Source organism: Anomaloglossus baeobatrachus, chromosome 1 (genome assembly GCF_048569485.1).
Source record: "Anomaloglossus baeobatrachus isolate aAnoBae1 chromosome 1, aAnoBae1.hap1, whole genome shotgun sequence".
NCBI lineage: Eukaryota > Metazoa > Chordata > Amphibia > Anura > Aromobatidae > Anomaloglossus > Anomaloglossus baeobatrachus.
The window spans coordinates 162,984,431-163,128,609 of NC_134353.1; the positions used below are offsets into that span (position 1 = coordinate 162,984,431).

At 45.0% G+C, this 144,179-nt stretch overlaps 1 pseudogene; it reads left to right on the forward strand.

The window, feature by feature from the left end:
- Positions 1-12,437: 12,437 nt before the first annotated feature.
- On the forward strand, positions 12,438-111,596 carry LOC142291578 (uncharacterized; annotated as a pseudogene).
- The last annotated feature ends 32,583 nt before the right edge of the window (positions 111,597-144,179 follow it).

Genomic DNA, 144,179 nt, shown 5'->3' on the forward strand with positions numbered 1-144,179 from the left:
GGACTTCAGGGAGAACTCGAAATCTCTGGGACTTCTAGTGTTATAGCATACACGGTGAGAAAAGAGGGGGAATCTTTCACCCACACGTGTGGGACCGGTCTCGACATGTGTTTTGCGTGTGCTGCTTCGGGAAGACAGACTCCCCCCCCTCTTTTCTCTCTGTGTATGCTATAAGCAGGTAGATCTCCAATGTTGTTTCTATATGACTTATTGTCTTGCACTTTGTTATTTATCTCCTCATCATTGGTGGGTTATTTAAATATGTGGATGGGACCCCGGGGATGGTGTTGTGGTAACTGAGGTATTTCTGCTCCTCACCTGTTAAATCTGCCAGGCTAGGGGATCATCATGGTTCCTCACCGACTTTAGAGCCCAGGGCACAGCAGCAAAGAGGGAACCTGGGTATTGGGACCGAGGTCAAACCCATTGAGAGGTTCAAGCGCTGCCTGTAGTGATGAGCGAGTATGCTTGTTACTACTCGGTACTCGCACGAGTATCACTGTACTCGGGCTACTCGGAGGGGACCGAGTAATCTCGCGATACTCGTGCTGTACTCGTGGTCTTCATCCCTGCATGTTGGCGCTCATTTCAGAGCCAGCCCTCATGCAGGGATTGGCTGGCAGACCACTGCAATGCCACAGCCCTGTTAGTTGTGGAATTGCAGCGATTGGCCGGCCTGCACAGCGTGACCGAGCCTTTATACCGGTGGGCGCGCTGTACGCTGCTCACAGCCATCCAGACAGTCAGTGCAGGGAGAGTGTTGCTGCTTCAGGGAAAGGTTTGCGGCCCTTTATAGTTAGTTCTGGAGCAGGGCTGCAAACAGTGTGACCAGAAGTCCTTCTCAGGACTATTACAGTTGTATACAGGCAGGCAGGGTATAGCCAGGTCGGAATACAGGCTAGTGACCAGAAGAGTCCTTGTCAGGACTATTGTAGCAGTATACAGGCAGGCAGGCAGGCAGGGTATATAGCCATTCCTAATGGTGACCGTATACCAGCCTTCATCATATCTGGGGCTGGTGTACACAGTCTAAAACAGTCCTGATAGTGTCAGACTTCTCAGTAATTGTCGCTCCTAAAAACCTGTTAGGTTCTTAGTGCGTCCGTGCTTGCATTTAAAAAACGCACGTGTGTGTCTGTCGGTGGCAGCGTACAGGTGCACGTTTTGCACAAACTATTATATAACGCACAAGTCTAGTGAATAATACACGTCAGTCAGCAGTGTCTGATAGTGTCAGACTTCTCAGTAATTCCTAAAAACCTGTTAGGTTCTTAGTGCGTCCGTGCTTGCATTTAAAAACCGCACGTGTGTGCCTGTTGGTGGCAGCGTACAGGTGCACGTTTTGCACAAACTATTATATAACGCACAAGTCTAGTGTATAATACACGTCAGTCAGCAGTGTCTGATAGTGTCAGACTTCTCAGTAATTGTCGCTCCTAAAAACCTGTTAGGTTCTTAGTGCGTCCGTGCTTGCATTTAAAAACCGCACATGTGTGCCTGTCGGTGGCAGCGTACAGGTGCACGTTTTGCACAAACTATTATATAACGCACAAGTCTAGTGTATAATACACGTCAGTCAGCAGTGTCTGATAGTGTCAGACTTCTCAGTAATTGTCGCTCCTAAAAACCTGTTAGGTTCTTAGTGCGTCCGTGCTTGCATTTAAAAACCGCACGTGTGTGCCTGTCGGTGGCAGCGTACAGGTGCACTTGTGTGCGTTTTGCACAATCTTGGATATAACGCACAAGTCTAGTGAGTACACGTCAGCACAGCATTGCAAAATGCGCAAGGGCGTTGGCAACGAACAAGGAAGTGGACGTGATGGTGGTGCAGGCAGAGGCCGAGGTCGTGGGCAAGCTCTAATTTCGCCACAACAAAGGGCCACATCTACTCGCTCGCACGTCCTGTCCCAAATTCTTGGGCACCGCAGCAGTACACCGCTCTTGAACCAAGACCAGTGTCAACAGGTTGTTAGTTGGATAGCGGATAATGCTTCCTGTCAGATTGGCACCACCACAAACACTCTGTCTTCCACACGGTCAAGTGTCAGTAGCCGTGATACTGCACCGCACATTTCAGAACCTGATCCTCCTTCCTACCACCAGGCAGAGTACACGTCCTCGGACATTACTGATCCCACACTTGGACACTCGGAAGAGCTGTTCACGTTTCCACTCACACATTTTGGACTCTCGCCAGCTCATGTTGAAGTGGGTCATGAGGAGATCGTATGTACAGATGCTCAAATATTTGAGCAGCCATGTTCTCACGAAGTTGGCAACGTGTCTCAACAAGGGGTGGACGATGATGAGACACAATTGTCAGGAAGTCAGGAGGAGGAGCAGGGTGCGGAAGAGGAAGACGACGTGGTGGATGATCCAGTAACTGACCCAACCTGGCAGCAGGATATGCAGAGCGAGGACAGCAGTGCACAGGGGGAGGGAGGCGTAGCATCCCAACAGGCAGTAAGAAGCAGGGTGGTGGCTCCAGGCAGAAGTCAGGCAACCATTCCCCGGAACAACAACACGACACAAGGTGTCGCCTGTACAAATGTTAGGTCTTCCCGAGTCTGGCAGTTTTTTAAGTTGGCTCCAGATGATTCTAAAAGGGCCATTTGCAACACCTGCCGTGCCAGCATCAGCAGGGGTACCAAAACTAGCAGCCTGACCACCACCAGCATGATCAGGCACATGTCAGCCAAGCACCCGACTTTGTGGGAAGTACAACAGAGTCGAGGAGCAGTGCTTGCTGATGTCACTGCTACGTCTTCGCTTGTTGTGCATGCGAGCCAATCCCCTGTCCATGCTGCCTGCGAACAAGCCTCCTCCGGTCCTGCACCTGCAGTTGCCTATGCAGAAATAACACCATCATCAAGCACGTCCTTGTCCCAGCGCAGCGTTCAGTTATCCATTCAGCAAACCTTTGAGCGCAGGCGCAAATACACTGCCAACGCCCCACATGCCACAGTTCTAAATGCTAACATTTCGCGACTGCTTGCGCTGGAAATGTTGCCTTTTAGGCTGGTGGAGATAGAAGCATTCCGTGACCTGATGGCGGCATCTGTCCCACGTTACTCGGTCCCCAGCCGCCACTATTTCTCCCGGTGTGCCGTCCCCGCATTGCATATCACACGTGCCCTGAACAACGCTGTTTCACCCAAAGTCCACCTAACCACAGACACGTGGACAAGTGCTTGTGGGCAAGGCCGCTACATCTCGTTGACGGCACACTGGGTTAATATTGTGGAAGCTGGGACCCAGTCTGAGCGAGGGACGGAACACGTCCTTCCCACACCAAGGTTTGCAGGCCCTACCTCAGTCAGGGTTTCACCCACACTCTACAGGTCCGGAATGTCATGCTCTTCAGCCTCCTCCTCCTCCTGCGCATCCTCATCCACTTTACCCTCCACACCAGTCCCAAGCTGGAAGCACTGCAGCACTGCCTCGGCGAAGCGGCAACAGGCTGTGCTGAAGCTAATCTGCATAGGTGACAAACCCTACAATGCAGAAAAGGTGTGGACAGCTCTGAAACAGCATGCAGATCACTGGCTCACACCTCTGAACCTAAAGCCAGGAAAGGTCGTGTGTGACAATGTCCGGAACCTGGTGGCGGCTTTGAGGCGAGGCCAGCTGACACATGTTCCATGCGTGGCCCATGTGCTCAACCTCGTGGTTCAGCGGTTTCTAAAGTCATACCCAGAGATGTCTGATCTGCTGGTAAAAGTTCGCCGCCTGTCTGCACATTTTCGAAAGTCACCTACTGCTTCAGCCGGCCTTGCCGGCTTTCAGCGCCGTTTGCATCTTCCGGCTCACAGACTGGTGTGTGATGTCCCCACGCGTTGGAATTCAACTCTGCACATGTTGGTCAGGATATGTGAGCAGAAGAGGGCAGCTGTTGAGTACCTGCATCACCTAAGCCGTCGGGAAATGGGTCAAACTCCACACATAACACCTGAGAAGTGGAGATGGATGTCCGACCTATGTACCATCCTCCAAAACTTTGAGGACTCCACCAAGATGGTGAGTGGTGATGACGCCATTATTAGCGTCACCATACCGCTTCTCTGCCTTCTAAACGGTCTCTGCTCAAAAACAAACATGATGCATTGCAGGCGGAGCGCGATGAGTTGGAGCAAGAAACAGTAGTGGGTGTGGGTGATAACACACAGCCCAGCCTCATCTCATCACAACATGCAGTGGAGGACTATGATGAGGAGGAGGATGAAGACATGGAGCAACTCTCCGGCCAAATTGAGGATATGACATGCACACCAGTCATATCCTCGGATCAGCGTGGCTGGCCAGAGGACAGGGTAGATGAGGAGGAGGAGGAGGACAGCATGTTCAGTCATCGTGTTGGTCAGGATACTGAAATACTGGCTGTTAAGAGTCTAGCGCACATGGCTGACTTTATTGTAAGCTGCCTGTCTCGTGACCCTCGCGTTAAGAACATCTTGGCCGACAATCATTACTGGTTGGTAACACTGTTAGACCCACGCTACAAGGAGAACTTTATGTCTCTTATTCCCGAGGCGGAGAGGTCAGCCAAAATGCAGCAGTTCTGGAAGGCCATAGTCACGGAAGTAGGCAAAGCATTCCCCTCACAAAACGCTAGCGGCATAGGTCAGGAATCAGTGGACAACCAAGGCGTACAGCCGAGAGGGGCACAAGTCCAATCCGCCAGAGGTAGAGGAACAGTCTTTAAGATGTGGGACAGTTTTCTCAGCCCCTCACGTACCACAGCCCCTGAGGTGCGGGGTAGTGCCACAAGAAATCCTAAGTTTGCCCAGATGCTCAAAGAGTACCTTGCAGATCGAACAACTGTACTCCGACATTCCTCTGTGCCTTACAATTATTGGGTATCCAAGGTGGACACGTGGAATGAATTGGCTCTCTACGCCTTGGAAGTCCTGGCCTGCCCTGCTGCTAGCGTTTTGTCAGAGCGTGTTTTTAGTGCCGCAGGTGGAATCATTACAGATAAACGCACCCGCCTGTCAACTGAAAATGCTGACAGGCTGACTCTGATCAAGATGAACAAGGGTTGGATTGGGCCAGACATCACCACACCACCAGCAAATGAGAGCGGAATTTAAAGTTTGTAACGGGAATTTGCCATGTACCTCCACTCACCCATGGGTACACACTTCTGGACTTTGGATAATCGCTGGACTGCTCCTCCTTCTCCTCATGCACCACCATGATGACCGTTACAATAGTTAGGCCTTTGTTTCAGGTATACCCCAGTGGTAAATTTTTTCGCCCATTCTTTCAGAATGGACATTACAACGACAGGAGACCCGCTCCTTTGCAATGGGAACAATGTTTTGAGGCCCTCATGCACGTCTCTATCCAGGGACAATGTGGAGCCTCCCAATTTTAGCTGCCCTGCCTAAGGGCTATACTACAATAGACTCACTTCCTGACAATGGACACTTCAGGTTTACAGGCCCTCATGCACGTCTCTATCCAGGGACAATGTGGAGCCTCCCAATTTTTGGCTGCCCTGCCTAAGGGCTATACTACAATAGACCCACTTCCTGACAATGGACACTTCAGGTTTACAGGCCCTCATGCACGTCTCTATCCAGGGACAATGTGGAGCCTCCCAATTTTTGGCTGCCCTGCCAAAGGGCTATACTACAATAGACCCACTTCCTTACAATGGGCACTTCAGGTTTACAGGCCCTCATGCACGTCTCTATCCAGGGACAACGTGGAGCCTCCAAATTTTTGGCTGCCCTGCCAAAGTCTATACTACAATAGACCCACTTCCTTACAATGGGCACTTCAGGTTTACAGGCCCTCATGCACGTCTCTATCCAGGGACAATGTGGAGCCTCCCAATTTTTGGCTGCCCTGCCAAAGGGCTATACTACAATAGACCCACTTCCTCAAAATGGGCACATTAGACTCAAGAGGCCTTCATGTACGTCTCTTCTCAGGGACATCGAAGTGCCACACAATGTTTTCACGTAAAATCTTTCATGTAATCTCCAAAAGTAACATACACCAGCTCTATCTCACTATTGGGTATGTGCCCTTAACATTTCCGCCATGAAAATTCATTTTGGTGTCATTTTGGAAGGTTTTCTGGTGAGTCCGTAAAAATGGCGTAAAACGCGGACAAAATTGTTCACAGCTGTGACTTTTGAGTGATAAATGCTTCAAGGGATCTTCCCCATGCTGTTGCCATGTCATTTGAGCACTCTTCTGAGACTTTTGTGACATTTTTAGGGTTTCTACATGCTGCCGGGGGTGATTTCATAAAAATACTCGGGTCTCCCATAGGATAACATTGGGCTCGGTGCTCGGGCCAAGTACACGAGTATCTTGGGATTGTCGGCCCGAGCCTCGAGCACCCGAGCTTTTTAGTACTCGCTCATCACTAGCTGCCTGCCATACGGGCCAGGACTGTGAGACCAGGAGGGGACCTCAAAACGCTTCAGGCCACAGGGACCCATGAATGACAGAAGGGTGCATGGAGGAAGAGCTCACCAGGTCATAACACAGGCACCAGGATAAAAGGAACACAGGATCTCCTGAGACTCCCATTGGCAGAGACCAGCACCAGGTGGGTGGCTATACCACAGAACCAGTGAGTAAAGAACAAGTTGAACCGCAGTCCCTGAGTCATCTGAATACTTCCTGCACCTCTGCATCACCAACTTTCACTATACTACAACCATCATCATTCTTCCCTGGGGGTTAGATCTACTTGTGGAGGGCCATAACATCCAAGCTGCTCAATACCAACAGCCCCAGCCGTGAGAGACTACACAGCGGCAGCTCCCTTATATAGCCGCAGACCGCAAGTGGCATCACGAAAGACATTTTTTTTAATCTCATTTTATTTTCCTTTATAATTTTCAAGCAACCACCAGGGCCACGGAACCGGGCAACGGCCATCCGTGACACATCCCTGTGATTCAACGCCTGGAACCGAGTATCCCACAGGCCCTGGGGTGTGTCAGCTTTTTGGCGTCATGAACAGGATCGGACTATACACGGTAATACCGGGTGACGTGCGCCTTGTGAATTGTATTTGTGACTGAACTTGTGAATTTGTCCGCCGTATTGTGTGACAGAAAATTAAGTGCATCACATGGAGAGTAGTTGTGAAAAGGGCGGGAAAAAGAACCTCCGCCCTCGATTCTGCCAAAGATGAGACGTGGGGTAGTAGCATGACCAGGAAGCTCCCGAAGTGCTCCAGTCCCGCCAGAGAGATTGGTTAAAGTTAACCAAGGGGGAATGTGGCGCCCCTGAGGCTTCTGTCGCCACAGGGTACAGCACCTGATTTTAGGTGCCGTGCTCATCCCAGATTCCTGAGTGATCAATGCCGTTACACACAACATCACATCCTTACACACAGCAGACTTCCCTCCCCAATGGGGACTTAGACCAGGGCCGGGTCACAAAGGGGGTCACCACAACGGTTGGGTCTATAGGATGCCACCACACTTAGGGACTCCAGATCAATTGGGTCCAGGACCCAGAGTCAGGGAGGAGAAGTCACCGGGGAGTGAGAGGAGTCTAGAGAACCATTGGTGAGAGTTTGAAATGTCAGAGAGGGACTTTGGTCCAGGGAGGAGCTCATCTACTGACTTTAGTGGGACAAAAGGAGTACGGTTGCCGGGAGAGTACCATGTCAGTACTCACGGGATCGAGCACCGGCAGGGTGCAGAGACCTAGTACAGGAAGACGCTTTAGGCTCACCTGTTAAATCTGCTAGGTGAGGGGAATCATCAAGGTTCCTCATTGACTTTAGAGTCCGAGGCACAGCAGCAAAGAGGAAACCTGAGAATTGAGACAGAGGTCTAACCCATTGAGAGGTTCAAGCTGGCTGCCATACGGGCAAGAACGGTAAGACCAGGAGGGGACCCCAAAATGCTTCAGGCCATGGAGATACACCAATTAAAGAGGAGTGCATGGAAGAAGAGCCCACCAGGTCACAACCGGCACTGGGATCTGAAGAGTTCGGGATCACCTGGAGCCCATCTTGGTGGAGACCGGAATTCCGCAGGCATAAAAAATCAATTTGTGAGTAAAAAACATCTTGAACCGCTGGCCTTGTGTCACCGATTTTTTCCTGCACCCTGTGAGCCCTGGAGAATACCACCAGTAGGACTACAATTCCCATACATCCTGCTCCTCTCGTTGAAGTTTACTCGATCCCTACCATTGACTCTCCTAACGGTTGCCCCGGGGTTGCTCCACCTGTGGGAAGCAGAAATACCTCAACTGCCACAATACCATCCCCGGGGCTCCCGTCCGGCAGCCGTGGCCTCATAACCACAAAAAACAGAGGTGGCATCACGAATTTTATCCAACTGTAAATAATCATCATCCCCTTTCTTATAAAGACACAACCAGGGTCACGGTGCCGACCACTGCCAATGCTGACATCCCCGGAGTAGTCCGGCCTGGTCCCAATTACCCCCGCCCCTGGGCGTGTCACATGGCACTACCCACAAGACTCAACTTTGGAGATCAGTCACTACTATTAGTGTCACTCTTTCTTCAGAAATAGCAAAGTGAAAATTAACAAACGCTTAAACATAGCCTTTAATCTTATTAGTGATAAAAAGATCCGAGTAGGACCAACAATAAAACAAAACAAACCACTAAAAAATAGCCAAAATCATCAATGATCCTGATATCAGACCAATTGGCTTATCTCGAGTTAAACGTATAGTGGATGATGTAAATCATCTATCCAACACTATAACATACCGCAATGAGGAGCAGTAACATTAATCATATAGTGGATGATAAATATCATGTAACCACATTATCACCAGATAGACGGTGACAAAAATAGATGTCACCAGATGGCGGTGACAAAAATAGTAGGAAAGGAACGGTCTTACCCCATCTGCCGTGTAACCCTTTCCCTGCTTAATTGGAGCACTGTTGCTGGATAGTCTCGGCTACCAGAAACGAGATAACCTGGTCCTTATCTTGTATGACTCAGGATCCCCACAGGTTCCAAACACATGTCCAGCGGTGTGCATAATTCTCCCAACGCGTTTCTTATATCATCAGGGGAGAGGAAAATATTCCAAAATCCCGGTAAAAAATGACCCACACAGATTGGCACAAATTACTGTGGAAAAATGTATACATAGACTACATCAAACAAAGTCCATATTGGTAAAATAAGCGGACGGTCAGGAAAGCGCAGCGGGTAAAACTTACTTCCATCAACACCAGGATATTCCTGGGCAGAGCGCATCTGTCATACCGCGCCGCCAGGTTTAAATGAACCGGTCGCTTAGAATGGCGTCTGACATCACATCCGCAAACAGCGGTGAGCTCACTTCCGGGTCACATGATCGCAGCCGCGATGTGCACGTCACAAAGGGCGTAGTTATAAGCCATGTCAACCATAGCAATTGCAGGTAAATGGCTACAGAAAAATGGCCGCGGTTTAAATCGCAAAACCAGCGATAATGATAAGGCCATTAGTAGTAGTAATGGCCCATCAACACCAAGAATGGGCCACACGAAAAACTGTAACACATGTTACAGGAACCCAGATAGGGCAGGCAAGCTCCAAAAAGTAGCAACAAACAAAAAAAGGGGGGAAAAACAGGGACCAAAATAGACCAGCGAGGGAAGGAGTATTCCAAAAAAGGAAGTACAAATACAAAGGAAAAATACACACCAAGGTAAGTACTGTGAAAAAAGGATCAGGAGAGGCCAGAACGGACCAGGAGGAATAGATAGAAGGGGCCAAAAAATAAGATGATAAAAATGGAAAAATAATAACTGGCAGAAACCCACCATAGTTACATTGAGTAAGAAGAACAATAGAGGAAAATAGGGTTTATTTGAGCCGCGCCAATGATCACTTCTCAGGTATTCAGATTAATGGATCTTTATTTTGCACAGGTCTACGCGTTTCTGGAGTCTCAGCTCCCTTCCTCAGGACCATCAGGCACAAGAACACATCAAATATCTTCCCAATGCCCCCTCAGTGACTTACAGGAAGGCCCGCTCTATTAAAGAGAGACTTGTCCACAGCCATTTTTCATGCCATAATAAGACATGGCTGACCAGCCCTGTTAAGGGCTGTTATAAGTGTAGTGGCTGTATTGCATGTGGTTATCTTAACCCAGGGAAATTCTTCTTTTCCCATGTTCTGGGAAAACGTTATGATATCCGCTCCTTTATCAACTGTAGGACAAAGGGCGTCATCTACAAAGCCACCTGTATCTGTCACAAGGAATACGTGGGCAAGACCAAAAGGGAATTTAGGAGGAGAATAGGGGAACACATCCGGGACATTCGCCTGGGCAATGATACTCCTGTGGCCCGTCACATTACGGAACACCATGCAGGGGACATTAAATCAATCAGTTTCCAAGGTATTGATGTTGTGGCTCCTCCCCTTAGAGGGGGTAATTGGGACAATAAAATTCTCAAACAGAAAACCAAATGGATTTTTTGGCTGAAGACTAGCAAGCCATTGGGCCTTAATGAAGCTCTCTCCTATGCACCCTTTGTGGTAGACTAGATTAGGTACTTGCTAGGAGGGATAGCCGTTGTCCGAGTGGGGGCACCATTCACCGATCTGTCCTAGGGTGCCGACCTCCACAAACAGGTAGGATTAGGTCCAGCTGTAGGGCCCCTAGGTTTTTTCAGTTTGGTGGAGGTGTTTTTCTCTCTTCTCCCCTTCTTACTCAATGTAACTATGGTGGGTTTCTGCCAGTTATTATTTTTCCATTTTTATCATCTTATTTTTTGGCCCCTTCTATCTATTCCTCTTTGTCCGTTCTGGCCTCTCCTGATCCTTTTTTCACAGTACTTACCTTGGTGTGTATTTTTCCTTTGTATTTGTACTTCCTTTTTTGGAATACTCCTTCCCTCACTGGTCTATTTTGGTCCCTGTTTTTCCCCCCTTTTTTTGTTTGTTGCTGCTTTTTGGAGTTTGCCTGCCCTATCTGGGTTCCTGTAACATGTGTTACAGTTTTTCGTGTGGCCCATTCTTGGTGTTGATGGGCCATTACTACTACTAATGGCCTTATCATTATCGCTGGTTTTGCGATTTAAACCGCGGCCATTTTTCTGTAGCCATTTACCTGCAATTGCTATTGTTGACATGTCTTATAACTACGCCCTTTGTGACGTGCACATCGTGGCCGCGATCATGTGACCCGGAAGTGAGCTCACCGCTGTTTGCGGATGTGACGTCAGACGCCATTCTAAGCGACCGGTTCATTTAAACCTGGCGGCGCGGTATGACAGATGCGCTCTGCCCAGGAATGTCCTGGTGTTGATGGAAGTAAGTTTTACCCGCTGTGCTTTCATGACCGTCCGCTTATTTTACCAATATGGACTTTGTTTGATGTAGTCTATGTATACATTTTTGCACAGTAATTTGTGCCAATCTGTGTGGGTCATTTTTGACCGGGATTTTGGAATCTTTTCCTCTCCCCTGATGATATAAGAAACGCGTTGGGAGAATTATGCACACCGCTGGACATGTGTTTGGAACCTGTGGGGATCCTGAGTCATACAAGATAAGGACCAGGTTATCTTGTTTCTGGTAGCCGAGACTATCCAGCAACAGTGCTCCAATTAAGCAGGGAAAGGGTTGCACGGCAGATGGGGTAAGACCGTTCCTTTCCTACTATTTTTGTCACCGCCATCTGGTTTACGGCAGGTGATAATGTGGTTACATGATATTTATCATCCACTATATGATTAATGTTACTGCTGCTCATTGCAGTATGTTATAGTGTTGGATACATGATTTACATCATCCACTATACGTTTAACTCGAGATAAGCCAATTGGTCTGATATCAGGATCATTGATGATTTTGGCTATTTTTTAGTGGTTTGTTTTGTTTTATTGTAGGTCCTACTAGGATATTTTTATCACTAATAAGATTAAAGGCTATGTTTTAGGCGTTTGTTAATTTTCACTTTGCTATTTGTGTCTATTACCAGTGAATTGTTACCCAGTAGCTACCCTTTATTCACTCTTTCTTCAGCCAATCTATGTCAATTACAGACATACATGATTTATCCTGTGATATTATTCTATATTACTCCATACAAATAGTTCATCTGATGAAGGTCAGCCTGATGACCGAAACATTGAATGAAACTGGACTATCAACTGAATTATCTTTTGTGAACAGTAAAAATTCTTCCTTTGATTTGAAACTGGAGTGCCTGGTGTAAATTATTTTCTGTCTGTACAGTGTTAGACTCTACCAGAGTACCCTCTCTTTTTGTCAGAAGTGCCGTGTTATCCTTCTTTTCCGCTATACTTGCTCCCAGAAGACTGGCACTACAGACAAAAATCTCTTTGCATATGAGGTGGAAAGATAGGGTATCTTTTTCATGTAGACTGTAATGACATCATCAGACTTGGAGTGACTCATTTGCACCCTAGTTTGGCAGAGTTGCTGTCCTTGCATACACAGTTGAATGAAGACTCCATGTGGAAAGGCCACAGCTCAGAAATCAAGAGCTTATGCAGCACATGCACGCATTTCTGCAAATATGATGAAGAAAAGGACCTCTCACAAGAAACATCGAAGCAATATGGCACCAAGTAAACAATTTCCAAACCAAGAAGAAATATTGTAGGTTGCAGGATACAACATGGCTGGAAAGTGGGCAATGGTCCTATAACTTAATGGAAAGAAACTGTTTTGGATCAATTACCAGTCAACTCTTATCAATATTTTATAAAATATGATAGGTTTGATAGTGTGTATGAACTTGAGGTTCACAAAGATAAAAGGGTGTCTGCTCTCAAAGTTCTACCAGATAGAGTTGCATCATCCTGAATAAGCAATGCTCATTTAATAAAGGGGCGGCACTGGGAGAACCTGCAGGGAAGATCTCTGAGAAGACAACCTTCCGTTTGGTGACACTTTACAGTTGTAAATCTCTTTGTGTGTGAGGTGGAAAGAAAAGTTATCTTTTCATGTAGACTGTAACGACATCATCAGACTGGGAGTGTCTCATTTTCACCCTACTTTGGCAGCCTTTTTGGCAGTTTTTGCTGCGTTTTTTAATTACTTATTTTTACCGTGTTAACTGAAGGGGTTAACAAGTGTGCCATTTTATAGCTCCGGTTATTATGGACACGGAGATACCAAATACTTGTACGTTTTTGTTTATTTGTTTTTTTACACAAATAACTATTGGAATTTTTTTCAATTTTTTTTTGTTGTTTATTTTCTGATTTTTTAAAAAAATATTTTTAGATTTTTTTTTACTTTTTCACTTAGACCATTTATTATCCCATAGGACTCTGATCGCAGCTGAAATTTTCTGCTGTGCTCAATTGCTGCAGAACATCACAGCTCTCAGAGCTACAGTGAGATAGCCTGTGTGATCAGCTTTCCATAGTCAGGTAACCCAGAAGTCATCATGATGACCTCGGGTTACCATGGGAATGATTGGCACCTTGCAGTTACATTGCAGGGGTTCTGATCAGAGGTGAGAGGAACGTGATCCCTCAGCCAATATCCTAAGGGCGGCGTTACACGAGACAATATATTGTGCGATCGCATGAACGATCGCAACCGGCCCCGTCATTTTTGCGTCACAGGCAGATTATTGTCCGTGTCACACAAAGTCATTAAACCCCCGTCACACGTACTTACCTCCCTAACGACGCCGCTGTGGGTGGTGAACATCCTCTTCCTGAAGGGGGAGGAACGTTCGGCGTCACAGCGACATCACACAGTGGCCACCCAATAGAAGCGGAGGGGCGGAGATTAGCGGGATGTAACATCCCGCCAACCTCCTTCCTTCCTCATTGCCAGCGGGACGAAGGTAAGCTGTTTTCGTCATTCCCAGGGTGTCACACGTAGCAATGCGTGCTGCCACAGGAACGACGAACAACCAGCACGCAGAAGGAGGAACGACATTATGGAAATGAATGACGTGTCAATGAGCAACGATAAGGGGAGTATTTTTGCTTGTTAACAGTCGCTCGGAGGTGTCACACGGTTCCACATCTCTAATGATGCTGGATGTGCGTCATGAATTCTGTGACCCCGACGACATATCGCACGATAAATCGTACCATGTATCGCCACCCTAAGTGCCACAATCAGTATTGATTCCAGCAATTAGGGGATTAAAAAGTTACAGACAGTGCAGGTGTAGCACACAGTAGGCAGGGGGCTTCAGGCACGGGGATTCATACATGAGTTTACTCGTCACCGGGCCGGTGTAGTGGTTTGGGAAGTCACGGTGGCCTGCACGGCTTTATGATCCAAGGTGTACACCAATAAGGAGGGAGGATGATTGGGGTTGTAGTAGGAAGATTGTCGTAATGCCACCTGTGGTACACGGCCAGAGATTAGCTGCCGCTGCTCTCCAGGGCAGATGGTAATAGCAGCTGAAGATGGTATCACTTCCCACAGGCAGAGCGGGCCCCGGGAAGGATGATGAGGGGAGTAGTGATGGCGAAGGCCTTAGACACCGAGGCGCAGGGCAGTGGCGCCGGTAATGAGAGTCTGAGTCAGATGCTGCGGTTCCAGGTATCTTTACTCACGCTTTGTGCCACTTGCCCAGGTAGTACTGGTCACTCGCTGTTATGGGCCCTGTCGAACCCAGATTCCTTCGGAAGTCAGTCCGGTGTTGTGTTCGGTGGGCCCTTCCTGCTAGCACCCTGTGTGTCAGATCCCATGGCTTAAAGCTACTTGGGGACCCCGGTCCATCTTGAGTAGTACTCTTGTCCCTATTTGCAGGTGCTGCGGTTCCGCAATGGGGCCTGGTTCTGTCTAAGACCCCGGATCCTATTTGGCACTGTGCTTTCGGGGTCTTTGTGGCCAAGGATGCTTTAAACCTCCCCATCCCGGCAGATTCTGGAAAACCAACTTGAACTGTGATCTTCCCTAAGGTCCTTCACCCTGCGTGGCGCCGGTTCCGAGGGAGCGATTAAGCTCACAACTCGGCAACCGCAAGAACAACTCCTTTGTCCCACCGGAGCACCGATAAGACACATCTGCTCCTTTCCTCTCCTTCTGGAGAACTCCATAACTGTTGTGTTTGCTCCTGACTCCACCTTGTGGCTACTCCTCCCCCGGGTCCCTGTCACTAGTGGGTGGTGCCCCCCATGTTTGAAGGAAACCTTAAGACCCTACCCCAGCCCGGTACCTATTGGGGAGAGCAACCTGGTTGTGTGTTTGAGTTGTGTAAGTGGTGAAACCAGTACCGACCTCCTCCGGATCCTGCACTACACCTTAACACTAGAGTTGAGTGCGGTTCGCGGTTCATGGTTCTCCAGTTCGCGGTTCGAGTGATTTTGGGGGCTGTTCTAGATCGAACTAGAACTCGAGCTTTTTGCTAAATCTCGACAGTTCTAGTTACGTTCGAGAACGGTTCTAGCAGCAAAAAGACAAGCTAATTACTAGCTGGCTTTCCTCTGTAATAGTGTAAGTCACTCTGTGACTCACACTATTATGAAATTTCCGCATATAGTGTGCGGGAACAGCGCATTCAGATCATTGCTGTTTGGATAATGGCGATCGCCATTTTTTTTTCCTTTTCCTTCCCTAAGCGTGCGCGTGTAGTGGTGCGGGCCAGCATGTCAGCCAATCCCAGACACACACTCAGCTAAGTGGACTTTTAGCCAGAGAAGCAACGGCATGTGTGATAGGATGTCCATGTCACATGTCCCTGCATTATAAAAACGGGTATTTGCCCGTCCGGACGCCTATATCTCTTCTGCATCTGGGTGTCAGTCACTGCTGGCGTAGCTCCTGTCTCCGATACTGCTGTGTACGCTCTATACACAGCGCTATACAGAATAGGGATAGAAGTTTCTATTAGTCCTTGTAAGGGCTAATACCAGCAGGGTCAGAGCCATAGGTGACAGTCAGGTCCGTGAAAACAGATTTTAACAGCTACACAAGATGACAGCGTCTGTGTAGCTAAGGTCAGGGATTTCCTCACTGCATTTCCCCATTAGGAGGGATAGAAAGGGAGGCTTTCTTTCCTCTACCCAGACCCACAACCCTGCCACTGTACCCTCCTGCCCTTTGCACACTCTAGCTCATTGTTACTAAGCCATTATACTAGCAAACACTGAGTAAACTTAGTGGCATCCTAAACGTGGCTGTTGGACTTCCATTAGTGTCCCACTAGTGCAAATCTAAGTGCAGCACCTCTGCACTGGACACTCAAACTCATTGTTACTAAGCTATTATACTGGCAAACACTGAGTAAACTTACTGGCATTCTAAAAGTGGCTGTTGGACTTCCATTAGTGTCCCAGTGGTGCAAAGCTATTTGCAGCACCACTGCATTGCACATTCAAACTCATTGTTACTAAGCCATTATACTAGCAAACACTGAGGAAACTTAGTGGCATCCTAAAAGTGGCTGTTGGACTTCCATTATTGTCCCACTTGTGCAAAGCTATTTGCAGCACCACTGCATTGCACACTCAAACTCATTGTTACTAAGCCATTATACTAGCAAACACTGAGGAAACTTAGTAGCATCCTAAAAGTGGCTGTTACCCTTCATTAGTGTCCCACTGATGCAAAGCTATTTGCAGCACCACTGCATTGCACACTCAAACTCATTGTTACAAAGCCATTATAATACCAAACACTGAGGAAACTTAGTGGTATCCTAAAAGTGGCTGTTGGACTTAATAAGTGTCCCGCTAGTGCAAAGATATTTGCAGCACCTCTGCATTGCACACTCAAACTCATTGTTACTAAGCCATTATACTAGCAAACACTGAGGAAACTTAGTGGCATCCTAAAAGTGGCCGTTGGACTTCCATTATTGTCCCACTGGTGCAAAGCTATTTGCAGCACCTCTGCATTGCACACTCAAGCTCATTGTTACAAAGCCATTGTAATACCAAACACTGAGGAAACTTAGTGGCATCCTAAAAGTGGCTGTTGGACTTCATTAGTGTCCCACTAGTGCAAATCTATTTGCAGCACCTCTGCATTGCACACTCAAGCTCATTGTTACAAAGCCCTTCTAATACCAAACACTGAGGAAACTTAGTGGCATCCTAAAAGTGCACACTCAAGCTCATTGTTACAAAGCCATTGTAATACCAAACACTGAGGAAACTTAGTGGCATCCTAAAAGTGGCTGTTGGACTTCATTAGTGTCCCACTAGTGCAAAGATATTTGCAGCACCTCTGCATTGCACACTCAAGCTCATTGTTACTAAGCCATTCTAGTAGAAAACTGTGCTGCCAGTTTAAGGGCCGTAGTTGCATTGTCAGGGATAGTTATTGTTGTTTATTCTGCTGTTAATAAAGCTAGACCACCGCTGCAATCTACACCACCTCTCAATTTTTACTACCACATTTTAAGTGCACAATCTTGTCACAATCTCCTCAGTGTGTTATGTGAGCTGGGGCTTAGGACCTTTGACCTCCTATGTGTTACCAAAGTCCAATGATGAGTCTGGAGAGATGAAACGCGTCGGGACGAGGGCCAGGAACATTGTAGGGACACTAAGAGAGGGCTAGATGTGGTCTGCCCTTGTGAGGGCGGAAGCTATTGGGGTAACAGACATCAGATTTCCTCAGGGATATTATAGGGCCAGCTGGATGCTGTGAGGACCCACAGAGGAAGTTAGACCATCTTCCAGCAAAAGTAAGATGTCTACTACTTACCGTGGACAATCCGATGTGCTCCCTTTTTTACGGACACGAACAACTGGAACAAAGGTAGATGATGGCCAAAAAAGGAAAATGCTTGAAGGGATCTCAAGTGGTCCAACAAGTGCCCTCTCCGCCACCTCAACTACCGCATCCAAAAAACACCAGTCCTCTGAGTTGTCATCCCAATCAAACTTGCTTTCTCCCAGCTCTGAAGTCTCCATCCGCCCTGCACAGTATTGTGGAACTGAGATGGCTGAGTCTGCAGAGCTGTTCAGTCACACTATAGCCTGGGAATCAGAAGTCTGCTCCCAAGCTACAGTGAGTACAGACCAGGAAATGGCCTGCAGTGATGCCCAGAACCTTTGTGACTCTGATTCAGGCCGTGAGGACCAAGTTTCTGAGCATAATGTTGACCCTTTTTCACAAACTGTAACACCTGTTGTTATAGACAATGAGGAACATACTGATGACGATGAGACGCAGATACCAGATTGGGATGACAACTTAAATATTCGGTCAGGGCAAGAAGAGGCTCGGTCTGAGGGTGAGGGGAGTGCAAACACAACAATTGATGAGGAAGTTCTAGATCCCACCTACTGTCAACCCACAGTCAGGCACTCGAGGAGGTCAACAGAGGCAATGGAGGAGGATGCAAATGACGACGAAGTTACCTTGCGCCTTCCTGGACAGAGTCAGAGCACTGGTAGCACGTCTACAACTTCATCCTCAGCCACCACTCTGCCTCTGATGCCCTCTAAGCCTTGCCTAGCCTGGTCCTTTTTTGACAGAGCAAAAGATCGCCCAAATTATGTGATCTGTAAAATTTGTCGTGATTCTGTTAGTAGAGGGCAAAACCTCAGCAGTTTGACAACTTCTTCCATGAATCGTCACATGAATAAATATCATATGTCCCAGTGGGAAGCTCACCGTGCTGCAATGCGGCCTAGCGGAGAGAACCATCCACCGCCTGCCCTTCCAGTGCATCCGCGCGCTCTTCGTCTTCTAGGACTGTAGGGACAGCTGTCACACCTGGTTTTCCACACACAACTTCCACCACTGTAACCGCAACAGGCAGTTTGCTTGGTAGGTCGTCAGTTGGTTTGGAAGGGGAAACAAGTGCGTGTGTACAGCTCTCTCAGACATCGATAGCACCAACGTTGGATGAAGGCAACATCATGTCTACGCCTGCACTTTCCTCACAAACCTGCATTTTTCCAGGGACACCCTACTCAACACCGTCTACACACAGCAGTCAGATCTCTGTCCCTCAGATGTGGACAAATAAAAGGCCATTTCCTGTGACCCATGACAAAGCTAAGAGGTTGACTTTATCCCTCTGTAAGCTCTTGGCTACCGAAATGCTGCCTTTCCGCCTGGTGGATACACAGGATTTTAGAGACCTTATGTCTGTCGCTGTGCCCCAGTACCAGATGCCCAGTCGTCACTACTTCTCTAAAAAAGGTGTGCCTGCGCTACACCAGCATGTCGCACACAACATCACTGCTTCCTTGAGAAACTCTGTGTGTGAACGGGTGCATTTCACCACCGATACTTGGACCAGTAAGCATGGACAGGGACATTACATGTCGCTGACTGGGCACTGGGTAACTATGGTGATAGATGGTGAAGGGTCTGCTGCACAAGTCTTGCCGTCCCCACGACTTGTGTGTCAATCCTCTGTCTGTCCAAGTTCTGCCACTGCTTCTGCCTCCTCCACCTCATCTGGGTCCTCCATCTCCGCCCCAAGCCTGCCTGGTCAGGCCACCAGCGTTCTCACTGCGCAGAAGGAATCACGCACCCCTCATTACTATGCTGGCAGTAGAGCGCAACGGCATCAGGCGGTCTTTAGCTTAATATGTCTTGGAAATAAGAGTCACACAGCGGCTGAGTTGTGGGCAGCTCTGGAGACTGAGTTTAATAAATGGTTGTCTCCACTCAACCTGCAGCCTGGTAAGGCCGTGTGCGACAATGCTGCAAGCCTGGGTGTGGCCCTTCACCTGGGCAAGGTGACACACGTGCCTTGTATGGCTCACGTGTTGAACCTTGTTGTCCAGCAAATTTTAACACACTATCCCGGCCTAGATGGCCTTCTGAACAGGGCACGAAAACTGCTCACTTCCGCCGTTCAACCACCGCTGCTGAGCGACTTGCATCGCTCCAGAAGTCTTTCGGCCTGCCGGTTCATCGCCTGAAATGCGATGTGCCGACACGCTGGAATTCGACTCTCCACATGTTACAGCGACTGTGGCAGCACCGCCGAGCCCTGGTGCAATACGTCATGACGTATAGCCTGGGCCAACGAGATGCAGAGGTGGGGCAGATCACCCTGATGGAGTGGTCTCAGATCAAGGACCTATGCACCCTTCTGCACAGTTTCGACATGGCGACGAATATGTTTAGCGCTGACAATGCCTTTTATCAGCATGACAATTTCAGTCATTTACATGCTGGAGCACACGCTAAACACTATTCGGAGTCAGGGGGTGGGACAACAGGAAGGGGAGGAACTACAGGAGGATTCATATGCGCAAGACACAACAACATCACTAAGGTCCAGACGTTCATCATCACCAACGCGGCAGGCATGGGACCATGGGGGACAGGGATCAACAAGGGCGCATGGCAGCAGGCGAAATGTTGAGGAAGATGCAAGAGAATATGAAGAAATGGAGGACGAACTGTCCATGGACATGGAAGACTCAGCGGATGAAGGAGACCTGGGTCAAATTTCAGTTGAAAGAGGTTGGGGGGAGATGTCAGAGGAAGAAAGAACGGTTAGCACCTCTATGCCACAAACACAGCGTGAACTTGGTCCGCATGGCTGCGCAAGACACATGAGCGCCTTCTTGCTGCACTACCTCCAACATGACCCTCGTATTGTCAAAATTAGAAGTGATGATGACTACTGGCTTGCCACACTATTAGATCCCCGGTACAAGTCCAAATTTTGTGACATAATTCCAGCCATAGAAAGGGACGCACGTATGCAGGAGTATCAGCAGAAGCTGTTACTCGATCTTAGCTCGGCTTTTCCACCAAACAACCGTGGTGCAGGGAGTGAATCTCCCAGTTGTTACTTGACAAACATGGGACGGTCTCGTCATCTTCAACAGTCTACACGTACCAGTAGGACCGTATCTGGTGCTGGTAACAGCAATTTAATGTAATCTTTTCATAATTTTTTAGACCCTCCTTTGCAAGGCCACCAGAGACAACAAGTCTGACACATAGTCAACGGCTGGAGAGGATGATACAGGAGTATCTCCAAATGAACATGGATGCCATTACTTTGCAAATGGAGCCTTGCTCATTTTGGGCTTCAAATCTTGGAAAATGGCAAGAGCTCTCCACTTACGCCTTGGAGATTTTGTCGTGTCCAGCTGCCAGCATTATCTCTGAATGTGTCTTCAGTGCTGCTGGGTGTGTGCTGCCAGATAAGCGCACGCGTCTGTCCAGTGACAATGTGGAGAGACTAACGTTCATCAAAATGAACAAGTCATGGATCCACAAGGAATTTACTACCCCTGTGTCATCCTAGGGAGAGTAAATGCTTGTGTATTTTGAATGTGCTTGATGCAAATCTAGCTGTGAAGTGTACAACTAGGGCACAAGTGCTGCCACTGATGGGGTGAGTGTATGTGTGGCCCAATTTTTGGGAAAAAAGGGAGACTCCGCTTGGAGTAACCCTTGCTTACATTGTTTTTTAAAAGGCGCCAAGATCAACAAGTCATGGTTCAGCAAAGACTTTGCTACCTACCCCAGGGTCATCCTGGGAACGGTTAAGTATGGCGTATTTTTGAATGTGCTTGATGCAAATCTAGCTGTGAAGTGTACAACTGGGGCACATGTGCTGCCACTGAAGTGGTGAGTGTCTGTGTGGCCCAATTTTTGGAAAAAAGGGAGACTCCGCTTGGAGTAACCCTTGCTTACATTGTTTTTAAAAATGATCCAAGATGAACAGAGCTGGGATCAGGAAAGACTTTGCTACCCCGGTGTCATCCTGGGGACGGTTAAGTATGGCATATTTTTGAATGTGCTTGATGCAAATCTAGCTGTGTAGTGTACAACTGGGGCACAAGTGCTGCCACTGAAGGGGTGGGTGTGTGTGTGTGTGTGGCCCAATTTTTGGAAAAAAGGGAGACTCCACTTGGAGTAACCCTTGCTTACATTGTTTTTAAAAATGATCCAAGATGAACAGAGCTGGGATCAAGAAAGACTTTGCTGCCTACCCCGATGTCATCCTGCGGACGGTTAAGTATGGCGTATTTTTGAATGTGCTTGATGCAAATCTAGCTGTGAAGTGTACAACTGGGGCACAAGTGCTGCCACTGAAGGGGTGAGTGTCTGTGTGGCCCAATTTTTGGAATAAAGGGATACTCCGCTTGGAGTCACCTTGCGGTGTTTTACATGATTTTAGAAGGGCGTGCCATGCCTATATCTGTGTCTCGCCCTCTTTTTCCTTGTCCTGCTCTTTTGTTTTCGCATGAGTATATGTCCTTGTCACTTTCCCATGTGTTTGTGTTGTGTTGTGAGTTGATTGTCACCTTTTGGACACCTTTGAGGGTGTTTTCTAGGTGTTTTTATGTGTTTGTGATTGCCTGCCATTGTTTCCTATGCGGTTCGAGTGGTTTGTCGAACGTTCGCTGAACCGAACTTGAACGAGACCTCCGTTCGGCGAACCGAACTCGAGCCGAACCGCGACCGGTTCTCTCATCTCTACTTAACACTAGAGATGAGCGAACCGGTCCCGGTTCGGCTCGAGGTCGGTTCGTCGAACGGAGGTCCCGTTCAAGTTCGGTTCGTCGAACGTTCGACGAACCGTACTCGAACCGCATAGGAAACAATAGGAGGCATTCACAAACACATAAAAACACCTAGAAAACACCCTCAAAGGTGTCCAAAAGGTGACAAACAACTCACAACACAACACAAACACATGGGAAAGTGACAAGGACATATACTCATGCGAAAACAAAAGAGCTGGACAAGGAAAAAAAGGGGGACACACAGATATATGAGTATATGCAAGGAAACGTCAATGCCATTACTGTGCAACTTGAGCCCTGCTCATTTTAGGCTTCCAATCTGGATAAATCGCCTGAGCTTGCCACGTACGCCTTGGGGATCTTGTCGTGTCCTGCAGCCAGCGTTCTCTCGGAACCTGTCTTCAGTGCTGCTGGGGGTCTGCTGGCAGATAAGCACACGTGTCTGTCCACTGACAATGTGGACATGGCTCTCAGAGGACTTTTCTTCCCCTGGGTCAGCCATGGGAGGCGAAAGGCATGCGTATTTTTGATAGTGCTTCATGCAAAGCATCTGTTTCATTTTGAAAAGGGGGATCAAGTGATGCCAGTCAAGTAGGGTGTGTGTGGCCCAATTAGTGGCAACGAGGGAGACTGTGGTTGGAGTCCCCTCGCTGTGTTTGTAAAAGAACCAAGATGAACAAGTCATAGCTCTCAGAGGACTTTTCTTCCCCTGGGTCAGCCAGGGGAGGCGAAAGGCATGCGTATTTTTGATAGTGCTTCATGCAAAGCATCTTTTTCTTTTTTTTTTCAAAAGGGGGGTCAACTGATGCCAGTCAAGTGGGGTGTGTGTGGCCCAATTAGTGGCAACGAGGGAGACTGTGGTTGGAGTCCCCTCGCTGTGTTTCTAAAAGAACCAAGATGAACAAGTCATGGCTCTCAGAGGACTTTTCTTCCCCTGGGTCATCCAGTGGAGGCGAAAGGCACGCATATTTTTGATAGTGCTTCATGCAAAGCATCTTTGTAAGCTTGAAAATGGGGGTCAACTGATGCCAGTCAAGTGGGGTGTGTGTGGCCCAGTTAGTGGAAACGAGGGAGACTGTGGTTGGAGTCCCCTCGCTGTGTTTCTAAAAGAACCATGATGAACAAGTCATGGCTCTCAGAGGACTTTTCTTCCCCTGGGTCATCCAGGGGAGGCGAAAGGCACGCGTATTTTTGATAGTGCTTCATGCAAAGCATCTTTGTAAGCTTGAAAATGGGGGTCAACTGATGCCAGTCTAGTGGGGTGTGTGTGGCTCAGTTAGTGGAAACGAGGGAGACTGTGGTTGGAGTCCCCTCGCTGTGTTTCTAAAAGAACCAAGATGAACAAGTCATGGCTCTCAGAGGACTTTTCTTCCCCTGGGTCATCCAGGGGAGGCGAAAGGCACGCGTATTTTTGATAGTGCTTCATGCAAAGCATCTTTGTAAGCTTGAAAATGGGGGTCAACTGATGCCAGTCAAGTGGGGTGTGTGTGGCCCAGTTAGTGGAAACGAGGGAGACTGTGGTTGGAGTCCCCTCGCTGTGTTTCTAAAAGAACCAAGATGAACAAGTCATGGCTCTCAGAGGACTTTTCTTCCCCTGGGTCATCCAGGGGAGGCGAAAGACACGCGTATTTTTGATAGTGCTTCATGCAAAGCATCTTTGTAAGCTTGAAAATGGGGGTCAACTGATGCCAGTCAAGTGGGGTGTGTGTGGCCCAGTTAGTGGAAACGAGGGAGACTGTGGTTGGAGTCCCCTCGCTGTGTTTCTAAAAGAACCAAGATGAACAAGTCATGGCTCTCAGAGGACTTTTCTTCCCCTGGGTCATCCAGGGGAGGCAAAAGGCACGCGTATTTTTGATAGTGCTTCATGCAAAGCATCTTTGTAAGCTTGAAAATGGGGGTCAACTGATGCCAGTCAAGTGGGGTGTGTGTGGCCCAGTTAGTGGAAACGAGGGAGACTGTGGTTGGAGTCTCCTCGCTGTGTCTCTAAAAGAACCAAGATGAACAAGTCATGGCTCTCAGAGGACTTTTCTTCCCCTGGGTCATCCAGGGGAGGCAAAAGGCACGCGTATTTTTGATAGTGCTTCATGCAAAGCATCTTTGTAAGCTTGAAAATGGGGGTCAACTGATGCCAGTCAAGTGGGGTGTGTGTGGCCCAAGTTTTGGAAACAAGGGAGACTGTGGTTGGAGTCCCCTTGCTGTGTTTTACATGCTTTTAGAAGGGCATGACATGGCTTAGAGGTTGACTTTCAGCATCTGGAAACTGTTGGCTACCAAAATGCTGCCTTTCCAACCTTTTTAACCGAGAATTTTCGCGACCTTATGCCCATGGCAGTGCCCCAAGAGCCGATGCCCAGGCGCCACTCCTTCTCCAACAAAGGCGTGCACGCGCTACACCAGCATGTCGCACTAAACATCACTGATTCCTTGAAAAACTCTGTGTGACAGGGTGCATTTCACCACAGATAATTGGCCCAGTAAGCATGAACAGGGGTGTTACATGTCGCTGACTGGGCAATGGGTTACTGTGGGGAGAGATGGAGAAGGGTCTGCTGTACAAGTCTTGCCGTCCCCACGAGTTGTGTCAATCCTTCTTCTGTATGCAGAAGTTAATACACTGCTTCTGCCTCTTCAACCTCGTGTGGGTCCTCCACCTTGGCCCAAACCCTGTGTGGTCAGGCCACCCTTCCTTGTAACTGCGCACAAGGAATACCACACACCTCCTTACTATGCTGGCAGCAGAGCTCAATGCCATCAGGCGGTCAAAGGTTTACTTTGAAATGTATGGGAAATGTGAGTCACACCACTGAGAAGTTGTGGACGGTTAGCTCTGGAGACCGAGTTTCATCAATGGTTGTCTCCACTCAACCAGCAGCCAGGGAAGTCCGGGTGCGACAATGATGCAAACATGGGTGCGGCCCGTCGCTGTGACAATGTGACACACGTGCCTTGTGTGGCTCACGTGTTGAACCTGGTTGTCCAGCAATTTTTAAAGCACTATCCTGGCCCACATGGCCTTCTGCAGAGAGCACGGTGTAACACCTTCCTTGATCCACACACTCAGATGGGCTGTAAATGATAGGCTAGAGGGAAGCCACTCACCAAGCAGGACCCCTAGAACCCTGAAACCCTTTAACCTCTATACAGGGATTATGAATTACACAGGGCCCAAGGTGATCAATGCCTGTGGAAGGCTGCAGTTCCAGAGAATAGTAGTCAGGCAGGGTCAAAACATTAATTGAGGAACAGGAACAGAATGGGACGGCCAGGACTTAATCAGAAAACAAGCAGAGGTGAAATGCGGATCGGCCAACAAGTTACATAAACAGCAAGCAGGAATAGTAGTCAGGTAACAAGCACACAAAATCATAAAACTGAACTGGGGGTAAAAGTAACCAGAGGTTCATAGCTATGTCTGGCAGTGGTCTGCAGACAGGATGGGCATAAAAAAGGGTGTGGTGTCTTCCCATTGGTTGTAGCTGAATGATTGTACTTCATCTGTGAGATACCCACCAGCTACATTCAGCCAGAGATTCTGCATCTGTCAAGGTAATGCAGCCCAGTGGGTGAGCATAACCTGCGTCCACCTGCGCCGCTGGCATCGACTCCTCTCCCATCATCAGCACTATGCATGAAAGGAACACGTTGTCACCTGGCGACTGGAGTACAAATTGACGGAGCGGACTTCGTTGGTGACTTAACAGCCGTGTGCGGCAATGATGCAAACCTGGCTGCGGGCCATCGTCAGGGCAATGTGACACACGTGCCTTGTATGGCTCACGTGTTGAACCTAATTCTCCAGCAATTTTTAAAACACCATCCCGGCCTACATGGCCTTGTGCAGCGGGCACGCTCGCTATGTGCTAACTTCCATCGTGCGCACACAGCAGCTCAACAACTTTTGTCGCTACAGAAGTCTTTAGGTCTGGTGGTTAAACGCCTGAAATGCGATGTGCCGACACACAAGAATTTGAATCTGCACATGTTGCAGCATTTGTGGCAGCACCGCCGCACCCTGCTGCAATACGTTATGACATATAGCCTGGGATAACTTGATCCAGAGGTGGTGCAGATCACGCTGCTGGAGTGGTGTCAGATCAAGGACCTATGCACCCTTCTACACAGTTTACAAATGTCGACGAAGATGTTTAGCACTGGCAATGCCATTCTCAGCGTGACAATTCTGGTCATCTACATGATGGAGCACACTGTATTTATTATTCGGAGTCAGGTGTTGGGACAAGAGGAAGGGGAGGAAGTACAGGAGGAGTCATATGCGGAAGGGATAACAAGATCTACGAGGTCCAGATGGTCAGCGGCAGCTAGGCGGCAGTTATGGTGAGGAAGAGGGATTAACAAGGGCGCATAGTATCAGCAAAAAGTGTTGAGGAAGTTGCAAGAGCCCATGAAGAAATGGAGGACGAACTGGCGATGGGCATGGAAGACTCAGCAGATGAGTGAGAGCTTGCTCACATTTCGGTTGTGCGAGGTTGTTGGGAGAGGGCAGCGGAAGGAGGCACGATTCTCACCTCTCTGCCACCAACACACCAAGGACTTGGTCCTCCTGGATGCACAAGACACATGAGCGCCTTCTTGCTGCACTACCTACAACATGACCCTCGGATTGTACGAATTCAAAGTAATCCTGACTATTGGGTTGCCACACTGTTAGATCCCCGGTACAACACAAAATTTGGCGAAATAATTCCTGCCATAGAAATGGACGCACGTATACAGGAGTATCTGCAGAAGGTGGTACGTAATCTTAGATCTCCTTTTCCACTAAACACCAGTGCTGCACAGAGTGAATCTCAACGCTTTGTCATGGATAGGAGGTAATGGTCTTTTACTTGTCCACATCTGAGGGACCGAGGGCTGGCTGCTGTGCTGAGATGGCGTTGAGTACGGTGTCCCTGCAGAGTTGCACTTTTGGTCATATTCCAAAATGAGTTGCAAAAGGACAGATGCTGGTGGAAAGGGGAACAGGTGTGTTGGAAAGGGGAAAAAAGTTTTGGTCCGTGGATTTGGTGGTTAAGCAACAGTAACATTTGCTGAAGAAACACCATCTGTTACAGTGGGACTGGCAGATTTGGATAAGGTGGTATATACTATGTTACCGCTATATAACGAAAATTAATAAGAAAAGAAAGAGAAAGGTATATATCCCCATCAGCAGTCAGTGTCCACCGTGCTCCCAGATGGAAAAGGAGAGGTTGGCAACTGGAAGGTTTGGTGGAGGATACAGAGCTATGTGGCTATGAAACTAATAGTAGCCTGAACCGAGTTAGACGCCATTCGGATCTGGAGACTGGGAGCCCTGTTAGCGTCAAAGGGTCCACATGCCCACCCAGCCCAGGAACAACACAGGGGCCATTGAGTACGCTGACCGTGTGCGTAGGGGCCACACCTGTGGACAGCAGGCGCATCAGCAGCAGCAGGCCTGTTAATGCCACTGGGCTGCACAAGCAGGACTGGTAGGACAGGAGCTGGTCTTAACTGTTCTGCGTTACCAACTGTGGTGGCGGCCTGCATCGACGCCCTATCCCTGCCTACCTCTGGCCTAAAGCCGCAATGGGTTCAACACATGGAGGTGTGCTCTTTCGGAGCATAATAGAAGACAGCGCACCTCCTTGTTGGCTCCAGCCCCTTTTATAACCTGGGTCCGCCCCAAACCAGGGTGACCACAATGCACCTCCTGGAGACAAAAGCAGAGTGACATGTCATGAGTGGCATAACTAGCGTCCTATTTGGAACTGCAACTTCAATGATGACCTCATGGCTGCCATGACCCAAACACCTCATTAGTCATCGTCTGACCATCAATAATGCGGTGACAAGTCATAGGGGTGGGCCTCTGCAAGCCATTTGGGAGTGGCCTGGCCACATCGTCAGGACCCCTGATGCCCTGTGGTCTATATGGGACCCCCACATCAGGGGCAGGGCCAAAGAGTTCATTACCGGACCTAGTCTCTGATGCAGTAAGTGCCTGAGCATGCTCAGTAGCATGAAATACAGTCTCTGAAAAAAGACTATCAGCTTTAGCATGGTGTCTAGGCACAAAACAGGACATAGACCCGGCACGGAATGCAAGTACCTGTGCAAAGAGGCTTTTCGCACTAAGTGTGGGAGCATGCGCTGTATCCCGAAATGAAGACTTAGCCTCAGCAATGGCACAGTCAGGCAGAGCATACTCACTTGCAAAACACTGTAGTTAGGCTGCGGCTGGGGTAAATCGGCACACACATGCGCACTAGCTGCCTCTCCACACGTAGACGTGGAGGAGAAAGTAGCCAGCTGGACAACCCAAGGCACAGCCCTAAATGGCAGCTGACGCCTGGGCGCAAATGAAATCGCAGCAGGCTTCAGGTTACAGGTTTTGTAACAACAAATACCATCCAAAAGAACAGATGTACTTCTTCCCATGGATAATCTGATATGATCCTTTTTTCACGGACACAACCATCGCTAACAAATGTAGATGAGGCCAAAACAGCAGCTGCTTCAATGGATCTCAAGTGCTCCATAAAGTGGCCTCTCCTCCACCCCAATTTCAAGATCCCAAATACTCCATTCCTCTGTGGTGTCAATCCAATCGCACTTGCTTCCTAACAGCTCTCAAGTTTCCACCAGCCCTGCTGAGTATGGGGTAACAGAGATGGTTGAGTTTGCATAGCTGTTCAGTCGCACTATAGCCTGGGAATCAGAGGTCTGCTCCAAAGCTGCAATGAGTACAGACAAGGAAGTTATTATTATTTTTATTATTATTGATTTATAGAGCACCATTGATTCCATGGTGCTGTACATGAGAAGGGGGTTACATACAGAATACATATACAACTAACTATAGACAGACTGGTACAGAGGGAAGAGGGCCCTGCCCTTGCGGGATTACATTCTAAAGGATTTTTGGGTGGAGACAGTAGGAGTGGTGTAGGTTGAGCGTCAAGTACGTATGGTGGTGGTGTCATTGAAGGTTATAGTCATTTCTGAACAGATGAGTTTTCAGATTCAGTTTGAAGCTTGCGGGTGTAGCAGATAATCTGACGTGTTGAGGTAGCGAGTTCCATGAGAGGGGAAATGATCTGCGCAGATGGCCAGAAGCTTTGTGAGTGGGATCCAGGCCCCGATGAAGAAGGTGCTGAGCCTAATCTACACCCTCATTTCCAAAAAGTAAATCCTCCTGGTGGAGACAATGGGGAACATGATGAGGAGCACAGATAACTGATTGGAATGACAACTTTACTATTCGGTCAGGGCAGGAAGAGGTTGTCTCGGAGGACTCAGGACGAGGGGAATGAAAACACACAGGGTTATTGATGAGGTTGGAGACCACACTTACTGTCAAACCAAAGTCAGCAAGTCGATGAGGTCAGCAGAGGAGGTGGAGGAGGATGCTACTGACGACGAGGTTACGTTGCGTCTTCCTGGCCAGAGACAAAGTACTGGAAGCATGTCAACAACTGAATCCTGGACCACAACTTTGACTCTGAGCAGAAGTCGTGTTGGCTATGCAGGTCGCATGGGCTGTAAGCCTTGCCTAGCCTGTGAATTTTTGGACATTGCAAAGGATCACCCAAGTCATGGAATCTGTAAGATTTGTCAACAATCTGTAAGTAGAAGCCAAAAACTCACACCTTTGAGTAGTTCCTCCATGAAGTGTCACATGGATATGAATTGATAGCGTGAAGGTGTATTGCTCAGCTTTAGCCACTGTCAATGCAACATGCTTATTTGCCATTGCATGCATTGTTGCAGACTACACACAAGGGGCTGCTGTTATTTTGGATCTTCCTTTGTTTGGTCACTATAGCAATATCAAATTGCTCTTCAGGTGTGGACTTGGAGATGCTGTTTATGAACAGAAGGAAAAGCTAAAGGTGTGTGTTACAGCAAGGAGCCACCGCGGAAACACTTCGTTCAATTGTGAGGGGAGTCATGTTGTACTTTGATGATGAGCCCTGTAATGCCAGTGAGCAGCATCCTGTGCCACAGACCAACATTCTTACAGTGCTGTCTATACTGTTTACCATGAGAGGAGCGTAAAGTCTGTATTTCTGGCAACTGGACATCAGAGTACCCGGGTACGGTAGGCTGTGCCCAGACAAAAATGCGGGCACGCAACACTTTGTTTTATTAGCAAAACACATATCTGTTCTGGGTAGGCCGACTATATAGACAATAAGACTTGCTGCCTCTGCACTGTCAAATTGTCATGTACAGTTTAAATCATAGAGGGACAGCAACACATGCTTGCATTGACTGTTGCTTTTCAAGATTTCCATGACTGTGTTGCAGAGCTGTGTGGTTTGCATTCACACTGTTATCATCTGCATTATCTGTGAGGCTTCAGCTAACAAGGGTATTCAGGGGGGGTAATGTGCTTTGTCTATGTTTAGGTAGATAACTTGGAAGCTCTTGTGATGCGCCACTGGTAAGTCGTGTTCGCACACACACACACACACACACACACACACACATGCACAAACACACAATTACTGCTACACAGAGGGATTAGCAGGTAGTAGGCAACAGAATAGATTGTTCAATTATTTAAATTGTATGCATGGTTCTTATTGTTTGTTTTGGTAAAGTTAAACAATCATTTATCAACCCAACTGCCTAGAGTCCTTTTCATGTTGCCTGGTTTTGCTGCATACTGGGGAGCCCACCCTGTACACGACTTAAAATGAAGCATAAGTCACAATGTGAATTTCACTGTGCTACAATGCGGCCTAGCGTGCCTGTGCAACCACCGCCTGCCCCATCAAGTGCATCTGCGTGCTCTTCATCCTCTGTGACTGCGGGGACAGCAGTCACACATGGTTTTTCACACTGAGCTTTCACTCCTTTACCCGCAACAGGGAGTGTGATTGGCAGGTCATCACTTGTTTTGGAAGTGGAAACAGAAGGTATTGTTGAGCTGTCAGACATCGAGAGAACCATCATTGGATGCAGGCTACATTATATCCACGCCTGCACCTTCGTCACAGATTGGCTGGACTACCTGCAGTTAATAATTGCATTCCAGAAATGGAAAGGAGTGTAGAATACACATGTGTTGTACCTTGCTTGGCAGCAAAGGAACACTAACTTAGTATTCCAGACAATTATAGGATGGCAGAAAAAGAGTCAGCTCTTTGGGCAAATTTAATAGCGTGGCAAAAGTGGACAGATGGGTACAGTGGCCGTGTTATGTGGGTACCAGAACAGTAAAAGAAGCCTCACTTTCTATCCCTCCTAATGATCAAATGCAGCAAGGAATTCCCTGAGTTTGCTATAAAATTAGCATAGCAAAATGTGCATGAGGGTAGAATGCAGAGGTGCTTGAGATTGCTTGGCACAAGTGGCACAATAAAGGAGTCCAACAGCCACTTTTTGTATGCCACTAAGTTGCAGTATTTTTTGCTATCATTATAGCTTATTAAAAACAGAGCAGGAGAGTGTCATGCACAGGTGCTAGAAATAGCTTGGCACCAGTGGGACACTAATGGAATACAACAGCCACTTCTTGTATGCCACTAAGTTTACTCAATTTTTGGTATTATAACGTCTTAGTAAGTAACAATGAGTTTGAGTGTGCAATGCAGGCAGACGTGCTGCAAATATCTTTGCACTAGTGGGACTATACAGAAGTCCAATAGCCACGTTTAGGATGCCACTAGGTTCAATCAGTGTTTGCTAGTATAATGGCTTAGTAACAATGAGTTTGAGTGTGCAATGCAGGCAGAGGTGCTGCAAATATCTTTGCACTAGTGGGACTATACAGAAGTCCAATAGCCACGTTAAGGATGCCACTAAGTTCACTCAGTGTTTGCTAGTATAATATCTTAGTAACAATGAGTTTGAGTGTGCAATGCAGGCAGACGTGCTGCAAATATCTTTGCACTAGTGGGACTATAAAGAAGTCCAATAGCCACGTTAAGGATGCCACTAAGTTCACTCAGTGTTTGCTAGCATAATGGCTTAGTAACAATGAGTTTGAGTGTGCAATGCAGGCAGAGGTGCTGCAGATATCTTTGCACTAGTGGGACTATACAGAAGTCCAATAGCCACGTTAAGGATGCCACTAAGTTCACTCAGTGTTTGCTAGCATAATGGCTTAGTAACAATGAGTTTGAGTGTGCAATGCAGGCAGAGGTGCTGCAGATATCTTTGCACTAGTGGGACTATACAGAAGTCCAATAGCCACGTTAAGGATGCCACTAGGTTCAATCAGTGTTTGCTAGTATAATGGCTTAGTAACAATGAGTTTGAGTGTGCAATGCAGGCAGAGGTGCTGCAAATATCTTTGCACTAGTGGGACTATACAGAAGTCCAATAGCCACATTAAGGATGCCACTAAGTTCACTCAGTGTTTGCTAGTATAATGGCTTAGTAACAATGAGTTGGAGTGTGCAATGCAGGCAGACGTGCTGCAAATATCTTTGCACTAGTGGGACTATACAGAAGTCCAATAGCCACGTTTAGGATGCCACTAGGTTCAATCAGTGTTTGCTAGTATAATGGCTTAGTAACAATGAGTTTGAGTGTGCAATGCAGGCAGAGGTGCTGCAAATATCTTTGCACTAGTGGGACTATACAGAAGTCCAATAGCCACGTTTAGGATGCCACTAGGTTCACTCAGTGTTTGCTAGTATAATGGCTTAGCTACAATGAGTTTGAGTGTGCAATGCAGGCAGACGTGCTGCAAATATCTGTGCACTACTGGGGCAATATAGCAGTCCAACAGCCACGTTAAGGATGCCACTAAGTACACTCAGTGTTTGCTAGTATAATGGCTTAGTAACAATGAGTTGGAGTGTGCAAAGGGCAGGAGGGTACAGTGGCAGGTTTGTGGGTCTCTGGGTAGAGGAAAGGAAGCCTGCCTTTCTATCCCTCCTAATGGGGAAATGCAGCGAGGAAATCCCTGACCTTAGCTACACAGACGCTGTCATCTTGTGTAGCTGTTAAACTCTGTTTTCAGGACCTGTCACCTATGGTTCTGACCCTGCCGGTATGAGCCCTTAAAAGGACTGATAGAAAGTGCTATCCCTATGCTGTCCAGCGCTGTGTATGGAGCGTAATACAGCTGTATCGGCGATAGGAGCTGCGCCAGTGATGTCTGACACCAAGGACGCAGAAGGCAGATAATGGCGTGCTGGCGGAAAATGTCCAGTTTTATAATGCAGGGACATGTGACATGGACATCCTATCACACATGCCGTTGCTTCTCTGGCTAAAAGTCCACTTAGCTGTGTGTGTCTGGGATTGGCTGACATGCTGGCCCTCCCCACTACACGCGCGCGCTTAGGGAAGGAAGACAAGGAAAAAAATTTAAAAAATGGCGATCGCCATTATCCAAACAGCAGTGATCTGAATGCGCTGTTCCCGCACACTATACACTGAAATGTCATAATAGTGTGAGTCACAGAGTGACTTACACTATTACAGCGGAAAGCCAGTTATGTATTAGCTGTTTTTTTTGCTGCTAGAACCGTTCTCGAACGTATCTAGAACTATTGAGCTTTTGCAAAAAGCTCGAGTTCTAGTTCGATCTAGAACAGCCCCCAAAATCACTCGAGCCTCGAACTGGAGAACCTCAAACCGCGAACCGCGCTCAACTCTACTTAACACTACAACTTAAATCAGTTGAAGTACCTGTGGCGACTGAAGCCTCAGGGGCACCCTACAGGCACCATCTCTGGCTGTGACAGACTGTCCTCGACTGTAGGGTATGCTGAGTCCCTGGCCGCGATCTCGTGGGCATAGCCCCCTGTGCCCTTACAATTGCTTGGACGTACTGGTATATCCCTGGTCATTAGGTGATGTTAAAATAGAACATACCAGTACATCCAATGTCAGAAAGGGGTTAAATAAAATACTTAATGAACATTTATCCAATATTAATGAAAAGAATATTTCTTCTTCTGGAGCGGTAAAACATTTTATATAACAATATAATGGAAATACACAATTTTTTATGGCATTAAAAAGGTTAATCAACCCCATAGAGGTAGAGACAGTTAGTTCTGAAAGGAGCATTCAGAATACTTAATGGAAATCTGTCATTTAAAAAAATGCTATTAACCCTCAGATATGGCATTAATGTGCAATCAACCTACAGATATGGGGTAAATCCCTGGACCCAATTGCAAAAAAGGTTAACAGTAGAGTTGATCGGACGGCCAATAATCTGGTACCGGTGGATCACTGCCAGATTTAAAAAAGAGTCTGATCCGCTCCAGAATCCAGTGCCCACATAAGTCAATGGGGACAGGAATCTGGAGGTTAAAAACGCTTGTGGAGGGGCTAGGGGACTAGGAGCCAGCGCGGCATACTCACCGAGGCGCTGTTGTGGCAGCACACTCCTTCCGGGTCACGCTGTTACCTTCCGGAGCCGACAATTCAATATTCATTGTTTTCCCGCCCACCGGCGCGTGTTGGTTGCAGCTGACACGCCGTCACCCTGAGTGTCAGCGTGTCAGCTAACTGCAACCAATCACTGGTGCCAGGACGGCCGGTGGGCGGAGAAAGCAGTACAGTCTGTCGGTCAGTTCACGGTGGTAAAAATAAACATTCGGCACTCGGCAGCACAGTTATAGCGCGCGGCTGCAGCCCCAGCTGTCGCGCTGTATCTGTGCTGTGTATACAGTGACCAGAGTCACACGTGCGAGGCTTTGCCGGGTGCTGCCATGGCAGACTCGCATGAGCCCCTCGTATATGTGATTCCGGTGAAAGTAAAAAAAAAAAACGGTGTGCGGTTCCCCCTAATTTTCATCCCCAGCCAAGATAATGCTGGCTGGGGGCTGCTATGTCCTCAGCTCGCAGCCGCCCGGTATTGCCTTATCTATTAGATGTGACAATACCAGTGTGCTCTTCCCACAGGCGTGATGCGGTGCCAGTCGGGGTTATAGCAGGGGTTAATAGCGGCACACAGCTGCTACTAAACCCTAGGTTTGTGATGGCACAGGCATCTATCAGATACCTGCATCACACAAACCTGTATGGGACAGTAAATAAACACAGACACAGAGAACAATCCTTTATTTGAAATAAAGTACAAAACACACCCTGCTTCACCTCTTTATTAAGCCCAAACACCCTGCAGCTCCGACATAATCCCCAGGAGAAGTCCCACGACGACACATCCAGCAGTTCTACATCTCAGAGCGAGCAGCTATAGAGAAGACTGCCCGCTCTGAGTGCAGCCTACTACGGAGCCGCGATTAGCGATGACCACAGCAGATTGTCACAGACCTGGGGGCGCGTCAGCCTGTAACCAATCACAGCTGAGAGGACGGCCGGTGGGTGGGGAAAGCATGGAAAGCTGTGTGATTGAGTGCACAGCACAAGAAGTGAAAGCGCGACCCGAAAACAGTATGCCGCCATGACACCGAGTCTCGGTAAGTATGAAACGCTCATTTATTTATTGTTTTTTTCATTTTTATTAATTGCCAATTCCGGATCGTGCACCCGGAATCCGGCGTCCGGGTCCGGCCCGGAGATAGCGCTAAAACCGCGCGGATCCAGACGTTTACAGTCCGGGTCCGCTCAACACTAGTTAACAGTGTTCTTAAGCTGCATGGCATTCACACTGAGAGACCCACACCTGGCAAGAAATTAACTTTATTCCCCCTGAAAACTCAGGCTTTCAGTCATAGTGGTGGCTCCAGAGCATTTTCAGTCACTGCTCATACTGAGTTGTCTATTAGTTGTCTATGGCTGTAACCATATTGTGCCAGAATATGGTTACAGCCATCACTCACCATACGGAGTGGTGACTGAAAGCCCGAGGCTGGCAGGATAAATAAGATTTTTTTTTCCATCTGGTAGTAGCATTGGGAGGCTTCAGAACACTATCAATCTGAAGATTAACCCTATATCTAAAGGTTAATAGTGGTTTTTTACATGACAGGTTCCCTTTAATTGTGATGCCAGAGAGCCTCTTGGCATAAACTTTGAGTGATCTATCATTTACTTATTAATCATAATGGCAGCAGAAATCTCCATATATTTGATATACATGTTCAAACAATCTACGTAAATAAATTCTTACTATTGTGCCTGTTAATAATACCGCATAAACAATGCTACGGTTTTAAATACGTTTTCCATGTCTGTATTGAGTACACTATCACTAAATGGGATTTGTCACTGAAAACACATGAGTGAATTCATTATGCCAAGGATTTTATCATGGAATTTTTCATATGTATATTCAATAAACAAGAATAACTGTAAAGGACTACGAATGTGCCGGCTCTTCTTTACTTTTTCCATATCTGTTATTCAAATTATTATGCCAAAACCATCTCTGAATTTAAAAAAAATGTTAAAAATGATGTCATATGCTATAATTTAACTGCTTTTTTCATTTGCTTTTGAAATAGCAGTACGCCATGTGGGTTTTTTTAATTTATTTTTTAACACAATTATTGCGTTCTAGGATGTGGTTGTATAATAAAAATTGAGATAGTTTTCCATTGAACATTGTAAATGAAGATCAATTATAAACCCAACAAACAAAACAAATGTTCACAAAAGAAGTGCTGTAAAAATAGTTTCTGGAATCCACCATTACCACCGGATAGTGAGTGTATTATACTTTGTATCCTTGTGCTTATTGCTCAGTACAAAATGCCAGAAATCACTGTATTTATTCTACAAATTGAGTATTTGGAGAGGAAACAGTAGACACATTCAAACTGACAATAAAATCAATATTTATGGGAAATGGATCTTGAAATGACTTATCTTGGTCCTTTGAATTCATTCATTGAAATTAATGTATGAAACATAAATCTAAAAACTAATTTTAACAATCTATGTGAAAAACACAATGATTTTACTTGTTGTATTCTGTTTTAGGCTATCAGTATGGTCTCCTTTTACTTTAGATGTAGGTAAAACACATTGGATATTTAATTTTCCTTTGAATACAATGTAAAAGCCTCTGGGAGAAAATCTAATGGTTCCAATTATATAACATGGAAGTAGATAAAACAACAGCTAATTGAAATACATAAATATTGATGTCAATTAGCTAAGAATTAAATGCACAGTTAAAAAGGTAAGTGCACAAGAGAATTAAATGGTTGAGCAGAATTATCTTTTGGAAAATGCAATGAATTAGTGTATCATTCCACAAAGACTGCATAATACATGCATCATTACAAAATGATTTTTAGTCGGTGAAGATATAATATTTAGATTACCCACCACAGTGAAAAAAGACTTCTTAATGGCATAGATCATTATCCAGAAATTCTCAGATATGCTTTGGGATTTCATTCAATTAGAGGAGATATGTCCTAAAAGTAATAAGAAATTGTAAGTCTTATAAAATAAGAATAAAATAAAATTGAACGTACAACACAAGAGACAGAATCTGCTTCAAGTTAGGATAAAGCAATTTAAAATTGGATAACTTAATGAAGCTAACTATAATTTAATCATCTGAATAATAGCAATGTGGATAGTCATAGTTTAAAACCACCTGCAGTAACAACTGGTAGTAAAATGTAAATTGAAAATTCTCAAAACCACAAGTGATTAGTATCAATGAAGCATGGGATCTCAGGTTTATGCTTGAAAATTAAATAGCAAAATGGGTTGATATCAGCTTTTCTGGGAGAAGATTTTGCTATTCAAAGCAAAAATTTCAACTCTTTCACTTATTAGAAAATCATCCTTCATTTTTAATTCATGACAAGACTTAATTTTGCAATAAAATGGCACAATTCAGTCTTTTTTACAAGAAATTTTTACATGTCATAAAGGTTTGCGTATTATTAATATTACCTGGTAATATTTTTTTATCCTATGCATAATAGACACGTGGTCAAAATAGTTCACTAGGTTTATGGTTTCATGCACTCATTTCAAAGATGATCAATCAAAACACAACAAACATCAAATTTAGAGGGGCGTTACTTAAAACAACTTGTTTTGCTTAGCAAAAATAATAAAATAATAGTGTAATATATTATTTTATTTATATATCAATAAACAATTCATCTTTTGTTGACTTTTTTTTACTGTGAAATATTTAATGATCAAAGTTGCACATCACAATATAGACATTCATCATATTACATTTAGGAATCAAGGAGGAAGTAAAAAAATGATTGAGGAAAGGTGGGAGGAAGAAAAGCAAGAAAATATCCTCAGAGGAATCACAGGCTGAAAAAATGAACAAGGTTAATATAACACTAGTTACTAATGTGACATTCCATGGCTAGATCATTAACCATCTGAGTAAGCTTCGTCACCTGATGTGTGCTAGAACTGGATCCATAGGTGGGAAAAAAGTATAAGGTAAGTCGTAATGTCACACTAGTCACTAATGTGACGCTTGTGTAGTCATGAAGCAGAGTTGTCAAACATTTTAGAGTCAGATAACAGGATAGTATGTGAAGGATTAAGGGAATAATCACAGGCATGGTTAAGTCACAGTTCTTAGTCAAAATACCTGGAGGACAGGGATGAGCGAATCCGAACTGTAAAGTTTAGGGTTCGTACTCAATACTTTGTGTCCCGTGCTGAATCCCGAACCCTGAACATGGACCTTTTACTGTACATCCAGTTTTTGTTTGGATTTGTAATCCTAATAAAGCTTGTTTAAACATTCAAAATGGAATAGAGAAGGGGTTAATGCCGCACATTAACCCCTTCTCTACTCCATTTTGAATGCTCATCAACGTGGGGCTGCAGCAGACGCCATTATCTCATGCATACTAATGGTTGGTACTCTTCACAACCCTTTCAGGTGAGTGTATATTTTTTGACATACAGCACTGATCCAGTTGGTATTACACTATCAGCGCTCCTTATTTTTAGATTTACAAAGCTTGTTTAAAGGCTGCATAGCAGCCAATCGGTAAGGTTTTTTTCAGTGTGGGCACTTCCAGCCCCATCACAGCCATGTCAATTATTGACTGTAAAAAATAAAAAATGATGTGAGCTCCTGCCCTTTGTTTGATAACAAGCTCCGATACAACAGCAGCTACAAGCTGCAACCCCCAATGGTCAGCTTTACTGTGGCTGGTTTTCAAAAATAGAGGGGACCTTTGTCATGCACTGTACTCAACAAGGTACTAGTGTTACCTTGAAATGGTGAGCTGATCAATTTTGTTTTTCTATATTCTATATTGTTAAGTAAAAGAGCACATGTAGTTCTCCAGATTTTTACTGCAAATTAGTCATCTGAATATGTTCCCCTAATTAAGGACAGAATATTATATGGACAATTACATTGAACCTTAAGCCAAAATGGCACAAAGTATTGACAAAAAGATTCAAAGAATGGATCATAGTTATAATTCAGGTGTATCTCAGGGGTGTCTCATAAACGATAGCTAGCTGGTATCGATATCTTCCACTTCTTCCTATAAGACAGAATGTAAATGATGCAGCACATCAGAAGTTGGCTGAAATAGTCACATAACATTCACACAAGATGTTGATGACAGCAGACTGATGGGCAACACAGAGGTGTTTGCAGAGTAGCAGTGCTGGTCTAGAAGGTGAATACATTTTTTGTTAACCATCCCTGGACCTATTCTACCAAAAATAAGAGGAAGACCCCTATAGTATTCATGTTGATAAAATAAGATACAATCCTGAAAAGTAAATATTGTAGATTGCTTTAGCAAAAGTTTACTATACTAGTTACAATACTGAAGCTACATTTACAATATTATCTTTCTGTTATTTCCATTGGCTTCAGGGTTTGTTTCTATGCCTTAAGGCCTTCATGAGAGGATTAGTTTGTTTTCCCACATTTTCTGTTTCTATCATTTAATTTAATTTAAACATATATTAAAATTAGTTAAATTTGCATTTGTTCTTAACACTTCATTGTGTTGGTAGCAATCAGCAGAATTAAACTGAATAAAAATGGAAATGTATTCATATGGTTGGGTAGGTCCATCAATATGAAAGAATAATACTTTCTTTTTTAAACAGTAAGCTTCTAAAAGCATCTGCCTTATATTAAATACTACACTTCACCAATCACGCATTAATTTATTTTCAGTATCCTGATTAAGCAAATAAAAAGGAAAAATCGCACAAAGCATAGGGCTCATTATCATTATTATTATTATTTTGGCACAAAATTAATAGAAGCTTTTAGTTAAAGAATGGAAAATATGGCATATTTTACTTAAAGGGCTATACTTCATACATTGGATCCAACATTCCACATACAATTTAGATTACATACACTGAAAATCCAGAGGGCAACAATGCTTTAAACTTTTGACTTTGAGGCTCACCATCCACTACAGCTTTGAGGAATGTCATTTTATAGACAATCATCTTGGCTATCTCATGCATAAATTTGACTTGAAACTATTTAGCATAATATTAGTAATGTAGGTTCCTGTCAAGTCACTGCATTGTTACTCTTTTGCTTCTGGTGTTTGAAAAATCTTTTTATTCCTGTATGCTACAAATTACAACTTGATCGCACATTCCCTAATACCCCAGTATATTATTAGGCTGATTCCCAAGCGAAAGGTCTCTAGTTTAAATCAATGAGCAATCTAAAAAAAGAAATAATCCAGCTCATCAATAGTGGTCTATCGGGCAAGCAAATTGACAAACTGCATCTTGTGAGTATCAGAACAGATGGAAAAAATGAAAATTAATTCTGTTCTTCCATTCAAAGGCCAAAAGGTGGATGTCCAGTCAACAAGTCAGCTCTTCACAAATTCTATTAACTCTTGTGCAAACACAGCACTGGAGGCAGTTCGTATGCTTCGCAATAGTGAGACCAAAGACATCCATGAAAGCACCATGCAACACAAGTCTGGAATGGTGACCTGAAAAGACATGAAGAAGTTTCAAATTTAATGTCTAAGAATTGTCGTCTCAAGTTTGCAAAAAGTATGAAAAGTGGACAGGGGAAGACTGCAAACTGGTGATTTGAAGCAATGAGACAAAAGACTAGCCTTTGATGGGTGCAAATGGTCTAGAATAGTGATGGGTGGACACGCAGACAACCGTACCAGCCGAACCATGTTCTCTTTTTTAAAAATCTGTTTCCGGTCCAGAATCTGGTCCCCGTATAAGTCTATGGCAACCAGAATTTGGAGATTGAGACTGTTGGTAGAAGGAATAGGGGAATAGGAGCGCGTGGGCTGTACTTACCAAGGATCTGTCATGGCGGTACACTGCTTCCAGGTTAGGTATTCACTTCCAGAGCCAATAATTAGCCCTCATTGAATATTCACTGCTTTTCCCACCCACTGGTGCCTGTGATTGGTTGAAGTCTGATGAGCCTCCACCTTGAGTGTCAGTGTGTTAAATGACTGCTTCCAATCACAAGCGCTGTATGCATCTGTAGCGTACATTAAAAGAAATAAATTAGCATAGGGTCCCACTGTAATATGATGCCCAGTACAGATAAAAAATCCACTTATATCCTTAACCAAGAATATATAATGCCAAACTTCCTTAAAAATACTTTATTAATTTATTCAGCAAATAAAAACACATAAACAACCATAAAGGCACAGCAGGGTAGAGAAATATACAACTGTGACTCCCACGGATTGGGGGAGGGCGGATGGGGGCCGCAAATTGGATCCTAACACCTTATATAATACGGTATTACAACAGAATCCTCGGTCTGCATACACACATAATAAATATATGGAGGCTAGATTGCTAATACACAACCTACATGGGAACACCCAGAGATGCTCCCACCTGAGCGCGCTGATTCAACAGGTTACCACAAATATCCATAATTATACCATAATTCCAAAGTGTAAATACGTTTATAGCAACACATAGAAAACAGCCCGCTCACCTAGGAACAAACCCCGGTCCCATATAGCAACAATCGATCAAATCGTGCCTATACTTTAGGAAGCATCTATATTGGTTAAGCCCCCCATAGATTATTCACACACCTATGGGCCACAAGGGGAGCCTCCCAGATTAATAATAAGCCAGCTAATATTCCCCAAATGGGGCCTCTTTTCTAGGGACACTCACACCCTCTCGCCCCCAGAACTCCGGAACCGAGAGATATGTGGCTCCCACTCCAAAATCTGTGACCCACCGGTTAGCAAAAATATCCACATGAGAAAATTACAACACAGATTACAATAGTGTAATATGGGCATACAGACCTGAACAAAGTATAAGCGGACCCCACCCACCAGACAGATATAAGTGGATTTACTATCTGGCTGGATGCACTCCTGATGATGTCAGTACAAAAATGTGGAATATGTGGTTATACCAGTACAGATAAAGCCTACAGCTGCAGTCTTCTTACAGCTCTGCGCTTATCTTGGCTGTGTATCAAAATAAGAGGAACCATATGCGACTTTTCTTTCAGATTCGACAAACTTGGTGCTTTACCCGGCTCTTCCTGATTGCCATGGTGCGGTGGCAATCAGGGTAATCAGGGTGTTAATGGCAGCCCACAGCAGCCATTATGTCCTAGACTAGTAATGGCAGGCATCTATGAGACCCCATCACTAATTTGTAAGTGAAAGTAAATAAACACAAACACCAAAAAAATCCTTTATTTGGAATTAGCACCCTCTTTTACCACTTTATTAATCACAAAACACCTCTGCAGGTCTGATGCAATCCACACAAGGTCCCATGACTATCCTGATTTTGCTACAACAGATTCACAGCGCTTGGTCATAGAGCATGACTGACTGCTGAGCTGCAATCAGCAGTGACGTCACTCAGATCAAACACACTTCAAATCCTGAAGATTCTGTGGGTTCCTTCTTTGAACTCTAAGCTTTAGTTCCTTCCACTAATGTTCTGTGGGATTCAGGTAAGTTGAATGGCTATGCCATTCTAGCAGCTTTATTTCCTTTCTCTAAAACCAATTGAGAGTTTCCTTGTCTGTATGTTTGAGATCATTGCCTTGCTGAAATGTCTACCCTTGTTTAATCTTCATCATCCCAGTAGACGGCATCACATTTAATCAAGAATTTCTCACTACATTTGTCCATTCATCCTTCCTTTAATTATATGAAGCATTTCCGTGCCATATGCTGAAAAACATCCCCAAACCATAATGTCCCTACCTCCATACTTCACTGTATTATGGCATCCAAAGAGTTCAACTTTGATTTAATTTGATCCATGTATTTCACAGACTTGTTTAAATGTTGATGATCAAACTTTAAACTCTGTTGAACATGGTTTTGTTTCAGCAATTGAGTCTTGTGTGGTGAGTTTGAGTGCACTACTTATTTTTTTTAGCAATCATATCTACTGATTCCAGGTTTTTCTGTAGACTTGTCTTTTTTACAAATCTTTTGAAAATTATTTTCACTCTTCTGTTTGATGTGGAGCACCTGGTTGTGGCCAGATGGGGTGAAAGAATGCTCTTTCTACTCCCAAATTATGACCCGAATAGGAACCTGTAGTAGTTTAGAATATTGTAATCAATGCCATCAGTATGTTTTGCAACAATAAGATTGTGCAGGTATTGAGACAGTTTACTGGTTTTACACATCATGAGATGTTTCTTGTGTGGCACCTTGGCAATGAGATATGTTTAACAAGTCATCAGTTAACCAGCTGATATTGTTTTTCGAAATGTTAGAAAAAGCACTAGCTATACTTCTCAATACACAAACCTAGAAGTTGTCTCTAATCTAAATGTAAATTCAATACATTTGATAAATGTGTGGATTAAAAAAATAAATATATGAATTAATTATCCAAACAGTCTCGTAATTTTTAAATACAACTTAATGAATGTCAATAAATGAATATATCTCCCTAAATGGGATGATGATGCAGTAGTTCTAATTAGGTTGGTCAATATAGATACTTTCAATACTTTCAAGAACACAGCAAGCACCCAGCACAACCTTGTTGCTAGGCTAAGGCTACACATTTCTATAGTTCAAGACAACATTTGTGGAGTAAAAAAATACTCAACAAAAAAAACAGTGATTTCAATATATAAAATTAGTTTATTGAATAATTATTATAAAAACATGCATGTCAAAATTTTTTAAAATAGTAATGGTACTTCAAAACATGAGGGACGATCTATAAGCAATATAAGGACAATAATTAATGCACAAAATTACATATGGGGCCGACTTGTTTGTTGTAAGATAAAATTATTGTTTCCTTCTATATCATTTTGAAAAAAACATACTGGAGAATCTTTAAAATATTTTTACAGTGAAACTAATGTATCCAGGGAATAGGATGTGTAATATAAAAAGAATATTGTGACTATATGAATAAAGAATAAAATTAATATTGGGAATATGTATCAATCCAATAAAAGGCCAGCCAGCCAATTCTTACAAGGTGTATGTGCAGTATAACAAAAAAGGTGAAACAGTGAAAAAAAAAATTTATAAATATGAAAATAAAAATAAAAAAGACACAATAGTCAAAAAAATGCTGTATCAAGCAAGATCGGTGTAAAAAAGTTTGTAAAAAAGAGGCACAGAGTGACTGGTATAAAATATTAATGACTCTGAATTCACAATAATAAATTGGTGAGCAATAGGCTACAATGGCACAAAACTGAAAAATAAAGTACAAAGTGCAACACAGTACTAATGTATTTTATATACAAAAAGTGTAAAAAAGTGCATAGTGCTAACTTGTAAAAAATCTCCCGGATATCATTAAATATAACACTCAAAAACCTCCTAGATGTCTGGATAAAAGAGGTATATACTGACTGAGTAGAAAAAATTCAACTAATCATAAATCATATAAAGCAGATACAGTTAGGTCCAGAAATATTTGGACAGTGACACAATTTTCGCGAGTTGGGCTCTGCATGCCACCACATTGGATTTGAAATGAAACCTCTACAACAGAATTCAAGTGCAGATTGTAACGTTTAATTTGAAGGTTTGAACAAAAATATCTGATAGAAATTGTAGGAATTGTACACATTTCTTTACAAACACTCCACATTTTAGGAGGTCAAAAGTAATTGGACAAATAAACCAAACCCAAACAAAATATTTTTATTTTCAATATTTTGTTGCAAATCCTTTGGAGGCAATCACTGCCTTAAGTCTGGAACCCATGGACATCACCAAACGCTGGGTTTCCTCCTTCTTAATGCTTTGCCAGGCCTTTACAGCCACAGCCTTCAGGTCTTGCTTGTTTGTGGGTCTTTCCGTCTTAAGTCTGGATTTGAGCAAGTGAAATGCATGCTCAATCGGGTTAAGATCTGGTGATTGACTTGGCCATTGCAGAATGTTCCACTTTTTCACACTCATGAACTCCTGGGTAGCTTTGGCTGTATGCTTGGGGTCATTGTCCATCTGTACTATGAAGCGCCGTCCGATAAACTTTGCGGCATTTGGCTGAATCTGGGCTGAAAGTATATCCCGGTACACTTCAGAATTCATCCGGCTACTCTTGTCTGCTGTTATGTCATCAATAAACACAAGTGACCCAGTGCCATTGAAAGCCATGCATGCCCATGCCATCACGTTGCATCCACCATGTTTTACAGAGGATGTGGTGTGCCTTGGATCATGTGCCGTTCCCTTTCTTCTCCAAACTTTTTTCTTCCCATCATTCTGGTACAGGTTGATCTTTGTCCCATCTGTCCATAGAATACTTTTCCAGAACTGAGCTGGCTTCATGAGGTGTTTTTCAGCAAATTTAACTCTGGCCTGTCTATTTTTGGAATTGATGAATGGTTTGCATCTAGATGGGAACCCTTTGTATTTACTTTCATGGAGTCTTCTCTTTACTGTTGACTTAGAGACAGATACACCTACTTCACTGAGAGTGTTCTGGACTTCAGTTGATGTTGTGAACGGGTTCTTCTTCACCAAAGAAAGTATGCGGCGATCATCCACCACTGTTGTCATCCGTGGACGCCCAGGCCTTTTTGAGTTCCCAAGCTCACCAGTCAATTCCTTTTTTCTCAGAATGTACCCGACTCTTGATTTTGCTACTCCAAGCATGTCTGCTATCTCTCTGATGGATTTTTTCTTTTTTTTCAGCCTCAGGATGTTCTGCTTCACTTCAATTGAGAGTTCCTTAGACCGCATGTTGTCTGGTCACAGCAACAGCTTCCAAATGCAAAACCAAACACCTGTAATCAACCCCAGACCTTTTAACTACTTCATTGATTACAGGTTAACGAGGGAGACACCTTCAGAGTTAATTTCAGCCCTTAGAGTCCCTTGTCCAATTACTTTTGGTCCCTTGAAAAAGAGGAGGCTATGCATTACAGAGCTATGATTCCTAAACCCTTTCTCCGATTTGGATGTGAAAACTCTCATATTGCAGCTGGGAGTGTGCACTTTCAGTCCATATTATATATATAATTGTATTTCTGAACATGTTTTTGTAAACAGCTAAAATAACAAAACTTGTGTCACTGTCCAAATATTTTTGGCCCTGACTGTAAATAACCGCCTAATAATTTAGCAGAAAGCCGAATAAATAGTGAAAGTGTACAGGTGAAATTAACACAGTAAATATTTGCAAGGTCTTCCACGTAGTAAGGTGCAGTGTGCAGATAACAGTGTATCAGACCAAGATGCATGTGATGTGCAAAGAAAAAGACGGCAAAATATCCAGTTTAAAAAGGCAAACAAGCAGCCGACAAATGAAATTAAAGGTGCTAATGTGCTACAGAGCAATGGTAATTACCTAAAGTGCAGTGCTGTATCGTCCCTCTAGAGGTAGAGGTAAAGGGACGATACAGCACTGCACTTTAAGTAATTACAATTGCTCTGTAGCACGTTAGCACCTTTAATTTCATTTGTCGGCTGCTTGTTTTCCTTTATAAACTGGATATTTTGCCGTCTTTTTCTTTGCACATCACATGCATCTTGGTCTGATCCACTGTTATCTGCACACTGCACCTTACTACGTGGAAGACCTTGCAAACATTTACTGTGTTAATTTCACCTGTACCCTTTCACTATTTATGCGGCTTTCTGCTAAACTATTAGGCGGTTATTTATCTGCTTTATATGATCTATGATTAGTTGAATTTTTTCTACTCAGTCGGTATATACCTCTTTTATCCAGACATCTAGGAGGTTTTTCAGTGTTATATTTAATGATATCCGGGAGATTTTTTACAAGTTAGCACTATGCACTTTTTTACACTTTTTGTATATAAAATACATTAGTACTGTGTAGCACTTTGCACTTTATTTTTTAGTTTTGTGCCATTGTAGCCTACTGCTCACTAATTTATTATTGTGAATTCAGAGTCATTAATATTTTATACCAGTCACTCTGTGCCTCTTTTTTACAAACTTTTTTACACCGATCTTGCTTGATACAGAGTTTTTTTGACTATTGTGTCTTTTTTATTTTTATTTTCATATTTATACATTTTTTTTTTTCACTGTTTCACCTTTTTTGTTATACTGCACATACACCTTGTAAGAATTGGCTGGCTGGCCTTTTATTGGATTGATACATATTCCCAATATTAATTTTATTCTTTATTCATATAGCCGTCCCCACGACTTGTGTGTCAATCCTCTGTCTGTCCAAGTTCCGCCACTGCTTCTGCATCCTCCACCTCATCTGGGTCCTCCACCTCCGCCCCAAGCCTGCCTGGTCAGGCCACCAGCGTTCTCACTGCGCAGAAGGAATGACGCACCCCTCATTACTATGCTGGCAGCAGAGCGCAACGGCATCAGGCGGTCTTTAGCTTGACATGTCTTGGGAATAAGAGTCACACAGCTGAGGAGTTGTGGTCAGCTCTGCGGTCCGAGTTTAATAAATGGTTGTCTCCACTCAACCTGCAGCCTGGTAAGGCCGTGTGCGACAATGCTGCAAACCTGGGTGCGGCCCTTCGCCTGGGCAAGGTGACACACGTGCCTTGTATGGCTCACGTGTTGAACCTTGTTGTCCAGCAATTTTTAACACACTATCCCGGCCTAGATGGCCTTCTGACCAGGGCACGGAAACTGTCTGCAGTGCTCACTTCCGCCGTTCAACCGCCGCAGCTGAGCGACTTGCATCGCTCCAGAAGTCTTTCGGCCTGCCGGTTCATCGCCTGAAATGCGATGTGGCGACACGCTGGAATTCAACTCTCCACATGTTACAGCGACTGTGGCAGCACCGCAGAGCCCTGGTGCAATACGTCATGACGTATAGCCTGGGCCAACGAGATGCAGAGGTGGGGCAGATCACCCTGATGGAGTGATCTCAGATCAAGGACCTATGCACCCTTCTGCACAGTTTCGACATGGCGACGAATATGTTTAGCGCTGACAATGCCATTATCAGCATGACGATTACAGTCATTTACATGCTGGAGCACACGCTAAACACTATTCGGAGTCAGGGGGTGGGACAACAGGAAGGGGAGGAACTACAGGAGGATTCATATGCGCAAGACACAACAACATCACCAAGGTCCAGACGTTCATCATCACCAACGCGGCAGGCATGGGACCATGGGGGACAGGGATCAACAAGGGCGCATGGTAGCAGGCGAGATGTTGAGGAAGGTGCAGGAGGACATGAAGATATGGAGGACGAACTGTCCATGGACATGGAAGACTCAGCAGATGAGGGGGACCTTGGTCAAATTTAAGTTGAAAGAGGTTGGGGGGAGATGACAGAGGAAGAAAGAACGGTTAGCACCTCTATGCCACAAACACAGCGTGGACTTGGTCCGCATGGCTGCGCAAGACACATGAGTGCCTTCTTGTTGCACTACCTCCAACATGACCCTCGTATTGTCAAAATTAGAAGTGATGATGACTACTGGCTTGCCACACTATTAGATCCCCGGGACAAGTCCAAATTTTGTGACATAATTCCACCCATAGAAAGGGACGCACGTATGCAGGAGTATCAGCAGAAGCTGTTACTCGATCTTAGCTCGGCTTTTCCACCAAACAACCGTGCAGGTGAAGGGAGTGATTCTCCCAGTTGTAACTTGACAAACATGGGACGGCCTCGTCATCTTCAACAGTCTACCCGTACCAGTAGGACCGTATCTGGTGCTGGTAACAGCAATTTTATGGAATCTTTTCATAATTTTTTTAGACCCACCTTTGCAAGGCCACCAGAGACATCAAGTGTGTCACATAGTCAACGGATGGAGAGGATGATACAGGAGTATCTCCAAATGAACATCGATGCAATGACTTTGCAAATGGAGCCTTGCTCCTTTTGTGCTTCAAATCTAGAAAAATGTCAAGAGCTCTCCAGTTACGCCTTGAAGATTTTGTCGTGTCCAGCTGCCAGCGTTGTCTCTGAACGTGTCTTCAGTGCTGCTGGGTGTGTGCTGACAGATAAGCGCACGCGTCTGTCCAGTGACAATGTGGACAGACTGACGTTCATCAAAATGAACAAGTCATGGATCCAGAAGGAATTTACTACCCCTGTGTCATCCTGGGGAGAGTAAATGCTTGTGGATTTGGAATGTGCTTGATGCAAATCAAAACATCCTGTTTGCAACTAGGGCACAAGTCCTGCCACTGATGGGGTGTCTGTGTGCCCAATTTGGGGAAAAAAGGTAGACTCCGCTTGGAGTAACCCTTGCTTGCTGTGTTTTTTAAAAATGATACAAGATGAACAGATCTGAAGGCAAGATGAAGGCAACATCATGTCTCCGCCTGCACTTTTCTCACAAACCTGCATTTTTCCAGGGACACCCTACTCAACACCGTCTACAGACAGCAGCCAGATCTCTGTCCCTCAGATGTGGTCAAATAAAAGGCCACTTACTGCGACCCATGACAACGCTAAGTGGTTGACTCTATCCCTCTGTAAGCTGTTGGCTACCGAAATGCTGCCTTTACGCGTAGTGGACACACAGGATTTTACAGACCTTATGTCTGTCGCTGTGCCCCAGTACCAGATGCCCAATCACCACTGCTTCTCCAAGAAAAGCATGCCCGCGCTACACCAGCATGTCGCACACAACATCACCACTTCCTTGAGAAAATCTGTGTGCGACAGGGTGCATTTCAACACAGATATTTGGACCAGTAAGCATAGACAGGGTCATTACATGTCACTGACTGGGCACTGGCAAACTATGGTGAGAGATGGAGAAGGGTCTGCTGTACAAGTCTTGCCGTCCCCACGAGTTGTTTCAATCCTTGTTCTGTATGTAGAAGTTAATACACTGCTTCTGCCTCTTCAACCTCGTGTGGGTCCTCTACCTTGGCGCAAACCCTGTGTGGTCAGGCCACCCTTCCTTGCAACTGCGCACAAGGACTACCACACACCTCCTTACTATGCTGGCAGCAGAGCTCAATGCCATCAGGCGGTCAAAGTTTTACTTTGAAATGTATGGGAAATGTGAGTCACACCGCTATTACAGAGAATAGTAGTCAGGCAGGGTCAAAACATTAATTGAGGATCAGGAACAGAATGGGACGGCCAGGAAAGAATCAGAAAACAAGCAGAGGTGAAATGCGTATCGGCCAACAAGGTACATAAACAGCAAGCAGGAAAAGTAGTCAGGTAACAAGCACACAAAATCATAAAACTGAACTGGGGGTAAAATTAACCAGAGGTTCATAGCTATGTCTGGCAGTGGTCTGCAGACAGGATGGGCATAAAAAAGGGTGTGGTGTCTTCCCATTGGTTGTAGCTGAATGATGGTATTTCATCTGTGAGATACCCACCAGCTACATTCAGCCAGAGATTCTGCATCTGTCAAGGTAATGCAGCCCAGTGGGTGAGCATAACCTGCGTCCACCTGCGCCGCTGGCATCGACTACTCTCCCATCATCAGCACTATTCATGAAAGGAACACGTTGTCACCTGGCGACCGGAGTACAAATTGACGGAGCGGACTCCGTTGGTGACTTAACAGCCGTGTGCGGCAATGATGCAAACCTGGCTGCGGGCCATCCTCAGGGCAATGTGACACACGTGCCTTTTAGGGCTCACGTGTTGAACCGAATTCGCCAGCAATTTTTAAAACACCATCACGGCCTACATGGCCTTGTGCAGTGGGCACGCTCGCTATGTGCTCACTTCCATCGTGCGCACACAGCAGCTCAACAACTTTCATCACTCCGGAAGTCTTAGGGTCTGGCAGTTAAACGCCGTAAATGCGATGTTTCGACACGCAGGAATTTGAATCTGCACATGTTGCAGCGTGTGTGGCAGCACCGCAGAGCCCTGCTGAAATACGGTAAGACATATAGCCTGGGATAACTTGATCCAGAGGTGGTGCAGATCACGCTGCTGGAGTGGTGTCAGATCAAGGACCTATGCACCCTGCTACACAGTTTTGAAATGTCGACGAAGATGTTTAGCACTGGCAATGTCATTCTCAGCGTGACAATTCTGGTCATCTACATGATGGAGCACACTGTAATTATTATTCGGAGTCAGGTGTTGGGACAAGAGGAAGGGGAGGAAGTACAGGAGGAGTCATATGCGGAAGGGATAACAAGATCTACGAGGTCCAGATGGTCAGCGGCACCTATGCGGCAGTCATGGTGAGGGAGAGGGATTAACAAGGGCGCATAGTATCAGCAAAAAGTGTTGATGAAAGTGCAGGAGCCCATGAAGAAATGGAGGACGAACTGGCGATGGGCATGGAAGACTCAGCAGATGAGTGAGAGCTTGCTCACATTTCGGTTGTGCGAGGTTGGGGGGAGAGGGCAGAGGAAGGATGCACGATTCTCACCTCTCTGCCACCAACACACCAAGGACTTGGTCCTCCTGGATGCACAAGACACATGAGCGCCTTCTTGCTGCACTACCTACATGACCCTCGGATTGTATGAATTTGAACTAATCCTGAATACTGGGTTGCCACACTGTTAGATCCCCGGTACAAGACAAAATTTGGCGAACTAATTCCTGCCATAGAAATAGACGCACGTATACAGGAGTATCTGCAGAATGTGGTACGCAATCTTAGATCTACTTGTCCACTAAACACCAGTGCTGCACAGAGTGAATCTCAACGCTTTGTCATGGATAGGAGGAAATGGTCTTTTACTTGTCCACATCGGAGGGACCGAGGGATGGCTGCTGTGCTGAGATGGCGTTGAGTACGGTGTCCCTGCACAGTTGCACTTTTGGTCATATCCCAAAATGAGTTGAAAAAGGACAGATGCTGTTGGAAAGGGGAACAGGTGTGTTGGAAAGGGGAAAAAAGTTTTGGTCCGTGGATTTGGTGGTTAAGCAACTGTAACATTTGCTGAAGAAACAACATCTGTTACAGTGGGACTGGCAGATTTGGATAAAGTGGTATATAATCTGTGACCGATATATAACGAAAATTAATAAGAAAAGAAAGAGAAAGGTATATATCCCCATCAGCAGTCAGTGTCCACCGTGCTCCCAGTTGGAAAAGGAGAGGTTGGCAACTTGAAGGTTTGGTGGAGGATACAGAGCTGTGTGGCTATGAAACTAATAGTAGCCTGAACCGAGTTAGACGCCATTTGGATCTGGAGACTGTGAGCCCTGTTAGCGTCACAGGGTCCACATGCCCACCCAGCCCAGGAACTCCCTGTTAACAACACAGGGGCCATTGAGTACGCTGACCGTGTGCGTAGGGGCCACACCTGTGGACAGCAGGCGCATCAGCAGCAGCAGGCCTGTTAATGCCACTGGGCTGCACAAGCAGGACTGTTAGGACAGGAGCTGGTCTTAACCGTTCTGCGTTACCAACTGTGGTGGTGGCCTGCATCCACCACCCGATCCCTGCCTACCTCTGGCCTAAAGCCGCAATGGGTTCAACACATGGAGGTGTGCTCTTTCGGAGCATAATAGAAGACTGCGCACCTCCTGGTTGGCTCCAGCCCCTTTTATAACCTGGGTCCGCCCCAAACCAGGGTGAACCACAATGCACCTCCTGGAGACAAAAGTAGAGTGACACGTCATGAGTGGCATAACTAGCGTCCTATTTGGAAACGCAACTTCAATGATGACCTCATGGCTGCCATGACCCAAACACCTCACCAGTCATCGTCTGAGCATCAATAATGCGGTGACAAGTCATAGGTGTGGGCCTCTGCAAGACATTTGGGAGGACACCTGATGCCCTGTGGTCTATATGGGACCCCCACATCAGGGCCAGGGCCAAAGAGTTCATTACCGGACCTAGTCTCTGATGCAGGAAGTGCCTGAGCATGCTCAGTATCATGAAATACAGTCTCTGAAAAAAGACTATCAGCTTTAGCATGGTGTCTATGCCCAAAACAGGACTTATACCCGGCACGGAATGCAAGCACCTGTGCAAAGAGGCTTTTCACACTTAGTGTGGGAGCATGCGCTGTATCCCGAAATGAAAACTTAGCGTCAGGAATGGCACAGTCAGGCTGAGCATACTCACTAGGCGAAACACTGTAATTATGCTGCAGCTGGGGTACATCGGCACACGCATGCGCACTAGCTGCCTCTCCACACTTAGACGTGGAGGGGAAATTTGTCTTGGAGATGCTGTCTATGAACAGAAGGAAAAGCTAAAGGAAGCCTGACTTTCTATCCCTCCGAATTATGAAATGCAGCAATGAATTCCATGAGTTTGCTATAACATTAGCGTAGCAAAATGTGCATGAGGGTGTGATGTAGAGGTGCTAGAAATAGCTTGTCACCAGTGGGGCACTAATGGAATACAACAGCCAGTTCTATGATGCCACAAAATGGCAGTATTTTGTGCTATCATTATAGCTTATTAAAAACAGAGCACGAGGTTGTCATGCAGAGGTGCTGCACATAGATTTGCAGTAGTGTGAATTGACAAAAGTACAATAGCCACGTTTAGGATACAACTAGGTACAGTGAGTGTTTGCTAGTATAATGGCTGAGTTTAAAAAAGTTTGAGTGTGCAATGCAGGCAGATGTCCTGCAAATAACGTTCCAATACTGTGAATTGACAAAAGTACAATAGCCACGTTTAGGATACAACTAGGTACAGTGAGTGTTTGCTAGTATAATGGCTGAGTTTAAAAAAGTTTGAGTGTGCAATGCAGGCAGATGTCCTGCAAATAACGTTCCAATACTGTGAATTGACAAAAGTACAATAGCCACGTTTAGGATACAACTAGGTACAGTGAGTGTTTGCTAGTATAATGGCTGAGTTTAAAAAAGTTTGAGTGTGCAATGCAGGCAGATGTCCTGCAAATAACGTTCCAATACTGTGAATTGACAAAAGTACAATAGCCACGTTTAGGATACAACTAGGTACAGTGAGTGTTTGCTAGTATAATGGCTGAGTTTAAAAAAGTTTGAGTGTGCAATGCAGGCAGACGTGCTGCAAATAACGTTCCAATACTGTGAATTAACAAAAGTACAATAGCCACGTTTAGGATACAACTAGGTACAGTGAGTGTTTGCTAGTATAATGGCTGAGTTTAAAAAAGTTTGAGTGTGCAATGCAGGCAGACGTGCTGCAAATAACGTTCCAATACTGTGAATTGACAAAAGTACAATAGCCACGTTTAGGATACAACTAGGTACAGTGAGTGTTTGCTAGTATAATGGCTGAGTTTAAAAAAGTTTGAGTGTGCAATGCAGGCAGACGTGCTGCAAATAACGTTCCAATACTGTGAATTGACAAAAGTACAATAGCCACGTTTAGGATACAACTAGGTACAGTGAGTGTTTGCTAGTATAATGGCTGAGTTTAAAAAAGTTTGAGTGTGCAATGCAGGCAGATGTCCTGCAAATAACGTTCCAATACTGTGAATTGACAAAAGTACAATAGCCACGTTTAGGATACAACTAGGTACAGTGAGTGTTTGCTAGTATAATGGCTGAGTTTAAAAAAGTTTGAGTGTGCAATGCAGGCAGATGTCCTGCAAATAACGTTCCAATACTGTGAATTGACAAAAGTACAATAGCCACGTTTAGGATACAACTAGGTACAGTGAGTGTTTGCTAGTATAATGGCTGAGTTTAAAAAAGTTTGAGTGTGCAATGCAGGCAGATGTCCTGCAAATAACGTTCCAATACTGTGAATTGACAAAAGTACAATAGCCACGTTTAGGATACAACTAGGTACAGTGAGTGTTTGCTAGTATAATGGCTGAGTTTAAAAAAGTTTGAGTGTGCAATGCAGGCAGATGTCCTGCAAATAACGTTCCAATACTGTGAATTGACAAAAGTACAATAGCCACGTTTAGGATACAACTAGGTACAGTGAGTGTTTGCTAGTATAATGGCTGAGTTTAAAAAAGTTTGAGTGTGCAATGCAGGCAGATGTCCTGCAAATAACGTTCCAATACTGTGAATTGACAAAAGTCCAATAGCCACGTATAGGATGCCACTAGGTACACTGAGTGTTTGCTAGTATAATGGCTTCGTTATAATTAGTTGGAGTGTGCAACGCAGGCAGATGCGCTCTGCAAATGTCTTGGCACTAGTGGGACTATAGCAAAGTCCAATAGCCACGTATAGGATGCCACTAGGTACACTGAGTGTTTGCTAGTAAAATTGCTTAGTTTAAAAAAGTTGTAGTGTGCAATGCAGGCAGACGTGCTCTGCAAATGTCTTTGCACTAGTGGGACTATAGCAAAGTCCAATAGCCACGTATAGGATGCCACTAGGTACACTGAGTGTTTGCTAGTAAAATTGCTTAGTTTAAAAAAGTTGTAGTGTGCAATGCAGGCAGACGTGCTCTGCAAATGTCTTTGCACTAGTGGGACTATAGCAAAGTCCAATAGCCACGTATAGGATGCCACTAGGTACACTGAGTGTTTGCTAGTAAAATTGCTTAGTTTAAAAAACTTGGAGTGTGCAATGCAGGCAGATGTGCTCTGCTAATGTCTTTGCACTAGTGGGACTATAGCAAAGTCCAATAGCCACGTTTAGGATGCCACTAGGTACACTGAGTGTTTGCTAGTAAAATTGCTTAGTTTAAAAAAGTTGTAGTGTGCAATGCAGGCAGACGTGCTCTGCAAATGTCTTTGCACTAGTGGGACTATAGCAAAGTCCAATAGCCACGTATAGGATGCCACTAGGTACACTGAGTGTTTGCTAGTAAAATTGCTTAGTTTAAAAAAGTTGTAGTGTGCAATGCAGGCAGACGTGCTCTGCAAATGTCTTTGCACTAGTGGGACTATAGCAAAGTCCAATAGCCACGTATAGGATGCCACTAGGTACACTGAATGTTTGCTAGTATAATGGCTTACTTAGAATGAGTTGTAGTGTGCAGAGGACAAGAGGGTACAGTGGCAGGATTGTGGTGCTCTGGGTAGAGGAATGGAAGCCTGCCTTTCTATTCCCTCCTAATGGTGAAATGCAGGGAGGAAATCCCTGACCTGGGCTACACAGATGCTGTTGCTGTTTGCAGGACCTGTCACTTATGGCTCTCTGACCCTGCCGCTTTGAGCCCTTAAAAGGACTGCTAGAATGTGCTCTCCCTAAGCTGTCTAACGCTGTGTATGCAGCGCATACAGCTGTATCGGCTATAGGACTCAGGAGGACGGAGCTGCGACACTGATGTCTGACACCAAAGACGCAGAAGGCAGATAATGGCGTTCGTGAAGAAAATGTCCGGTTTTATAATGCAGGGACATGTGACATGCAGATCCTATCACACATGCCGTTGCTTCTCTGGCTCAAAGTCCACTTAGGTGTGTGTGTGTCTGTGATTGGCTGACATGCTGGCCCGCCCCACAAGACGCGCGCGCTTAGGGAAGGAAGACAAGAAAAAAAAAAAAAAAAATGGCGATCGCCATTATAGAAACAGCAGTGATCTGAAGGCGCTGTTCACGCACACTATACACTGAAATGTGATAATAGTTTGATTCACAGAGTGACTTACACTATTACAGCAGAAACCAAGCTAGGATTTTGCTGTTTTTTGGCTGCTAGAACCGTTCTCGAACGTTTCTAGAACTATCGAGCTTTTGCAAAAAGCTCGAGTTCTAGTTCGATCTAGAACATGCCCCAAAATCACTCGAGCCGCGAACTGGAGAACCACGAACCACGTACCGCGCTCAACTCTACTTGTAAGGTGAAATGTTACCAGTAACAGCTGTGCAATCGGCCTGTTTAACTGATTGGTGGTGGTAGTTTTTGTTGGACTAGTGAGGCGCATGGCAGTGATCGTACAGAAGTATTGTTGAAACCAGAAGTTTACATACACATTGTAAAAAGTCACGTATGCATGTTTTTCTTACTGTCTGACATGAAATCAGTGACCGGGAAAGCAATGCTGAAAATTCTGATTTTGAACTGAAATATGAAGAGGAACATGATACCCAGACAACTAGTCGGATGCAAGAAATCCATTCTAAAAACATGGATGTAATTTGGAACTTGCAGCCTACTCAGGCTGGTAGGTAGTCTGCTGACAATATCATAAAAGCTACTTCTGGTCCTACTGGGTACGCTATATCAAGAACATCTCATATAGATCTGTATTTGCATTGTTCCAAAATATGACTATCCTAAATATTCTAATATAATTGACAAACATTGAGGGACAACTTGTTTATGGTGATAAATGGAACAAATTAGATGTGACAGCTTTAAATGATTTTATTGTTTTATTTCTTTTAGCAGGAGTATACAAATCTTATGGTGAATCAACTAAAAGTTTGTGGAATTCCAAAACTGGTCACCAAATATTTAGAGCTACAATGTTTCTTGAAAGGTTTCATGAGATTTCTAGAGTACTGCAGTTTGATAATAAAGCAGATCGAAATGAAAGAAGAGCTAAAGCTAAACGAGCCCCTATTAGACATGTTTGGAATAAATGGGTAGAGATTATACCAACATTTCAGTATATAATATTGGTGAAGCTGTAACTCTCGATGAACAACTGGTGGCATTCCGAGGTAAGTGCCCTTTCAGACAATATATACCAAGTAAGCCAGCAAAGTATGGTGTCAATATATGGACACTTTGTAACAGCAAAAGTTCATACGCTGTAAACGCTCAAGTGTATACAGGAAGCAACCCTGGAGACAAAGCTGAAAAAAATTAGGGTATGCGAGTTGTTCTCGATTTGACTCATGGACTAAATGGACAAAATGTCACATGTGACAACTCTTTCACATCCTACCAAATGGGCCAGATGTTTCAAAAAAGACAATTTACTTTGTTGGGTACTTTAAGGAAAAACAAGAACTGCCACAAGGTATGCTTATTAGTACAGATGTGTATAGTTGTACTTTTTATTTTACTGGCGATACAACAGTTGCATCTTACATTCCCTAAAAAAACAAACAGGTCATTCTAATAAGCACAATGCACCATGACAATGCAATACGTAATCAAGAAGACAGAAAGCTAGACATGCTATTAGATTATAATGCCACAAAAGGGGCAGTTGATACTCTATATCAAGCAATATCAACATACACATGAAAACGCAAAGCCAATTGATGGCCAATAATTTTACAACATTCTGGATGCCTCTGCATATAATGCATTTGTTTTATGGAGAGAAATCGACCCCAATTAGAATATCAATAAGCTGCATAAAAGAAGATTTTTTTCTCAAAGAATTAGGAAAATCCCTAGTTAGGCCATATATCGCAGCCAGAAAAGTAAACCCCAGTAGTGAAGGAGCAGCAGCCGTTTTGAATAGTGTCCAGCAGCATGCTCAAGAAAGACACTCCATGGCATCCACCAGCACAGCTTCCAGCCAAAAAAGGAAGCGTATAGCTTCTGTCCATCTTCTTGTAAAACAAATCTGACGTGCTGAGTGTGCAAAATATCTATGTAAAGAACATGCATTTTATTATTGTGTCCAATGTAAAATTGCATGAACCAGTTTAGACTAACTTTTTAGAAAGAAAAAATAAAAACTGAAGTTTTTTTTATTTATCATAAGTTGTTTTATAAAATATGTTATCACAAAGTTAGATTTAGTTAGTTTTTATGTTGTAGTAATAGAAATCTAAAGCATGTTTGTTATTTGTGTGCAGAATGCTATAAAGCGAACATAATTACAAACAGCACATGTAACCTTTTTCTAAAAAAATAAATAAAAATTAAGTTTTAACTTAATTTTTCATTTGTCTATGATCAACCATGTTCACATACAGTTTAATAATGATATAGGTATTCAAATAAAACACAGTAGCTAAAAATCAAGATTTTAATAAGTTGGGTCATATTGACCCGAAACAGTGCAAGTTTATTGTAAATGCGAACAGAAAAGCATGGTTAACTCCAAGATTGTCTTCCTGATATTTAGTAAGGTCTAAATGTATGCAACATTGTCTGTAGCATCTAAGGAGTTGTTCCCATATCTGGGACTTTGAAGGGCCTTTGTGACAGAAGATACCTAAAAGTGACACCATTCTAATACCCCTCAAACTGCTCTAAACCACATTTAAGAAGTCTGTTTATCCTGCACAGAAACTAAAGTAATGTGGATGAAAAAAATGAAAAATATTTTTCCCCACAAAAAATGTGATTTTAGCCCCAAATTTTGTATTTTTACAAGGGTACCAGAACAAAATGCATTATACAATTTGTTTTCCAGTTTCTCCAGAGTAAGCTAATGCCTCACATGTGGTGGGAATTTACTGTTTGGGCACACGGCCCGACTCGGAAGAGAATAAGCTTAAGTCAACATTTTAAATGAAAAATTGTCTGAAATTGTTTGCAGATGCCATATTGCGTTTGGAGAGCCCCTAATGTGCCTAAAAAGGGGAAAAATAATTATTTTTGCATTGCAGTAATCTGAGAGCTATATAATTTTATTTTTTTAAGTCAAAGCTGTGTGGTTGCTTGTTTTTTGTTAGCCATTCTTATTTTATCACTTTTTATCTCAATTTTTGGAGGGCGATATGATGACAAAGCATAGTTTTTTGCCACAATGTTTAGTTATTTTTATTATGGTGTTCACTGAAGGGGGGAACTAGTGTAACAGTTTTATAGATCGGATTTGTCCAGATATGGTGATACCAACTATGTATACTTTTTGTTTATTTTCTTACATAAATATACATATTTTTGGCATAGATATTTTTTCATTTATTTGCTTATCATTTTGTGTTTTTTTAATTATTATTACAATTATTTTTTTTTACTTTTTTACTTAGTCCCACACTAACTTTTATTACATTGATTGCTGTTATAATTCATTGCAATGCACCAACATTGCAATGGATTATAGCTGTCAGTTTTACACTGACACAAGCCTCTGAGATCATGCTGCTGGTACAATCCCAGAGGCTTGCTATAGCTAGGTGACCAGGCAGTCATCCTGATATTATCATGACAACTTTGGGTTACCATTGCAATGATCGAGCCTTGTGATCACATCGCAGCGATCCCGATTACTTGGCAAAAGGGAGTGCACTCCATCTCCTAGTCCCTAAATGCTGTAATCGCTATTGATCACAGCATTAGTTGGGTTAAACAGCCAGGGGCGGTGCAGGGATTGCTCTTGGCTGTGAGAGCTTGAGCCGGGCTGTCAGGAAAGCCGAACAATCAGCGCAATCATGGGGCCACAGCACTCGTGCTCCCGTGATTACCATGATGTACCCAGTACATCATCGGTCGGTGAACTCCTATAAGTCCCTTAGGTACTGAGTACGTCATAGGTCATAAAGGGGTTAAAAGTGGTTTAATACAATCTTAGGAGACCTCAAAGTATTATACCCATTTTTTGGGCAATTAAAAGCTTTTCACTATTGAGATTGACAGCAAATTAATTCTCTGCATATCAATTTTCGGTAAAAATGTTTTCAAGGTTGATGAATTTGGATTTTAAAATATTTGATAATCTCTAATAGGCAATGATATGGAAAATATAAAAAAAAAATCAAACCTGTTTAAAAAATAATTATTGAATTTTTACAAGAATGTTATAATATATTTTCACACAGTAGTTCTTAGTAAATGATAGTGTTGATAGAAATAGAAATGATTTTTATTTGTTTTTTTGTTTTTTAAACAATATAGAATATATAGAAAAGTGCAGTGGTTGTACTCAAAGAGCAAATAGCTTTATACAGCTGTGTTTTTCTATTTTTTAGTAATTCATCATTTGGTATCTTATTTTTCTCTACCTCTCCCACAGGAGTATCTTATTATTCCCCTTATTGTCATCATTATTGTTTAATTTCTGTTCATTTTATGTATTTGTCTCATTATAAAAGAATTTCATTCAGCCACACATTTTTGTAATCTGAGTGATCATATACTATTATTTCATGTTTGTCTAGTGTGTCCTTTATTTTTTGCATTACTTTATTCATGCCCCTATTTGTTCTCTGCACATTTTTGTACTTTTTTTTTACTGTTTTTAATTGTCATTTAATGAATTAGGCACATCTTACTCTTTTACGCCCTTTGAACAAAGCTGCCTTGTATAACGTCCTTCAAGTATAAAACAGGTGGTGTTGTGGATGAATGTGAACTACATTATAAATATATATACTGAACATAAAAAAATGCATCTATATTAAAAAATTGTATCAACAAATAGGATCAGGTTTTTCATTTTTTCCTTTTTTTTTTAATTTCTGCTAAGCTATACTGTGTTAAAATATTTAACTCCTAGAAACAATTTTCATCTCTAGAGGAGTTTGCTCAATTCAGTTGTTTACAATGTAATTTGTGTCGTTTTAATATAATTATGTCCCCCAAAACAGCAACACTGTCTGGCTTTAATATACAATTTATTATGTCAGGTGTTAAGTAAATCGATTCTGTCTGGTAATGGCACGATTTTTCCCCAATAGTGTATTTTATAAATAGGCTTTTTTGCAAATTGCTTTCAAGCTCATTTGTTAGAACAGCTTGTGGCTAAACAAACAATGCCACATACACATTCACAAAACATATGCAAAATGGAAAAAAAAGCTACTATTTTAATTTTAGCTTCATAAATACTTCCATGAATTTTTCATAATGGGAACTTATCTTCAAATTTAACTTAACTTTAATAAAAGGAAAAAAATATATGACTAAATGGGCAAAAAGACACTACTGACCAACAAATAGACAGATGTCACAGATCCAAATTATACATGGAACTACACTGAACAAAAATATAAATGCAACACTTTAGTTTTTTCTCCTATTTTTTGCATAGAGTTTATTAGTTTGGAGGGCTGTGCGAAATTGCTGGATATTGGAAGGAACTTGAACACACTGTCTCATACACCGATCCAGAGAATACCAAACATGCTCAATGTGATATGTCCAGTGAGTATAGTGGTCATCCAAGAACTGAGATGTTTTCAAATTTCGGGAATTGTAGTACACATCCCTGCAAAATGGGTCTGAGTTTCCTTATGCTGCAACATGCGTTGCTGGTTGTGGATGAATAGCACAACAATGGCTCTCAGGATAAAATTACAGTATCTCTGAACATTGAAAATGCAGCAATAAAATGCCCCTATGTTAATTGTCCATGGTATATGCCTGCTCCTACCTTAACCCCACCACCACCGTGGGCCACTCAATTCATAACGTTATCATCAGCAAATGTGACGCCCCTGGACTATCAGGTCGTCACAGGGTACTGCACAAGCTGCCCTTTCATGCAGTATTCCACCTCCCTCTTGGTTCTGGGTCCCTAACTATATGGTGTTGCCTCCAACAGCAAATAAAATCCTAGATACACCTTGCACCACACCCACCACACACACCAGTGGACGGCTTGAGTGGAATACCTACCTATCTCCTACCTGGGGGGTCAGGGAGGGTTGTGAGGAGTGTAGTGAGTCTGTGTGTGGAGAGAGGTTGGGAAGTAGCCCTCGAGCCGTGAGGAGCTCAGAGGAAGTTGTGAGTGTTGACTCCTGAAGTACTGTCTAGGTTGCAAACAGTGGTCTGGGCCTAGAGGAGTCAAACCCCCAGTCGCAGGGGATTGTGGCGACGTGCTCGGACCTGTCGAGGAGGACAGCCGGCAGCCTAGCACTATCACCGGTCCAGGACCGAAGGCACGACGGGATACACGGACCCTAGGTCGCGGAGTAGCTTCAGGCAACCCAACAATTCACCTGAGAAGAATGGAGCCTTTATGATCTGTTCCCACCCGCTCCAGAATCGGGGCATTAGCGCAACAAGGGGGATAGGACTTTGCAATTCAAAATGGTCCAGAAAATCTCAAGTGTGAGTCCTCCGAGCAAGCTCCTATACTTAGCCATAGCAGGGAGCGGGGCCCGGCTAATTCCATGCTACCGGACCCATAAGTTGAAGTCAAACTAAGTGCCACGAGGCAAGTCACAGATCACCAGGCAGCATCATTGGGGACGGGACCCAGACGAGCTCCCCTCAGTGGCAGTGGTGCCCAGAGACTTGGTTTACCTGGTTGTCAGTGTCTGCTTATGAACTGAGTGAGTACGAGAGCGACCACTACATGCCTTGGCACTTCCACCTCACCGAGTCCCGGGGCAACCCCCTACCCGTGGAGGGTTACAACATCTTACTGCCCCACTCCATCACCCCAGGTACTCCCAGCGGCTGCTGCGGTAATCCCCAATTTGCTGTACACCACTGGTGGCTTCACGAACTGTACATCAACTCCCATGTAAATACCCCCCGTTTAATTTGAGTAGCCGCACGACCCCCGGGTCCAGAGACCCTCGAGCCACAGCGAACCTGGACCCGTCTGCTTCCACGGGGGAGGCACACAAACCACTCACAAACACAATGCCATACACACAGTCTGCCATCTGCTCTGCAAAGTTAAACCAGCGTCCATCCATGAATTGAATATATCTACAATGTGTCAGATGGCATTGAATGTGATCATATGCACAATCAAGTCCGTTACAATGACAAACTGCAGTCAGGTGGAAACGACAATAATTAAAACGAACATGTAGATGAGTTTTCCTGAGCTGGTTTGTGACAGTTTATGCAGAAACTCTTTGGCTATGCAATCCGACTGTTGCAGTAGCTTTCCAGGGACTTGGTTTTAGATGATTTTGAAAGTGAAGATGCTGGATGTTGAGGTCCTGGACTGGTGTGATTACACAGGGTCTGTGGTTGAGAGGCCAGTTGGATGTACTGCCAAATTCTATGAAATACCTTTGGAGATAACTTATTGTAGAGAAATGAACATTCAGTTCATGAGCAACAGGTTTGGTGGACATTCTTGCAGGCAGCATGTCAATGGCACGCTCCCTCAAAACTTGTTATATCTGTGGCATTATGCTGTGTGATAAAACTGCACATTTTGGAGTGGCCTTTTATTGTGGCCAGCCTAAGGCAAATCTGTGCAAAAATCATCCAGTCTAATCAGCATACTGATACACCACACGTGACACGTGGATGGATTATCTCGACAATGGACAAGTGCTCACTAACACAGATTTAGACAAATTTGTGAGCAATATTTGAGAGAAAAAAGCTTTTTGTGTACATAAAATAAGTCTTAAATCTGAAAGTTCAGCTCATAAAAAATAGGAGCAAAAACAAAAGTGCTGCATTTATATTTTTGTTCAGTGTATATTAGGCTGAAGCTAGGTGACAGGTTTGATGCACAACAGTCAATTGTAGTAAGGTAATTTTATGTTAGAGGACCAATGAGCTTCACACTGCTTTCAGCACCATAGGTCATCTACAATTTCTCTTTAAGAAAATGTTTAAAGTTATAGGGAGCCTGTCAGCCAAACTGACATTATACACTGATGCTGAGCTTTAGGGTAACAATGTTTTGAACTTTTGACTTTCAGGCTCCATATCTCAACATGCAGTAAAGCTTTGAACGTGAGACTACTATCATTTTATAGACAATCGTCTTGATTATTTCATAAATAAAATTGACTTTAACTATTTAGAATATTATTAGTTATGCAGATTATTGTCATGTTTCTGCATTGTTACTGTTTTGCTCACAAAAATCTAAATTTAAAATTTGTATGATTTTTGTAGTAAATCAACCTTTTGGTTTTCAAAACTGCCTGAATCCTTCTGGGCATGCTCTTGATTAGATTCAAACATGTCTCGACCGAAATCTTATCTTAGGTGTCTTCTTGTCATGGTCGTCTCCCTATTTTTGGAGACTAGTGACAGCTTTAGCACTGGAGCATCTCAGCTCCATCTGGGACTTTACATTTAAATGTTATTTAGTTTCTCTTGGTTCTGAAACCGTTAATGTCAGTTTAGCTGCTAGCAGCTTTCCAATAGTTCAGATCAGATGCAGCTGCCCTGCAACCATGTCCATTGTGTTTAAGTAGCACGGTTTCCCAGCAATTTTTGCTGATTATACAAAACCATTTGTATTTTGGTCGCCTTGGTGGAAGAAGCTGCTGTGGATTTGTCCTGAAGATGTATCTTCTCCATTTCAGTTGTTTTTCCACTGTTTGTCTCACCTACCCTCTTGTTGTATTAGTGCAGCGGTGGGTCAAGTGTACCTTACCTTCCCACTGACTAGCCAGGACTCTAATAGGGAATTTTTAGGGCTTCAGATATTCCTGCTTGTTGACAGGTGAGCAACCTGTATAGGGTCTGGTTAGGAGTGCAGGGTGCAGCGGCAGGTAAGCACAGGAGGTGTCCCATCTACCCGCTCGCTAGTACCAGGGCCCACCATTGTTATTGTATTCCTGGTGGCCCCCTTGTTTGTGGTACTGTTGAGGTGTGTTTTTGTTGTGCATTAGGTATCTGTGGCCTGAACGCACCTGCCACATGTAAAAACATGACATTTCTACAGAGTCCTAAAGTTAGTGCACACTGGTTGACTCACTTATATATGTGTGTGGCTTTTTCTTCAACTCTACGCACAAGTGTTTGATTGAGTTGAGGCCTGGGGACTGTGGGGCCATTCAAGCACCTCTACTTCATTGTCAATGAACCATTTTTTCACCAATTTTGACTTATGCCGCAGGTTGTCGTCCTGGTGGAATGTTTTTCATGTCAATAGTACTTGAGTGTGCAAAGTAACTTATCTTGTAGGATACTAATATATAGCTCAGTATTGAAATTACCATCGATCCTGGTCAAGTAGCCAATACCTTTGGCTTTGAAACAACCCCATTATCAGGTTCTTCCATCAAACTAACAGTTCCGTCAAATTCTCTATACATTATCCCCTTTTTCTATGGCTTCTTCCTAACTCATTTATATCCATCAGAGCCTAGTCTATTGATTTTAATCTTATCGCTCCAAATTACCCTTTTCCAATTTTCTACTGTCCAGATTTTGTTCTTTTTTGCAAACTCAAGCCGATGCTTCTTATGATGACATTGAAGTCGAGACTTCTTCACATTTTTTTAGAATTTGTGTAATTTGGAGATTGGACGGAATGGTCCTGAGGAGTCAGTAAACTCTAACAACACTAATAGTGCTAATCTATTAGGGATCTCACAAGGAGGGGATTAAAAAACAGTATCTATAATGCTGTATTCACACAGGGCTTTTTTCATAAGTTTTTTCCTGACCAAAACCTGATCTTGCGGCAGGAAATCTACTTTGAGTCATCTGCATTTTTGGTGCGGTTTTGGTGCATTTTCGGTGCATTTTTAGTGGCGTTTTTTGGTGCATTATTAGAGCGTTTTTGGTGCATTTTTTTCTACAAAATGGGTTGTATCAATGAAAAAATGTTGAAAAACGCTGCAAAGAATGGACATGCTCATTCTTTGAAATCTGCACTCAAAATGCAGGTATTTAACAAAACAGTCAGGAAAAAAATCTGCAGGTGTTTGTGTGTGTGCATGAGATTTCAGTAATCTTTATAGACTTTGCTGGTACTGTAAAAAGAAGCTTTTAGCATGGATTTGCATAAAATCAAGGCAAATCTGCAGCTAAAAAATGCCGCAAAAACTTACCAAAAAAGCCCTGTGTGAACATACCCTTCTTATGGTTCACTGCTGTAGAACTTACATAAGGCTATAAAGGTGAAAATAAAAAGGCTTTGGGAAGATTAGACAACTTACACAACAGAAAGTTCATGTGAAGTTTGAGATTAGAATCCCTTATTAGGAACCACAACACAGTAGGCTGTAAGTTTATACCTGCTTGTGAAGAAGAGCGCCATGTCAAAGATAGTCAATAGACTGATGTCTGTAAAGTACTAAGGCTCCATAACTATGAAGGGTAGTCAACATCAAAATTGGTTCAGACATGAAAACAGTTGGACTTAAGGCCGCTTTACACGCAGCGATATCGCTATCGATATCGCTAGCGTGCGTACCCACCCCCGTCGGTTGCGTGTCATGGGCAAATCGCTGCCAGTCACAGCATCTCAGGACACTTCAGCACCATGGACAGCAGCGGAGTGGACAGGTGAGTATACGTACCTAATCTCCATGTATTATCATAGATAGCACATGGAGATCAAACGTGCACCAAAATCATGGCACACAGAGATACTTATGCATCTTTAGCACGTAAGTAAAAAATGTGTGTGTTTTTCACTGACGTGTAAAGGGGCATAACAATGTTGAAATCATACTATACTAATTGCCTTATGTAGCCCTTTGTAATCATCGAACTTGTTGCCTCTTTATGAGTAGGTTTTTATCTATTGTGTTTGCCTGCATTCTTCAACCATCCATGGTTCATACATAGTGTTTATTTTAAAGGGTATACAATCCTACATAGTTTCCATCCACAAATTTGACATTACCCGCACCCACACCTTTATACGTCCATGGGAAGCTTTATTCTGCCACAAAGCAGGCTATAATCTCTGTATTACCAAGAAACTGTTTATAAACACTGTGTAGCCTATTATTATCTTAACTTAATGCTCTTGACCTTGTAAATAAAATTTTGCTTCTCCTTTTTCCAATGGTACTCAGATAATCACTGTGCAAAGTAATAAGAACTGCAATTCTAACATTAGAACATTCTGTACTACTAGAGAAGGCCAAAAATGTGAAATATAATGTATAGTTAGAAAGCTTTCTATTGAGCGCTAACAATTGAAGAGGCATCCAAAGGGGTAACATTATCAACTTGTACATTCACATAAATAACCCATCCAAAAAGCTGTTTCATGTAAAACCCCTTCAAAAGTCAAGAGGGCATTCTTTCCATTCAAAAACTATTCATGTGTGAACAGACAGGGGCTGGTTACAGCGGAAACCATCAATTATTTCAAAAAAGGCTTAGATTCTTTTTCTAAAAGAAAATAGAATAAATACATTCTGCGGGAGAAATAAGTATTGAACATTAACAATTTTATAAGTAGATATATTTCTAAAAGTGCTTATGACATGAAATTCTCACCAGATTTTGGAAATAACCTATCCAATCCACACAAGCAGGGAAATCAAACTATAGATGTCGATAAATTAAGTGTATTAATGAGAAATGGCACAGGAAAAAAGTATTGAGCACATAAAGAAGAGAGGTGCAAAAAGCCATGGAAAGTCCTGACACCCGCTGAAATCTATCAGTACTTCGAAAGCAATTCTGCCAGCTAGTGAAAAATAATATCAGCTGGTTCAACTGATGATGAACTATAAATGGTGTCTCATTACAAGGTACCACACAAGAAACATCTCATGATGGGTAAAACCAGTCAAAGGGAATCTGTCACCAGATTTTTGCCACCTAATCTGAGAGCAGCATAATGTAGGGGCAGACAACCTGATTCCAGTGGTGTCTCAGTTAACGAGCTGCTTAGTGTAGTTTTGATAAAATCACTGATTAATCAGCAGTAGATTATCTTTAGAGGACTCCTTGGCGTGCTGCCAGGTAGACCAGCATATTCATGAGCTCAATGCGAACGCACCTGTTCACATGTCACTGCCTGTGGTTCAGAGTGGTCAGTCATTGTTCTATGGCCTCACGCTGTCAATTCAGATGTAGCAGAGCTTTAATTGTTGTGGGACTTTGTGTGGATTACGTTGGACCTGGGTCTTTTGGGGGTTAATAAAGTGGTGAAAGAAGACATAATCTGGGACTTATAATGAATTGGAGGGTAGGGGAGAATCCTATCAGGGACTTTTAAGGAATTGGGTGGTGGGATAGGGTGCTGTCAGTGACATATAGGGACTCAGGGGCGCACAGTGTATTGACATCAACACGCTACCTTCATCATTTAGAAAGTACTCCCCAAAAAAGGAAGGATGCATTGCAGCAGGGGATAATTTGAAGTGGTGCGTAATTACTATTTTTGTAATTAACCCCTTCACGACCATGGACGGAAATATCCGTCATGGAGCATGTCCCGTTAAGCCCCGCCCCCTCCCGCGGGCAGGCGGCGGCGGTCGGCACACATATTAGCTGTTTTCAACAGCTGACATGTGTGCCTGCTAGCCGCGGGTAGAATCACTTCCACTCGTGGCCATTAACCCCTTAAATCTTGCTGCCAAAGTCAGGCAGCAAGATCTAAATGTGCACGGCCATGTTTTTTACTTACCGCCGCCCCCACCGGAAGTCACGTGCGTGATCACGTGACTATCGGTGGTTGCCATCCTAGCACTGGGTCATGTGATGACGCCTGCAGCTATGATGTTTCACTTTCGTTTTCCCTCAGCCGAGAGCACAGGGAAAAAGAAAATGACTGTATCTGCTGTTTACAGCTGTATAGCTGTGATCAGCAGATAGATAATAGCGATCAGATTGCTGATTGCTCTAGCCCCCTAGGGAGACTAGTAAAATAAAAAAAAAGTAAAAAAAAAGTTTTAAAAAATAAAAAAAACCTAAAAGTTCAAATCTTCCCCCTTTCCCCCATTGAAAATTAAAGGGTTAAAAAATAAATAAATATACACATATTTGGTATCACCGCGTTCAGAAATGCCAGATCTATCAAAATATAAAATCAATTAATCTGATTGGTAAACAGCATAGTGACAAAAAAATTCCAAATGCCTAAATTACGTTTTTCTGTCGCCGCAAGTTTTACGCAAAATGCAATAACAGGCGATCAAAACGTAGCATCTGCGCAAAAATGGTACCATTAGAAACGTCAGCTCGAGACGCAAAAAATAAGCCATCACTGAGCTGAGCCATAGATCCCAAAAAATAAGAACACTACATGTTTCGGAAAATGGCGCAAAACGTGCACCACTTTTATTGGACAAAGTTGTGAATTTTTTTAACCCCTTAGATACAAGTAAACCTATACATGCTTAGTGTCTACAAACTCGCACCGACCTCAGGCATCATACTCACACATCAGTTTTACCATATAGTGAACACCGTGAATAAAACATCCCAAAAACTATTGTGCCATCACACTTTTTTTTGCAATTTTTCGGCATTTGGATTTTTTTTGCTGTTTTCCAGTACACAATTTGGTAAAACTTATGGTTTCAATTAAAAGTACAACTTGTCCCGCAAAAAACAAGCCCTCATATGGCAAGATTGACGGAAAAATAAAATAATTACGGCTCTCGGAAGAAGGGGAGCAAAAAACAAAAACGCAAAAACGGAAAGTGCCCCGGGGCTGAAGGGGTTAACACTATGGGAAAACCATGATGGGAGAATGAGGGATAAGATGCTTTCAGAGGCTTATAATTAGTTAGGGAGTGGGAAGGACGCTACTATTGATTTATAATAGTTGGGGTATGCATGGAGGGAGAGGATGCTAAACAAGGAGTTATAATTAATTACTATCAGGGACCTAAAATAAATTGGGCATGTTAGTGCATGCTATCATGGACTTTAAATTATCTGAAGGGTAGGGGTTAAGTTTCTGATACCATCCTATCACCTTCAATTCATTATAAGTGCTTGATAACATTCTCCACACCTCCCAATTCATTGTAAGCCCCTTTTAGCATTCTCCTACATGCTCCAATTCCTTTTAAATCAATGATAGCACGTTTACACAATTCAGATTTCATTATAAATACCTGATAGCATCCTGTCCCTCATTTCCTCCAGAGTGTTATTTAAAAATAATAATAATAATAATAATAATAATCACTCAACACTTTAACCCCTTTACAACTGACCGATTTTGCGCTTTCAATTATTTTGTTCTTCATTCTTCTTCAAGGGGCGTAACTATTTTAATTTTAGTCAATATGGTCATGTGAGGGCTCATTTTTTGCAGAACGAGCTGTACTTTTAAAAGAAACCATAAGTTTTACCATATAGTGTACTGGAAAACGGGAAAAAAATCCAAATACGGAAAAATTGCACAAAAAGTGTGATAGCACTATTGTTTTTGAGATATATTATTCACCCTGTTCATATGGTAATATATATATATATATGTATATATATATATATATATATATATATATATATACATATGAATATATGGTAAAACTGATGTGTCATTGTAATGCCTGAGGTCTGTGCGACTTTGTAGACACTAAACATGCATTGGTTTACTTTCACCTAAGGGGTTAAAAAAAATCTGAATTTGTACGAAAAAAGGAGTGCACGTTTTACGCCATATTCCATGACCCGTAGTGTTCTCAATTTTCAGGATCAATGGCTCACTAATGGGTTATTTTTTGCATCTCAGTTTTAACGGTACCACTTTTGCGCAGATGCTGCATTTGATCGCCTGTTATTGTATTTAGCACAAAATTTGTGGTGACAAAAAAACTTAATATTGGCGATTAGAATTTTTTTTGCTGCTACGTCGTTTACCGATCAGATTAATTGATTTTATATTTTGATAAATTGGGCATTTCGGAACGCGGCGATGTATTTTTTTTATTTTTTTAACCCTTTAATTTTCAATGGGGCGAAAGGGGGGTGATTTGTACTTTTAGTTTTTTTTTTATTTTTTTTAAATTTTTTAAAACTTTTTTTACATTTTTTAATTATTTTACTAGGTGCCCAGCAGTGTGATCACTCTGCCATATCTGCTGATCACAGCTACCGAGCTCTGGGCTGAGTGAAATAGTGAGTCATGTGAGCTACAGGAGTCATCACATGACCCTGTGCTACCATGACAACCACCGGAAGTCCCGTGATCACATCATGTGACTTCTGGTATCGACAGTATGTAAACGTAAATGATCGCGATTATAATGGCGCTGTCACGTGGAGGGACCTGTAATGGACCTTGAGGGGTATTTGAGGTTAATAAAGTGGTGAAAGAGGGTGTGTTTATGTTTTTTATTCCAAATAATGGATTTTTCCTCTGTGTTTGTACTTATTTACTTTCATTTACAGGTTAGTGATACAGCTATCTCATAGATGTCTGTGCCATCCCTAACCCAAGGTTTAGTAGCAACTGTGCGCTGTTATTAACCCCTGCTATTACCCCGATTGCCACCACACCAGGGTAAAAGGAAGAGTCGGTAAAGCACCAGGATTGTCACATCTAATGGATGCGGCAATACCAGAAGGCTGCGGGCTAAGAATACCAACACCCAGCTGGTTTTACCTTGGCTGGAAATCATATTTGGGGGGGACCGCACGTCAGTTTTTTTAAATTATTTATTTAAATAAAAAAAAGCTGCATGCAGTTTCTCTTAGGCCGCAGTCACACTTGAGAGGGACTCGAGCGAGTCTCGCGTCCCATCACCTGACACAGCCGCACACTCTCCTAACAGGAGCGAGCCATCCATTGTGTTGCACGCTCATGTTCGGGGAGCAGCAGGCCATGCCAGGTGACGTCATACCAGACTCGCACGAGTCTAGCACCGCATCACCCGGCACAGCCGCACACTCTCCTGACATTTGCAGGTAAGCCACATGTGTTTCTATGTACCTGCAAGCTCATGTTTGGAGAGTGGCAGGCCGTGACAGGTGATATCATGCCAGAATCGCATGAGTCATACATCGCATTACCCGGCACTGCCGCACACTCTCCTGACAGGAGCAGGTAGGCCGCATGTGTTTCTATGTACCTGCACGCTTATGTTTGGAGAGTGGCAGGCTTTGCCAGATGATGTCATGCCAGACTTGTACGAGTCTCACATCACATCACCTGGTACAGCCGCACACTCTCCTGACAGGAGCAAGTCGGCTGCATATGTTTCATTGTACCTGCACGCTCATGATTAGAGACTGGCAGACCGTGCAAGGTGATATCATGCCAGACTCGCATGAGTCTTGCATCGCATCACCCATCACAGCCGCACACTCTTCTGACAGGATCGACTTGGCATCATGTATTTCTCTGTACCTGCACGTTCATGTTCGGAGAGCAGCAGGCCGTGCTGGGTGATGTGATGCGAATCCCTTGCACATGTTACTCTGGGATTATTTTGATACACAGGACACATAAAGCCCGACAGCTGGAGGCTGTAGCCATGGGCTTTATCTGTGCTGGCATCAGAATATGAGGACCCTGCACCAATTGTTTTATTTATTTGTTTTTATACCACCATACTGACCCACAGACACTGCCTTGCACTGCTTTCCCTTTCCACCGGCTGTCCTGGCACCTGTGATTAGTTGCAGTTAGCTAACATGCTGCCACTCAGGGTGTGGGCACGTCTAATTGCAACCAATTACAAGCGTCAGTGGGTGGGCAAAGCAGTGAATATTCAATTGTTGGCTCCGGAAGGGAAAGTGTGACCCGGAAGGAGGGTGCCACCATGACACATCCTCAGTGAGTACACTGCACGCGCTCCTATCCCCCTATCCCTTCCACCAACGTTTTTAATCTCTGGATTCTGGTCAACATAGACTTATATGGGTACCGGATTCTGGAGCTGATCCAGGTTTTTTTTTTTAAATTTAGCAGGGACTCGCTGGTCCCAGTTTTTTGCGAGTTCGACCAGCTCTACCTATAATTTTTTTTTCCATTATATACCATTACAAATTTTAATTTATTTGTAAATTAAAACCTCTATGCAATTTGTAAGTGGGTTGTTTTTGTTTAAGGATCCTTCTATTTTAAAGGAGATGTCAGCAGGTGCTGATCATGAACAATCCTGTTGGATTGGATGACTGGCAGGAAATACCAATTTACCTGCTGATTGTTCCTGGTACCTGTCAGTTGTGCTGATGCAATGTCATCTGCATGACCATTTTTCATACTGGTCTGTTCATAACCTAAACAATGCCCAATTATGGATTTTATATTTATAGCCATTTGGGGATAAAAATGTATTGCAACTGATTTTCAGAATATAATTAGCAATTCATTGTTGCACTACCCAGGCACTTGTTAATAACAGCAGCAGTAGCAACAACAGCCACAGAAGCCATAACAAAGGTGTCACAGATTATTATAAAGCAGCAAACTGAAAAGTACACCATTGCCTACTCTGCACAGTCTGCTACTGGATGTAAAAGTCATTGTAGATCCATAACTTGTTCATCTTCATGAAAGATAGGCGGTATACACTTTATAGGATAGCTGGATGCACTTGTCTATTAGTACACCGGCAGCAGCGCTGAATACACGTTCTGAGTGAAGGAAAAACTGGAACAGGGTCCAAACCCCCCCGATAGCATTGATATTGAGCTCTATATTGCGCTCTAGATACTCAGTCATCATCCTCTAAAGTTGTTCACTTTCACTTTGTTTAAGACTTGTACTCAGTTCTACTGGTGCATGTCATGGTCTAAAAATGTGTGCCACAACTCAGAGAAATTGTTTCTGCACCTTAAACTGCTGCTGTTGCTGCTAATGTTTCTATAATGTTTACTCAACGTTCCTGGGGTTTGAAGTCTAGAACTGTGATGCACACTGTGTACCTCCTTTCTGCCTTTGGGAGAACCACTCTTAAGATTGTTTACATGCTTGTTTTGATACTTAAGCATGTATGCATCTTTTTCCAGTGGGGCAGCATGTTGAAAAATTTACTCTTGTACTATGGACTTAACAGAGTGTCAACCCAGTAGTCTAATCATAACAATGAGAGCAGAATGTTGTAGATAGAGCAGCAAGAAGGTGCTCATGTGTTGTACGCTTCATGAGGTCAAATCCATGGTGTATCGGTGGTAGAATTACACAAGCTTGCTGCCTCCGCCTACTTCCTCATTGTTAAATGAGGGTGTCTTTTATCTATTCTTTATTTCTTTATTAATTTTCTCTCTTTATGTGTTTCAGGTTCACTTTTAGGGAACCTTGGGGGACATCGCTATGCATTACGGCAGACCTTTTTTTTTTTTTTTTTTTTTTTTTTTTAAATATAAATATTAAATGGAGAATGAGGGCTGTAGTTGGAAGGGTTGTTATAAAACCTCATCACCATCCTCTCTGTTGTTCACACTCCTTGTCCTGACAGTCACCTTCCTCCTCTTCTTGCCCTGACAACACAGTATAGTATGCATGCAGCTCAGGTATCTACGTCTCATCATGATCACCTCTACCCCCAGAGGTTAACATCTGGTGATGAGGGTCTGGATTCTAGTTGAACCCTTCTTTGTCCAGCCACAGATCTAGCTGACAACGATTTTGGGCATCACTGCAGATGCTTTCCTCCTCTAGAGCCTGTTAACCTTTGGAGCAGAGCTCTGATACTAATAGAATAGAATGTGTAAACAACTCTGCAGAGTCACCCACCTGTGTTTCTCCACAGTTAGTTGGGTAGTTAAAGAGCTGTGATACTGGGGAAATAAGGGTAATTGTGGTGTCACCTCTGAGGACTGTACTGTGTGTGATGTCAAGGAGGAGAGGCCACTTGATGCAGCATTTGCCATCCAATGTAGCATATGCTCTTTCTGGGCCTCATCTACACGTCATAACACTGTATGACTGAGATACAAAAGGGAGTGGAGAAGCCCATCCACTAACAGAAGTTGTCAGTTGTGTTTGGAAGGTATGAGTAGGTGTTTGTTCAGTAGAGCTTTCAGTAAGTTAACATTTACCCCATGTATACCTCACAGGAGTGTTTCAAAATATGACAACAGGTGACAACGTTGAGCCATCCTAGCCAATGTACGACAAGAGGGCGGACTGGGAGAAGTTACCTTCAGAACAATGTGGTGAGATTCTGGTGCCATTTTTTACGTGAAAATCTCAGAAGACACATTAGGACTAGAGATGAGCGAACCGGTCGTGGTTCGGCTCGAGTTCGGTTCGTCAAACGGAGGTCTCGTTCGAGTTCAGTTCGTCGAACGTTCGACGAACCGAACTCGAACCGCATAGGAAACAATGGCAGGCAATCACAAACACATAAAAACACCTAGAAAACACCCTCAAAGGTGTCCAAAAGGTGACAAACAACTCAAAACATAACACAAACACATGGGAAAGTGACAAGGACATATACTCATGTGAAAACAAAAGAGCTGGACAAGGAAAAAGAGGAGGAGACACAGATATAGGCATGGCACGCCCTTCTAAAATCATGTAAAACACCGCAAGGTGACTCCAAGCGGAGTCTCCCTTTTTTCCAAAAATTGGGCCCCACACACACCCACCCCTTCAGTGGCAGCAGTTGTGCCCCAGTTGTACACTTCACAGCTAGATTTGCATCAAGCACATTCAAAAATACGCCATTCTTAACCGTCCCCAGGATGACACCGGGGAAGGTAGCAAAGTCTTTGCTGAACCATGACTTGTTCATCTTGGCTCCTTTTTAAAAACACGGCAAGCAAGGGTTACTCCAAGCGGAGTCTCCCTTTTTTCCAAACATTGGGCCCCACACACACCCACCCCTTCAGTGGCAGCAGTTGTGCTCCAGTTGTACACTTCACAGCTAGATTTGCATCAAGCACATTCAAAAATATGCCATTCTTAACCGTCCCCAGGATGACACCGGTGTAGGTAGCAAAGTCTTTGCTGAACCATGACTTGTTCATCTTGGCTCCGTTCTAAAAACACGGCAAGCAAGGGTTACTCCAAGCGGAGTCTCCCTTTTTTCCAAAAATTGGGCCCCACACACACCCACCCCTTCAGGGGCAGCAGTTGTGCCCCAGTTGTACAATTCACAGCTAGATTTGCATCAAGCACATTCAAAAATACGCCATTCTTAACCGTCCCCAGGATGACACCGGGGTAGGTAGCAAAGTCTTTGCTGAACCATGACTTGTTCATCTTGGCTCCTTTTAAAAAACACAGCAAGCAAGGGTTACTCCAAACGGAGTCTCCCTTTTTTCCAAAAATTGGGCCACACAGACACTAACCCCTTCAGTGGCAGCAGTTGTGCCCCAGTTGTACACTTCACAGCTAGATTTGCATCAAGCACATTCAAAAATATGCCATCCTTAACCGTCCCCAGGATGACACCGGGCTAGGTAGCTCAGTCTTTCCTGATCCCAGCTCTGTTCATCTTGGCTCCTTTTTAAAAACACTGTAAGCAAGGGTTACTCCAAGCGGAGTTCTCCCTTTTTTCCATAAATTGGGCCCCACACACACCCACCCCTTCAGTGGCAGCAGTTGTGCCCCAGTTGTACACTTCACAGCTAGATTTGCATCAAGCACATTCAAAAATACGCCATTCTTAACCGTCCCCAGGATTACACCGGGGTAGGTAGCAAAGTCTTTGCTGAACCATGACTTGTTCATCTTGGCTCTTTTTTAAAAACACGGCAAGCAAGGGTTACTCCAAGCGGAGTCTACCTTTTTTTCCAAAAATTGGGCCCCACACACACCCACCCCTTCAGTGGCAGCAGTTGTGCCCCAGTTGTACACTTCACTAGTGATGAGCGAGTATGCTTGTTACTACTCGGTACTCGCACGAGTATCACTGTACTCGGGCTACTCGGCGGGTACCGAGTAATTTTGCAATACTCGTGCTTTACTCGTGGTCTTCATTTCTGCATGTTGGCGCTCTTTTGAGAGCCAGCCCTCATGCAGGGATTGGCTGGCAGACCACTGCAATGCCACAGCCCTCTTAGTTGTGGAATTGCAGTGATTGGCTGGCCTGCACAGCGTGACCGAGCCTTTATACCGGCCGGCGCGCTGTGCTCTGTACACAGCCATCTCATATTCCCTGCTTTCCACGCCCACAGGCGCCTATGATTGGTTGCAGTGAGACACGCCCCCACGCTGAGTGACAGGTGTCACACTGCACCCAATCACAGCAGCCGGTGGGCGGGTCTATACTGTGCAGTAAAATAAATAAATAAATAATTAAAAAAAACGGCGTGCGGTCCCCCCGATTTTAATACCAGCCAGATAAAGCCATACAGCTGAAGGCTGGTATTCTCAGGATGGGGAGCTCCACGTTATGGGGAGCCCCCCACCCTAACAATATCAGTCAGCAGCTGCCCAGAATTGCCGCATACATTATATGCGACAGTTCTGGGGCTGTACCCGGCTCTTCCCGATTTACCCTAGTGCGTTGGCAAATCGGGGTAATAAGGAGTTAATGGCAGCCCATAGCTGCCACTAAATCCTAGATTAATCATGTCAGGCGTCTCCCCGAGATTCCTTCCATGATTAATCTGTAAATTACAGTTAAAAAACACACACACCCGAAAAATCCTTTATTAGAAATAAAAAACACTAACAAAGTCCCTCATTACCAATTTATTAACCCCGACAAACCCTCCATGTCCGGCGTACTCCACAGTCCTCCAGCATCGCGTCCAGCTCTGCTGCATGGAAGTGACAGGAGCTGCAGAAGACACCGCCGCTCCGGTCACCTCCACGCAGCTAATGAAGGGAATAGCGCGATCAGCTGCTGTCAGTCAGGTAACTCCCGGCCACTGCTGGATCCAGCGGTGGCTGCGATTAACCTCAGTGACAGCAGCTGATCGCTATACTCACCTCAGTTGGTGCATGGAGCTGACTGGAGCGGCGGTGAGTAGCGCGATCAGCTGAGCTGTCACTGAGGTTACCCGCGGCCACCGCTGCATCCACCGCTGGATCCAGGTAACCTCAGTGACAGCTCAGCTGATTGCTATACTCATCTCATTAGCTGCGTGGAGGTGACCGGAGCGACGGTGTATTCTGCAGCTCCTGTCACTTCCATGCAGCAGAGCTGGACGCGACGCTGGAGGTCCGTGGATTACGCCGGACATGGAGGGTTTGTCGGGGTTAATAAATTGGTGATGAGGGACTTTGTTAGTGTTTTTTATTTCTAATAAAGGATTTTTCGGGTGTGTGTGTTTTTTAACTGTAATTTACAGATTAATCATGGAAGGAATCTCGGGGAGACACCTGACATGATTAATCTAGGATTTAGTGGCAGCTATGGGCTGCCATTAACTCCTTATTACCCCGATTTGCCAAAGCACCAGGGTAAATCGGGAAGAGCCGGGTACAGCCCCAGAACTGTCGCATCTAATGTATGCGGCAATTCTGGGCGGCTGCTGACTGATATTGTTAGGGTGGGGGGCTCCCCATAACGTGGAGCTCCCCATCCTGAGAATACCAGCCTTCAGCCGTATGGCTTTATCTGGCTGGTATTAAAATTGGGGGGACCGCACGCCGTTTTTTTTAATTATTTAATTATTTATTTCACTGCACAGTATACACACACCGGCTGCTGTGATTGGGTGCAGTGAGACAGCTGTCACTCAGTGTGGAGGCATGTCTCACTGCAACCAATCATAGGCGCCGAAAAGCAGGACAGCAGGGAATAGGAGATTGATTAATGAGTGGCCGGCTTTTTCAAAAGAGGAAAAGCCACCGGAGTTTGAACAGCTGTGCAGCGCCGCGGCAGTGATCGGGGAACGGTAAGTAAGAGAGGGGGGGGGGGGAACTGACCGACAGACTGTGAGAGGGGGACAGACAAGACAGAGAGAGACAGACCGACGGACTGAGGGAGATAGAATAAAAAAAAAAAAAATGACCGACATCGCTAGTAAAAAGCACAAAACGTGCGTTTTGGACATCGGAGTGCCACACAAGGTTTTCATGTAAAATCTTTCATGTATTAATCTCAAAAAGTAACATACATTAGCTCTATCTCACTATTGGGTATGTGCCCTTAACATTTCCGCCATGAAAATTCATTTTGGTGTCATTTTGGAAGGTTTTCTGGTGAGTCCGTAAAAATGGCGTAAAACTTGGACAAAATTGTTCACAGCTGTGACTTTTGAGTGATAAATGCTTCAAGGGGTCTTCCCCATGCTGATGCCATGTCATTTGAGCACTCTTCTGAGACTTTTGTGACATTTTTAGGGTTTCTACATGCTGCCGGGGGGTCATTTCACAAAAATACTCGGGTCTCCCATAGGATAACATTGGGCTCGGTGCTCGGGCCGAGTACACGAGTATCTTGGGAGGCTCGGCCCGAGCTTCGAGCACCCGAGCTTTTTAGTACTCGCTCATCACTACACTTCACAGCTAGATTTGCATCAAGCACATTCAAAAATACGCCATTCTTAACCGTCCCCAGGATGACACCGGGGTAGGTAGCAAAGTCTTTGCTGAACCATGACTTGTTCATCTTGGCTCCTTTTTAAAAACACGGCAAGCAAGGGTTACTCCAAGTGGAGTCTCCCTTTTTTCCAAAAATTGGGCCCCACACACACCCACCCTTTCAGTGGCAGCAGTTGTGCCCCAGTTGTACACTTCACAGCTAGATTTGCATCAAGCAAATTCAAAAATACGCCATCCTTAACCGTCTCCAGGATGACACCGGGGTAGGTAGCAAAGTCTTTGCTGAACCATGACTTGTTCATCTTGGCTACTTTTTAAAAACACGGCAAGCAAGGGTTACTCCAAGCGGAGTCTCCCTTTTTTCCAAACATTGGGCCCCACACACACCCACCGTTTCAGTGGCAGCAGTTGTGCCCCAGTTGTACACTTCACAGCTAGATTTGCATCAAGCACATTAAAAAATACGCCATCCTTAACCGTCCCCAGGATGACACCGGGGTAGGTAGCAAAGTCTTTGCTGAACCATGACTTGTTCTTCTTGGCTCCTTTTAAAAAACACAGCAAGCAAGGGTTACTCCAAGCGGAGTCTCCTTTTTTTTAAAAAATTGGGCCACACAGACACTCCATCAGTGGCAGCACTTGTGCCCTAGTTGCAAAAAGGATGTTTTGATTTGCATCAAGCACATTCCAAATCCACAAGCATTTACTCTCCCCAGGATGACATAGGGGTAGTAAATTCCTTGTGGATCCATGACTTGTTCATTTTGATGAACGTTAGTCTGTCCACATTGTCACTGGACAGACGCGTGCGCTTATCTGTCAGCACACACCCAGCAGCACTGAAGACATGTTCAGAGACAACGCTGGCAGCTGGACACGACAAAATCTCCAAGGCGTAAGTTGAGAGCTCTGGCCATTTTTCAAGATTTGAAGCCCAAAATGAGCAAGGCTCCATTTGCAAAGTCATGGCATCAATGTTCATTTGGAGATACTCCTGTATCATCCTCTCAAGCCGTTGACTATGTGTCAGACTTGTTGTCTCTGGTGGCCTTGCAAAGGAGGGTCTAAAAAAATTATGAAAAGATTCCATAAAATTGCTGTTACCAGCACCAGATATGGTGCTACTGGTATGGGTAGACTGTTGAAGATGACGAGACCGTCCCATGTTTGTCAAGTTACAACTGGGAGATTCACTCCCTGCACCTGCACGGTTGTTTGGTGGAAAAGCCGAGCAAAGATCGAGTAACAGCTTCTGCTGATGCTCCTGCATACGTGCATCCCTTTCTATGGCTGGAATTATGTCACAAAATTTGGACTTGTACCGGGGATCTAATAGTGTGGCAAGCCAGTAGTCATCAACACTTCTAATTTTGACAATACGAGGGTCATTTGGAGGTAGTGCAGCAAAAAGGCACTCATGTGTCTTGCGCAGCCATGCGGACCAAGTCCACGCTGTGTTTGGGGCATAGAGGTGCTAACGGTTTTTTTTTCCTCTGACATCTCCCCTCAACCTCTTTCAACAGAAATTTGATGAAGGTCTCCCTCATCCGCTGAGTCTTCCATGTCCATGGACAGTTCGTCCTCCATTTCTTCATGTTCTCTTGCACCTTCCTCAACATTTCGCCTGCTACCATGCGCCCTTGTTGATCCCTGTCCCCCATGGTCCCATGCCTGCCGCGTTGGTGATGATGAACGTCTGGACCTTGGTGATGTTGTTGTGTCTTGCGCATATAAATCCTCCTGTAGTTCCTCCCCTTCCTGTTGTCTCCACCCCTGACTCCGAATAGTGTTTAGCGTGTGCTCCAGCATGTAAATGACTGGAATTGTCATGCTAATTATGGCATTGTCAGCGCTAAACAGCGAAACTGTGCAGAAGGGTGCATAGGTCCTTGATCTGAGACCACTCCATCAGGGTGATCTGCCCCACCTCTGCATCTCGTTGGCCCAGGCTATACGTCATGACGTATTGCACCAGGGCTCGGCGGTGCTGCCACAGTCGCTGTAACATGTGGAGAGTCTAATTCCAGCGTGTCGCCACATCGCATTTCAGGCGATGAAACGGCAGGCCGAAAGACTTCTGGAGCGATGCAAGTCACTCAGCTGCGGCGGTTGAACGGCGGAAGTGAGCAGACAGTTTTCGTGCCCTGGTCAGAAGGCCATCTAGGCTGGGATAGTGTGTTAAAAATTGCTGGACAATAAGGTTCAACACGTGAGCCATACAAGGCACGTGTGTCACCTTGCCCAGGCGAAGGGCCGCACCCAGGTTTGCAGCATTGTCGCACACGGCCTTACCATGCTGCAGGTTGAGTGGAGACAACCATTTATTAAACTCAGTCTCCAGAGCTGCCCACAACTCAGCCGCTGTGTGACTCCTATTTCCAAGACATGTCAAGCTAAAGACCGCCTGATGCCGTTGCGCTCTGCTGCCAGCATAGTAAAGAGGGGTGGGTAATTCCTTCTGCGCAGTGCGAATGCTGGTGGCCTGACCAGGCAGGCTTGGGGCGGAGGTGGAGGACCCAGATGAGGTGGAGGAGGCAGAAGCAGTGGCGGAACTTGGACAGACAGAGGATTGACACACAAGTCGTGGGGACGGCAAGACTTGTGCAGCAGACCCTTCACCATCTATCACCATAGTTACCCAGTGACCAGTCAGCGACATGTAACGTCCCTGTCCATGCTTACTGGTCCAAGTATCGGTGGTGAAATGCACCCGTTGACACACAGAGTTTCTCAAGGAAGCGGTGATGTTGTGTGCGACATGCTGGTGTAGCGCGGGCACACTTTTCTTAGAGAAGTAGTGGCGACTGGGCATCTGGTACTGGGGCACAGCAACAGTTATAAGGTCTCTAAAATCCTGTGTGTCCACCAGGCGGAAAGGCAGCATTTCGGTAGCCAAGAGCTTACAGAGGGATAAAGTCAACCTCTTAGCTTTGTCATGGGTCACAGGAAATGGCCTTTTATTTGTCCACATCTGAGGGACAGAGATCTGGCTGCTGTCTGTAGACGGTGTTGAGTAGGGTGTCCCTGGAAAAATGCAGCTTTGTGAGGAAAGTGCAGGCTTAGACATGATGTCGCCTTCATCCAACGTTGGTGCTATCGATGTCTCAGAGAGAGCTGTACACCCGTACTTGTTTCCCCTTCCAAACCAACTGACGACCTACCAAGCAAACTGCCTGTTGCGGTTACAGGGGTGGAAGTTGTGCGTGGAAAACCAGGTGTGACAGCTGTCCCCACAGTCCTAGAAGATGAAGAGCGCGCGGATGCACTAGAAGGGGCAGGCGGTGGATGGTTCGCTTCTCTAGGCCGCATTGCAGCATGGTGAGCTTCACACCGGGACATATGATTAGAGTTGAGCGCGGTTCGTGGTTCGTGGTTCTCCAGTTCGCGGCTCGAGTGATTTTGGGGCATGTTCTAGATCGAACTAGAACTCGAGCTTTTTGCAAAAGCTCGATAGTTCTAGAAACGTTCGAGAACGGTTCTAGCAGCCAAAAAACAGCTAAATCCTAGCTTGGTTTCTGCTGTAATAGTGTAAGTCACTCTGTGAATCAAACTATTATCACATTTCAGTGTATAGTGTGCGTGAACAGCGCCTTCAGATCACTGCTGTTTCTATAATGGCGATCGCCATTTTTTTTTTTTTTTTTCTTGTCTTCCTTCCCTAAGCGCGCGCGTCTTGTGGGGCGGGCCAGCATGTCAGCCAATCACAGACACACACACACCTAAGTGGACTTTGAGCCAGAGAAGCAACGGCATGTGTGATAGGATCTGCATGTCACATGTCCCTGCATTATAAAACCGGACATTTTCTTCACGAACGCCATTATCTGCCTTCTGCGTCTTTGGTGTCAGACATCAGTGTCGCAGCTCCGTCCTCCTGAGTCCTATAGCCGATACAGCTGTATGCGCTGCATACACAGCGTTAGACAGCTTAGGGAGAGCACATTCTAGCAGTCCTTTTAAGGGCTCAAAGCGGCAGGGTCAGAGAGCCATAAGTGACAGGTCCTGCAAACAGCAACAGCGTCTGTGTAGCCCAGGTCAGGGATTTCCTCCCTGCATTTCACCATTAGGAGGGAATAGAAAGGCAGGCTTCCATTCCTCTACCCAGAGCACCACAATCCTGCCACTGTACCCTCTTGTCCTCTGCACACTCCAACTCATTCTAAGTAAGCCATTATGCTAGCAAACACTCAGTGTACCTAGTGGCATCCTAAACGTGGCTATTGGACTTTGCTATAGTCCCACTAGTGCAAAGACATTAGCAGAGCACATCTGCCTGCATTGCACACTCCAAGTTTTTTAAACTAAGCAATTTTACTAGCAAACACTCAGTGTACCTAGTGGCATCCTATACGTGGCTATTGGACTTTGCTATAGTCCCACTAGTGCAAAGACATTTGCAGAGCACGTCTGCCTGCATTGCACACTACAACTTTTTTAAACTAAGCAATTTTACTAGCAAACACTCAGTGTACCTAGTGGCATCCTATACGTGGCTATTGGACTTTGCTATAGTCCCACTAGTGCCAAGACATTTGCAGAGCGCATCTGCCTGCGTTGCACACTCCAACTAATTATAACGAAGCCATTATACTAGCAAACACTCAGTGTACCTAGTGGCATCCTATACGTGGCTATTGGACTTTTGTCAATTCACAGTATTGGAACGTTATTTGCATGACATCTGCCTGCATTGCACACTCTAACTTTTTTAAACTCAGCCATTATACTAGCAAACACTCACTGTACCTAGTTGTATCCTAAACGTGGCTATTGTACTTTTGTCAATTCACAGTATTGGAACGTTATTTGCAGGACATCTGCCTGCATTGCACACTCAAACTTTTTTAAACTCAGCCATTATACTAGCAAACACTCACTGTACCTAGTTGTATCCTAAACGTGGCTATTGTACTTTTGTCAATTCACAGTATTGGAACGTTATTTGCAGGACATCTGCCTGCCTTGCACACTCAAACTTTTTTAAACTCAGCCATTATACTAGCAAACACTCACTGTACCTAGTTGTATCCTAAACGTGGCTATTGTACTTTTGTCAATTCAAAGTATTGGAACGTTATTTGCAGGACATCTGCCTGCATTGCACACTCAAACTTTTTTAAACTCAGCCATTATACTAGCAAACACTCACTGTACCTAGTTGTATCCTAAACGTGGCTATTGTATTTTTGTCAATTCACAGTATTGGAACGTTATTTGCAGGACATCTGCCTGCCTTGCACACTCAAACTTTTTTAAACTCAGCCATTATACTAGCAAACACTCACTGTACCTAGTTGTATCCTAAACGTGGCTATTGTACTTTTGTCAATTCACAGTATTGGAACGTTATTTGCAGGCCATCTGCCTGCATTGCACACTCAAACTTTTTTAAAACTCAGCCATTATACTAGCAAACACTCACTGTACCTAGTTGGTATCCTAAACGTGGCTATTGTACTTTTGTCAATTCACAGTATTGGAACGTTATTTGCAGGACATCTGCCTGCCTTGCACACTCAAACTTTTTTAAACTCAGCCATTATACTAGCAAACACTCACTGTACCTAGTTGTATCCTAAACGTGGCTATTGTACTTTTGTCAATTCACAGTATTGGAACGTTATTTGCAGCACGTCTGCCTGCATTGCACACTCAAACTTTTTTAAACTCAGCCATTTATACTAGCAAACACTCACTGTACCTAGTTGTATCCTAACGTGGCTATTGTACTTTTGTCAATTCACAGTATTGGAACGTTATTTGCAGGACGTCTGCCTGCATTGCACACTCAAACTTTTTTAAACTCAGCCATTATACTAGCAAACACTCACTGTACCTAGTTGTATCCTAAACGTGGCTATTGTACTTTTGTCAATTCACAGTATTGGAACGTTATTTGCAGGACGTCTGCCTGCATTGCACACTCAAACTTTTTTAAAACTCAGCCATTATACTAGCAAAACACTCACTGTACCTAGTTGTATCCTAAACGTGGGCTATTGTACTTTTGTCAATTCACAGTATTGGAACGTTATTTGCAGCACGTCTGCCTGCATTGCACACTCAAACTTTTTTAAACTCAGCCATTATACTAGCAAACACTCACTGTACCTAGTTGTATCCTAAACGTGGCTATTGTACTTTTGTCAATTCACAGTATTGGAACGTTATTTGCAGGACGGTCTGCCTGCATTGCACAACTCAAACTTTATTAAACTCAGCCATTATACTAGCAAACACTCACTGTACCTAGTTGTATCCTAAACGTGGCTATTGTACTTTTGTCAACTTGTCACAGTATTGGAACGTTATTTGCAGGACGTCTGCCTGCATTGCACACTCAAACTTTTTTAAACTCAGCCATTATACTAGCAAACACTCACTGTACCTAGTTGTATCCTAAACGTGGCTATTGTACTTTTGTCAATTCACAGTATTGGAACGTTATTAGCAGCACGTCTGCCTGCATTGCACACTCAAACTTTTTTAAACTCAGCCATTATACTAGCAAACACTCACTGTACCTAGTTGTATCTTAAACGTGGCTATTGTACTTTTGTCAATTCACAGTATTGGAACGTTATTTGCAGGACGTCTGCCTGCATTGCACACTCAAACTTTTTTAAACTCAGCCATTATACTAGCAAACACTCACTGTACCTAGTTGTATCCTAAACGTGGCTATTGTACTTTTGTCAATTCACAGTATTGGAACGTTATTTGCAGCACGTCTGCCTGCATTGCACACTCAAACTTTTTTAAACTCAGCCATTATACTAGCAAACACTCACTGTACCTAGTTGTATCCTAAACGTGGCTATTGTACTTTTGTCAATTCACAGTATTGGAACGTTATTTGCAGGACGTCTGCCTGCATTGCACACTCAAACTTTTTTAAACTCAGCCATTATACTAGCAAACACTCACTGTACCTAGTTGTATCCTAAACGTGGCTATTGTACTTTTGTCAATTCACAGTATTGGAACGTTATTTGCAGGACGTCTGCCTGCATTGCACACTCAAACTTTTTTAAACTCAGCCATTATACTAGCAAACACTCACTGTACCTAGTTGTATCCTAAACGTGGCTATTGTACTTTTGTCAATTCACAGTATTGGAACGTTATTTGCAGCACGTCTGCCTGCATTGCACACTCAAACTTTTTTAAACTCAGCCATTATACTAGCAAACACTCACTGTACCTAGTTGTATCCTAAACGTGGCTATTGTACTTTTGTCAATTCACAGTATTGGAACGTTATTTGCAGGACATCTGCCTGCATTGCACACTCAAACTTTTTTAAACTCAGCCATTATACTAGCAAACACTCACTGTACCTAGTTGTATCCTAAACGTGGCTATTGTACTTTTGTCAATTCACAGTATTGGAACGTTATTTGCAGGACATCTGCCTGCCTTGCACACTCAAACTTTTTTAAACTCAGCCATTATACTAGCAAACACTCACTGTACCTAGTTGTATCCTAAACGTGGCTATTGTACTTTTGTCAATTCACAGTATTGGAACGTTATTTGCAGGACGTCTGCCTGCATTGCACACTCAAACTTTTTTAAACTCAGCCATTATACTAGCAAACACTCACTGTACCTAGTTGTATCCTAAACGTGGCTATTGTACTTTTGTCAATTCACAGTATTGGAACGTTATTAGCAGCACGTCTGCCTGCATTGCACACTCAAACTTTTTTAAACTCAGCCATTATACTAGCAAACACTCACTGTACCTAGTTGTATCCTAAACGTGGCTATTGTACTTTTGTCAATTCACAGTATTGGAACGTTATTTGCAGGACGTCTGCCTGCATTGCACACTCAAACTTTTTTAAACTCAGCCATTATACTAGCAAACACTCACTGTATCTAGTTGTATCCTAAACGTGGCTATTGTACTTTTGTCAATTCACAGTATTGGAACGTTATTTGCAGCACGTCTGCCTGCATTGCACACTCAAACTTTTTTAAACTCAGCCATTATACTAGCAAACACTCACTGTACCTAGTTGTATCCTAAACGTGGCTATTGTACTTTTGTCAATTCACAGTATTGGAACGTTATTTGCAGGACGTCTGCCTGCATTGCACACTCAAACTTTTTTAAACTCAGCCATTATACTAGCAAACACTCACTGTACCTAGTTGTATCCTAAACGTGGCTATTGTACTTTTGTCAATTCACAGTATTAGAACGTTATTTGCAGGACTTCTGCCTGCATTGCACACTCAAACTTTTTTAAACTCAGCCATTATACTAGCAAACACTCACTGTACCTAGTTGTATCCTAAACGTGGCTATTGTACTTTTGTCAATTCACAGTATTGGAACGTTATTAGCAGCACGTCTGCCTGCATTGCACACTCAAACTTTTTTAAACTCAGCCATTATACTAGCAAACACTCACTGTACCTAGTTGTATCCTAAACGTGGCTATTGTACTTTTGTCAATTCACAGTATTGGAACGTTATTTGCAGGACGTCTGCCTGCATTGCACACTCAAACTTTTTTAAACTCAGCCATTATACTAGCAAACACTCACTGTACCTAGTTGTATCCTAAACGTGGCTATTGTACTTTTGTCAATTCACAGTATTGGAACGTTATTTGCAGCACGTCTGCCTGCATTGCACACTCAAACTTTTTTAAACTCAGCCATTATACTAGCAAACACTCACTGTACCTAGTTGTATCCTAAACGTGGCTATTGTACTTTTGTCAATTCACAGTATTGGAACGTTATTAGCAGCACGTCTGCCTGCATTGCACACTCAAACTTTTTTAAACTCAGCCATTATACTAGCAAACACTCACTGTACCTAGTTGTATCCTAAACGTGGCTATTGTACTTTTGTCAATTCACAGTATTGGAACGTTATTTGCAGGACGTCTGCCTGCATTGCACACTCAAACTTTTTTAAACTCAGCCATTATACTAGCAAACACTCACTGTATCTAGTTGTATCCTAAACGTGGCTATTGTACTTTTGTCAATTCACAGTATTGGAACGTTATTTGCAGCACGTCTGCCTGCATTGCACACTCAAACTTTTTTAAACTCAGCCATTATACTAGCAAACACTCACTGTACCTAGTTGTATCCTAAACGTGGCTATTGTACTTTTGTCAATTCACAGTATTGGAACGTTATTTGCAGGACTTCTGCCTGCATTGCACACTCAAACTTTTTTAAACTCAGCCATTATACTAGCAAACACTCACTGTACCTAGTTGTATCCTAAACGTGGCTATTGTACTTTTGTCAATTCACAGTATTGGAACGTTATTAGCAGCACGTCTGCCTGCATTACACACTCAAACTTTTTTAAACTCAGCCATTATACTAGCAAACACTCACTGTACCTAGTTGTATCCTAAACGTGGCTATTGTACTTTTGTCAATTCACAGTATTGGAACGTTATTTGCAGGACGTCTGCCTGCATTGCACACTCAAACTTTTTTAAACTCAGCCATTATACTAGCAAACACTCACTGTACCTAGTTGTATCCTAAACGTGGCTATTGTACTTTTGTCAATTCACAGTATTGGAACGTTATTTGCAGCACGTCTGCCTGCATTGCACACTCAAACTTTTTTAAACTCAGCCATTATACTAGCAAACACTCACTGTACCTAGTTGTATCCTAAACGTGGCTATTGTACTTTTGTCAATTCACAGTATTGGAACGTTATTTGCAGGACATCTGCCTGCATTGCACACTCAAACTTTTTTAAACTCAGCCATTATACTAGCAAACACTCACTGTACCTAGTTGTATCCTAATTGTGGCTATTGTACTTTTGTCAATTCACACTACTGCAAATCTATGTGCAGCACCTCTGCATGACAACCTCGTGCTCTGTTTTTAATAAGCTATAATGATAGCACAAAATACTGCCATTTTGTGGCATCATAGAACTGGCTGTTGTATTCCATTAGTGCCCCACTGGTGACAAGCTATTTCTAGCACCTCTACATCACACCCTCATGCACATTTTGCTACGCTAATGTTATAGCAAACTCATGGAATTCATTGCTGCATTTCATAATTCGGAGGGATAGAAAGTCAGGCTTCCTTTAGCTTTTCCTTCTGTTCATAGACAGCATCTCCAAGACAAATTTCCCCTCCACGTCTAAGTGTGGAGAGGCAGCTAGTGCGCATGCGTGTGCCGATGTACCCCAGCTGCAGCATAATTACAGTGTTTCGCCTAGTGAGTATGCTCAGCCTGACTGTGCCATTCCTGACGCTAAGTTTTCATTTCGGGATACAGCGCATGCTCCCACACTAAGTGTGAAAAGCCTCTTTGCACAGGTGCTTGCATTCCGTGCCGGGTATAAGTCCTGTTTTGGGCATAGACACCATGCTAAAGCTGATAGTCTTTTTTCAGAGACTGTATTTCATGCTACTGAGCATGCTCAGGCACTTCCTGCATCAGAGACTAGGTCCGGTAATGAACTCTTTGGCCCTGGCCCTGATGTGGGGGTCCCATATAGACCACAGGGCATCAGGTGTCCTCCCAAATGGCTTGCAGAGGCCCACACCTATGACTTGTCACCGCATTATTGATGCTCAGACGATGACTGGTGAGGTGTTTGGGTCATGGCAGCCATGAGGTCATCATTGAAGTTGCGTTTCCAAATAGGACGCTAGTTATGCCACTCATGACGTGTCACTCTACTTTTGTCTCCAGGAGGTGCATTGTGGTTCACCCTGGTTTGGGGCGGACCCAGGTTATAAAAGGGGCTGGAGCCAACAAGGAGGTGCGCAGTCTTCTATTATGCTCCGAAAGAGCACACCTCCATGTGTTGAACCCATTGCGGCTTTAGGCCAGAGGTAGGCAGGGATCGGGTGGTGGATGCAGGCCACCACCACAGTTGGTAACGCAGAACGGTTAAGACCAGCTCCTGTCCTAACAGTCCTGCTTGTGCAGCCCAGTGGCATTAACAGGCCTGCTGCTGCTGATGCGCCTGCTGTCCACAGGTGTGGCCCCTACGCACACGGTCAGCGTACTCAATGGCCCCTGTGTTGTTAACAGGGAGTTCCTGGGCTGGGTGGGCATGTGGACCCTGTGACGCTAACAGGGCTCACAGTCTCCAGATCCGAATGGCGTCTAACTCGGTTCAGGCTACTATTAGTTTCATAGCCACACAGCTCTGTATCCTCCACCAAACCTTCAAGTTGCCAACCTCTCCTTTTCCAACTGGGAGCACGGTGGACACTGACTGCTGATGGGGATATATACCTTTCTCTTTCTTTTCTTATTAATTTTCGTTATATAGCGGTCACAGATTATATACCACTTTATCCAAATCTGCCAGTCCCACTGTAACAGATGTTGTTTCTTCAGCAAATGTTACAGTTGCTTAACCACCAAATCCACGGACCAAAACTTTTTTCCCCTTTCCAACACACCTGTTCCCCTTTCCAACAGCATCTGTCCTTTTTCAACTCATTTTGGGATATGACCAAAAGTGCAACTGTGCAGGGACACCGTACTCAACGCCATCTCAGCACAGCAGCCATCCCTCGGTCCCTCCGATGTGGACAAGTAAAAGACCATTTCCTCCTATCCATGACAAAGCGTTGAGATTCACTCTGTGCAGCACTGGTGTTTAGTGGACAAGTAGATCTAAGATTGCGTACCACATTCTGCAGATACTCCTGTATACGTGCGTCTATTTCTATGGCAGGAATTAGTTCGCCAAATTTTGTCTTGTACCGGGGATCTAACAGTGTGGCAATCCAGTATTCAGGATTAGTTCAAATTCATACAATCCGAGGGTCATGTAGGTAGTGCAGCAAGAAGGCGCTCATGTGTCTTGTGCATCCAGGAGGACCAAGTCCTTGGTGTGTTGGTGGCAGAGAGGTGAGAATCGTGCATCCTTCCTCTGCCCTCTCCCCCCAACCTCGCACAACTGAAATGTGAGCAAGCTCTCACTCATCTGCTGAGTCTTCCATGCCCATCGCCAGTTCGTCCTCCATTTCTTCATGGGCTCCTGCACTTTCATCAACACTTTTTGCTGATACTATGCGCCCTTGTTAATCCCTCTCCCTCACCATGACTGCCGCATAGGTGCCGCTGACCATCTGGACCTCGTAGATCTTGTTATCCCTTCCGCATATGACTCCTCCTGTACTTCCTCCCCTTCCTCTTGTCCCAACACCTGACTCCGAATAATAATTACAGTGTGCTCCATCATGTAGATGACCAGAATTGTCACGCTGAGAATGACATTGCCAGTGCTAAACATCTTCGTCGACATTTCAAAACTGTGTAGCAGGGTGCATAGGTCCTTGATCTGACACCACTCCAGCAGCGTGATCTGCACCACCTCTGGATCAAGTTATCCCAGGCTATATGTCTTACCGTATTTCAGCAGGGCTCTGCGGTGCTGCCACACACGCTGCAACATGTGCAGATTCCAATTCCTGCGTGTCGAAACATCGCATTTACGGCGTTTAACTGCCAGACCCTAAGACTTCCGGAGTGATGAAAGTTGTTGAGCTGCTGTGTGCGCACGATGGAAGTGAGCACATAGCGAGCGTGCCCACTGCACAAGGCCATGTAGGCCTTGATGGTGTTTTAAAAATTGCTGGCGAATTCGGTTCAACACGTGAGCCCTAAAAGGCACGTGTGTCACATTGCCCTGAGGATGGCCCGCAGCCAGGTTTGCATCATTGCCGCACACGGCTGTTAAGTCACCAACGGAGTCCGCTCCGTCAATTTGTACTCCGGTCGCCAGGTGACAACGTGTTCCTTTCATGAATAGTGCTGATGATGGGAGAGTAGTCGATGCCAGCGGCGCAGGTGGACGCAGGTTATGCTCACCCACTGGGCTGCATTACCTTGACAGATGCAGAATCTCTGGCTGAATGTAGCTGGTGGGTATCTCACAGATGAAATACCATCATTCAGCTACAACCAATGGGAAGACACCACACCCTTTTTTATGCCCATCCTGTCTGCAGACCACTGCCAGACATAGCTATGAACCTCTGGTTAATTTTACCCCCAGTTCAGTTTTATGATTTTGTGTGCTTGTTACCTGACTACTTTTCCTGCTTGCTGTTTATGTACCTTGTTGGCCGATACGCATTTCACCTCTGCTTGTTTTCTGATTCTTTCCTGGCCGTCCCATTCTGTTCCTGTTCCTCAATTAATGTTTTGACCCTGCCTGACTACTATTCTCTGTAATAGCGGTGTGACTCACATTTCCCATACATTTCAAAGTAAAACTTTGACCGCCTGATGGCATTGAGCTCTGCTGCCAGCATAGTAAGGAGGTGTGTGGTAGTCCTTGTGCGCAGTTGCAAGGAAGGGTGGCCTGACCACACAGGGTTTGCGCCAAGGTAGAGGACCCACACGAGGTTGAAGAGGCAGAAGCAGTGTATTAACTTCTACATACAGAACAAGGATTGAAACAACTCGTGGGGACGGCAAGACTTGTACAGCAGACCCTTCTCCATCTCTCACCATAGTTTGCCAGTGCCCAGTCAGTGACATGTAATGACCCTGTCTATGCTTACTGGTCCAAGTATCTGTGTTGAAATGCACCCTGTCGCACACAGATTTTCTCAAGGAAGTGGTGATGTTGTGTGCGACATGCTGGTGTAGCGCGGGCATGCTTTTCTTGGAGAAGCAGTGGTGATTGGGCATCTGGTACTGGGGCACAGCGACAGACATAAGGTCTGTAAAATCCTGTGTGTCCACTACGCGTAAAGGCAGCATTTCGGTAGCCAACAGCTTACAGAGGGATAGAGTCAACCACTTAGCTTTGTCATGGGTCGCAGTAAGTGGCCTTTTATTTGACCACATCTGAGGGACAGAGATCTGGCTGCTGTCTGTAGACGGTGTTGAGTAGGGTGTCCCTGGAAAAATGCAGGTTTGTGAGAAAAGTGCAGGCGGAGACATGATGTTGCATTCATCTTGCCTTCAGATCTGTTCATCTTGTATCATTTTTAAAAAACACAGCAAGCAAGGGTTACTCCAAGCGGAGTCTACCTTTTTTCCCCAAATTGGGCACACAGACACCCCATCAGTGGCAGGACTTGTGCCCTAGTTGCAAACAGGATGTTTTGATTTGCATCAAGCACATTCCAAATCCACAAGCATTTACTCTCCCCAGGATGACACAGGGGTAGTAAATTCCTTCTGGATCCATGACTTGTTCATTTTGATGAACGTCAGTCTGTCCACATTGTCACTGGACAGACGCGTGCGCTTATCTGTCAGCACACACCCAGCAGCACTGAAGACACGTTCAGAGACAACGCTGGCAGCTGGACACGACAAAATCTTCAAGGCGTAACTGGAGAGCTCTTGACATTTTTCTAGATTTGAAGCACAAAAGGAGCAAGGCTCCATTTGCAAAGTCATTGCATCGATGTTCATTTGGAGATACTCCTGTATCATCCTCTCCATCCGTTGACTATGTGACACACTTGATGTCTCTGGTGGCCTTGCAAAGGAGGGTCTAAAAAAATTATGAAAAGATTCCATAAAATTGCTGTTACCAGCACCAGATACGGTCCTACTGGTACGGGTAGACTGTTGAAGATGACGAGGCCGTCCCATGTTTGTCAAGTTACAACTGGGAGAATCACTCCCTTCACCTGCACGGTTGTTTGGTGGAAAAGCCGAGCTAAGATCGAGTAACAGCTTCTGCTGATACTCCTGCATACGTGCGTCCCTTTCTATGGGTGGAATTATGTCACAAAATTTGGACTTGTCCCGGGGATCTAATAGTGTGGCAAGCCAGTAGTCATCATCACTTCTAATTTTGACAATACGAGGGTCATGTTGGAGGTAGTGCAACAAGAAGGCACTCATGTGTCTTGCGCAGCCATGCGGACCAAGTCCACGCTGTGTTTGTGGCATAGAGGTGCTAACCGTTCTTTCTTCCTCTGTCATCTCCCCCCAACCTCTTTCAACTTAAATTTGACCAAGGTCCCCCTCATCAGCTGAGTCTTCCATGTCCATGGACAGTTCGTCCTCCATATCTTCATGTCCTCCTGCACCTTCCTCAACATCTCGCCTGCTACCATGCGCCCTTGTTGATCCCTGTCCCCCATGGTCCCATGCCTGCCGCGTTGGTGATGATGAACGTCTGGACCTTGGTGATGTTGTTGTGTCTTGCGCATATGAATCCTCCTGTAGTTCCTCCCCTTCCTGTTGTCCCACCCCCTGACTCCGAATAGTGTTTAGCGTGTGCTCCAGCATGTAAATGACTGTAATCGTCATGCTGATAATGGCATTGTCAGCGCTAAACATATTCGTCGCCATGTCGAAACTGTGCAGAAGGGTGCATAGGTCCGTGATCTGAGATCACTCCATCAGGGTGATCTGCCCCACCTCTGCATCTCGTTGGCCCAGGCTATACGTCATGACGTATTGCACCAGGGCTCTGCGGTGCTGCCACAGTCGCTGTAACATGTGGAGAGTTGAATTCCAGCGTGTCGCCACATCGCATTTCAGGCGATGAACCGGCAGGCCGAAAGACTTCTGGAGCGATGCAAGTCGCTCAGCTGCGGCGCTTGAACGGCGGAAGTGAGCACTGCAGACAGTTTCCGTGCCCTGGTCAGAAGGCCATCTAGGCCGGGATAGTGTGTTAAAAATTGCTGGACAACAAGGTTCAACACGTGAGCCATACAAGGCACGTGTGTCACCTTGCCCAGGCGAAGGGCCGCACCCAGGTTTGCAGCATTGTCGCACACGGCCTTACCAGGCTGCAGGTTGAGTGGAGACAACCATTTATTAAACTCGGACCGCAGAGCTGACCACAACTCCTCAGCTGTGTGACTCTTATTCCCAAGACATGTCAAGCTAAAGACCGCCTGATGCCGTTGCGCTCTGCTGCCAGCATAGTAATGAGGGGTGCGTGATTCCTTCTGCGCAGTGAGAACGCTGGTGGCCTGACCAGGCAGGCTTGGGGCGGAGGTGGAGGACCCAGATGAGGTGGAGGATGCAGAAGCAGTGGCGGAACTTGGACAGACAGAGGATTGACACACAAGTCGTGGGGACGGCAAGACTTGTGCAGCAGACCCTTCACCATCTATCACCATAGTTACCCAGTGCCCAGTCAGCGACATGTAACGTCCCTGTCCATGCTTACTGGTCCAAGTATCGGTGCTGAAATTCACCCGTTCACACACAGAGTTTCTCAAGGAAGCGGTGATATTGTGTGCGACATGCTGGTGTAGCGCGGGCACACCTTTCTTAGAGAAGTAGTGGCGACTAGGCATCTGGTACTGGGGCACAGCGACAGATATAAGGTCTCTAAAATCCTGTGTGTCCACTAGGCGGAAAGGCAGCATTTCTGTAGCCAACAGCTTACAGAGGGATAGAGTCAACCTCTTCGCTTTGTCATGGGTCGAAGGAAGTGGCCTTTTATTTGACCACATCTGAGGGACAGAGATCTGGCTGCTGTGTGTAGACGGTGTTGAGTAGGGTGTCCCTGGAAAAATGCAGCTTTGGGAGGAAAGTGCAGGCTGAGACATGATGTTGCCTTCATCCAAAGTTGGTGCTATCGATGTCTGAGAGAGCTGTACACACTCACTTGTTTCCCCTTCCAAACCAACTGACGACCTACCAAGCAAACTGCCTGTTGCGGTTACAGTGGTGGAAGTTGTGGGTGGAAAAACAGGTGTGACAGCTGTCCCCACAGTCCTAGAAGATGACGAGCGCGCGGATGCCCTGGAAGGGGCAGGCGGTGGATGGTTGGCTCCACTAGGCCGCATTGCAGCACGGTGAGCTTCCCACCAGGCCATATGATATTTATTCATGTGACGATTCATGGAAGAAGTTGTCAAACTGCTGAGGTTTTGACCTCTACTAAGATAACCATGGCAAATGTTACAGATCACATAATTTGGCCGATCTTTTTTTATGTCAAAAAAGGACCAGGCTAGGCAAGGCTTAGAGGCCATGCGACCTGTTGATCCACCCCGAATAATGCTCAGAGGCAGAGTGGTGGCTGAGGATGCAGTTGTAGACGTGCTACCAGTGCTCCGACTGTGTCCAGGAAGGCGCCAGGTTACTTCGACGTCGGTTGCATCCTCCTCCACCGCCTCTATTGACCTCCTCGAGTGTCTGACTGTGGGTTGACAGTAGGTGGGATCTAGAACTTCATCATCAATTGTTGTGTTTGCACTCCCCTCCCCCTCAGACCGAGTTTCTTCTTGCCCTGACCGAATATTTAAGTTGTCATCCCAATCGGGTATCTGCGTCTCATCTTCATCAGTATGTTCCTCATTGCCTATAACCACAGTTGTTGGAAAGGCAGCATTTTGGTAGCCAACAGTTTGCATTTTATGAAAGTCAACCTCCAAGCCATGTCATGCCCTTCTAAAAGCATGTATAACACAGCGAGGGGACTCCAACCACAGTCTCCCTCGTTGCCACTCACTGGGCCACACACACCCCACTTGACTGGCATCGGTTGAGCCACCTTTTGAAAAAGAAAAAGATGCTTTGCATGAAGCACTCTCAAAAATACGCGTGCCTTTCCCGTCCCCTGGCTGACCCCGGGGAAGAAAAGTCCTCTGAGAGCCATGACTTGTTCATCTTGGTTCTTTTAGAAACACAGCGAGGGGACTCCAACCACAGTCTCCCTCGTTGCCACTCACTGGGCCACACACACCCCACTTGACTGGCATCGGTTGAGCCCCCTTTTGAAAAAGAAAAAGATGCTTTGCATGAAGCACTCTCAAAAATACGCGTGCCTTTCCCGTCCCCTGGCTGACCCCGGGGAAGAAAAGTCCTCTGAGAGCCATGACTTGTTCATCTTGGTTCTTTTAGAAACACAGCGAGGGGACTCCAACCACAGTCTCCCTCGTTGCCACTCACTGGGCCACACACACCCCACTTGACTGGCATCGGTTGAGCCCCCTTTTGAAAAAGAAAAAGATGCTTTGCATGAAGCACTCTCAAAAATACGCGTGCCTTTCCCGTCCCCTGGCTGACCCCGGGGAAGAAAAGTCCTCTGAGAGCCATGACTTGTTCATCTTGGTTCTTTTAGAAACACAGCGAGGGGACTCCAACCACAGTCTCCCTCGTTGCCACTCACTGGGCCACACACACCCCACTTGACTGGCATCGGTTGAGCCCCCTTTTGAAAAAGAAAAAGATGCTTTGCATGAAGCACTCTCAAAAATACGCGTGCCTTTCCCGTCCCCTGGCTGACCCCGGGGAAGAAAAGTCCTCTGAGAGCCATGACTTGTTCATCTTGGTTCTTTTAGAAACACAGCGAGGGGACTCCAACCACAGTCTCCCTCGTTGCCACTCACTGGGCCACACACACCCCACTTGACTGGCATCGGTTGAGCCCCCTTTTGAAAAAGAAAAAGATGCTTTGCATGAAGCACTCTCAAAAATACGCGTGCCTTTCCCGTCCCCTGGCTGACCCCGGGGAAGAAAAGTCCTCTGAGAGCCATGACTTGTTCATCTTGGTTCTTTTAGAAACACAGCGAGGGGACTCCAACCACAGTCTCCCTCGTTGCCACTCACTGGGCCACACACACCCCACTTGACTGGCATCGGTTGAGCCCCCTTTTGAAAAAGAAAAAGATGCTTTGCATGAAGCACTCTCAAAAATACGCGTGCCTTTCCCGTCCCCTGGCTGACCCCGGGGAAGAAAAGTCCTCTGAGAGCCATGACTTGTTCATCTTGGTTCTTTTAGAAACACAGCGAGGGGACTCCAACCACAGTCTCCCTCGTTGCCACTCACTGGGCCACACACACCCCACTTGACTGGCATCGGTTGAGCCCCCTTTTGAAAAAGAAAAAGATGCTTTGCATGAAGCACTCTCAAAAATACGCGTGCCTTTCCCGTCCCCTGGCTGACCCCGGGGAAGAAAAGTCCTCTGAGAGCCATGACTTGTTCATCTTGGTTCTTTTAGAAACACAGCGAGGGGACTCCAACCACAGTCTCCCTCGTTGCCACTCACTGGGCCACACACACCCCACTTGACTGGCATCGGTTGAGCCCCCTTTTGAAAAAGAAAAAGATGCTTTGCATGAAGCACTCTCAAAAATACGCGTGCCTTTCCCGTCCCCTGGCTGACCCCGGGGAAGAAAAGTCCTCTGAGAGCCTTGACTTGTTCATCTTGGTTCTTTTAGAAACACAGCGAGGGGACTCCAACCACAGTCTCCCTCGTTGCCACTCACTGGGCCACACACACCCCACTTGACTGGCATCGGTTGAGCCCCCTTTTGAAAAAGAAAAAGATGCTTTGCATGAAGCACTCTCAAAAATACGCGTGCCTTTCCCGTCCCCTGGCTGACCCCGGGGAAGAAAAGTCCTCTGAGAGCCATGACTTGTTCATCTTGGTTCTTTTAGAAACACAGCGAGGGGACTCCAACCACAGTCTCCCTCGTTGCCACTCACTGGGCCACACACACCCCACTTGACTGGCATCGGTTGAGCCCCCTTTTGAAAAAGAAAAAGATGCTTTGCATGAAGCACTCTCAAAAATACGCGTGCCTTTCCCGTCCCCTGGCTGACCCCGGGGAAGAAAAGTCCTCTGAGAGCCATGACTTGTTCATCTTGGTTCTTTTAGAAACACAGCGAGGGGACTCCAACCACAGTCTCCCTCGTTGCCACTCACTGGGCCACACACACCCCACTTGACTGGCATCGGTTGAGCCCCCTTTTGAAAAAGAAAAAGATGCTTTGCATGAAGCACTCTCAAAAATACGCGTGCCTTTCCCGTCCCCTGGCTGACCCCGGGGAAGAAAAGTCCTCTGAGAGCCATGACTTGTTCATCTTGGTTCTTTTAGAAACACAGCGAGGGGACTCCAACCACAGTCTCCCTCGTTGCCACTCACTGGGCCACACACACCCCACTTGACTGGCATCGGTTGAGCCCCCTTTTGAAAAAGAAAAAGATGCTTTGCATGAAGCACTCTCAAAAATACGCGTGCCTTTCCCGTCCCCTGGCTGACCCCGGGGAAGAAAAGTCCTCTGAGAGCCATGACTTGTTCATCTTGGTTCTTTTAGAAACACAGCGAGGGGACTCCAACCACAGTCTCCCTCGTTGCCACTCACTGGGCCACACACACCCCACTTGACTGGCATCGGTTGAGCCCCCTTTTGAAAAAGAAAAAGATGCTTTGCATGAAGCACTCTCAAAAATACGCGTGCCTTTCCCATCCCCTGGCTGACCCCGGGGAAGAAAAGTCCTCTGAGAGCCATGTCCACATTGTCAGTGGACAGACACGTGTGCTTATCTGCCAGCAGACCCACAGCAGCACTGAAGACAGGTTCCGAGAGAACGCTGGCTGCAGGACACGACAAGATCCCCAAGACGTACGTGGCGAGCTCAGGCAATTTATCAAGATTGGAAGCCAAGAATGAGCAGGGCTCAAGTTGCACAATAATGGCATGTTTCCTTGCATATACTCATATATCTGTGTGTCCTCCTCTTTTTCCTTGTCCAGCTCTTTTGTTTTCGCATGAGTATATGTCCTTGTCACTTTCCCATGTGTTGTGAGTTGTTTGTGACCTTTTGGACACCTTTGAGGGTGTTTTCTAGGTGTTTTTCTGTGTTTGTGATTGCCTGCCATTGTTTCCTATGCAGTTCGAGCGGGAGGTCCGTTCGGCGAACCAACCTCGAGCCGAACCGCGACCGGTTCGCTCATCTCTACATATGATATTTATTCATGTGACGATTCATGGAAGAAGTTGTCAAACTGCTGAGGTTTTGCCCTCTACTAACAGAATCATGACAAATTTTACAGATCACATAATTTGGGCAATCTTTTGCTATGTCAAAAAAGGACCAGGCTAGGCAAGGCTTAGAGGGCATGCGACCTGCTGATGCACCCCGACTAGTGCTCAGAGGTACAGTGGTGGCTGAGGATGAAGTTGTAGACGTGCTACCAGTACTCCTACTCTGTCCAGGAAGGCGCAAGGTAACTTCGTCGTCAGTTGCATCCTCCTCCACCGTCTCTGTTGACCCCCTCGAGGGCCTGACTGTGGGTTGTGGTAGGTGGGATCTAGAACTTCCTCATCAATTGTTGTATTTGCACTCCCCTCACCCTCAGACCGAGCCTCTTCTTGCCCTGACCGAATATTTAAGTTGTCATCCCAATCTGGTATCTGCATCTCATGGTCATCAGTATGTTCCTCATTGTCTATAACAACAGGTGTTACAGTTTGTGAAAAAGGGTCAACATTATGCTCAGAAACTTGGTCCTCACGGCCTGAATCAGAGTCACAAAGGTTCTGGGCATCACTGCAGACCATTTCCTTGTCTGTACTCACTGTAGCTTGGGAGCAGACCTCTGATTCCCAGGCTATAGAGTGACTGAACAGCTCTGCAGACTCAGCCATCTCAGTTCCACAATACTGTGCAGGGCGGATGGAGACTTCAGAGCTGGGAGAAAGCAAGTTTGATTGGGATGACAACTCAGAGGACTGGTGTTTTTTGGATGCGGTAGTTGAGGTGGCGGAGAGGGCACTTGTTGGACCACTTGAGATCCCTTCAAGCATTTTCCTTTTTTGGCCATCATCTACCTTTGTTCCAGTTGTTCGTGTCCGTAAAAAAGGGAGCACATCGGATTGTCCACGGTAAGTAGTAGACATCTTACTTTTGCTGGAAGATGGTCTATCTTCAGCAGATGTTAATGGAGCTTTGCCACCTTCCCCACGGACAAACCCTTTTTTTCCTTTTCCAACACGCCTCTTCCCCTTTCCACCAGCATCTGTCATTTTGCCACTCATTTTGATTGCGACAAGATTGTGCACTTAAAATGTGGTAGTAAAAATTGAGAGGTGGTGTAGATTTCAGCGGTGGTCTAGCTTTATTAACAGCAGAATAAACAACAATAATTACCCCTGACAATGCAACTACGGCCCTTAAACTGGCAGCAGTGTTTGCTAGTATAATGGCTTAGTAACAATGAGTTTGAGTGTGCAATGCAGGCAGACGTGCTGCAAATATCTTTGCACTAGTGGGACCATACAGAAGTCCAACAGCCACTTTTATGATGCCACTAAGTTCACTCAGTGTTTGCTAGTATAATGGCTTAGTAACAATGAGTTTGAGTGTGCAATGCAGGCAGACGTGCTGCAAATATCTTTGCACTAGTGGGACAATACAGAAGTCCAACAGCCACGTTTAGGATGCCACTAAGTTCACTCAGTGTTTGCTAGTATAATGGCTTAGTAACAATGAGTTTGAGTGTGCAATGCAGGCAGACGTGCTGCAAATATCTTTACACTAGTGGGACAATACAGAAGTCCAACAGCCACGATTAGGATGCCACTAAGTTCACTCAGTGTTTGCTAGAATAATGGCTTAGTACCAATGAGTTTGAGTGTGCAAAGGGCAGGAGGGTACAGTGGCAGGGTTGTGGGTCTCTGGGTAGAGGAAAGGAAGCCTGCCTTTCTATCCCTCCTAATGGGGAAATGCAGCGAGGAAATCCCTGACCTTAGCTACACAGACACTGTCATCTTGTGTAGCTGTTAAACTCTGTTTTCACGGACCTGTCACCTATGGCTCTGACCCTGCCGGTATTAGCCCTTAAAAGGACTGATAGAAAGTGCTATCCCTATTCTGTACAGCGCTGTGTATAGAGCGTACACAGCAGTATCGGAGATAGGCGCTGCGCCAGCTGACTGACACCAAGGACGCAGAAGGCAGATAATGGCGTGCTGGAGGAAAATGTCAATTTTTATAATGCAGGGACAGGTGACATGGACATCCTATCACACATGCCGTTGCTTCTCTGGCTAAAAGTCCACTTAGCTGTGTGTGTGTCTGGGATTGGCTGACATGCTGGCCCTCCCCACTACACGCACGCGCTTAGGGAAGGAAGACAAGGAAAAAAAAAAAATGGCGATCGCCATTATCCAAACAGCAGTGATCTGAATGCGTTGACCCGCACACTATACACTGAAATTTCATAATAGTGTGAGTCACAGAGTGACTTACACTATTACAGCAGAAAGCCAGCTAGTAATTAGCTGGTCTTTTTGCTGCTAGAGCCGTTCTCGAACGTATCTAGAACTATCGAGCTTTAGCAAAAAGCTCGAGTTCTAGTCCTATCTAGAACAGCCCCCAAAATCACTCGAGCCGCGAACTGGAGAACCTCGAACCGCGAACCGCGCTCAACTCTAATTAGGACTTGACTAGTGATGAGCCAGTATAATCGTTACAATTCATTACTCACACGGATAGTACAGTATTTGGGTTACTCATTACATTGTGAGTTTTTATGTACTTGCCTTGCGATATTAGTATGTCCCGCCCAGCAGGTTTGGTACCTGATTTGCAGCCACTAAACATGCTGAGCTTCTTAACCAATAATACCAACAGTAATGCTGCAGCCATCTTGGTTGTGGCATTACTGTGATTGGCTGGCCGAGCAACGTCATAGGGTCTACAAACGTTTTTCCACCACTATTTTGTGCACATTGCATATGGACTCAGCAGTGTATCAGCATAGGGACAGAGCGAGCAGCTACTAGGGAGCGTGTTTAGGCTATTTTCGCATGCTGCAGTTTTTTCTGCACACAAACTGCAACCAAACTGCAACCAAAACTGTAGCTTGTCACAGAGAGCCTGGAAGTGTAAAAAAACTGCTTGTAATGATGGTGTATTTTTGCCGTGATTTTGCTGTGATTTTGTTAATGCATTTTTTAAAGGAGAAACAAACAAAATATTATAGGATAGGATAATTGATAGATAGCTAGAATAGATAGATAGGTGGATGGATGGATGGATGGATAGATAGAAAACATAGATAGAAAAAATAAATAGAACATACAAAATAGATAGAAAGAACATATAGAATAGACAATAAGAAAGAACAGATAGAATAGAAAGAAATAATCAAATAGCTTGATAGAGGCATAGCTAGTTTGGCCAGCAGTTTTTTTTTATTTTTTGGGGGTACAAAAATGACATGGGTCACCCCATTTTTTATATCCAGCAGAGGAACAGCAGCAGCTGCAGGCTGCAACCCTCAGCTGTCTGCTGTACCTTGGCTGGTTATGAAAAATTGAGGGGATCTGAAAGTTTTTTTGTTTGTTTTTTTTTTTTTCTTATTATTTATTTATTTTTTTAAATGACATGAGGTTCCTTCATTTTTTTTAAAACTAGACAAGGTACAGCAGACAACTGGGGGCTGATATTATTAGGGTGAGAAGGGCCATCGTTATTTGCCCTTTCCAGTCTAACAATAGCAGCCCACAGCTGCCGCATAAGTGGCGCATCCATAAGATACGCCAATTCTAACACTGGACCCAGATCTTCCCGTTGCCCTGGTTCTGTGTAAATTGGGGTAATAAGGAGTTAATGGCAACACACAGGTGCTACTAAGTCCTAGATTAGTTATGGCAGTCGGCTATGATACCTCACCCCATCACTATTCTGTAAGTGAAAGTAAATAAACACAAACCCCTAAAAAATCCTGTATTTCGAATAAAATACAAAAAGCACCCTTTTTCACCACTTTTTTGGTTTTCTATCATGGGTGGAGGACTCCAGCTGTAGCCGCAGCTAACCTGAGGAACGTCATCATTTACTGCTTGACTCACTTCAGTTGCTGCATTGAGCTCACAGCGGGCACTCATGTTCTATGGTGCTCACTGTGAGCGTCAGAAAGTAGCAGTGCTAGAAACATCATGGGACCTCATGTGGATTACGTTGGTCCTGCAGGGGTGTTATTGGGGTTAATATAGTGGTGAAAGGGGGTGTTTTTTGTCTTTTATTTCTAATAAAGGATTTTTGGGGTGTTTGTGTTGATTTACTTTCACTTACAGATTAATGATGGGGGTATCTCCTAGACACCTGCCTTGACTAATCTATGACTTATTGGCAGCTATGGGCTGCTATTAACTCCTTATTACCACGACTGCCACTGCACCAGGACAATCAGGAAGAGCTGGGTAATGTGCCAGGACTGTCGCATCTGATGGATACAGCAATTCCGTGTGGCTGCTGGCTGATATTTTTAGGCTGAGGAGAGCATAATAACCATAGGTCTCCCCATTCTGAGAATACCAGACCCCAGATGTGGGGCTTTATCTTAGCTGGGCATCAAAATTGGGGGAACCGCACGCCTTTTTATTAATTATTTTATTTAATTTACTGTCACTCAATCTGGGGGCAGATCTGACTGCAACCAATCACAGATTCCGGTGGTCAGGAGAAGCAGTGAATATGTTAAGCCTAATAAGCGGCTTAGGAAAAAGAATGAGAGGCAGCGGGAGAAGTGTGACGCTGTGCCGTGCTGGTGATCGGTGAGTATGGAGCACTTGGAGAGAGAGAGAGAGAGAAAGTGGCGTAATAATGTGACATCATTTTTCCCAGAAACCATTTGTGAGTCATAAATTCATGCAGACATATTCTCCAGGCTCTCCTCATTCAGTTTCATTGCTTTCCAATCCACTTCAGCCTTTTCCTCAGGCTCCCAGACCTCTTTGTTGGGTCCAGCAGAAAATCACTCGCATTTCATATTGACTTGCATTTTAGTCGCTATTCGGAATGAATACGTGTGTATTACAAAGTATTTGTTACGATTATAGTGATTACAAATATTTTGGTACTCGCATATCTCTAGATCTGACCCTTCAGGTTGCCAAGGGGTATGACAAATTCAAGGTGGAGATTTTAGCCCGACTGGTTGTAACCCTGGCAGTCAGGACACAAGGGTTGCACAACCGGGGCTATCAAAGGGACAAACCTCCCAAGTCCCAGATGTTTGACCTCCTGCACTTGGTTGGGAAAATATGGCAGCCATGGACTTCTTTCCTGGCCCCAATGGTGGAGAGTGTGGTGATGGATCAGTTCATTCACTTATTGCTGAAGCTGAGTGTACACTTTCTGACTTCATTAGATGCACTGCGCATGACCGGAAGTCCAGAACATGTGTACGTGAGTCATCTTGTGAATTTGAGGTTATGCACGGTATGCCTTTGAAGCCGGGAAGCAAACACCCAGGGATACTGACGCAGCAAAAATGAGCCATGTGCATGCATGAGATTCCACAGGGGCTTTATAATGAGGAAAAGATATGACTAATCAAGGGAACTAATACCCCTGTGAAAAGTTGGTTAGGGTGGAAATTTGGGCATACAAGTTACAATGCTGCTAAGTTGGAAAGCATTGGGCGCCTGACAGGTTTGCTTTTAAATCCTTACAAATAATATCAATAAAATATACTGTATATACATGCAACCTGAACCTTTCCAAAATATAAAAATGATTTAAAACAATGAAATCAGTAATTTTAAACTATCATAGGTATAATCATAGTAAATAAAGTCAACAAAAGAAAACAAAAAAATTGCAAATATGTTTTTGAGACAACCCCCAAAAATCAGATTCCTTCATACACTAAATGAAACAAATGACAGTGTAAAGACAAAAAACCTACTCTCAGATCCGACTTCCTGAGCATAATCTTTTTTGCTAAATGAATATTTAAAGAAAAGTTATGTTGCTTTGCTTATGTGTTTGTTCTGATTTTTATAATAGATACAGTTCATTGTACTGAATTCAATTTCAGACTTTTGTACTACGTATGTGAATTATTAATCGGACTGTGCAATGTGTCACTGTGTGCAGGGTTGTAGCTCAGTAAATAATGGAAGCAACAATAACCAAGGTATACCTTGTAATAAAAATGGATGTGACTATGAATATGCTTTATCAAAAAGGCAGCAAAATATGTTCTTAAACTAAATTCAGCAACATGATTCTGTTACTTTTCTTTAATATTGAAATAGTGGTTTCATTTATAAGTAGCATACAATTTGAAACTATTTATTAACAGTACCCATAAATGACAACACTGTTGATTTAGTATTGTGTAAATTCAAATGTGAAGTATAAATTGTAAAATATACTAATACATGCAAAATGAAATGCATTTTTATTATCACATTTCAATTTTGTTAGATCAAGCTGAAGGAATGACAGCTCTATGAAATATATACTGTGTATTAATCTTTAATACAAAAAAAAACAACTACACACAGATTGAAATTGTAAAGTGCCACAAATTATTTGATGGTTAACCCAGCTGTACTGTTCGGGTCAATATGACCCAAAATGATTTTTGAGACCCTGCAGATTTTTTTTAATGAGGATTTGAAACTAGTGGTTCCTTGACTTCTCCTCATTTGTGGAGCTCTACATTTTTTTTTTATTTTGTTTTTTTTTTGTTTACTTTTGCTTCACGCTGATTGTTACACTTGTACTGTTCGGGTCAATATGACCCGATAGCATTTTATACTGTTCTACAGGTCTCTGATTATTTCTAGAGTACTGCGGTTTGATTCTAAAACAGATAGAATGGAAAGAAGAGCTAAAGATAAACTAGCCCCTATTAGAAATGTTTGGAATCAATGGGTAGAGATTCTACCAAAATTGTATAACAGTGATGAAAATGTAACTGTTGATGAGCAACTGGTGGCATTCCGAGGTAGGTGCCCATTCAGACAATATATACCAAGTAAGCCAGCAAAATATGGCATCAAGATCTGAACACTTTGCGACAGCAAAAGTTCATATGCGCTAAATGTTCAAGTGTATACAGGAAAAACCCCTGATGAAAGACCTGAAAAAATCAGGGTTATGCGTGTTGTTCTAGATTTAACTCATGGACTAAAAGGACAAAATGTCACATGTGACAACTTTTTTACATCCTATCAACTAGGCCAGATGTTGAAGAAAAAACAACTTACCATGCTGGGTACTATGAGAAAAAACAAACCTGAACTACCGCAAGGTATCCTTAGCAAGAGAGAGGTGTACAGTTCTACTTTTTTTTTCTGGAAATACAACTGTTGTTTCTTATGTTCCAAAAAAAAACAAACAGGTAATTCTAATGAGCACAATGCACCATGACAATGCCGTAAGTGATAGAGAAGACAGAAAGCCTGACATTATTTTGGATTATAATGCCACAAAGGGAGCAGTTGATACCTTAGACCAAGCAATCTCAACTTATACATGCAAATGCAAAACCAATCGGTGGCCAATGATTTTATTTTATAACATACTGGACGTTTCTGCATACAATGCATTTGTCTTGTGGAGAGAAATCGACCCCGATTGGAACCGGAATAAGCTGCATAAAAGAAGATTATTTCTTGAGGAATTGGGAAAATCCCTGGTGAGGCCATATATTGAGAGCAGAAAAGTGACCCACAGAAGTGATGGAGCAACAGCCATTGTAAAAAGTGTCCAGCATGCTCAAGAAAGAGACTCCACATCCACGGCCTCCACCAGCACAGCTACCAGAAAAAAAAGGAAGAGATGTAGCTTCTGTCCATCTTCATGTGACAATAAGACTAATCTGACATGTGCTGGATGTTCAAAATATCTGTGTAAAGGACATGTGTCTTATTATTGTGTTCAGTGTAAAAATGCATGAACATGTTCAGTTTATTCTTTTTTCTTTCTAAAAAGGTTGAAGTTTTTATGATTTTTCATTTGTTGATTTATAAAATTTGTTTTCAAAAAGTTAAATTTCATGTTTTAGTAATAGTAATGTAAAGCTTCTTTATTATTTGTGTGCAGAATGTCAACAATCGAAGATAATTGCAAAAAGCCTGTGTAACCTTTTTATGAAAAAAATAATTAAGTTTGAATTTAAATTTTTCATTTGTTTATGATCAACCATGTTCACATACAGTATTTCAATGAAAAAAGTATTCAAATAAAACAATTAGAGTAGCTAAAAATCAAGAATTAATAGGTTGGGTCATATTGACCCGGGAACAGTACAAGTGTATAGCAAATGCGAACAGAACAGCAGGGTTAAAAATACAGAAGTGAATTGTAAGTATTCAAGCATTTGTTTTGCTCCAATACTACAAAATGAACACCAATATTATATCTAAAGCAAGCAAGTATATACAATTTTTAATTCAAAAAATTCTTTATTAACAATAAATTTTTGGTTAAAAAATGAATCGAATGGAACCATCCAGATGACGGATGGAATAAATACACATGGGGGACACGGCAGCTGTGGTGAAGTAATCACACCACCATATACCAAAAGGACAGTAAAAGAAGGTTACTAAATGTATGCTTAGCAATAAAGCCCACAGCCTATATATTGAAATATACGTAAATCAAATGTAAAGTTACTATGTAAAGAGACAGTGAGGTTAACGATGCAACGCATACAGCATATTACCAACAAGAAGTATATCCAAAACAAGGTATCGGTAGATTAGAGAAGCTATGAAACTGACCTTCCTTTGCGCTAGTTGAGAATCTGGAGCATTTCATTTGTTCATTCCATTAAACTCTCAAAATGGCCAGAGAAAGAGAACTTTCATGTGATACTCACCAATCTATTCTTGTTCTTAGACATAAAGGATATTCCATGTGAGAAATTGCCAAGAAACTGAAGATTTCCTACAACGTTGTGTACTACTCCCTTCAGAGTAGAGCACAAACAGGCTCTAACCAGAGTAGAAAGATAAGTGGGAGACCCCGTTGCACAACTGAGCAACAAGCCATATCTGAGACTGGCTAATAAAAGGAAAATATTAATATGGGCAAAAGAACACAGACATTGGACAGGGGAAGATTGGAAAAAAGCATTATGGACAGTTGAATCAAAGTTTGAGGTGTTTGTTTCAAACAGAAGAAAATGTATGAGACACAAAACAACTGAAAATATGCTGGAAGACTGCCTGACACCATCTGTCAAGCATGGTGGAGCTAATGTGAGGGTCTGGGGTTGCTTTGGTGCTGGCAACATGGGAGATTTGTACAATGTAAAAGGGATTTTGAATAAGGAAGGCTATCACTCCATTTTGCAACGCCATGCTATACCCTGTGGACAGCACTTGATTGGAGCCAATTTCATCCTACAACAGGACAATGACCCAAAGCACACCTCTAAATTATGCATGAACTATTTAGAATACCAGCTGCCTGCTTCTTCCCTATCTACAAATGAGTGGCCAGCCCAGTCACCAGATCTCAACCCTACTGAGCTGTTGTGGGAGCAGCTTGACCGTATGGTATGCAAAAAGTGTCCATCAAGCCAATCCAACTTGTGGGAGGGGCTTCTGGAAGCATGGGGTGAAATGTCTCCAGATTGCCTCATTAAATTAACAGCTAGAATGCCAAAGGTCTGCAAAGCTGTAACTGCTGCAAAGGGAGCATTCTTTGATAAAAGCAAAGTCTGAAGAAGAAAATTATTATTTCAAGTAAAAATCATTGTTTCTAACCTCGTCAATGTCTGGGCTATATTTTCTATTCATTAAGCAACTCATTTGATAATTAAAAGTATGATTTTTCATGGAAAAGACAAAATTGTCTCGATGACCCCAACTTTTGAACTGTAGTGTATGTGGTAACAAAATTCTCCTCTGTCAAAAGGTAACATAGAAAATATAATACACAGGGAAAAGCCTCTTACCCTATTTCACCGTATAGTTACCCTATTTTAAATTTGGCCCGTTAGAATCTGCAATTAACACTAGAAGTCCCAGAGAGGGGTCATTTAACATTTCTACCTTTGGAACCCAGAGACGGGTCAAATGACCTGAAGGATTTTAGCTAACATCCTATAATCACTGTCTTTTGTTCTGTAATTATGGCCACTACTGTCGCACCACAGGAGGTTGTTGTTTTCCATTGAGTTTAGCCATTTAGTTTCTAGTTAGTTCTATTCAGTTTATTGTATTTGTCATTTGACCCTCTTTTGGGACTTCAGGGGGGAGCTTGAAATTTCTGGGACTTCTAGTGTTAAAACCTCCCTGCATAGAAACTGGCACATTTTGGAGCAGGACAGTAATCTCAACGAAATTACTGCTGCTAAACCTTGGGTCACTTACCGGAGGGGTAGTAATTTGAAAGATCAACGCAGCCATCCACTTGGCTTGAGAGGGGCAGCCCAGTTGGAAACTACAGGTGCGGCAATTGCAGATTCTGCCAACTGTATTTAACGGGAAATTCTATAAAAATTGGGTCCTTTGTGCATCAAGTCAGGCGGTTTATATCATGCAAAACAAAATTTGTGGTTTACATTGTATTTTGCAGTTGTGGTCATTTTTACATCGGCAAGACCATCAGACCGATGTATGTCAGGTTCAAAGAAAACTTTAACTGTGTGAGGTCTGGAAAAGGCTCTCCCCGGATAATTGAGCATGTGTGTAATTCACACAATGGTGATCCGAATGTCCTGCGGTTCGCAGGTCTAGAGAGAGGTTCTCTGCCTCCTCAAGGAGGTGATTTACACAAACTGCTCTTACAAACCGAGGCGAGGCTTATTATTAAATATAGAGCCCAAGGGAACTTGGGACTAAACGACAAAAATGATCTCTCGGTTTTCCTGTGATTATGTTATGTACATTTCACTGTGTCCGCATATTTTAATATATGTTGGTTTGTGATTGTTTTGTACCATATTGCTTTTAATCATATCTTGTATGACATTGTCAGTGTTATGCATTATTTTGTTCATTGTTGCACTCCTCACATGTTTTTAATTGGCAGTGACGTAGACCTGACACAGCCCTCTCATAAGGCGACGGTCTATGCCTGTCCACATGGACCCGAAGAAGCGTATTCATACATGAAAAAGCCGTCGTCCGTGAGGGGGACTTGCTGTCAGCTCTGCTCCTGCTGTTTTATTGCACCTTCATTCAATAAAGACTTTTGCTGGATTCCAGTGAGTGCTTTCCTTTTCTCTGAATTGGATTCTACATAGAAAATATAATACACAGGGAAAAGCCTCTTACCCTATTTTACCGTAAAGTTACCCTATCTCGCCTCGGAGGTTGGCACCCTATACCGATGCAAATGATGCCCCCACTCACCATCGGCTTACTTTAAGAGCCCTATTGCTCCATAAAAAAGAGAATTGAAGTCATCAAACAGACTTCACACATGGAGATGGTCATTCACAAAATTTTCATAAAAGGTAATGCAAATAATTGTCCTTGGCAAAATATAAGACCTAAAAATAACCGGTGGTCAATTTTATGATACACAAATCAGTCAGTGTCAAAACACATAAAACAAAACACTGTAACAAAAATCAGTCAGTGCCAAACACACAAAGTCCCCACAAAGAGGTTCTTCAACTCAGAAATGTACACAAAAAGACAGATATACTGACTAAATAGAAGTATACAATATAATTTCAGGTAATCAAATGCCAAAAGCAGTGTGTGTGTATATACTGTATATATATAAAGAAAAAACAAAAAAGCTAGCACTAAATGTGCACTACAACACTAAAAATTCCAACTGTATTTATTATAAATTTGAGATTTTTGGCAAAAAATTGCAATTTCTTGAGCCACCACTCCACGGCAAATCTCATTTGGGGAAGTCCTAACACTAAAATATTTTTATAAAATGTGCCAAACGGCCTCTCATATGAAATAGTAGAACTGCTCTTAGCAGCACTCACCTGGTCTATTTCAGTCCCGTACCCATGACTGAATCATGGCTGTGGGCAGGACAGGTCCAAGCAAATGCTGCATGAAGTAAATAGCCTGTGGACATAGCCTAATGACTGAATGTGAACAGTCACCAATCGCCAAAATCTAGACAGATGGAATACCGTATTTTTCGGACTATAAGACGCACCCTGGTTTTAGAGGAGGAAAATAGGAAAATAAAATTTTAACCAAAAAATATGGTCATGACACACTGTTATGGGGCGAGGATCTGCTGCTGACACTGTTATGGGGGTAATGTCCCCAAATTCTCTACTAAGGTACCCCATTCTGATAAGGATCCTCCTGCCTTGTATATGATCCTGCTCATATACCCTCCATCCTGCTAATAATATACCCCCCATCCATCCTGCTCATGATATACCCCCATCCATCCTGCTCATGATATACCCCCATCCATCCTGCTCATGATATGCCCCCATCCATCCTGCTCATGGTATGCCCCCATCCATCCTGCTCATGATATGCCCCCATCCATCCTGCTCATGATATGCCCCCATCCATCCTGCTCATGATATGCCCCCATCCATCCTGCTCAAGATATACCCCCATCCATCCTGCTCATGAAATGCCCCCATCTATCCTGCTCATGAAATGCCCCCATCCATCCTGGTAAATGGCGTGTATCCTGTGGCACAGGAAAAAAAAAAAATGTTTATACTTACCCTTCCTCACTCCCTGAAGCACTGATCTCTGTCTCAGCTGCAGCGCCGCTGGGTGGAGCCGTCACGGGTGTCTGCAGCATCGCGTCTTCCTGTCTGTGCCGGCGGTAAGCTGATCGATTCTGGTGGATACTAGCGGCGCGCACAGCGATGACGTTATCGCGGTGCGCGCCGCTAGTGTCCAGATCAGCTGACCGCCGGCACAGACAGGAAGACGCGATGCTGCAGGGGGGCGGCTCCACACACGGTGACGGGTGAGTACACTGATTCACTGCACCCCGTGCTGATAATGATGCACGGGGGGCAGTGAATACAGCCGCACATGATCACTCCAGGTTGTAGTTGCCAGGGGTGATCACGGCCGGCTGCTAATTATGCACGCACCCCCCCCACGCCTATCACCCCGCCCACCTGTCAGCGCCGGTTTCGCTGAGAGATGATGGGCGGGAGGATGGGCGTGCATATGTAATGAGCGGGCCCACGTGGTCACGGCAGGCTGTTACAGCCTGCTCGTGCCGCCGATGACCCGCTGCACCGCGGCACCCTCATTCCCCGCAGCCTTATAGTCAGACCATAAGACGCACCCCCCCCTTTCCCCCAACATTTGGGGGGAAAAAAGTGCGTCTTATGGTCCGAAAAATATGGTACATCCCAAATTGGGGTGCATAGCAAGGTGGGGGTCAGCCACCGACCAATTCAAGGAAGAAAAAACAAAAAAGCTAGCCCTTTTTTTTTTTTTTTTTACTGTATATACATACATATATATATATATATATATATATATATATATATATATATACAGTGCCTACAAGTAGTATTCAACCCCCTGCAGATTTAGCAGGTTTGATAAGATGCAAATAAGTTAGAGCCTGCAAACTTCAAACAAGAGCAGGATTTATTAACAGATGCATAAATCTTACAAACCAACAAGTTATGTTGCTCAGTTAAATTTTAATAAATTTTCAACATAAAAGTGTGGGTCAATTATTATACAACCCCTAGGTTTAATATTTTGCGGAATAACCATTGTTTGCAATTACAGCTAATAATCATCTTTTATAAGACCTGATCAGGCCGGCACAGATCTCTGGAGTTATCTTGGTCCACTCCTCCATGCAGATCTTCTCCAAGTTATCTAGGTTCTTTGGGTGTCTCATGTGGACTTTAATCTTGAGCTCCTTCTACAAGTTTTCAATTGGGTTAAGGTCAGGAGACTGACTAGGCCACTGCAACACCTTGATTTTTTCCCTCTTGAACCAGGCCTTGGATTTCTTGGCTGTGTGCTTTGTGTTGTTGTCTTGTTGGAAGATGAAATGACAACCCATCTTAAGATCCTTGATGGAGGAGCGGAGGTTCTTGGCCAAAATCTCCAGGTAGGCTGTGCTATCCATCTTCCCATGGATGCGGACCAGATGGCCTGGCCCCTTGGCTGAGAAACAGCCCCACAGCATGATGCTGCCACCACCATACTTGACTGTAGGGATGGTATTCTTGGGGTCGTATGCAGTGCCATCCAGTCTCCAAACGTCACGTGTGTGGTTGGCACCAAAGATCTCGATCTTGGTCTCATCAGACCAGAGAACCTTGAACCAGTCTGTCTCAGAGTCCTCCAAGTGATCATGAGCAAACTGTAGACGAGCCTTGACATGACGCTTTGAAAGTAAAGATACCTTACGGGCTCGTCTGGAACGGAGACCATTGCGGTGGAGTACGTTACTTATGGTATTGACTGAAACCAATGTCCCCACTGCCATGAGATCTTCCCGGAGCTCCTTCCTTGTTGTCCTTGGGTTAGCCTTGACTCTTTGGACAAGTCTGGCCTGGGCACAGGTGGAAACGTTCAAAGGCTGTCCAGGCCGTGGAAGGCTAAAAGTAGTTCCATAAGCCTTCCACTTCCGGATGATGCTCCCAACAGTGAAGACAGGTAGGCCCAACTCCTTGGAAAGGGTTTTGTACCCCTTGCCAGCCTTGTGACCCTCCACGATTTTGTCTCTGATGGCCTTGGAATGCTCCTTTGTCTTTCCCATGTTGACCAAGTATGAGTGCTGTTCACAAGTTTGGGGAGGGTCTTAATTAGTCAGAAAAGGCTGGAAAAAGAGATAAATAATCCAAACATGTGAAGCTCATTGTTCTTTGTGCCTGAAATACTTCTTAATACTTTAGGGGAACCAAACAGAATTCTGGTGGATTGAGGGGTTGAATAATAAATGACACTCTGAATAAACTTTTCACAATTTAAAAAAAAAAAAAAAAAAAAAAAGAAATAACATTCTTTTTTGCTGCAGTGCATTTCACACTTCCAGGCTGATCTACAGTCCAAATGTCACAATGCCAAGTTAATTCCGAATGTGTAAACCTGCTAAATCTGCAGAAGGTTGAATACTACTTGTAGGCACTGTGTGTATATATATATATATATATATATATATATATATATATATATATATATATACACATACATATATATATATATATATATATACAGTGTATATACAGTGGGGAAAAAATTATTTGTCGCGGGCGGAGGGGACGCGCTTGCCACGCTCGGGTCCGGGGCTTCTGCTGCTGCTGCTCGGTGGCTCGAGCGGTGGACCGGACCCGGGGGCTCAAGTAGTGCTCCTCACCCGTGAGTGAAACGGGATGGTTTGGTTGGGGAGATTGTTCGTGACGCCACCCACGGGACATGGTGATGATGGCACCACCGCTGCTGGAAATGGGGATCCCGGGAGAGATGGTAGGGTGCAGCTAAGATGTTGTCCCCTCCGTGGGTAGGGGGTTGGTGATCCCGGGGCCCGGTGGTGTAACGGGGAGGCCGGATGGCTAGGGTGCAGGGACTGCGCGGCGCGGTGCCGGACAATCACTGACAGAGTCGCTGGTAAACCAAAACGGCCGGATGGATGGGTCCCGCAGCCGGCTGCAGTCTTGTTGTTGTGCTCTCCCCGGACGGCTGATGGTGGCTGTCTTTCCCTGCACCTTTTAGAAATGTTCTGACTCCTGTGGTTGCCCACCAGTAGTCCGCTCCCCGGCGTATAGGTGCCGTAGGAACCCGTTTTGCCCGCAGGGGCTGGCCCTTGGATCTCTAGCCTGTGGCGGTGGCTGTATATCCTCTCTGGGTGGACAGTTGCCATCAATAGGGACTTGGTTGTTAGGAAACCCCTGGGGTTCCTGTCACACTCGGATTTGACAATTGACGGCGGCTCCAAGCCTGGTCGGGGTCCGATGGCCCTGCCTGTGTGCTTAGCTTCACTCCGTTCCCCGGTCCGGTATCGGTGGGCCGACGCCCGACCCCGGTCCTTACGGCTCTGCGGAGTTCCACCAACTCCTGCAGATGGCCACCACCGTCTGCCAACCTTGCTGTCAGTGCCTGGGCTCCTACCCAGACACCTCAAGTGTTTACTCCTCTCACTTTCACCTCCAAGACTGATCTGACACTTTTCCCGCCTCCAGGCCTGTGAACTCCTCGGTGGGTGGGGCCAACAACCTGGCTCCACCCCACCTGGTGTGGACATCAGACCCTGGAGGGAGGCAACAAGTCTTTTTTGTCTGACTGTTGTAGCTGCCTAGGGTGGGGGGGGTGTATGTTGGTATGTATGTGACTACCTGGCTAGTCCAGGGCGTCACACTCCCCCTTGGTAAAATGCAGACTGTCCGTGGGTTGCCCGTCCATCACCGTTTTTATTTTTCAAAACTGTAAAAGATAAATTAACATGTAACATTCAACATATGCATATTTAGAAATCTTCCCTTCACGTTAACGTTTCAAACATTTTTTTTAAAACGGACGGGTTCATGGTCATCCGCTCTCCCACCCAAATAACCTGATCCTTGATGCTGTCCCTAAGAAACGGGCAGCACTCCTTTACCCCAGTCCTGGTCCAGGTTACCCGAGCAGGAACGGGTATGGTGTCTCGCACCCGGCTGTCACTTCAGGGGACCCCACGTCCAGGGCGACCCCTGACCCCCGGAGGATGGCCACCAGTCCTGGTAGTGGCTGGGCCCCAGCCTGCTCTGCTGCGGGTCCTTCCTCCAATCTGCCTCTCCAGAGGCGGCACGGACGGAAAACGGCCCACAAATTATTTACAAAACCACAAGTTTGTGTCCATGAGCAGTTCCTCATGCGGACGGTAAAACACATAGGGTCCCTCCGGGGACAACTTGCCGGCAACGGCCGGCGTAACCACGGTAGATAATCAGGTGAAAACTCTGTTGATTCATATTCATTCATTCAGCTATTTACACAATTAACATACTGCACCCCTAGATGGTAGTTTCCCTGTACCTAAGTCAGTTCCTCTTCCCTTTTGGCAGGTAAGGCGAGTGGAGACTCAAGGGGAGGGGGTATAGGTGCGTCCCTGGGCGCTTGTTCGAGCGGCTCACTGGCGGGCGTTTCCGTCTCCATTTCTTCCACGTGTTGTGAGAACATTTCCACCGGAACAATCACCGCACCGTTTTGCTAAGGCCAGTCTGCTGGGAAATCGCCCATCACTGTGTGGATCACCTTCTTCTCCTTTTCCCCGCTCAGCGTAGGAACCGCAACTTCGGTTGTCACTCTCAAGGGGTGAGGACATTTCTTCAGGTGGTCCCTGGAAACCGTAGTGGCAGTCCTCCCCTGGTTGCGACTGATCAGATAAGCCTTCTCATTCTCCCATTCAGTGGGCTGTATGACATACGGGGTCCTTTCCCATTGGTCATCCAGCTTATGGGTCCGTCTCTTCCGCTTCAGCACGACATCTCCCGGCTCAAAGGGGACGGCTGACGCTCGCTTGTTGAAGTGTTGCGCTTGTTTCTCTCGGCTCTGACCGAGATTCTTCTCCACATACTCCTGGACTTGTCGGTATTGGATCTGCCGCCGTGTATCCCAGCCAGCGGTCGAAGGGAGGGCCTCAGGAGCTTCCAAGCCCATTTCTAGGTCCACCGGCAGCTGGCCCGGTCGGGCTCTCATCAGATACGCTGGGGTGCATTTGGAAGAACTACTGGGGATGTTGTTGTACATGTCGACCAGGTCGGGCAGCTTTTCTGGCCACAGGTTCCACTCTTCCAACGGTATCACCTTGAGGAGGTCCAGGACCAGATGGTTCATCTTTTCGCACATCCTATTAGTTTGGGCATGATATGGCGTGGTTCTGGTCTTCTTACAACCGTACAATTGGCAGAACTCTTGAAACACCTCTGCTTTAAAGGCTGAACCCTGGTCCGTGAGCACCCTCTCCGGGTATCCGTGCGGTCGACAGAAGTAGGCCTGGAAGGCCCTAGCTGCGGTACGGCCGGCCAAATCCTTGACGGGAACAACCACCATGAATCTAGAGTAGTGGTACACGATGGTTAAGGCATAGGTATACCCATTCCGGCTGGGTGTGAGCTTAACATGGTCCAGGGCAACCAACTCCAATGGTTGGTGGGTGACGATTGGCTGTAGAGGGGCTCTTTGGCTGACTTCATCCCTCCTTCTCAGCGCACATGGGCCGCACTCTCAGCACCAGGCCTCCACAGATTCTCGCATCCCACTCCAATAGAACCGCTCTCAGCAACATCTCCAGCTTTTTCCAGCCGAAATGCCCGGCGCCATCGTGATATGCCCGTAGGACATTGGGCACGCTGGCCTGAGGAACCACCAGCTCACGGACCTTCTCGTGAGTCTTCGGGTTGATCAGTCCCCGATACAGCTTCCCCTCGTTCAGGTACAGCCGGGCTCGTTCTTTCCACAGCCGCTGGGTCTCAGGGGGCGCTGCCGGATCCATTCCGGAGGAGCCTTGCTCAATCATGGTCTTGACCAATTGGACGGCAGGCGCTTGGTCTTGGGCTTCTCTTCAACCCTGACTGGGTAGTAGGTCCAGGTTCGCCTGTTGTTGTTTGACATGTAATTTTTCGACCAGTGGCAGATGGAACGCGGGCAGCATCGTCTTCCGACCCCCCATCCGGCAGGTGGGGCATCCGGGACAACGCATCCGCGTTTTTTTTCTTGCGACCACCTCTGTATTTGATAGTGAAGTCATAATTAGACAGTCTGTTCCAGAGCGCCCAATTTGGCCATGTCCAGATGGGTCAACAGATTATTGTCCATGTAAGCCATGAATTTTGCCGCTGCGAGATAATGTCGGAACCTCTCGGTGATTGCCCTCACCAGGGCCAGGAACTTAAGCTTGAAGGAGCTGTAATTTTCGGGGTTACTTTCCGTGGGCCGGAGTTTTCTGCTGGCATAGGCAAACACCTTCTCTCGCCCGTCCTGGACCTGGGACAGGACTGCTCCCAAGCCCACATTGCTGGCGTCGGTGTAGAGGACGAACGGGAGGCTGTAGTCGGGGTATGCCAGGATCTCCTCTCCCGTCAAGGCCATCTTCAGATGGTGAAAGGACTCCTCATGCTTCTTCTCCTATAAAAACGGATTTCCAAGGGACCTGCCACTCTTGGTCTGTCCCACGAGGAGGTCTTGCATGGGGGCGGCCATCTTCGTGCACCCCTTGATGAAGCGACGGTAGTAGCCCACCAGGCCCAGGAACTGTCTCATCTCTCTCACTGTGGTCGGTCTCGGCCAGTCCTGGATAGCAGTGATCTTCTCGGGATCTGGGGCAACACCTTCTGCGCTCACCACGTGTCCGAGGTACTGTACCCTAGGCTTCAGTAGGTGGCACTTGGAGGGCTTCAGTTTCATCCCATACTTGGCTAGGGACGCGAATACTTCAGCCATATGTTCCAGGTGGGCCTCGTACGTCTGGGAGTATGCGATCACTCATCCAGATACAGCAGGACCGTTTCGAAATTGAGATGTCCCAGGCAACACTCCTTGAGCCGTTAGAAGGTTCCAGGGGCATTGCACAGCCCGAACGGCATGCTGTTAAACTCGCAAAGTCCCATGGGAGTGGCGAATGCAGTTTTCTCACGGTCCTCTGGTGCGACCGCTACCTGCCAGTATCCGCTGGTAAGGTCAAGGGTAGAGAAGAAGTTAGCAGTTCTCAGCGCGGCTAGCAAACTCTTCGATACGGGGGAGAGGATAGGCATCTTATGCGTGATCTGGTTGATCTTCCGGTAATCCACACACATTCCCATGGTGCCGTCCTTCTTCTTTACCAGCACCAGTGGGGCTGCCCAGGGACTACAACTATCCTGAATGACCCCTGCCTCTTTCATGTTGCTCAACATGTCTTTGGCGCATTGATAATGTGCTGGCAGGATGGGTCTATATCTTTCTTTAATGGGTGGATGTACGCCTGTAGGTATATGGTGTTGAACCCCCTTAATCCTCCCGAAATCTAATGGGTGCTTGCTGAAAACCTGTTCATACTCTTGCACCACCCTGTATACCCCCTCTTTGTGATGCATGGGTATGGCGTCAGTGCCTACGTGTAGTTCCTGGCACCACTCCTCTAACTGTTCAGGGGGTATATGGTTACTGGCAGGGGATGCTGAGGTAGGAGGGAAAGCTTCGTGAATGGTGGGAGGGTCTAGGGTCAGCAACTTGGCAAGGGTAGCGTAATGGAGGAGCCTGACTTCCTCCTCTCCACAATTCAGCACTCTTACAGGCACTCTCCCCTTTTTGACGTTAACCACCCCTCTGGCTGACATCACCGTGGGCCAGTGTTCAGAAGGCGTGGGTTCCACCATGGCCAGGTAGTTGCGCACCTGGGGGCCTGCTGCTCTGCACCAAATCATCATCTCTCTTCGGGGTGGCACTACCAAGGGGGCCACATCCATCACCCTTACTCCACCAATGTTTCCACCAGTTGAGTTCACTTGCTGCCGATACAGATGGGCCCGGATCTCACGCTGCACAGCCCTCTGTCGGCCTCCTCCTACTGTGGCGGCCAACTGCTGCAACAGACTCAGCACCTCACTCATACAATGCTCCATCACATTGGTCCCTAAGATTACTTTCGGGGTATGATCACTGGGTTCATTCATCACCACAATCATACCTTGATTCCTTATCTCCGCACGTCCCACAGTCAGGGTCACTTGTTTGTATCCTACTTGGGTTAGCGGGAGTCCATTAGCTGTGACAAGGGTCAGGCTATCATCAGAGGGGGCAAGTTCATCAGTACCCCAATACTGCTTATACAGTCTATATGGTACAGTCGTTACCTGTGATCCGGTGTCCAAAAGGGCCATGAGCGGGATGCCATCCACTGCCAGGGGGATGATGGGGCGAGCTCCGACGTACCGATCTCGCCAATCGGGGGGGGGGGGCGTTGGTGTCTACTCCTGAGGATTGGCCCTTGGCCCCAGGGGTTGCTCGTTTAACGAGCACCGCCCAGAGTAGTGGCCAGGCTTGCTGCGCCTGTAACAAATAGGGGGCCCGTACCGTGACTCATTGGTCCTTCTCCACTGCATCCATGGGACGTCCTCCAGGATGTCGGTGAGCTGGATCCTCCCTGGGGGCTTGACTCTCGTCGGAAGCTGGAGTACGGTAAGGATCTTGGCTAGGTCTCCATCCATGCGGCGGACCTGAGCAGCTAGCTCCTCCATCATCCCTATGGGCGCTGCAGGGGTCGGTAGAGCCGGGAGAGGAGGTGCTACCATGATGGGAGCGGTTTCAGCCGGCCATGGGGCCGCCTCAGGAGCGTCTGGCATTGGGGCCTGCAGGGCCTTGATGGCCCGCTCCTTCAATACTTCAAAGTCCAGATTGGGGTGTTCTAGGGCCCACAGCCGTAGCTACTTGCGGTCTTCCGCAGACCCCAGCCCTTGCAGGAATTGTTCCACTAGCATCCTATTGCTGTCCGCAACATTAATAGTGTCCACCCGCTTCAGCGTACGGAGGGCTGTTTGCAGGTGCAGGGCATCGTCTCTTATATTATCCGCAGGCCGCTGTCGACACTGATAGAACTGCATCCGCAATTCCGCTTCCGTGCGGGTCTCAAAAGCGATTTGGAGTTTCTCAAAAATGGTACTCACTGAGGCCCGGTCCGCGTCGGTCCAGGTCTCCGTCTCCTGCTCAGCTGCGCTAGTTAGCTGCCCTAGCACTACCACTGCCAGTTGCCTATGAGTCAAGGGATAAAAATCGAGGACCGGGCTAATCTTTTTCCGGAACGCCTGCAAAGCATCAGGCTTCCCATAGTACTGCGGTAGCCAGGTGGCACCGGGCACATAGGGCAGGGAGAACGGCATCACCTGAGCGACCGCTGGGCCCGCGGCCTCCCCCGCTCTTGCGGCCGGAGCATTGGCTATCCCGTTTCCATCTACGGGCGCTGCTGTGGCTGCGAGCGCCACTCCTCCAACGGCTCCGTCGGGCGCAGACATCTTTTTCCCATCCCCCCTTGGTTCTTTCTAGCACTTCTGCTTGTTGGGGCCGGGGCTTCGCTTTTCACGCCTTCCCTACTCGGGGAAGACACTCGAGCAGGAAATCTTCGCGCCAAAGATGGCGGCGCTTCAAATTTTTCGGTCGGACACCGCCGGCGGAGACAACAAGGCGCACTTCTACTGGCGAGTAGATCGGTTCTATCCTGTTCACAGAGCCAAGTTGTTGCAGGCGGATGGGACGCGCTCGCCACGCTCAGGTCCGGGGCTTCTGCTGCTGCTGCTCGGTGGCTCGAGCGGTGGACCGGACCCGGGGACTCGAGCAGCGCTCCTCACCCGTGAGTGAAAAGGGATGGGACCCCGGTCCTTATGGCTCTGCGGAGTTCCACCAACTCCTGCAGATGGCCACCACCGTCTGCCAACCTTGCTGTCAGTGCCTGGGCTCCTACCCAGACACCTCAAGTGTTTACTCCTCTCACTTTCACCTCCAAGACTGATCTGACACTTTTCCCGCCTCCAGGCCTGTGAACTCCTCGGTGGGTGGGGCTAACCACCTGACTCCGCCCTACTTGGTGTGGACATCAGACCCTGGAGGGAGGCAACAAGGGTTTTTGTCTGACTGTTGTAACTGCCTAGGGTGGGGGGGTGTATGTTGGTATGTATGTGACTACCTGGCTAGTCCAGGGCGTCACATATTTAGTCAGCCTCCAATTGTTCTCCCACTTAAAAAGATGAGAGATGCCTGTAATTGACATCATAGGTAGACCACAAGTATGAGAGACAAAATGAGAAAACAAGTCCAGAAAATCACCTTGTCTGATTTGGCAAGGTTTTTTTGCAAATTATGGTGGAAAATAAGTCGTTATTAATGACTTTTGGGTTTTCATTGGCTGTAAGCCATAGTCATCAACATTAACAGAAATAAACACTTGAAAAAGATCACTCTGTTGTACTGATGTTATCTATATATATAATTGCCTTATTCTGTCTGTCTGTCTGTCTGTCTTGCTCCAAAATTGTGCCCTTACTGTGACATGTCCTTACGGTGACAAACAGCGGATTGGCCGCTGGCCTCGCCATGGCCCCGCCCCCCGCACGGATTGGCTGCTCGCCTCAGCTCCTCCCCCCGCACGGATTGGCCGCTCGCCTCGCCTCGGGTCCGCCCCCCTGCATGGATTGGCCATGTCCTTACGGTGACAAACAGCGGATTGGCCGCTGGGCTCTCCATGGCCCCGCCCCCCCCGCACGGTTTGGCCGCTTGGCTTCACGGATTTGCCATGGCCCCGCCCCCCTCCACGGATTGGCCGCTCGCCTCGGCTCCTCCTCCCGCACGGATTGGCCGCTCGCCTCGCCTCCGCCCCCCCGCACGGATTGGTCGCTCGCCCAGGCTCCGCCCCCCACACGGAATGGCCTCTCGCCCCGAGGTGAGCGCAGCAAGATCCTGCAGCGGCGGAACACACACACATGCACACACATAAGAACAGACACACACACACACACACACATCATTTCATACTCACTCTCACACACACCTCACACACACATCAGATCGCATCCACGTCCTGCAGCGGCGTTACACACACACACGCACACACATAAGAACAGACACACACACAGCAGATCCCACTCACTCTCACACACACCTCACACACACATCAGATCGCATCCACATACTCACAACATCCCGTGATATCGCTTGCTTCTCGGCGGCAATACTGTGCAGTGACCTTCCAGGACCTGCCGGAGGATCACATGGCCGGAAGCATGTGGTATCTCCGTATGTTGTGATTGTGTCAGCGCGTATGTGCGATATCGTCAGTGTGTGTGTGTGTGTGTGTGTGTGAGTGTATGCGATCGGATCTGTGAGTGTCGGCAGAGGAGCACGGCATGCAGCACAGCTGCTAGGACCGCACACCGGTGGGCACAGTGAGAAGTGGGGTGTGTGTGTGAGTGTATGCGATCAGATGTGTGCGTGTTTACTGTCTGATGTGTGACTGTGGAGCACGATGGGGGGTGCGCAGCATGGGGGATGGAGCACGATGGGGGGTGCGCAGCATGGGGGATGGAGCACGATGGGGAGTGCGCAGCATGGGGGATGGAGCACGATGGGGAGTGCGCAGCATGGGGGATGGAGCACGATGGGGGGTGCGCAGCATGGGGGATGGAGCACGATTGGGAGTGTGCAGCATGGAGGATGGAGCACAATGGGGAGTGCGTAGCATGGGGGATGGAGCATTATTGGGAGTGTGCAGCATGGGTGATGGAGCACAATGGGGGGTGCGCAGCATGGGGGATGGAGCACGATGGGCGGTGCGCAGCATTGGGGATGGAGCACGATGGGGAGTGCGCAGCATGGGTGATGGAGCACGTTTGGGAGTGTGCAGCATGGGGGATAGAGCACGATGGGGAGTGCGCAGCATGGGGGATGGAGCACGTTTGGGAGTGCGCAGCATGGGGGATGGAGCACGATGGAGAATGCGCAGCATGGGGGATGGAGCACAATGGGGAGTGCGCAGCATGGGGGATGGAGCACGATGGGGAGTGCGTAGCATGGGGGATGGAGCACGATTGGGAGTGTGCAGCATGGGGGATGGAGCACAATGGGGGGTGCGCAGCATGGGGGATGGAGCACGATGGGGGGTGCGCAGCATTGGGGATGGAGCACGATGGGGAGTGCGCAGCATGGGTGATGGAGCACGTTTGGGAGTGTGCAGCATGGGGGATAGAGCACGATGGGGAGTGCGCAGCATGGGGGATGGAGCACGTTTGGGAGTGCGCAGCATGGGGGATGGAGCACGATGGAGAATGCGCAGCATGGGGGATGGAGCACAATGGGGAGTGCGCAGCATGGGGGATGGAGCACGATGGGGGGTGCACAGCATGGGGGATGGAGCATGATGGGGAATGCGCAGCATGGGGGATGGAGCACAATGGGGAGTGCGCAGCATGGGGGATGGAGCACGTTTGGGAGTGCGCAGCATGGGGGATGGAGCACGATGGAGAATGCGCAGCATGGGGGATGGAGCACAATGGGGAGTGCGCAGCATGGGGGATGGAGCACAATGGGGGGTGCACAGCATGGGGGATGGAGCATGATAGGGGGGTGCGCAGCATGGGGGATGGAGCACGTTTGGGAGTGCGCAGCTTGGGGGATAGAGCACGATGGGGAGTGCGCAGCATGGGGGATGGAGCACGATGGGGAGTGTGCAGCATGGGGGATGGAGCACGTTTGGGAGTGCGCAGCATGGGGGATGGAGCACGATGGGGAATGCGCAGCATTGGGGATGGAGCACAATGGGGAGTGGGGATGGAGCACGATAGGGGGTGCGCAGCATGGGGGATGGAGCACGATGGGGGGTGCACACCTCCCCCCAAAACACACACACACACTGCCACACACGCACTGCACAACACACCACACACACACTGGGAACCACAAACACTGCCCTACACAGACACCCACACACACAGACAACGCCGCACACACACAACACCCAACACACAAACACCGCGGCACACACAAATATACGCACATACCGCACAACACACACATTGCACAAAACATACCTCTCCCCAAAACACACACCCCACACCCACACAAACCGCGCAACACACATACACAACGATACAGACACACAGCGCTCCACAAATAACGACAGACAACGCAACACACAAACACCGATCTCACCCCCCGCCACACCCAGACAACACCCAGAACATGTTCAGCCCTTACACAAACTCTTGGTTAATACAGACAACAACATCTATATATATATATATATATATATATAACAAAAATCATACATTAACTACACAATACGTAAATTCTAGAATACCCGATGCGTAGAATCGGGCCACCTTCTAGTATAATATATGCATTTAATTTTTTGTACTGAATTACTGAAATAAATGAACTTTTTGATGATATTCTAATTTATTGAGATGCACTTTTACCTCTGATAAAAGGCTGAAAAGTAAGGCAATGTATAGGCATTGTATAATGTCATCCTTAAGTTCCCATTGTAAAAGGAAGGCAAAAAGTGCAAATGCATCAAGATGTCAAAATGCGCTATGAATCAAGTATATTAGCCATAAAGTGCAAATGAAAAAAGTGCATTTCATCAATTGCAGGTACCATTATCACAGATACGATGAAAACAATTACATAAAATCCTTGGCCATAAAGTGAAAAAGCATAAGATATGCTGCTCACCACATGTACACACAATTATTAGACGATAAGGGATGATATATATATATGTATAAATATATACAGTGGAACCTTGGATTAAGAGTAACTTGGTTTGAGAGCATTTTGCAAGACAAGCAAAGCTTTTTAAAAATGTGTAACTTGGTTTAAGAGCAATGCTTTACAATAAGAGCAAATATCACATTTCTGGTTGTGTCATTTCACCACGCTCTGCTCGCTCTGGAGGTAACTTTCTGTACATATGTACTGTATACAATATACCATTGTACAGTACAGTATATACTATATAGCATTTGTGGCTACAGTATTATACTTTCTTATTGATAACCAGTACATCACATTGCTTGTATTGTACCTTCCACACACCAACAATTCTGTTGTAATCTAATGTGCAGTTAAATTTGTTTTACATGTTTATACTGCACTGTTCAGTACTTTATTTCAGTGTACTGTAACTGGTCCAGCTGAAGCACTGTGTAAGTGCGAAATGGCCGTCGTTTGACACGTCTTGGCGTGTGCTCTCTCCCCCACCAGCCCTCTCCACTCATGTAACCTCAACAAATGAATAAATCGCACATAGCACAGCAAAAAGATCTGGTGAGTGCATTTTTTATCTTTTACATTGGATGACTTATATAGTGCTGTCTAGCACGCCTGACCTAGGTTTTTGGCCTCATTTATAGGTTACAGTTCAGACACTGTGCATTTCCTTCATTATATGATGGGCTCCCAGTGCAAGCCTTATGAGTGTGCATGTCTTATGCAAAGCAGCCGCCCCTCTGCTCTAGTGTGGAGGTTGTGTGGCTGTATCATCAGCATCATGCACCTGGGCTGCAGCCATCTTTATGAGGAAGGCTCACCACATTCTGTGTGTGCACATATATCGTCTGTCTTGGCTCCTTTTTAGTGAATATATATGTGTGGCATCCCTGAGGCATCAGGTGCCACAGGGTACTATATCCAGTTACAGGTGCAATACTTATCCAGGGTTCCTGGGAGACCAGAGCCGGTAAACACCAAACAACACCATTTAAAACACACACATTTATTTGCCCTTTTTCCAGACTTGGTAACAGGCTAGAGACGGATCTGATGGATGGTGACCAATTGGTCGGGACTTATCCAATCCCGCTTGTCAGAAACCCAGGAGGGGGAGGGGTTAGTCTGGACAGTTAACAGTTGAGAGGGACTTTTGAAAAGTCAGTCAGGAGTTGACGTTGAGTCAGGGAGAGTGTGAGGAGACAGGTCCAAAGAGAAACACGAGAAGTGACATCGGTGGGCTAAAGGAGCATGGTCGCTGAGGAGAGTACAGTGTCAGTACTCACGGGACTGAGAACAGGCAGGGTGCGGAGCCCTAGTTCAGGAGGACACTTTAGGCTCACTTGTTAAATCTGCCAGGTGAGGGGATAATCAAGGTTCCTCACTGACTTTAGAGTCCGGGGCACAGCAGCAAAGAGGGAACCTGAGAACTGGGACAGAGGTCCAACCCATTGAGAGGTTCAAGCTGGTTGCCATATGAGCAAGGACTGTGAGACCAGGATGGGACCCCAAAACGCTTCAGGCCACGGGGACCTACCAATTACAGAAGGGTGCATGGAGGAAGAGCTCCCCAGGTCATAACACCGTCACAGGATCACCTGAGAACCCCATTGGCAGAGACCAGCACCAGGCGGGTGGCGATACAACAGAACCAGTGAGTAAAGAACAAGTTGAACCGCAGTCCCTGTGTTGTCTGAATTCTTCCCGCAACTCTGCATCACCAACTTTCACTATACTCAACCATCATCATTCTTCCCTGGGGTTTAGCTCTACTTGTGGAGGGCCATAACATCCGAGCTGCTCAATACCAATAGCCCCAGCCGTGAGAGACAACGCAGCGGTGGCTTCCTCTCATAGCCGCACACCGCAAGTGGCATGACATACTTTATTTAATATTGACTATAACTCCCATCATCATCTCCGCCTTTATTAAAAAGACACCGTCAGGGTCACAAAGCTGAGCACCGCCACTGCTGACATACCCGGACTAGCCGGTTTCGAGTACCCCTGGCCCTGAAGTTGGGTGTGTCATATGCAGATAGTATCTCATTCATAGCAGCAGCAATATATGAAAATGTGTGCACATTTCAAAAACTTAAGAAAACTGAGAATATGCAGGTAACGTGTTTTAGTATAGACTATAATAGATTTTAATTAGCCCTGAAAAGGACTGCTGATTTAATGTTGCACCAGCATGTACTGACCCTTCTTCAGTTGAATCTCTTTCCTAGTCACTACACTATTTCCAGATACATCATGTCCCTGAGTCTTATATAGACCCGATGGTGCTATGCGGCTGCCCAATCACATTAATGCCAGTAGCCAACATGGTAATGATTGGCAGTCAATCTGTTCATGTTTAGTGGATGAAATAAAGCCATGAAACAAGTGGGGCAGGGACTTGAGCATGGTGAATAAGTACCAGATGACTTTGTCGAATATTGAGTGTTTTGAGTACCCCAATGTTTGATCGACTACCAAGCAGTTCCGAGCACGCGAGCCCAAAACTAGCTATAAGTCCAAATGGTCATTACCAGAGAGATTTCACTTGGGGCATATACATCTTCCTCTTTTTGATGTTGATCATTCACTTGCAAAGTTGAACACCATTATGAACACTTTTAATAACTCTTTTCTCAAGGTTATTCCAGCTCTGTAAATCATAAGCAAGCATCCATATAAGAGGGGAAAAAGAACATGCTCCAATAACACCGTACCATAGCATTTGTCTGAAACATAATGACATAGCCTGCTCTTCTCATTGCAGAGGGATTACATGGGTTGGAGCACAGGTGACCTCAGTGTATTTAACAGTTTACAGCTTCCATCTCCAGCAGAGTTGGTGGAGGGGCAGCACAGCAGAGTTAGGAGCACTATATTTACTTTGCAATGCTATTATGTAGTTGGTCCTGCAAATAAAGCTCATTTGAGATCAAGGCTACTATAAATGTTTGTAATAAGACTCAACTCTGCATCTCTGCCCCTATCCTCATATTGATTTCTGGAGATCAATGCTTAAAGATTCCAGTGAATTACACCCGGGTCTGCTGTGCTCCAGCACGTCATCACTCTGCAGGAGAGCAGATTGTTTGCTAGTGCATGTCACGCATTGAGCCTGTTCTAAGCTACTGTGGGGGAGACTTTCTTTCCCCAGTGTTTTACTGCCTGGTTGCTAATGGTCCTTATTAGAGATGAGCAATGTTCGAAGTTCGAGGATCGCCAATTTCATGTTCGAGGGATTTTGGGGGGTGTTCGAGTCGTTCGACGAACTTGAGCCTTTTCCTAAAAGTTCAACAGTTCGAGTAACGTTCGAGAACGGTTCGATCAACAAAAAGCCTAGCTAGTTACTAGCTGGCTTTTCACTGTAATAGTGTGAGTCACTGTGAATCATGCTATTATCAAAATTCAGCGTATAGTGTGCGGGGGGGACGGATTTAGATCAGTGCTGCTGCTGAGTGCTGAGAGAATGCCGATCACCATTTTTTTTTCCCGCTAACCGCGCATACAGTGGGACGGGCCAGGCTGTCAGTCAATCACAGACACACACACAGCTAAGTGGATTTTTGCCAGACAAGCAAAAGCATGTGTCATAGGCTGTGCATGTCACATGTGGCCTTATAAGACACGGCCATTTTTCCCGTCGCCGCCATTATCTCTCTGCTGCGTGTGGGTGACAGTCACCGCTCCCGCTGCTGCTGCTGTGTGTGCTATAGAGATACAGTGCAATCTACACAGCGCTTTAGGGATTAAGGACTACTGGTTATTTCAGCCCTTTTCAAGGCTGATTTACAGGCATTCATAGCCATAGCTGCTAGGCAGGTCCGTGCTAATGCTGTGCAGGGCTTTAGATAACAGCTTTTGGATACCTCAGCTCGGGCAATTCCTTGCTGCATTTTTCCATTAGCAGGGATAGAAAGTGATGCTTCCTTTGCTGTCCTGCTACCTACAGCACCCATGCATTCTACCGACCTGCCCATTTTTGCCACGCTATTTTATTTCCCCAAAGAGCTGACACTTTTTGTGGCATCCTAAAAGTGTCTGGAATACTAAGTTAGTGTTCCTTTGCTGTACAGTGACCCACAGCACCCGTGCATTCTATCCACCTGCCCATTTTTGCCACACTATTTTATTTCCCCAAGGAGCTGACACTTTTTGTAGCATCCTAAAAGTGTCTGGAATATTAAGTTAGTGTTCCTTTGCTGTCCAGTGACCCACAGCACTCGTGCATTCTACCCACCTGCCCATTTTTGCCACACTATTTTATTTCCCCAAAGAGCTGTCACTATTTGGGGCATCCTAAAAGTGTCTGGAATACTAAGTTAGTGTTCCTTTGCTGTCCTGCTACCTACAGCATCCGTGCATTCTACCCACCTGCTCATTTTTGCCACTCTATTTTATTTCCACAAAGAGCTGCCACTTTTTGGGGCATCCTAAAAGTGTCCCTCAGATGTGGACAAATAAAAGGCCATTTCATCCGAGCCATGACAAAGCTAAGAGGTTGACTTTCACCCTCTGTAAGCTCTTGGCTACCAAAATCATGTCTTTCCACCTGGTGGACACAGAGGATTTTTGAGACCTTATGTCAGTCGCAGTGCCCCAGTACCAGATAGCCAGTCGCCACTACTTCTCCAAGAAAGGTGTGCCTGCACTACACCAGCATATCGCACTCAACATCACCGCTTCATTGAGAAACTCTGTGTGTGACAGGGTGCATTTCCCCACCGATACTTGGACCAGTAAGCAAGGACAGGGGCGTTACATGTCGCAGACTGGGCACTGGGTAACTATGGTGAGAGATGGAGAAGGGTCTGCTAAACAAGTCTTGCCGTCCCCACGACTTGTGCGTCAATCCTCTGTATGTAGAAGTTCCTCCACTGCATCTGCCTCCTCAACCTCGTCTGGGTCCTCCACCTCCACCCAAACCCTGTGTGGTAAGGCCACCCATGTTGTAACTGCACACAAGGAATCCCACACACCTCCTTACTATGCTGGCAGCAGAGCTCAATGGCATCAGGCGGTTCTTACGTTGAAATGTTTAGAAAATAATACTCACACAGCTGAGGAGTTGTGGTCAGCTCTGCAGTTTGAGTTTCGTAAATGGTTGTCTCCACTCAACCTGCAGCCTGGGAAGGCCGTGTACGACAATGCTGCAAACCAGGGTGCGGCCCTCCGCCGGGGCAAGGTGACACGTGTTGAACCTTGTTGTTTAGCAATTTTTAACCCACTATCCCGGCCAAGATGGGCTTCTGCACAGGGCACGGTCACTCTCTACTCACTTACACCGTTCAACCGTTGCAGCTGACCAACTTGCATCGCTGAAGAGGTCTTTCAGCCTGCTGGTTCATCGCCTGAAATGCGATCTGCCGACACGATAGAATTCGACTCTCCACATATTACAGCGACTGTGGCAGCACCTCCAAGCCCTGGTGCAATACGTTATGACGTATAGCCTGGGCCAACGAGATGCAGAGGTGGGAGAAGCTGCTGGAGTTGTCTAAGATCAAGGACCTATGCACCCTTCTGCACAGTTTTGACATGGCGACGAATATGTTTAGCGCTGACAATGCCATTATCAGCATGACAATTCCAGTCATTTACATGCTGGAGCACATGCTAAACACTATTCAAAGTCAGGAGGTGGGACAAGAGGAAGGGGAGGAAGTACAGGAGGATTCAAATGTGCAAGGGATATCAACATCTACAAGGTTCAGACGTTCAGCATCACCAAGGTGGCAGGCTTGGGACGGTGGGGGAGAGGGACTAACAAGGGCGCATGGTAGCAGCAAAAATGTTGAGGAGGGTGCAGGAGACCAGGAAGAAATGGAGGACGAACTCTCGATGGGCATGGAAGACTCCGGTGGAACGAGGTTGGGGGGAGAAATCAGGGCAAGAAAGCACGGTTATCACCTCGCCGCCACAAACACAGTGAGGACTTGGTCCGCATGGATGCGCAAGACACATGAGCGCCTTCTTGCTGCACTACCTACAAAATGACCCTCGGACTGTAATGATTACTACTGGGTTGCCACACTCTTAGATCCCCGGGACAAGTCCAAATTTTGTGAAATAATTCCAGCCATAGAAAGGGACGCACGTATGCAGGAGTATCAGCAGAAGCTGTTACTCAATCTTAGTTCGGCTTTTCCACAAAATACCAGTGGTGCACAGAGTGAATCTCCCAGTTGTAACTTCACAAACATGGGACTGTCTAGTCATCAACAGTCAAACCGTACCAGCAGCACCGTATCTGGTGATAACAGCAATTTTATTGAATTGTTTCATAATTTTTTTAGACCATCCTTTGCAAAGCCACCAGTGACAACAAGTCTGACACATAGTCCACAGCTGGAGAGGATGATACAGGAGTATCTCCAAATGAACATCGATGCTATGACTGTGCAACTGGAGCCTTGTTCATTTTGGGCTTTCAATCTTGAAAAATGGCCTGAGCTCACTACTTACGTCTTGGAGATCTTGTCGTCTCCCGTAGCCAGCGTTGTCTCTGAACGTGTCTTCAGTGCTGCTGTGTGTGTGCTGACAGATAAGCGTACGCCTCTGTCCAGTGACAATGTGAACAGAATAACGTTCATCAAGATGAACAAGTCATGGATCAGAAAGGACTTTGCTACCCCGGTGTCATCCTGGGGAGAGTAAAGACTTGTGGATTTGGATTGTGCTTGATGCAAATCTACCTGTCAAGTTTGCAACTGGGGCACAAGTGATGCCACTGAAGGGGTGTCGTTTTGGCCCAATTTTTGGAAAAAAGGTAGACTCTGCTTGGAGTTCCCTTGCTGTGTTTTTAAAAATGAGCCAAGATGAAATAGTCATGGATCAGCAATGACTTTGCTACCTACCCTGGTGTCATCCTGGGGACAGTTAAGGCTGGCATATTTTTGACTTTGCTTGATGCAAATCAACATGTGAAGTTTGCAACTGGGGCACAAGTAATGCCACTGAAGTGGTGTCTGTGGGGCCCAATTTTTGGGAAAAAAGGGAGACTCTGCTTGGAGTCCCCTTGCTGTGTTTTTAAAAATGAGCCAAGATAAACAAGTCATGGATCAGCAAAGATTTTGCTTCCTACCCCAGTGGCATCCTTGGAACAGTTAAGGCTGGCGTATTTTTGACTGTGCTTGATGCAAATCTACCTGTCAAGTTTGCAACTGGGGCACAAGTGATGCCACTAAAGTGGTGTTTGTGGGGCCCAATTTTTGGAAAAAAAGGGAGACTCTGCTTGGAGTACCCTTGCTGTGTTTTTAAAAATGAGCCAAGATGAAAAGTCATGGATCAGCAATGACTTTGCTACCTACCCCGGTGTCATCCTTGGGACAGTTAAGGCTGGTGTATTTTTGAATGTGCTTGATGCTAATCAACATGTGAAGTTTGCAACTGGGGCACAAGTGATGCCACTGAAGGGGTGTCTGTGTGGCCCAATTTTTGGAAAAAAGGGAGACTCAGTTTGGAGTCCACTTGCTGTGTTTTTAAAAATGAGTCAAGATGAACAAGTCATGGATCAGCAAGGACTTTGCTACCTACCCCGGTGTCATCCTGGGGACAGTTAATGCTGGCATATTTTTGAATGTGCTTGATGCTAATCAATATGTGAAGTTTGCAACTGGGGCACAAGTGATGCCACTAAAGTGGTGTCTGTGGGGCCCAATTTTTGAAAAAAAGGAAGACTCAGCTTGGCATCCCCTTGCTGTGTTTTTAAAAATGAGCCAAGATGAAGAAGTCATGGATCAACAAGGACTTTGCTACCTACCCCGGTGTCATCCTGGGGACAGTTAAGGCTGGCGTATTTTTGAATGTGCTTGATGCTAATCAACATGTGAATTTTGCAACTGGGGCATGCCACTGAAGTGGTGTGTGTGGCCCAATTTTTGGACAAAAGGGAGAAAGGGAGACTAAGCTTGCAGTCCCCTTGCTGTGTTTTTAAAAATGAGCCAAGATGAACAAGTCATAGTTCAGCAAGGACTTTGCTACCCCTGTGTCATCCTGGGAAGAGTAAAGGCGGACGTATTTTTGAATGTGCTTGATGCAAATCAACATGTCAAGTTTGCAACTGGGGGACAAGTGATGCCACTCAAGTGGTGTCTGTGACCCAATCTTTGGAAAAAAGGGAGACTCTGCTTGCAGTCCCCTTGCTCTGTTTTTTAAAATGAGCCAAGATGAACAAGTCATGGATCAGCAAGGACTTTGCTTCCTACCCCGGTGTCATCCTGGGGACAGTAAAGGCTGGCGTATTTTTGACTGTGCTTGATGCAAATGTACCTATCAAGTTTGCAACTGGGGCACAAGTGATGCCACTGAAGTGGTGTCTGTGTGGCCCAATTTTTGGAAAAAAGGGAGACTCAGCTTGGAGTCCCCTTGCTGTGTTTTACATGATTTTAGTAAGGCATGACATGCCTATATCTGTTTCTCCTCCTCTTTTTCCTCATCCAGCTGCTTTGTTATTGCATGAGTATATGTCCTTGTCACTTTCCTATGTGTTTGTGGTTCTTGGGAGTTGTTTGTCACCTTTATGACACCTTTGAAGGTGTTTTATATGTGTTTTTATGTGTTTGTGTTTGCCTCCCATTGTTTTCAATGGGGTTTGAGAGGTTCGTCGAAAGGTTCGTCGACCGTTCACAGATCAAGCCCTCCATTCGACGTACCGAACCAAACTCGAGCCTTCAGAGGTTCGCTCATCTCTACTCATTATTAGAAAAATTTATTTTATACCCCCAGTGAAATCTCCTTAAAATGCCCACTTGGACTTAAACATAATAAATTGTTTATGTGCTGAATACTTTGAAAGTTAAAGTCTCTGAAGTGGAAAGGTGGAAAAGAAAAACATTTTTTGTCTACTCTGTAGCCACTTTTGTATGTCCAGTTCAACATGAAGGATTGTAAAAAAAAAAATCCATCATGAGTGTCAGGCCCAGCAAACCAGACAAGGAGGAAGTGGGTCCACTGGTCCAAGATATCGTTCGCTGACCTGGAGAAGCGGACGTTAGCAGCTACCGAGACTTCACCACAACTACAGAAAGTGGATGCAGACAGAATGCTTGTAGGCAACCGCTAGGAGACAGCCTCTGGGGATCCCAGTACCTTGGCAGCTGGTGCCACAGGACAAAGACCAGAGACCAGTATAGATGAGGTGGAGGATGGTGAGAACTGATGCAGGCTGGTTCCAGAGGATAGCAACCAAAATTGAGTTTGCATAGAAAATAATCTATCAAAATAATTTCATGTACATAATTTCTATATTTTTATTGTCAATTCATCACATCTATAATTACAATGCAATAAATATTACAAAATACATTTTATATATAAAGTGCCGGTACTTTACAGATTAATTTAAAACCACCCTACCCCATAAGACCAAACCCACAAACTGGTGCGGTGTGATATATAAATTGAATGGAAAGCAAGCTATTGCACAGATGCCCAGACCAATAGGTGCATAAAAGGTCTCCCCTCTTTGAGGTGCTGGGCGGTGTGTTTTTGACCTCTGGGGATTGCCTAATTATCCACGTGTTAACCTCCCATTAGTCTAAAGGTGGCTACCTATACCTAACTATTTTGGCATTTGCTGACAGTTTGCCCTAAAGGTATCCTCATCTCTGCCTAATAGATTAACTATGCTGCCAGGTTTGATATAAGGGATGAATTGAGAATTTCTATCTGACTGAATATATAGGGCTTGTATCTCTTCTACTTGCGGTCAGCCATCCCATTTGATATTGTATTTGCACTTTATATTAATAATTCTATGGTAGGTGTAACACGGTTAACCTCTTATGCACCTATTGGTCTGGGCATCTGTGCAATAGCTTGCTTTCCATTCAATTTATATATCACACCGCACCAGTTTGTGGGTTTGGTCTTATGGGGTAGGGTGGTTTTAAATTAATCTGTGAAGTACCGGCACTTTATATATAAAATATATTTTGTAATATTTATTGTATTGTAATTATAGATGTTATGAATTGACAATAAAAATATAGAAATTATGTACATGAAATTATTTTGAGAGATTATTTTCTATGCAAACTCAATTTTGGTTGCTAGTGTTAATATGGTGAGGTTTGCCATGTTTAATTAATGCTGAATATGGAGTTCTATTTCCTTTTTTAGTGTAATAATGGTTCCAGAGGATGAATGTTTGTAGTAAATGGCAGACACAGTACAGGTACTGGCAGATTCACCAACAATACTACATGGAAACAGCAACAGGTTCACTAGTGATGCGGGTTGAAGCACAGGGCCTGACAACTAGCACGAGCAGAATAATTATAGTGACATGTTGAACAGGCACCTCCCAATGGGGGAGGATGCCTTATGTACACTGTGCCTCTCAGAAATAGGCTGAGAGGCACTTTCAGGTTAGGTCATGCTGGCTCTTTAAGAAAAGGGAGACTAGTATGTCAATACTGGAAGCAAACTCCCAAGAGTACTGCTGTACATGTGTTGGCCTTGGGAGCCAAAGGACGGGACTGGCACAGAGAGCAATGGGAACAGTAGTGATAGTGCCTTAGTGCCCCTGCCACACAGTGTGAGAACGCCGAATAGGACCAGGATGATACCCAGGACAGGCCGGGAAATGTAAGGGCGAGAACATGAAATTGTTGGTACCCCTTCGGTATGAGCACCGACAATGTAACAATAAGACAACAAGATTAAGGCAGGAAATTTTAACCATGTACAACTCTTTTTTTCAAGTCCAATAAATGAAAGTAGTAACAAAAAACATGTGTTGAAGTTAAACAAATATTTAATTGTCCTATTTATTTTATATAAATAATTGATTTATCTCCAGTGGCCCGAGGCATCAATTGTATACACCAACACATAGATTTGGTAGTCTAAATAATTTAACAGATTGTGTGCTCCGGGCACTGTTTTTTAATTTTGGTTCACTAAATGTAGTGGTTTTTCATGCATGTGCTATCCAGTGTGAATATACTTTCACAGTATGCTATTCAGACTGTATTAATGTTCAGCTGAAAATGTTAAAAACAAAAATGACAAATGCATTTTGTGTTAATCCACTTGTTAGTAGAGATATTACCTTCAGGCTGGGGGATTTGTCAGTCACCTTAAAAAACATTTAAATATTCTTTCATATTCTGGGTCACATACAGGATTACAGGATACTGTGCAGTAATATTTTAATAAAGTCACAGGTCTTACACTACATCATTTTAAATCCAGAAATGGATTTTGTAAAATCTAAGAAAATCTGCAGAATTGGTGATGTCTAAATAGCAATAAGCAAAAGCCATAGTAAAAAGTCAGTTTCCCCTGTCATTCCAAGTGAAATATCTTTTCTCAGGTATTACATGAAATAAATGCTAAATACTTTTACAATACAGACTAATTTAATTCAATACTATTCTTAAAGGGTTTTTCCATGTTACTTTTTTATGGTACAGCCTTGCTTTATTTGAAAATATCAAACAACCCGTGCAGTTAACACGCTGCTCCTTTGCTGATGACCTGTCTTTCTACATACATAGATACATAGATACATAGATACATAGATATAGCTGTACCTACGTAGGCATGACCGCTGCATTTGTCTTGTGCTGTATGTAGAAAGACAGCAGTGGAGTGAAAAGGCGATAGTAAGGCTAATGTAGTAATTTTTACAAAGGGCAAGCCTATGCCCAAAACAAATTAAAAGGAATCTGTTAGCATGTTCTTGCTGTGTAACTTGAATGCAGCAGGAGATTGGTACTGAAACACAGATTTCATTGAGTTGTTACTTATCAGACTGTATGCTGCTGTTTACATGCAATGAAGGTTTTATCATCAGTAGATTATCACTGCTTGGACTAGGTCTCACATGCCTGCTAGTCTGATCACACCTCCTCTTTTGATAAGCAGCTCACTGTCAATAGACAAGTTACACAGAATGCTGTGGTGTGGGGGACGTTGGCTTTCTCTGCTCTTCTACATGCTAAATCTCAGAAATCTGATTGTGTCAGAACTCCTGCACCAAGTAAACTAAGTGATACATCGTTGGAATCAGGGGCTCTTTTCCTAAATTACATTGCTGTCAGATGAGGTAGCAAACACTTCAAAACAGAATTCCTTTGTTTGTCAAGCTCCTTGAGATTTTACAACTAATACAATAAATAAGTATACATATGATATACCAGGATAGGGGACATTAGTATAGAATCATTGGACATTACCACCGTAACAGTGTCAGAAGCAGATCCCCCATAAGAGTGCATCTGGTGGGAGGGAGGGAGGGTAGTGGAGCAAATAAGGGGATAGATAGAGCAGATAGAGACAGTGAGACGGTAGGGGTCAATGAAGGATTAAAGGGGGATGGGACATGCAAGAAACGTAGGGAGGCTAGGAGTAATAAAGGTGTTAATAGTATTAAATGTCTACTGGCAAACGCAAGAAGTCTTGCAAACAAAATTAATGAATTGGAGACCCTTATGTCAACCATGGATTATGATATGGTGGGAATTACGGAAACCTGGCTGGATGAAAGCCATGACTGGGTGACAAACATACAGGGTTATAGTACATTTAGGAGGGACAGGAAAGACAAAAAAGGTGGTGGGGTGTGTATATTTATCAAATCTAACCTAAAACGTGTGTTGAATGATGACATGGGGGAATTGCAACAATGTAGAGTCAGTATGGGTAAATGTACATGGGGAGGGGAATAATGGAAAAATGCTAATTGGAGTTTGCTATAAGCCTCCTAACATACCAGAGCAAATAGAGGGTGAAATGCTGGAACAAATTGAAAAGGCAGCTAATAATAATAATCGAGTTCTTATTATGGGGGATTTCAACTATCCAGACATACAGTGGGACATAGAATCTTCTGGTTGTGCTAAAAGCTGTAAATTCTTATCTACTCTTCAAGACCATTTCCTCTCTCAGGCACCCTTCACACGCACGTGCCTCCGGTACGTGCTAGGTCCGTGCCCGTATGTACCGGAGACACGGGCACACATATATCCATTCAAATAAATGGGTATATGTGCACGCACGTGTTCTGCCAGTGGCCCGTGCCTCCATGTGGAGCAGACGTATTCCGTGTGCTCCACACGGATGCATGTCCGTGTTTCTCCAGCAGCACGGGCCCGCACACGTGACACACGATGGAGAAACACATGTGTCATTGTAAAAAATAAAAAAACACATACTCACCTCCACCATACCTGCAGTCTCTGCCGCGGCTGTCACCTGCATCCGACCCCCAGTGAATTTGAACAACGCACCTTCTTCACTGGGGGCCGGAAGCAGCGTCAGCGGGGCGTGGCCTGTGCCGGACGCTGTCATTCAGCACCACAGACAGCTCCGGAAGAAACAGGTAAGGCAGGGCTTTCCGTTCTCCGTGTGTTATTACGTATAACACACGGTGAACAGGAATGTGCCACAAACACGGCACACGGGGAGCAAACCACCCTTTTAACACGTACGTGAAAAAATGGATCGTTTTTTTCACGGACGTGGGAAGGGGGCCTCAAATGGTAGATGAACTAACAAGAGGAGATAATTTGCTAGATCTGGTCCTGTCAAATAGACCGGATACAATTTCAGATCTACAGGTCTGGGAGCACTTGGGCACCAGCGATCATAATATAGTAAGCTTCAACGTAATATTCAATAAAACATTTCAAAGGGAAAATGCTAAAACCTGGAATTTTAGGAAAGCTGATTTCAACAAATTAAGGGAAAAGCTTAAATGTGTAGATTGGGATAAAGTCATGGTAAATGGGGATACTGAACATAAATGGGGAAAAAAAAAACTGTAAAAAAACTTATACCCTCTGGTAATAAAATGTCCAGGAATAAAAAGAAACCACTATGGATAAGTAAGACTGTACAAAGTATAATAAAACAAAAACAAAGGGTGTTTAAATCTTGAAGGCTGAAAATACAGAAATAGCATTTCAAGAGTATAAAGATATCAATAGGAAATGCAAAAAAGAAATCAAACAAGCAAAACTAGCTACTGAAACAAAAATCGCCAATGACATTAAAATAAATCCCAAAATCTTTTATAAATACAAAAAAAATTGTTTAAAAGAACTCAAGTCCTCAGTGGTTGATACCTTTTAATGGCTAACTGAAAAGATGGTAATAATTGCAAGCTTTCGAGACTACTCAGGTCTCTTCATCAGGCATGGTATAACACAAAATCTGAAGAGTCACATATTTATACACAACAGGACATAGAATGGGGCAGTAAAAAAAAAAGAAAAAAAACAACAACCAAGTTATATAAAACAGAACTATCACTATGGAAGGGGGCAAACTGTTGTGGCCATAAATTTTGCTGCAGTTCAGTGTGAAAGTTTTATTGTCCTTTGATAAGGGTCTGGTCCAGGCTGTGACACGCTCGGATGGTCAGAGGAGCACATCTTTTAACTGATGTAAAAAGACATGAATCCATGAGACGCATTCATTCCTTCTCTGAATGTGTCAAAGGTCATCATAAGTTTGTACTCCCATAGTCTCCTATCTCTCTGGGACTTGAAATTTCCTTTCAATACCAGCAATTTCATGTCCATGATGCTGTGGTCTGAGTTACAAAAATGTTTGGCCACAGGTAGATCCATCCTTTTTTCTCTAATTGTGTGGCGGTGAGAGTTCATCCTTGTCCTGAGCTGTTGTCCGGTCTCCCCTACATACAGACCCCCAGTTGGACATTTGGTACATATAATTAAGTACACCACATTGGTTGTAGTGCAGCTGAAGGTACCTGGGATCTTGTAGTCCTGATGTGATCTGGGAATCTTTATCTTGTCCGTTGTCAGTATTAATGGACAGGTCTTACATTTTTTCTGGTTGCAGGGAAATGTTCCTGTTGGTGTTGGAGAGGACAGGGAGCTTCTGACAATGATGCTTCTTAGATTTGGGGGCTGTCTAAAACACAGAAGTGGGGGGTCTGGAAAAATAGATTTTAACCGGGCATCAACCGGGTTTTTTTTCTTTTTTTTTTTCCTGCCCATTCTATGTCCTGTTGTGTATAAATATGTGACTCTTCAGATTTTGTGTTATACCATGCCTGATGAAGAGACCTGAGTAGTCTCGAAAGCTTGCAATTATTACCATCTTTTCAGTTAGCCATTAAAAGGTATCAACCACTGAGGACTTGAGTTCTTTTAAACAATTTTTTTTTAACTCTACTGGCTAACACGGTACAAAGATATATTTTGTTTATAAATACATTAATGCCAAAAGGAAAACAAAGAATTGCATTGGCCCCTTAAAATATAACACGTTTGTTATGGAGAACAAACAAAAGACTGAGATATTAAATAGGCATTTCTCATCTGTGTTCACCAAGGAACTGACTGTACCAGGGATCATTCAACAAGTCAAAAATCAAAGTTCACCACCCTATATAATTAATTTAACACAAGAAGAAGTACGCCTACGTCTGAGTAAATTAAACATTGACAAATCCCCAGGGCCAGATGGCATTCATCCACGAATATTGAGGGAATTGAGCTCCGTTATCGACAGACCGCTGTATCTCATCTTCTTAGACTCACTTGTAACAGGGTTGGTGCCTCAGGATTGGAGGACTGCTGATGTTGTACCGATTTTTAAGAAAGGTAAGAGGGTAGATCCAGGCAACTACCATCCAGTAAGCCTGACATCAGTAGTATGCAAAGTTTTTGAGGGCATTTTAAGGGATGACATGCAAAAATATATTGCAGAAAATAATATAATAACTGACAGACAGCATGGATTCATGAAAGATAAGTCGTGTCTAACCAACCTGTTGGGGTTCTATGAGGGGGTAAGTGCAAACCTGGATATTGGTAATGCAGCTGATGTGATTTATTTGGACTTTGCAAAGGCATTTGATACTGTACAAGATAATAGTCTTATACTAAAGCTCCAGAAGCAAGGACTAGGGGAAACTATATGCAACTGGGTAAGGTATTGGCTAAAAGATAGGAAACAAAGAGTAGGTATAAATGGTACATTCTCTAAATGGGCTATAGTCAGCAGTGGGGTGCCACAGGGATCTGTGCTAGGACCGATTCTTTTTAATCTCTTTATTAATGACCTTGTGGATGGGATTGATAGTAAAGTGTCAGCCTTTGCTGATGACACCAAACTATGTAGGATATTAAAAACTGACCTTGATAGTACAATATTACAAAAAGATCTGGATAAGATGTCAGAATGGGCAGATACTTGACAAATGAGATTTAATGTTGATAAATGTAAAGTAATGCACCTAGGACGGAGTAATCCTATAACTGCGTAAACATTAAATGGAAGTAAACTCGGGACTACAGAACAGGAGAAGGACTTGAGTATTCTCATTACAAATAAGCTGAGCAGCAACACTCAATGTGAGGCAGCAGCTGCACAAGCAAACAAGATTCTAGGTTGTATAAAAAGAGAGATTAAATCCCGTGATCCCAACATGTTGTTACCCCTCTATCAATCACTTGTAAGGTCACATCTGGAATATGGGATCCAGTTTTGGGCTCCACATTTTAAAAAGGACATTCAGAAGTTGGAGTCAGTTCAAAGGCGGGCAACTAGACTACTACAAGGAATGGAAGGCCTCCCAGATGATGAGAGGTTGAAAAGGTTAGATATGTTTAGCTTGGAAAAAAGACATCTCAGAGGAGATCTCATGTATATGTATAAATACATGTGTGGTCAATATAAAGGACTGGCACATGACTTATTTCTTCCAAAGACAACACTAAGGACCAGTGGGCATTCACTGTGAGTGGAAGAAAAGCGATTCCGACAGCTAAATAGGAAAGGGTTCTTTACGGTTAGAGCAGTCAGACTGTGGAATGCCCTACCACAAGAGGTAGTAATGGCAGATACTATAACAGCTTTTAAAAAAGGGCTGGATAATTTCCTCAGTACACAAAACATTGTTGGTTATAAATGACTTAGTGACCAAATGTAGAACTGGTGGAGGAAGGTTGAACTAGATGGACCTAGGTTTTTTTTCAACCTAAGTAACTATGTAACTATGTACAGTTAGGTCCAGAAATATTTGGACAGTGACACAATTTTCGCGAGTTGGGCTCTGCATGCCACCACATTGGATTTGAAATGAAACCTCTACAACAGAATTCAAGTGCAGATTGTAACGTTTAATTTGAAGGTTTGAACAAAAATATCTGATAGAAATTGTAGGAATTGTACACATTTCTTTACAAACACTACACATTTTAGGAGGTCAAAAGTAATTGGACAAATAAACCAAACCCAAACAAAATATTTTTATTTTCAATATTTTGTTGCGAATCCTTTGGAGGCAATCACTGCCTTAAGTCTGGAACCCATGGACATTACCAAACGCTGGG